At 63.4% G+C, this 135,828-nt stretch overlaps 5 protein-coding genes across 7 annotated transcripts; 3 read left to right on the forward strand and 2 right to left on the reverse strand.

Moving 5' to 3' along the window:
• Nucleotides 1-2,596: 2,596 nt before the first annotated feature.
• CFAP410 (cilia and flagella associated protein 410) lies at nucleotides 2,597-12,259 on the forward strand. Of its 2 annotated transcripts, none has more exons than XM_041735288.1 (7): nucleotides 2,597-2,773; nucleotides 4,730-4,748; nucleotides 6,140-6,186; nucleotides 8,401-8,630; nucleotides 9,332-9,599; nucleotides 9,845-9,935; nucleotides 11,773-12,259. In XM_041735288.1, the coding sequence occupies exons 1-7, from the start codon at nucleotides 2,697-2,699 to the stop codon at nucleotides 11,902-11,904; spliced, it is 864 nt and encodes a 287-aa protein (XP_041591222.1). In that variant the 5' UTR covers nucleotides 2,597-2,696; the 3' UTR covers nucleotides 11,905-12,259. The 2 variants fall into 2 exon arrangements, with proteins under 2 accessions (XP_041591222.1, XP_041591223.1); XM_041735289.1 differs by having other exon boundaries at nucleotides 9,431-9,599.
• A 4,378-nt stretch (nucleotides 12,260-16,637) lies between these two features.
• Nucleotides 16,638-39,797, reverse strand: PFKL (phosphofructokinase, liver type). Its single transcript, XM_041735122.1, has 22 exons — nucleotides 39,641-39,797; nucleotides 35,035-35,108; nucleotides 31,401-31,478; nucleotides 29,467-29,656; nucleotides 28,716-28,881; nucleotides 28,319-28,363; nucleotides 28,022-28,130; nucleotides 26,221-26,316; nucleotides 25,437-25,529; nucleotides 24,707-24,832; nucleotides 23,875-23,939; nucleotides 23,214-23,277; nucleotides 21,848-21,994; nucleotides 21,468-21,538; nucleotides 21,058-21,145; nucleotides 20,332-20,484; nucleotides 18,862-19,026; nucleotides 18,464-18,525; nucleotides 18,212-18,323; nucleotides 17,481-17,580; nucleotides 17,282-17,387; nucleotides 16,638-17,057 (listed from the first exon to the last, which is right to left on the reverse strand). Exons 1-22 carry the CDS (start codon nucleotides 39,723-39,725, stop codon nucleotides 16,910-16,912), a joined length of 2,343 nt encoding a protein of 780 aa, XP_041591056.1. The 5' UTR covers nucleotides 39,726-39,797; the 3' UTR covers nucleotides 16,638-16,909.
• Nucleotides 39,798-46,834: 7,037 nt separating this feature from the next.
• Nucleotides 46,835-56,689, reverse strand: AIRE (autoimmune regulator). The gene is made up of 14 exons (XM_041734689.1): nucleotides 56,444-56,689; nucleotides 55,815-55,989; nucleotides 55,437-55,592; nucleotides 55,046-55,117; nucleotides 54,411-54,524; nucleotides 53,509-53,651; nucleotides 53,331-53,414; nucleotides 52,329-52,444; nucleotides 51,228-51,327; nucleotides 50,652-50,834; nucleotides 50,069-50,205; nucleotides 49,885-49,984; nucleotides 48,311-48,379; nucleotides 46,835-47,379 (listed from the first exon to the last, which is right to left on the reverse strand). The coding sequence occupies exons 1-14, from the start codon at nucleotides 56,687-56,689 to the stop codon at nucleotides 47,299-47,301; spliced, it is 1,776 nt and encodes a 591-aa protein (XP_041590623.1). The 3' UTR covers nucleotides 46,835-47,298.
• Nucleotides 56,690-59,821: 3,132 nt separating this feature from the next.
• Nucleotides 59,822-92,759, forward strand: DNMT3L (DNA methyltransferase 3 like). Its single transcript, XM_041734690.1, has 16 exons — nucleotides 59,822-59,861; nucleotides 64,078-64,192; nucleotides 68,007-68,145; nucleotides 68,208-68,464; nucleotides 79,977-80,116; nucleotides 80,454-80,627; nucleotides 80,832-80,876; nucleotides 81,468-81,547; nucleotides 81,626-81,738; nucleotides 82,419-82,590; nucleotides 83,636-83,723; nucleotides 84,267-84,355; nucleotides 86,377-86,452; nucleotides 86,948-87,087; nucleotides 90,247-90,332; nucleotides 92,265-92,759. Exons 1-16 carry the CDS (start codon nucleotides 59,822-59,824, stop codon nucleotides 92,428-92,430), a joined length of 1,920 nt encoding a protein of 639 aa, XP_041590624.1. The 3' UTR covers nucleotides 92,431-92,759.
• A 4,961-nt stretch (nucleotides 92,760-97,720) lies between these two features.
• On the forward strand, nucleotides 97,721-107,966 carry ICOSLG (inducible T cell costimulator ligand). 2 transcript variants are annotated; one of them, XM_041735168.1, is made up of 7 exons: nucleotides 97,721-98,305; nucleotides 100,267-100,307; nucleotides 101,055-101,414; nucleotides 102,036-102,326; nucleotides 104,458-104,620; nucleotides 105,368-105,402; nucleotides 106,154-107,966. In XM_041735168.1, exons 1-7 carry the CDS (start codon nucleotides 98,292-98,294, stop codon nucleotides 106,162-106,164), a joined length of 915 nt encoding a protein of 304 aa, XP_041591102.1. In that variant the 5' UTR covers nucleotides 97,721-98,291; the 3' UTR covers nucleotides 106,165-107,966. The 2 variants fall into 2 exon arrangements, with proteins under 2 accessions (XP_041591102.1, XP_041591103.1); XM_041735169.1 differs by having other exon boundaries at nucleotides 101,058-101,414.
• The last annotated feature ends 27,862 nt before the right edge of the window (nucleotides 107,967-135,828 follow it).

The following is a 135,828-nucleotide window of genomic DNA, read 5'->3' on the forward strand; positions in this document are numbered from 1 at the left end:
CTGGGGGGCTCTAAGGACTGAGGGTTGGGGGCTGGGAGGGCTCTAAGGACTAGAGGCTGGGGGCTCAAGGCCTCTAAGGATTGGGGACTGGGGGCTCGGGGGCTCTAAGGAGCAGGCACTGGGGGCTCGGGGGCTCGGGGGCTCTAAGGAGCAGGGCTGGGGCTGGGGGCTGGGGCTCTAAGGGCTGGGGGCTCGGGGGCTCTAAGGACCAGGGGCTGGGGTCTCAGGGGCTCTAAGGGCCGGGGTCAGGGGCTCTAAGGGCTGGGGTCAGGGGCTCTAAGGGCTGGGGGTCAGGGGCTCTAAGGGCTTGGGGTCAGGGGCTCTAAGGGCTCGGGGTCAGGGGCTGTAGGGGCTGGGGTCACGGGCTCTAAGGGCAGGGTTCAAGGGCTCTAAGGGCAGGGTTCAAGGGCTCTAAGGGCTGGGGTCTGGGGCTCTAAGGGCTGGGGTCAGGGGCTCTAAGGGCTGGGGTCAGGGGCTCTAAGGACCAGGGGCTGGGGGTCAGGGGCTCTAAGGGCTGGGGGTCAGGGGCTCTAAGGGCTGGGGTCAGGGGCTCTAAGGGCTGGGGTCAGGGGCTCTAAGGGCTGGGGTCAGGGGCTCTAAGGGCTGGGGTCAGGGGCTCTAAGGGCTGGGTTCAAGGGCTCTAAGGGCAGGGTTCAGGGGCTCTAAGGGCTGGGGTCTGGGGCTCTAAGGGCTGGGGTCTGGGGCTCTAAGGGCTGGGGTCAGGGGCTCTAAGGGCTGGGTTCAGGGGCTCTAAGGGCTGGGGGTCAGGGGCTCTAAGGGCTGGGGTCAGGGGCTCTAAGGGCTGGGGTCAGGGGCTCTAAGGGCTGGGGTCTGGGGCTCTAAGGGCTGGGGTCAGGGGCTCTAAGGGCAGGGGTCAGGGGCTCTAAGGGCTGGGGTCAGGGGCTCTAAGGGCTGGGGTCTGGGGCTCTAAGGGCTGGGGTCAGGGGCTCTAAGGGCTGGGGGTCAGGGGCTCTAAGGGCTGGGGTCTGGGGCTCTAAGGGCTGGGGTCAGGGGCTCTAAGGGCAGGGGTCAGGGGCTCTAAGGGCTGGGGTCAGGGGCTCTAAGGGCTGGGGTCAGGGGCTCTAAGGGCTGGGGTCAGGGGCTCTAAGGGCTGGGGGTCAGGGGCTCTAAGGGCTTGGGGTCAGGGGCTCTAAGGGCTTGGGGTCAGGGCTGTAGGGGCTGGGGTCAGGGGCTCTAAGGGCAGGGGTCAGGGGCTCTAAGGGCTGGGGTCTGGGGCTCTAAAGGCTGGGGGTCAGGGGCTCTAAGGGCTGGGGTCTGGGGCTCTAAAGGCTGGGGTCAGGGGCTCTAAGGGCAGGGGTCAGGGGCTCTAAGGGCTGGGGTCAGGGGCTCTGAGGACCAGGGGCTGGGGGTCTGGGGCTCTAAAGGCTGGGGGTCAGGGGCTCTAAGGGCAGGGGTCTGGGGCTCTAAGGGCTGGGGTCAGGGGCTCTAAGGGCAGGGGTCAGGGGCTCTAAGGGCTGGGTCAGGGGCTCTAAGGGCTGGGGTCAGGGGCTCTAAGGGCTGGGGGTCAGGGGCTCTAAAGGCAGGGGGTCAGGGGCTCTAAGGGCTGGGGTCTGGGCTCTAAGGGCTGGGGTCAGGGGCTCTAAGGGCAGGGGTCAGGGGCTCTAAGGGCTGGGTCAGGGGCTCTAAGGGCTGGGGTCAGGGGCTCTAAGGGCTGGGGTCAGGGGCTCTCAAGGGCTGGGGTCAGGGCTCTAAGGGCATGGGGTCAGGGGCTCTAAGGGCAGGGGTCAGGGGGCTCTAAGGGCTGGGGTCAGGGGCTCTACGGGTCATGGGGTCAGGGGCTCTAGGGCTGGGGTCAGGGGCTCTAAGGGCTGGGTTCAGGGCTCTAAGGGCTGGGGTCAGGGGCTCTAAAGGGCTGGGGTCAGGGGCTCTAAGGCTGGGGTCAGGGGCTCTAAGGCTGGGAGGTCAGGGGCTTAAGGGCTGGGGTCAGGGGCTCTAAGGGCTGGGGTTCAGGGGCTCTAAGGGCTGGGTCTCAGGAGGCTCTAAGGGCTGGGTTCAGGGGCTCTAAGGGCTTGGGGTCAGGAGGCTCTAAGGGCTGGGGTCAGGGGCTCTAAGGACCAGGGGCTGGGGTCATGGGCTTGAGGCTCAAGGGCAGGGGTCTTGGGCTCTAAAGGCTGGGGTCAGGGGCTCTAAGGCGCAGGGTCAGAGGGCTCTAAGGCTGGGGTCAGGGGCTCTAAGGGCAGGGGTCAGAGGCTCTAAGGGCTGGGGTCAGGGGCTCTAAGGGCAGGGGTCAGAGGCTCTAAGGGCTGGGGTCAGGGGCTCTAAGGGCTGGGGTCAGGGGCTCTAAGGGCTGGGGTCAGGGGCTCTGAGGACCAGGGGCTGGAGGCTCGGGGCCGAGGGCTGAGGGCTGGGGGGCGGGGGGTCGGACGGGTCCTCTCCGGGTCGCAGCAAAACTGCGTCACCTGGGCACCCCCTTCACGGCACATGCGCAGGCCTGGGCGCGCTGCCCGAGGGGCGGGGCTAGGGCGGTCGGGGCGGGGCCAACGCTCCCGGCGGCCTCACTGCGCTCGCGCCGCCCCGCCTCCTCTCGGGGAGACCAATGGACTCGCGGGACACGCCCCTGACGACGCTGGCCCCGCCCCCTGGAGACGGGCCGCCGCGGCGCGGAGCTCCACCCGGCCAGCGGGCTGCGGTCCGGGCCAGGCGGGGCGCGGCGGGGTCCCGGGCGTCCCTGCGCCATGAAGCTGACTCGGAAGATGGTCCTGTCCCGGGCCAAGGCCTCGGAGCTGCACAGCGTCCGGAAGCTCAACTGCTGGTGGGTGTCCGGGGGCCGGGGTCGTCCTCGCACGCTACGCCCCGCCCAGCACCGGGGTCCCGGGAGGAGGGGACCCGGGAGGAGGGGACCCGGGAGGAGAGGGGGCGCTGGAGGTGAGGGACCTGGGAGGAGAGGGGCTGGGAGGAGGGGACCCGGGAGGAGAGGGGCTGGGAGGAGAGGGGCTGGGAGGGGGGGACCCGGGAGGAGAGGACCCGGGAGGAGGGGACCCGGGAGGAGAGGGGGCGCTGGAGGTGAGGGACCTGGGAGGAGAGGACCTGGGAAGAGAGGGGGCTGGAGAGGGGACCCGGGAGGGGAGGGGACGGGAGGGGGGGACCCGGGAGGAGGGGACCCGGGAGGAGAGGGGGCGCTGGAGGTGAGGGACCTGGGAGGAGAGGACCTGGGAAGAGAGGGGGCTGGAGAGGGGACCCGGGAGGGGAGGGGACGGGAGGGGGGGACCCGGGAGGAGGGGACCCGGGAGGAGAGGGGGCGCTGGAGGTGAGGGACCTGGGAGGAGAGGACCTGGGAAGAGAGGGGGCTGGAGAGGGGACCCGGACGGGAGGGGACGGGAGGGGGGGACCCGGGAGGAGAGGGGGCGCTGGAGGTGAGGGACCTGGGAAGAGAGGGGGCCAGAGAGGGGACCCGGGAGGGGAGGGGACGGAAGGGGGTACCCGGGAGGAGAGGGGCGCTGGAGGTGAGGGACCTAGGAGGAGAGGACCTGGGAAGAGAGGGGGCTGGAGAGGGGACCCGGGAGGGGAGGGGACGGGAGGGGGGGCCCCAGGAGGAGAGGAGACTCAGGAGGAACAGGCCCAGGAGGAGGGGACCTGGACCCAGAGGCCCCCCACACCTCTGCTCCAGCCGGGGAGCAGGGAGCACCTGCGGAGGAGCCACCGGAGTCGGGGTGGAGGGGAGCAGGTGCGGCCACAAGCCGGGGGGCCACTGCCACAGATCATTCCGGAATTGTTACCCCTCTGGGTGGTGGTGGTGTTTCAGACGCAGGCTCCAAACTGCTCCCTTTGCTGGAAACCGCTGAGGTCTCCCTGTCGGCCTGGATAGCTCCTTCTGGAAGGGCCTGAGTCGGACATGGCCAGCCGTAGGGAGCCAAGTCTCCCAAGCAGGGGGATGGAGGTGACTAACACCGTCCAGTGGGGAAGTAGAGGCTGAGTCCAGAGTAACCAGGTGGTAGACGTTTCTGTAACTGAGTCCTGTTGGGGAGGTGCTGTCCCCAGGAGCCCCGCTCTGGGAGGAGACAGGACGGATGGAGGAGCTGTGGGGTCACTGCAGGTGCACACGTCTGGCTGGGCCAGGGGACGACTTCAGGAACTCCGGGAGGATCTGCAGGTGTTCCCTGGGGGCTCAGGGCAAGCCCTGTAGATGGGTCGGTGGAGGTGGGCCGTGGGGAGCTCAGCCCTCCTCCCAGGACCTCCTCCCAGGCCGCGTCGGCACGTTGACTGCAGGGAGCTCGGCCCTGTCACTTGTTCCCGTAAGGCCCCTCTGTTTGGCATGAGGTGGCCAGGCTGCGTCTGAGCAGGGAGAGACAAGGGCCTGCTTGAGGCTTTCCAGCCTTTGTTTCGAGAGCTGCCTGTTCAGCCATTGGACGTGGCCCCTGACAAGGACTTGCTTGTTCGCTGCATCAGTGGGGGACGTTGTCCGGCCTTGCCCCAGCCTGGGGAGTCAGTGCATCTTTGTGTCCTCCAAGTGGAGCGGCCCTGCTGCTCCTCAGTCTGAGAAGCACCCGTCAAGCACCGAGCACAGAGACTTTTGTTGGAAACAACCACGCAGCAGTGTTTGACACCTTTGTCAGTCCTCTGGACGGGCTAGGCTGGCCCTGACCTTGTCCTTGACATCGTAGGATTTCAGTTTATAGGCATCTGTCATTAATTTTTGGGATTTCGGTTTCTAATTTTTTTTTTCTCAACTTTCACAAAATTAAAGTACATGTGTCTTTTCTTTCCCTAGGGGCAGCCGTCTCACAGATGTAAGTATTATGCGGAGCATCTCCAAATGCTCTCTGGTCCCAAAAGTGGAATCCTGTCCCCCAAGAGGACCGGTAAATTTGCTGAACTGCATGCACTCAGTTCAACCCCAAATCTGGTACTTTGTGTTTATTTAGTATAACTTTTCGCTAATTGTTTCACGATTTTCGTAATGTGGGATGACTAATGAAAAAGCTATTTCATGCGTCCTGGTTTATTTTGACGTTCCTTTAAGAATTCTCCCGCTGATGAAAGGCTTCACGTCCCAGGTCTCAGGAAGCGGATCCCAAGTCGGCTGGGGAGGGATGCTGGGGGCCTGCATTGCTCACAGGAGACGTGCACTCTGCTGGGAGGCCTTTTCCTCAGGTTCCTGGGCTGCATGTCACCGAGGACGTTGCTCAGCTCAGCTCCTGCTCTTAATGGGATCCAGTGTTGTGCTCCCCACCCCCGGGCCATGGCGGGAAAGGATGGGGCCCAGAGTGGGGGTCGGGGAACAGCACCCCAAGCTGAGCTGGGAGTCTGTGAACAGATTTCTTCCCCTTTCTCTCTGAGAACGAGCATCCCTGACTTAACACAGGGATCATACTGTGTAAGAAAAGGTCACACGTCTTTTCCTTCTTTCTTTCCTACTTTTCTAACTTGAACTAAACCTTCACTTGAAAACAGAGTCAGAAATGCAGCTGAGACCCTGGGCTATCCAGGAACGCTGATTCCACCTCACGCTGCAGCTGAAATGCAGCATATCCAGCTGCCAAAAACAATCCTAAAAAACAAAATTACCACCATAGCAGAAAACAAGCCCATGGGGCGTGCGATGCATCCGAGCAGCCCGTGAGCCTTGGGGTCAAGGGCCTCGTGTGGCCCAGTGCTGGCGTGTGGCAGACCCTGTACTGCCCGTCGGCCACACAGTTGGAGGCCGTCATGGGCCAAGCCGAGCACCAGTTGCTCTTTCCCCTGAGTTGATGCTGTTAACACGGTAATGAGAGCCAGTCCCAATCCTGTCTCCCTTTTGGCCCCGCTCCGTTGGCCAAGCCCTCCTGTGTCTCAGGGACAGCAAAAGAAAGGTTCTCGGTCCAGCAGAGGGGCCACAGAGGCCCCCGTACGTGATGTCTTCTGAGGGCACCGAAGGGCAGGGCTTCGGGCAGCGTTTGGTGGCGGCGATGCTGTTACCACATCCCGGAGCAAGCGCGTGTCCCCGGGGTTGAGGGAGCCCGAGCAGATGCAGCGTGCGGAGTCTGGTGCAGAGCCCGCGGCCCCGTGTCCCGTGCAGCCCCACTGAGGCGAGGGCGCTCCGCCTGGGCCGTGGGGGCGGGGCCCACCGGGCGCCACGCGTGTCTGCACTGGGCTCGCAGGAGCGCCCGGCCGTGCCCCACCCGCTTCCTTCCCTCCCTAGGTCTCCATCTGCCGGGAGATGCCCAGCCTGGAAGTGATCACCCTCAGGTACTGCGCCCGCTGTGCTGAGTCACGGGGTCACCTGAAAACTCCCGACAACAGTGTGTCTGGGGGGGCCCCTGCGAGCTCTGCCTGCCCGCGCGGACGGGTCCCTGGCCCACCCCCTCGAGCTCGCCCTGCTGTCCCGGCCCACCCTTGCTGCGATCGTGGGTGCAGCCCCCACATGAGCAGCCCCGTCAAGGCGGCCGCGTCTGCCCCAGCGCCCCTGCCGTTTTCTGCCCTCCGGTTCTGGTGCCGCCAGGAGCTCTGCTGGTCTCTGCCCCACGCGGTCCCTCGATGGCAGCTGCCCCTCTGGAGGCGTTGGCATCTCAGGCAAACCGGGGATGAACCAGACGCTGCCGATGGGATTTCTGGCAGCTGTGCGCTCTGGAGGGTTGGGGGTAGGCGGGGAGTGTCGTCCTCTGCCCCTGAACAGAGGGGATTCTCTCCTGCCCGCTCGGGACCCAGAAGGGAGCCGGGGATTCCCACTGCTTGCCAGATGCTGGCTCTCGCACCTTGGGCAAGGCTTAGATCTCTGGGCCTCAGTTTCCCTATCTGTAACACAGACATAGTACCGGCGCCTGCCCTGTGGGGCAGCGAGCGCTGGGTGCCGGCAGAAGACGGAGCGCTTAGCGAGCATGCGTGCACCGTGTCGCCGTGTCGCTGGCTTGCTAGGATTATCAGTGAAGTGGAGACCTGAGCCCACACCCCAGAAAGCCTTCCCTGACGATAAACGGATTGCCCTTCGTTCCTGAAAATAGGCGAGCCCCGAACCCTGGCCCTGCCCGCCCGAGTGACGTGGGGCACGTCGCCGGCCCTCCTGAGCTGCAGCGTCGCTCAGGCTTGTGGCTCAGAGGACGGACAGAAGGCCCGGGGGTGTTGGCCGAGCTCAGGTGCCCGGTGCCCGCGCGGCTGCGTTGGAACCCGAGTGTAAACCGCTGCGTGAACGCGGGATGCCCGTCCCTCACTGGGGTGCAGTCCCGTCCCTTTGGTCTCGGAGCCTCGTGTTGAGGCTGCCGTAACAGTCCCGCACACCGGGCGGCCCGTGGACGACAGACGTTGGGTCTCAGCCCCTGAGCTGCGCGTCTGAGATGAAGGTGGCATTTGCCGTGTCGGGGGGACCTGCGTCCTGGTTCACGGACAGCCCTCCTGCTGGGTCTGCGTGTGCGGGACGGGCACGGGAGCTCCAGGGGCTCTTCCATGAGGGCTCCCTGAACCCCGTCACCTTGGCTGTTAGGTTTCAGGGTATGAATCTGGGGGGACACGAATACTCAGGGCAAGCACGGTTAGCCCCGTGGTCCAGCAGGAGGATGGCAGGCTGGGGTGCAGGTTCAGATGTTCACGCGGCGCCCCGGCCTGTGCCTGGGACGGCTTCCTCAGGCTTAGAGACGGTGAAGCCGAAGTCCTGCTCTGGGCGCCGTGGCGTCAGCCGCAGACCCGGCCCTCAGTGAAGCCGAGCGCCCCGCTCCCCACTGGCAACTCCGTTAACAAGCGGGGGGCCCACTGCGGTGCTGCGGCTCGGGGAGGAATTACGACTTCCTGCCAGACAAATGCAGCCCCCAGCAGAGAATGTTCTAGGTGGGCGTTCCTGCAGCCGTGCCCTCCCGTGCAGGGAACAGCAGCGTCCCTGCAGCCGTGGAGGGCGCTCCCGGCCTGCGTCACCCCGCCAGGCACCTGCCCTCTGCTCCTGTGGAGCTGGGAGGGTTTCTGCTCGTGTCCGCGGAGGCCTGCGGGGTCTCAGCCTGGAGCCCACACGATTCCGTCTCTGATGTGTTCACAAGTCCGCGGAGCAAAACTGAAGCGCACGTACTTCGTCCCCTCCTGGGGCTCGGGCTTGGAAGTCGGGGCTCGGTTCTCGCAGCCTGGGGCTTGCTCGTGTTTGCTGTGGGTTTTTCTGGCCGCCGCCTGCTGTGGGGCGCAGAGACGTCCTGTGAGGGAGGGTGAGCCCCCCGCCTCCCCGTTGACCCCGTGAGGCCTGGACCGAGCAGGAGGCCGGGGCCTTGCTCGCTGCTGCTCACGAGTCCAGTTCGGGGACTTCCTGTCCTCGCGGTTTGTCCTTGGCCCAGGGTCTTTGTCGACCTTGACTCCTGCTGTCCGGCTCTGACCCCCTTCCCAGGAGAGGGCAGGTGGGCTCCGTCCTGGTGTTTGCAGTTGACACGAGGGCCTCGGGGGAGGGGGGCAATCCTCCGCGAGTGGGGCGCTGACCGTGCTGTCCCCCTGCAGCGTCAACAGCGTCTCCTCCCTGGAGCCCGTGAGCCAGTGCCAGCAGCTGAGCGAGCTCTACCTGCGGAAGAACCGCATCCCCAGCCTGGCGGAGCTCTTCTACCTGAAGGGCCTGCCGCGCCTGCGCGTGCTGTGGCTGGCGGAGAACCCGTGCTGCGGCACCGACCCCCACCGCTACCGCATGACCGTCCTGCGCAACCTGCCGCACCTGCAGAAGCTGGACAACCAGAGTAGGTGCCTGCTGCGCCCCACAGCCCGGGGGGGAGTCCCTTCCTCTCCTCTGCCCTTCCGGCACCTTCCAGGAGCCGGCAGGTGCCCCCTCCCTGTGGGCTCCTTGGGGGGGCGTCCCCCAGGCTGCTGCCCCTCGATTCGCAAGTGTGAGTGGGGAGGGATCACCCGGGGCAGCCCAGGCAGACGCAGGATTGCGGGGGCCTCGTCACCCTCCACCTGCCTGCTGCTGTCGTTTCTTCTGCTCCTTCCCTGCTCAGAACACTTGCCTGGGGCCCCGGGGAGCCCGTGAGAGGGTCCGGCTGGGCTGGCAGCGTCCCTGCTGGAGGCCGGCGGGTGCCTCCCCGTGGCGCTGATCGCTCCTTCTCCACCTGTCCTCCAGGGCCTGCATTCGGAGGCCCCTGGCACCACCGTGCTGGGCCCTGACCCTCGACACACACGCGCACTTCCCCCCAGGTAGACAGCTGTCGCGTAGGTTAGCTCAGGGACCTCAGTCCACGCGGGAGTGCAGCAGACCGTGGGCCGTGTGGTCTGTTCCTTTTGACTATAATTTGGCTCTTCACGGACACTTGTCTGGAGCAAGTGTTGAACTTGAGATTCACGTCCAGCCGGTGCCAGGGTGGGGCGGTGACAGGCAGGACCCGGCCGCTCTCAAGGAGCTGGCCAGCAGGGTGGACCGACGGACCCCGCTTGTCTAGAGCAGACTGTGCCCGGTGTGGCCGTGGTGGCGAGCCGCAGTCCGGGGGGCTTCCGTGGGGCGCGTCCGCTCTGATGCTGCAGCTCCGCCCACTTCACTCTGAAGCCGTGACCGAGGAGGAGCTGTCCCGCGCGTTGATGGAGGGAGAGGAGGTCACGGCCCCCGGCGGAGAGGGCACGGGAAGCAGCCGGCCCGAGATGTCCTACACCCTGAGCGCCGCGGACGCCACTGCTGACACCCAGCAGGACACGCTGAGCTATGGCGAGGAGACGAGGTGCCTGGTGGCGGGGGCGGCGGGCCTGCCCCTGGGGCCCCGTGGAGTCGGAGCCGCTCAGGGCCCGGCTGCAGCAGCCTGGTGGTGGGGCGGGTGAAGTGGGCCGGCGGGCGTGGGGCACCCCTGGCCCAGCACTGCAGTCTCCCGGGGGAAGGCCAGGTGGCTGTGGCCGTGGCCAGCCGAGCCGCCGTGCAGCGGGGACGGGGCGGCTGGCCTCACACCTTCGGTCCCTGTCCTTCCTGCAGCGTCCAGGGCCAGCTCGGCCTGAAGTCCCCTTCCCGGGACCGCTTCCCTTCCTTCTCGCACAGGGAAGCCGTGAGCAGTCGCAAGAACAGGGTGAGCGTGATGGGGACAGCACCGGCTGAGGCGGCCACCAGCTCCCTCTGCCCAGAATGTGGGGACGGGGGACGGGGGTGCACGGGCTGAGACACCCAGGGACTCGCAGAGCGAGGCCCCCGAGGGTGGGAAGTGGCTCTGAGCTACACTGGAAGTGACACACCGGAGGGGGTGTGTGTGCAGCTGAGCTGGCTTCAGTGCACAGGGGCAGCCCCAGAGGGACAGGAGACCCCCGTCCGGCCCGCGGGCAGCTCTGGGCAGCTCTGGGCAGCTCCGGGCATCTCCGTGCAGCACGTGGGGCCAGGCGGGCCGAGCGGCAGGCCGAGCCCTGTTGGGCAGGTTGCTGTGGCGGCACCTAAAGCTGCAGAGGTGTGCTGCTCGCGGGGACGCCTCCCACCTGCAGAGGGACAGACACTCCTGTCCTGGCGGGGCAGTTCTGCGCCACCGTGGCTCCTCAGGGTCCCTGTAAGGAGGAACAGGCTCAGAAGTAGGCTACGGGGGCCGCTCCGTCGAAGGCTCCGGTCCTTTCCACGTGTCTGCCGCCTGTGTCCTTCTGGCTTGTTCTGGGGCGTGTTCCCCTCCAGGTCACGGGCTGGTGCTCTGATCCAGGCTCATACCCAGGAGGACAGGGGCCATTTCTTCCTGTGTCCTCTCACTGGGGAAGAACGGCTGCCCTGTGTCTTCCTCACCCGGCAACACCGGCTTCATCAGCTGGATTGCTGGATTGCTCACGTCCTGAGTGTGAGCCCATCACCAGCCAGAAGAGCGGGGTCACCACCGTCAGCTTGGCCCAGTGGGGACCTTGCCTCCTAGTCACATGGGAGGGGGGCTGCGTGAGCAGAGCCGGGGTCTGTGAGGAGGTCCGTGACCCCCCAGCGCCTGCTCCCCACTGCCTGGCTGTCCTAGCCCGTGGGGCCCCAGAGCCATCCGACCAGTGCTCACATGGGAAGGGCTCCACAATCGGGGTGGGGGCTGCCAGCATTCCCTTGAGGACCTGGAAAGGCTTATGGAAGGCACAGAGGGTTGGACTTAGGCCCCATCCCGGGGGGGGGGGGCAGCCCACCCTAGGGGAGAACTGTCCCCCCAGAGTGGCTGACAGCCGTGACTGCAGGCTGGAGGAGATTCTGGGCAGTTGTCACCGTCCTCCGCAAGGTCCGTGCACAGGCCCCCCCAGCACAGGAGGAGCCCCCGGGGCAGGCCAGCGTCTGCAGAGCCCCGAGCTTGCACACTGCTCCAGCCCTGTACCTTCCATAAATGCAAACTGAAACCATCAGATCCGCTTGCGCAGCCAGAGCCACTTCTGGGGACAGCAGGGAAGGCCCTGGCTCTACTCCGCCCGTGACCCGTGGCCTGTGGCCCCATCCGCCCCCGGGAGGTCCCGCAAGCCCCAATGGCAGGATGCACAGGGCCAGGGAGGTATAGGGGCAGGGATGGAGCAGGACCCTCGAGGGGTGCCAGGGGTGGGCGGGGGCCCTGTTGCTCAGCCCCAGTGTGGCCCTCGGAGCAGATGTCACCTTGCCACCACGTGCCCCAGCTCACCTCATAAGAGCCAGCCCAAGTGGCCCCCATGTGCAAAACCCTGCTTTGCTCCATGCAGATAGAAACCACGTGCACATGCCTAGCACACGCGTGTCTGTGTGATCGTGGTGCTGAGCGCTGCCCCGGGCTGCTCCGCCCCTTCCCTCCCGGCTGGGTGACCTCGGCCGGCCCTGCAGGCAGTGCAGCTCTGTGGGGGAGCCTCTGCCCGGTGTTCTCCCGGGGTTTCCTGGGGGGCCGCTCGCCCGGATGTACATGTCTGCTGGCCTGGTGGTCTCAGCCGGTGACCCTGTGCCCCCAGAACAATGTGCTGACCGCCATCCTGCTGCTGCTGCGGGAGCTGGACGCCGAGGGGCTGGAGGCCGTGCACCAGACTGTGGTCAGCCGGCTCCAGGCCTTGCAGAAGCAGGAGCAGCAAGAGGACGTGGAGTGACCCTCAGCGCGACCCCGAGCTGCCAGGCCTTCCTCCCGCAACCCCGTGCCCCAGCCCCTGGGAGGTGCGGGGTCACCAATACAGCCACGGCCTCCGCCGGACCCCGCTGAGTCCCAGCCTGTGGTCTGTGTCCCAAGAGGCTCAGGGCCGCCCGGGAAGGCCACGCCCTCGGTGTGGACGGTGTGGATGGTGCCCTGGCGGAGCAGGAGGGGCAGCGGGCCCCGTGCTGGGTGCCCTCCCCTGAGGGGCGCAGGTGCACGCCAGCCTGCACGGGGGCCCACCTGGGCTTGGCGCTTCCCGCCATCGCAGCGCCACCACCATCCCTAATAAATGTCTTCCCAGAGTCTGACCCGGAGCTCGTGTTGCCCCTGTCGGTTCTTGGCCCCAGTTGTGGGTTAGACTCTGCCCACGGCCGGCGTCCAGAATGATCTGTCCTTAGAGTGGCTTCGCGTCACCAGACCCACCAACCACCACAGGGCCGGGGCAGGGGAGGCCTGGGGCAGGATCTGGGTGCCACCGTGGGAGAGGCAGCGGGCGGGCGCCAGGGGGGCACCCAGAGATGGCACCTGAGGTGCGTGCTCCCGCGGGGAGAGGCTCAGGCGGGGGGGGGGGGGGGGTGCCCCCACAGCGGGGGGTGCCTCCCTGGCCGGGAGCAGCCAGGCGATCTTGCTGGCTCCCTCCGCCCCACTCCGGCTGGGGGGCACCCAGATCTCTGGATGTGTCCGTCTCTGTGAGCGAGGGGCTGCTGCCAGTGAGGGCCGCACGCCCCGTTGAACGTGGGCTGCGCTCAGGGAGCCGGTCTCCAGCTCGTCCAGCCTCACCGGGGCGGCGGGTCAGGGGGTTCCTCTGGGGTGTCCGTGGCCCCGCGGGGCCGCTGCGCCCACGCTCTGTGTGTGAGGAAGCGGTCGGGCTCTCCTACAGCCCCGTCTCGGGGAGCAGGTGGGGCAGGTGACGGTGAACAGCGCACGCACGCGCCCCTTCCCCACGCCCAGGCCGACTTCCCGCTGTGCCACCACCTGCTGCGCCTGGGGGACTGGGACTGGGACGGGCGGGCTGGCCCTAGACGCCCCTGCCTCGGCTCCCGGGGCGGCGGGTGAGCTCAGTGGGGGGAAGATGCGCCTCAAGGTGCCCTTTGACCTTGGCGAGGGCGCAGTTCAGGAGGACCAGGCCGGATGGCGGGGGCCCTGCTCACCTTGTGCCCGCCCCCGGGGCCACCCTGTTTGGAGGGAGGACACGGGTGGTCCTCTGGTGGCTGTCCTCCGGGGAGGCGTCACGGGGGCCTCTGTCCCCCCCAGAGGGAGCTGAGAAATGCTCACTGGTCCCCGTGGGGCTCTAGGGTCAAAGTTGCGGAAATTAGAGGAGAGACGGGGCGGGGGGCCAGGCAGCCGGCGTTCTCCGAGAGCAGACCCTCGCGCTCCTGCTCCCTGCGGGGCCCGGGGGCAGTGCGGACTTGCCCAGTGGGATGCCCCGTGCATCTGGGGCTTCCCCCGGGGAGGGGACACCCAGGGTGGCCTCGCTGAGTGTGCAGAGCTTGGCATCTGCCCAGCGAGGGGACTCGTCGCCGGCCCGCCCTCCTGCACCCCTGCGTTTCCAGTGCGCTCGGCCAGGCCGCGGCTGGCGGGGATGCGGGGACCCCACCCTCGCTCGGTGCTCTGCTGTCGCCGACCTGAAAGTCCCCTCACTGTGGGGTCTGATCTCAGACGTTCCCTGGGAAGTCCTCGGGGCTGACGGTCCTTCCATGAGGAAGAAACACCGTGTAGGTCGGGCCCGGCCGCCCGTGAGGGCCGCACGCTAGGGGGGCTGGTGGCCACGGTGCTCACCCGGGAGCCCAGCCTGCGCCCTCCCCTCCGCAGGGGCTGGCGGGGGCACACAGTGGGAAGAAAGAAGCCTGGGGAGGCCACCCAGGTGGTGTCGGCGTCCACATCACCCCTCTCATGGAGATGTCATCACGCAGGGAAACAGGGACAGCAAGGTCCCCGTGGTGCATGTCCTTACTGGGCCAGGGGCTGGGTCGGCGCCCCGATGCCGGCTGCTTCCCACCCTGTCCCCACACGCAGCCCCTCGGGAGAGGTCCCCTCGGGTCGTGGTGGGACACCTGTGTGCAGTCTCCCCACAGAATCATGGGACAACACTCAGGCTGCAGAGGCGAGGCCGCCTGCTGCTTCTCGAGGTCCCGTTAGCCGGGAAGATTCCTCGCGGGCGCTGTGCCCCGGAAGCTCGTGGCGGCATCCGTACTGCGCAGGGCGCAGCGCACACGGCGGAGGAACGGGCTTTGCGGTCACCCGTGCCCCCTGCCTGCTCTAGCAGCTTGTCCCATGGGGCACACCCGCCTCCACAGGGGGACGGAGGCTTCGGGGGGGCCGTCAGGGCTGAGAGCGGGCTCTGGGTGCAGGAGCCCCCGTGTCCAGCAGGCCAGCCTCAGCCTGGCGGGGTGACGGGCTGGGGACCCCTGGGGCGGGGCTGCTGCACAAGGCAGGGGATTGCTGCTCTGTGTCCTGGACCCCCCCTCCTCCCCTACCGCCCCCCACCCCCCCCCCCCCCGTGACCACACAGCATGCCCAGCCCCCCCACCCCGTGCAGCACACCCCTCCCAGGGCTCCCCTCCTCGAGCTCTGGAGAGCAGCGCCTGCTCCCCAGCTCTGCCTTCCTGGGCCTCCAGCACCCCCCTCGCCCCCACCATGCTCCCGAGGTCTGTCCGTGGCCCCACACCCCCACCCTGCTCTGAGAACCAGCTTGGTGCAGTCTTCCCTGCCGGTGAGGCTGGGCCTTGCTGTCTGTGGGATTCTCAGGGGGCCCCAAGGTCCCAGGCCCCTGCTGTGTGCACCTGTATGGCCCCCGCCCCGAGGGGAGTGTGCATGGGATGGGCCCCGCACATACAGCAGAGTGAAGGAGCGTCACGGACGTACTTAAAGTCCCTGATGGGCTGCCTGAGTTCATCAGAGGGAGAGTGGCCTGGTGGGCCTGGCCTAATCAGGGGGCCCCTCGGCCCTCTACAGCTGCCAATGGATTCAGGCTGAGAATGGGGTGAGCCTCCTTCTCCTGACGCAGGGCCCAGGGGAAGGGCCCAGGTAAGAGGCAGCAGACGCCCTGCTGCCCCCGGACATCTGCCACCAGGTAGCTCAGAGGGCCTGAGGTCTGGGGGCCCCCGCCCGGCTGACACCTCCGCCGCGGCCCTTGGAGGACCCAGCTAGGCCGTGCCCTCACCCCTGAGCCCTGTGAGGTCAGCCGGGATGCGAGTCCCCGGTGCTCGTGGTGGTTCCCAGGAAACCCAGTCTCCTGGAGGGGCAGGTCCTGAGGGAGCCCCCGGCCCCAGCCTCCTCCTGGGCATGGGCCCCAGCCTGCTGGCCCGTCCTTTCTGCAAGGCCTGGCCCACCCACCCGGGCTGCAGGAGGCCCCGCCGTGGGCTCCCCCCCTCCGCGCTGTGTGTGCCTGGCTAAGGGGCCTTGGCCGTGTGCCCGGGGCTGGGGCCGCGAGTGGACTCCAGCAGCGTCTGTGCCGTCGGACACCTGAGCTGCGGCCTGTGTCCAGAGCCTCCCCGGGGCGTGTCCAGAGGCCCGAGCGCCACAGCCCGTGCCCTGCCACCCAGGCCGTGGAGGGCGAGCGCGGGAGGCAGAGGCCAGGCCACGTCCCTGCTGACGCGTTACTGGGTGCCTGTGCCACAGCGTCTCCAGACGCCGCATGTCCAGGCAAAACCAGGAAGAACGTTCCAGAAAGTCTGGCTCCGAGGCTCCCCTGCCCCTTCCCCAGGCCACCCGGGGTGCTGGGGGGGGCTGGCCGGGGGGGGGGGGGTCAGCACAGAGGACGCCTGGGCCGAGTGGCTGTGTGCTCAAGGCGGGCTGGACACTGGCCGGACGCTGGAGGGTTTCTGCTGCAGCCAGGGGACTCCCAAGAGTCCCCACCCCTGAGCTCTGGTGTCCCCACTCACGCACAAGGACACGTGTGCACTCACGTGTACACACACATGCATGCACACACGTGCACGCTCAGGTTTCTGGGACCCAGGAACTTGTTCCTGGCCTCTCAAGACACTTGGGACCGTCCCCTCGGGGAGCTGTCCCCTCCTCGGCCTGCCCCAGGACCACCCACACAGCAAGGAGGGTGTGGTGCCCGGGCCCCCACCAGGCTGCTGCTCCCTCGAGTGACCAAGGCACCCTGCCAGGTCTTGGGGACGTGAAGGCAGCTGGAGGGACAGAGGGCCCCACCAGAAGAAACCCTGCAGGAGCCCCCAAGGCCAGGGGCTCCCCACAAAACCCCATGAGTCCCCGAGCCTCCCCCGAGCCTCCGCAGGTGCCGTGGGCAGGAGCACAGGCCCGGAGCCGCCCTGGATGCGCCCAGTCACCGCGGTGGGAACAGAAGTGGGCTGTGCAGTGAGCTCAGGAGGGACTGGGGTCCCCCTGAGGCTCAGCACGTCCTGGGGACCCTGGTGCCGGGACCGCACTGCAGAGCAAGGCTCCATGCCGACCCCAGAAGTGGCGGTGGACTGGCCCTCGGCTCCCGGTGCTGACGTTTCTGACGGCCTCCCCCCATCGCCCACCCCCACCAGGGTCTCCCGGGGCGCCCGCTCACCCCAGACACTTACCCCCAAGGTCTTGGGTCTGAGACTCCAGCCCAGGGGGTCAGGGGGCTGGTCCTGAGACTGGGGGAGGCCAGGCCCGTGTGTGCGGCGGGGGCGACCACCCCCTGCCCTCCCTGGGACGTTCCACGGGGCCTGCCGCCCAGAGACTGGCGCTCTCCACAGTCAGGATGATTTTATTTCTAGAAAAGGCGGCAAGCTCCGCTCTGCCCGGCGGCCAGTGCACACAGGAGGAGGTCACAGCGAGGGCCACGGGGAAGTGTCTCTGCACAGGGGTCCCCACATCCTCCGGGCCAGAAGGTGGGCGCCCGGGGGCTCTGTCCGAGGGGAGCCCGGCGGCAGCAGGGGCGAGGCCCTGGAGCCAGACCGAGAGGGCCGTGGCCCCCGCCCGCCCGCAGGCCCCAGGGAGGGAGGGGCAGGTGCGCCGCGGCTTCAGAAGCCCTTGTCGATGCTCAGGCTGCGGCGGGTGACGTGCTCCAGCTCCCCGGACACGTAGTCGGCCATGCTGATGCGGTAGTGCGCCAGCATCTTCAGCATGAGCCGCAGGTTCAGCCACCACTGCTCCCGGGGCATGCGGTGCCTGCCGCAGGGGGGTCGGGCTCAGGGCCGGGCACTGGGCCCCGACACAACCCTGGAGTGCGGCCTGGAGGGGGCGTCCGGTCCCCTCCCTCCGGGGCCTGCAGTGGGGAGCGCTCGGCCCAGGTGGCGGGGTGAGGGCGGCACAGGGACGGCCCCGGGGACGGGGACGGGGACGGGGCGGCCGTGCAGGGTCGGGGCAGCCCACCCCCCTTCACAGGCACTCACTCAAAGTCCGTGACCTCCTTGAGCTCGGTGACGGGGCTGAAGGCCACCGCCTTCTTCTGCAGGCCGATCACGCAGGCCGAATCGGGGGCGTTGGCGAACACGCGGCCTGTGGACACAGGGCTCGTTGGCAGCCCCGGACCCCAGGGCCCAGCAGAGGGCAGAGGGCAAGGTCAGCCCAGGGCCACCCCCCGACACGCACCGTTGCGGTAGACGGCCCGCAGCTTCTCCGACATCCAGAGCATCGCCTTCACCCCCAGCTTCGTGCCGTAGTTGCGGTCAAAGGGGGTCGGAGCCCCACCCTGGAAACACGGCGGGTGAGGGGGGCTCGCTGCCGCCCGAGGCAGGTGGGCACTGCCAGGAGCCGGGCGGCCTGACCACCCCGCGACCTCAGGTGAGCACCCTGGGGCAGCGTGTGACCCCCACCCCCTCCCGCCCCCCGCATCTGCATCTGTTCCCTCTGCCTGCAGCTCCCCAGCCCTTCTCCACCCCAAACCTCCAGCGGCTGGGTGGTGGGCTGCCCGCCCATCCAGGTGGCGGCCCCCGTGGGCCCCCGGCTCCGGCAGGATGAGCAAGCACCCGCAGAGAGGGGAGCCGTCGGGAGGGCTGGGAAACGGCACCACTCGGGTTCCCTCAGGGCACCCAGGAGGCCACGGAATGGGGGGACCTGGCAGGGAGCAGGGGGCCGCAGGGGTCCCAGCCCTGCCCCTTCCTAGTGCTGATGACTCTGCAGGGTAGGAGCCTCACCCCGCTCACCTGTCCCAAGGGATGACGAGTGCAAGATGGGCATGAGGGGGTGGCGGGGTGACTACGGGCAGGTGCCACCTGAGGACGTGCAGGGGCGAGGGCTCTCACCCTGCCGTGTCCCCCGGGCCCCTGGGCCCAGGTGCAGATGGAGGCAGAGGGCGGGGACCCGGGCTCCCCACGCCGTACCTGCTGCAGGTGGCCCAGGACGTTGGTCCTACAGTCAAAGACGCCCTTCCCCTCGGAGGAGTACAGGTTATACAGAAACTCCGTGGTGTAGTGCTCGTGGCACTTCTCGTTTCTGGAAGGAGGGACGAGGCCTGGGTGGGGCGGAGCCAGCTGGGGTCTTGACCCGGACGCTGAGCCCCCGTCCCTGCCCCCCAGGCCCCCACGGCTCAGGGGGACCCCTCCCACCCGGCCCAGGCCCGCGCGCAGCCTCACCGGAGCACGAGGCCCCTCTGGATGTCTGTCTTCATCTTCTCGGTCATGTGCTCCACATTGGCCTGCGGGTGCGGGGGACACGCGGGCTGAGCCGGGCGCCTGAGCCAGAGTCGGCGGCCGCCAGCCCTGCACCCGGCAGCAGCCCCTCACTGCGTGGGACGGAGCCCAGACTCCCCCCGGAGCCAGGCGACCCGGGGGCCATGGGCAGGCCTGAGCTGGTGGCGGGAGGGCCGGAGGCCACGGCAGCCACGATGCAACACATGGTGGGGAAGGGGGTTCGGGGGTCATGCGCTGGGACCCCACAGGCAGGGACCCCCCCAGCCCGCAGGGCTCCTCGGCCTGCACCCCAGGCCGGCTCCCAGGTCTCCAAGAGGAGAAGGGCAGGGGGCTCGGCTCACTTTCAGGTCTTGGATGTTGAAAGGGTCCTCGAAGACGTAGGCGGCGTCGGCCCCCACGGCGATGCCAGTCACCGTGGCCAGGTAGCCGCAGTAGCCACCCATGGTCTCCACGATGAACACGCGGCGCTTGGTGCCCGACGCCGACTGCTTGATGCGGTCACAGCTCTGGGGGACAGGGGCGGTCAGGGCCTTGCCCGTGGGCCACTGGCGGCCACCGCACCCAGGACCCAGGTCTCTCCCCAGAGCCGCCTGTGCAGGGGCCGGAGGCCAGGACAGTCCCCCACCTGCCCAGAGCATCACAGCCCCCTCCATGGGCTCCCTGCAAAGCAGGGTCCTCAACTGGGGCCGCTGTGTGCCCAGGGGGATGGGGGTGTCACCAGCGCCTGGTGGGTGCAGGCCAGGGATGGGCTAAGAGGCTCACTGGGGCCTTAATTTTTCTCATCCTTAAATGGGCAAGTGATACTCCGGCCACCGCAGGGTCACTGTCCCGGGGGGACCAGGTGACACATGAAGTTCACATTCTGCAGGTGCCAACAAGGATGTGACACAGGATACTTTTAACCCAAAAAGTTCAGAGTTTGGAAAGAAATTTAGAACATTAGAAAACTGAGAAAAGACAAGACCAGTCGGTTTTTGGGGTCTGAACCACAAGGTGAAACCCCAAGTCAGAGACAACCGTTCTCCAATGTCTGCCAAAGGACTGATACCCTACGTACGTCAAGAGCACCTACAAGTAAAAAAATTCACCGAAAAAAAAATGGGCAAAAAACAGAGAAAGGTATTTTTCCATAAAACCCTTAAGTGAGGGATCCCTGGGTGGCGCAGCGGTTTGGCGCCTGCCTTTGGCCCAGGGATCCTGGAGACCCGGGATCGAATCCCACGTCGGGCTCCCGGTGCATGGAGCCTGCTTCTCCCTCTGCCTGTGTCTCTGCCTCTCTCTCTCTCTCTCTCTCTGTGACTATCATAAATAAATAAAAATAAAAATAAAAAAAACCCTTAAGTGAGCCAGAAACAGAGCAGTTCCACGCCAGCAGCCATCCAAGCGCTGGTTAAACAGAACACCAGGCTTCCCGTCGTGGAAGCAGAGAAAACAGGGCCGCGCGTGGTGCTGGCGAGAGGCCGGGTGGGGGTGAGTTCAACGGAAAGCCCTGAACGCTCACGGGGTCGCTGGGTCGGCAGTCGGGGGGGTCTCCTGTCATCTCATCTGTTCTACTCGCATCTTTCTCTTCCTACAGCATCGTGGAGAAGCTGCTCGGGTTCAGCCCGAGACCCCCGAGGACCCGGGCACAGGGGTGCTGAGCCCACAGGGGAAGGGGGTCGGGGGGCCGCAGACGGGGTGGGAGGGGACAGAGCCACGGCCGGGCCAGCCCTGCTCTGACGACGGCAGGTTCCCCGGGCACCCACCCTCGCGCGTCCTCGTGTGACCGTCCCCTGCACAGGACCGGGGCCTGCCGGGGCCCGGCGTCCTACCTCCATGGCGGCGTTGACGGCGGTGTCTGACCCCAGACTGAAGTCGGTGCCCGGCACGTTGTTGCTGATGGTGGCCGGGATGACGCACATGACGATGCAGAGCTCCTCGTAGCGGCCGCGCGCCTCCACCAGCTGCAGCACCCCCTCGTAGGCCTGCGGGCGCACGGGGGGGCGGGGCTCAGCGCGGCCCACGGGAGCAGGAGGCGGCGAGCAGGGGCTCCTGGGCCAGGGGGACATCCGCCCCCACGACCCACCACATGCCTGGGCCTCCCGCCCCCGTGGCCACGACCCGGGGAGCCCACCCGGGAGCCGGGCAGCCCAGGGCCAGGGAGGCTGGGCTCCCAGGAGGACAGGAAGGAGGCCCGCCCGCCCTGGAGGGACCCCCGCCCGGGGTGCGGGCGGGGGGGGCTGGGCAAGAACGGGAGCCGCTCCAGGGAAGGAATGGACGGGGAGGAGGCTGTGGGGCTCTCCGCCGCAGGCTGCCCCCCAGGAGCTCCTGAGGGCAGCACCCCATCTCCCCTCCTTCCTGCCACCCTACCCCCTCCTCTCCAGCACGCGGTCACCAGCACCCACAGACACTGTGAGGCCTACCCTGAACCCCGCAGCCCCTCAGGCCCCTGGACATCCCTGACATGGGGTCCCCAGCAGGGCCACCTCCGCGGCCCCGGACCCAGAAGACACGGTCAGGTGTCCCCACCCCGCCCAGGGCCCCACGGCGGCCCTCACCTCAAAGCCCCCGATGACCAGCAGGGCGTGGATGTTGTAGGTGCGAATGTTGTCCACTATCTTCTCCATGTAGCTCCTGGGCAGCGTCCTGCGGGGGACGTAACCACGTTACCGGCGGCCAGGCCACAGGGACGCACAGCCACACGGCATGTGTCGGTGGGGAGGGCCCCGGGCACAGTCCTGAGACTCCCGAGGTGCAAGCAGAGCCTCAGCGCCGGGGGACCTGCGGGGCCCAGAGCAGGGCGCGGAGGCCCGAGCCCCCGTGGGGACGGGGGACACCAGGGCACGAAGGGGCAGCCGGAGGACCTGTGGCCCGGGCCACGGGGCAGGTGTCCCCTTGCAGCCCCCGCTCCTCCCGGGCCTGCCCACAGGTTTCCAGCCCCGGAGGCCCGCGGCGGCCAGGAGCTCACCTCTTCGTCCCCAGCATGGAGCCGCCACGGCCCAGCCAGCCGGCCACGTCGTGCCAACTCACCTCTTGTACCTGCGGGGGTGGGGGTGCAGCCTCAGGGACAGGCGGGGGGCTCGCAGCCACTCCTCCTCGCTGCTCGGGGAGGGCACGGACGGGAGGGGCCAGAGCCTGGCAGGCGGCCAGCGGCACGCTGCAGCTCAGAGCAGGGGCGCTCACCCCTTCCCCGGGGCCTCTGACCCGCCTTCTCCGCCCACCTGACCTCGGCCACTGCCCGTGACCTCGTGCCGCGAGCCCCCCGGTCCCCGTTTGCCAAGCGAGCTGGGGGTGGGTGATACAGACCCAGCAAGCTCCCGCCCCACGTGCCAGCGCGGCCGCACCCACCTGACCCTTGGCCAGACCCTCGAAGCCGTCGTGTACGACGTACACCGTGTGGCCCTGGGAGATGCCCGACCGCACCGCCGAGCGCACGGCCGCGTTCATGCCAGCCGCCGGGGCCCCCACGTTCAGGATGGCCAGGGAGAAGTTGGTCTTGAGAGACAAGGGAGACAGGAACGTGAGCACGGGGCTGGGGACAAACCGCGGAGCCACGAGGACGGCACGAGGGGGCCCGGGGCCCGTGGCCGCCTGCACGCCGGCCAGCGAGTGGACTCCCCTGGGAAGGACGCACGTGTGTCCTTCGCCTCCACGAGCTTCTGGCAAGGACCCAAAGGAGCCAGGGAGCGAGCCCGGGGCCTCAACCAAAGGCGTCAGCAGGACCGTGGTCGCTCTCAGCCGAGCACGGCTGGTGGCCGCAGCGGGGCAGCTTTGGGCCAGACTCGGTGCCCGTCTGGAAGCTTCCAGCCATCACCCCACACTCTGGGCTCAGGGCAGCCAGTGTCCCAAGCGCTTAGCGAGCGGCACGGCTGCACAGCGACGGGGGCCACGGATGTCACAGAGGTTCTCTAGGAGCCACATTAACAAGGTGCAAAAAGCGGCAGGTGATGCCAGTGTGGGTCCCAGGGTTGGTCTAACCCCACGAACTGAAAGGTCACCTTGACCAGGAATCAACCTAAGAAACGCCCCGTGGGCGGTCACACCGGCATCCAGGCCGTGTCCCCGGAGCCCTCGCTGGGCAGCTGCGTCCTGGGCGCCTCGAGGCCACATGTCCCTGGCCAGTGGCTCCGCCCGGCAGTGCAGCCCTGGGGGGTCCTGGCAACACAGCCCTGCTGCCCCAGATGGGGTCACGGCCCAGCGGTCCCCAGAGGGGACAGAGACCACGCCGCTGGTCCGGGGATGCGCCCCGTGCCTGGCCAGCTCCTGGGACGAACGGAGACCCAGGATGTCTCAACGGGACCCTTCCTCGTCCCCAGGGTTCCGCGAACAAGTCCTGCCATCATCCTTATCTTGAAGAAAGCCCGTTTCGCAAGGCTTTTAGCTATTTTAGAATGTTTCGTAAGCACTAGAGCCGCTCTGTCGTGACCTAAATCCTGACTTAATTGCCTTCAGTCGTTTGCTAAGCAAGCAGCCAAAGTCACCTCCAGGCCCAGACACTGGCCATTGGGGACCCGCTGGTCAAGCAAAGCTGCACCCCTCAGCCCACAGCTCAGCCCCCAGACAGGAGGGCGCTTGGAGCTCCCCACTTCCCGGGCAGACCCCGACCCCGCGGGCGGGCGGCCCTAGGGCGGGCAGCCCCTGGCAGCAGGGACAGGCTCGAGGTGGCGGCGGAGGTGACAGGGACCCAGAGGTCCTGCGGCTCACACCACCTCACCTTCTCCTTGGAGACCTTCTGGTGTGCAAGCAGCTTGTAAATGTTCCAGTTGTTCTCAAAGCTCCTGGAAAGGAAGCCGGTCATGCATCATGCAGCCCCCAGCCCCAGCCCCAGCCCCACAGCTCGGCCACGCAGAAGCCGCAGGCCCGCCACCCCGCCCCTGTGGCTACCAGCCCGGCCGGCAGCATCGCTGGGTGGCGGAGGAGCCCTGCACCACGCGCGGCCCGCACACCCCTCTGGGCGAGGCCGGGGCGCCGCATCCCTGCAAGCAGCCTGTGGGGTGGGCGGCTCGGAGCAGGCGGGAGGCACGGCGACGGAATTCGGAGCTGCGGGTATGGTCCCCCCCCCCCCCCCGCCCCTCTGGACCTGCCCCACCACGACCTCCTGTGGACGCCCCGCCCCAGCCCCCAGCCAGGCCGCCCTCTCCCCTCGCCCCTCACGGCAGCTCCTGCCTGCCCTCCAGCTGCAGGGACCGCCGAGCCCCTGTTCCTGCCGCTCGCTTCCCCCCGCTTGGCCACACACACTCAGCGGGAAGACGTGCAGCTCCACGTCCCAAGGCGTGCAGGTCCCGCGGGCCAGGGCCACACGGCGTCTCCGGCGGGCCCGCCGAGCAGACGGCCGCTCCAGCGCCAGGCCCCGCCAGGCCCCGCCAGGCCCTCACCTGCCGCGGAGCTGGATGGCCTCGTCGAACCGCTTCTCGTCCATGGCCTTCTGCACCTCCTTGGTCTTCAGGGAAACAAGGAAACGCTGCAGGAGGCCTGGTGCACACGCACGGCGGCCACCCGACGCGGCGGGCCTGTCCCCCACCCGCCCCGCCGTGGTCACTGCCAGGCCGGCGATCCGGGGGACTGGCTGACAGCAAGCGGGCCGCCCGGGCTTCCCCAGCGGGCCCACCCCCCCCCAGCTCCATGGGGCCCCGCCAGGGCCTGGGGACCAGAGGAGTCCGGGCCCAGCCCCGCAGCAGAGGTCGGACCCGAGGCCTCTCCCTAGGGGGGTCCCAGGGAGGCCGGACCCCCACGCCCCCATGCCCCTCCCCAGCATGGGCCCTGCTCCAGCCTTGCTGAGTGTCTGCCCACATCTGCTGAGTTACACGGTGGCCCTGGCCACCCACTCGCCCCCCGCCATCCTACCCCAAACACCCCACCCTGCCCAGCCTGCAAGGTCAGTCCAGGGCCAACGGCTCCAGAAAGCCATGTGGCCTTGGCTACCCCTAGTCCCCGCAGCTCCCACCCCTCGGGGCTCGTCCCTCCCCACCCGGAGGACTGGGGGCCTCGGGTACCCGGAGGCCACGACAGGAGGGGACCACCAGTAACAGAGGAGCAGCAGGACCCCGAGAGCGACGGGGTGGGGAGGGCCCCCCCCATGCAGCCCGCCTGCGGGGTGGGGCCCCAGGAGGCCCTGGAGGGAGGGGGGGCCCAGGGCCAGCGAGCCCCGAGCCCCGGGGGCCCTCTCCCGGGAGCCCCACCTGGCCCGCCTGCAGGCCTGGAACTTACCACCTGCACACACTCCATGAGGGGCAGCCGCACGGACTGGTTCCCCGAGAGGCTGACCACGCAGGCCTGCGTGTCCGCTGTGGCCTCCAGCAGCGCCATGACGGCCTCCATGCCCATCTTGCTGCTCTGAGCAGGGAGGGGGCGGGCGGGTGTCAAGCAGGAGCCGCCCACCTGACCCGTGGGCACGTGACCCCTCGGCTCTGGGGCCACGCTGGGCCAGCCCCCACACCACGCACCCAACGACCCCTCACCCTCAGCTTTCAGAGCCGTCCCCCCGACACGCACACACGAGGGTCGAAGCTTCTAGAACAGGCGGCACCAGAAATGACGTCATGTGACCCCCACTCACAACAGCCCCGCACCCCGGGGGCACGTGGCCACCACGGTCCCAGCCCCACGGCAGCAGGTGCAGGCTGGAGACCATGTCTGGGGCTCCTTCCGCGAACGCCGGGCCCCTGAGAGCTGGGGTGCGGGACTCGGAAGCACCGGACGTCAGACCCAGAAGGCTGAGCAGCGGGCCTGGCCCTCTGTGTACCTCCCTCCCCTGGAGACCTTGCCGGGGGCCCGGAGCCCAGCGCTGACTGCGGAGCGTGGGGACGGGTGCGTCGCGAGACACAAGACCCCAGGCTGCGTCTCCCACCCACGGGGGACAACGGAGGGGCCGCGGCAAGGGAGCACCCACCACGCTCACCCACCCCGACACCCAGGCCCAGAGCCAGGCCCCACCTACCAGGATGCGGTCAAACGCCGAAGGGGTCCCTCCCCTCTGCACGTGGCCCAGCACGGTCACACGCGTGTCGAAGCCCAGCCTCTGGACCACCAGCTGCTCATTGGGAGAGAGTCGGGGGGCACCTGGGTTCAGCGCCCACCCCACGGGCCCCTCACCCTGGTTCTCAAGGATGTCGGCTGTCACCCCTGGGGTCCCCGCAGAGCCAGCTCGGGACTCACGCCCACGGTGAGACAGCGTGGCCTTTCCCCGTGTGCGTGGCCGTGTGGGCATGTGGGGCGCATGTGGGGGCGTCCCCGCAGCCCGGCCTGGCCCTTAGCACCTCGGTCAGGCTGCACCAAGCCCCGTGGCTCTGGGCCCCCCCGGCAGACACCGTGGATGGGCCAGTTCCCGACCGGGGACACAGGGACAGGGCGGGCGGCCAAGGAGAGGGTATCGGGAGGACAGGGCCCAGGGCCCCGGGCGGAGGTCGCAGGGGAACACTCCGCGGAGTCGGTTCCTCGGCTGAGCGTCCTGCCCTGGGTGGGGGCTAGCGGGGGGCCCCCGAGGCGGGCCCGGTCCTGGGGTGAGGTGGGGCCTGCGCTGGGCCTGTGGGGCCAGCCTTCTCGGGGAGCCCCCAGCCCACCCCCGCCCACCCTGCGTCTGGCTATCACCGGGAGTGAGGAAGCACCCTCCGGGAGCTGCTGTCCGGGGGCCCCAGCAAGAGCACGTGGGGACTGCAGATAAAGGGGTGCCTGCCCCGAGGCCCCACCCGTCCCGTGGGACCCAGCCCCTGCCCAAAACTCACGTCCTTCACGTAGCGGGACGAGATGGGCTTCCCGTTGCGGTCGATGGCGCCCTCCGCGATGATGATGATGTTCAGTCGGGACCCCCTGCTCCGAGTCTAGGTCAGAGAAGCCCCGGGCTCGGCCGCCAGCCTGCAGGCACCTGCCCTGGACATGCCACCACCCACGTCCTCCCGCGAGGCCCACGATCTACACGGGCAGGCGGGGGGGTGGACTAAGATGAGCCCACAGGGGCCCCACTGCCCTCCGGGGGTGGGGAGGGGGCTGCAGAGGCTCTGGAGGGGAGCAGGGGGCCAGCACCCCAGGAACCAAGCAGGCAGTGCAGGCATTGGAGCAGGTGGGGAGCAGTCAGGACGGGGAGCACGTGGCCCTGCAGCCTCCCCAGGACTTGGGGCTGCCAGCGGGGACCGAGGGGCAGAGGGACCCTCGACCTAGGTCCCCGAGCCAACCCTGTCAGCGCTAACCTGGGACACCAAGGTCACCTCGAGCCTGTAACCTCACGGTGCGGGCCACCAGCCAGGGCTTCCTGGACACCCCCACACCCCTAGAGAGACACCCCCTCCCCTCCCCAGGCTGCAGAGGATCAAAGGTGGCACTGAAGGGACCCACAACACCCTGCGCCAGCCCAGGCTGGGGCTCAACACCACAAATCCAAAGTTCCCTGGGGAAAGCACTTCCCAGTCGTGTGCTTCAAAAATATTCAGAACGTTCACTCTGGCCCATAAGCCCCCTGTGTGCCCCACAGCACCCAAAGAACCTAGAGAGGAAGACTCCCAGAGCAGCCCCCGTGAGCCCCAGCACAGGAGGAGGAGTGGGAGTGGAGGGCTGCCTGGAGGAGGGGACGCTGGTGCAGGTGAAGTGCAACAGCCAGAGCCAGGGCTGCGGGGGGAGCAGAAGAGCAGGAGGTGGGCTGGGGGGGGGGGGGTTACATCCGCGCCTCACGGGTGGGGCCTTGGAGGCTCGGGGAAGCCGAGGGAGGGCCTGAGGCCTGACACAGAGCAGGGAAGGGCCGACCCCGAGTGCAGGCCGCTTCCAGAACGGCCCCAAGCGCACAGCGACCGAGCCAAGGCCAGGTCAGCCAGGGACGCCACACGGCCCCACTCCACGCGGCCAAGGCCACGAAGCCCCCACAGGACAGGACTCGCCCCAAGGACAGGACGTGGGCGCCTGGCTAGCCCCACCTGGCCCTGCCCTTGGCCTCGCAGGAGGACGGGGACAGAGCGCCAGGGGACGTCTGTCCCTCAGAGCAGCGAGGCCCCGCGTGCTGACCCCCCAGGGCTTCAGAACCGAGGGACGCGCCGAGCCCCGGGCGGCCTGGGTGCTCACCCTGCGGGCGCAGGCTGGCCTGTGTGTGAACATCGGGGCACAATCTTGGATCCGGACCACAGCCCCCCGGTCCGGGGGTGGCCCTCTGTCCCAGCACCCCGCCCTGTCCACCAAGGAGCCAGGCCCGGCCGAGGGCTGACCTGCCCCAGCACCCCGGCTCCACCCTGAGGGGCCAGAGCTGCGTCCCCAACGCCCCGGCCGCCCCTGACAAGGCCTCAGCCCCCAGCTGCCTCCCCAGCCCCACGGGGGGCCTCCTCCCCTGGGGTCACTGCCCCACGTGCCATCCACCCGTCTTCCAAAGGCCACCTCCGCTGGCGCGGGCTCAGTGGCCACGGCCCCCAGGAAGCCAGCATGACCCGCTCCCGCCCCCGCCCAGGTCAGCGTCCCCGAGCACCCTCCTCGGCCTCCCGGGCCCCAGGATGCGCTCCGGGGGCACCTGCTGCGGCAGGACCTCCCGGGAAGACCCTCCGCACGCACCTCTCCGAGCCTCTCGCACATGAAGTTCTCCCAGCCGTCCTCGGGGGGCGCCTCGGGGATGAAGAGCCAGTCGGCCCCGGAGGCCAGGGCGGACACCAGGGCCAGGTACCTGGAGGAGCAGCCCAGTGGCGGGCCACAGGCGGTCACCGGTCACCGGCAGCCGGTCCAGCCCCCAGACAGGACGCGCCCCGCCCAGCTCATTCCTCCAGCAGGAAGTCAGCACCTGCTGCGCTCCGGGCACCGGGAGGTGCCGCCCCCACCCCTGCTCCCCAACGGCCCCCCCGCCGTGTCCCTTACCCGCAGTGCCGTCCCATCACCTCCAGCACGAAGGTCCTCTGGTGGCTGTGGACACAGACAGGGTGGGGGGCTCAGCACTGCACCCGGTGGATGGACCCCACGGCCCGAGACCCCAAACAGCCTCGGGGCACAGGAGCCGCGCCTGCTGTCCAGGCCCCAGCCCTGCCAGGGAAACGCCCGGGACAGAGCAGGTCCCCAGACAGCCGTCCAGCCCCGGGACAGCCGGTCCCTGCCCGCGAGGCCATCGCACCCCAGCCGTCGGGCCATTTCAGCTGATCTACTCCCCGGCCGCGGGCCACTGACCTGGCGTGACCTGGCCGTAGCCGGGCGTCCCCGGCAAACGCACCCCTGCCCCGGGGCCCCAGGCCTGGCCGCGGCGGGCCGGGGCCTGGCTCACCTCTGGGCGGTGGTGGTGATGGCGTCGATGACCTCCATGATGCGGTGCAGGGCCGAGTCGGTGCCGATGGTCATGTCGGTGCCGCAGAAGTCGTTGTCGATGGAGCCCACCAGCCCCACGATGCTCAGGTGCGAGTAGGTCTGCGCTGTGCTCTCCGAGATCCTGCCTGGGCGGGCGGCCAGCCCTGAGCCCCCCGGCCCGACCCGCTCCCTCGGCGCCCAGCCCCCGAGACTGTGGTCCCAGCGGGTCGCAGGCTCAGAGCGCCCCCCAGCCCGCCCTCGTCCCCGGGTCCCGCGGCAGGGGTGGGGCGGCTGAACCACCGATGCAAGCCCGAGAGACCCCCCGGGAGCCCTGGGCACACCCCTCCTCTCTGGGTCCCCACGAGGGCCACAAAACCGAACCCCAAGAGGTCACTTCCAACTGGCAACCTCGGGGCTTCCGTCTGCAGGTGACGAGGTCACCCCCACCCGGGAACCAAGACAGACCGGACGCGCCCACACGGCGTAGGATGCCGTCCGGGGACTGCCGGCCGCCACCAGGAGCAGGGACACTGGCCCTGATGCTGTGTCCCCGGGGGCCCTGGGCTCACAAACTGACGCCCTCGCCAGGGGCCGAGCCCACCTAAGGCTCCAGGAGAGGCCGGGGTGGCCCTGACCTTGGGTCCAGCCCGGCGCCCCCCGCGTGCTGCCCTCGCCCCGCCTGGCCCCCCGGCCCCGACCCCCAGCACCCGCCGCCCTGGGCCCCCACCCACCTGCCGCCACCAGCTCCTCCAGCAGGCTGCCCCACTCGCTGCGGAAGATGTCGGCGCCCGTCAGGCTGCCGTCCCCGCCAATGACGCACAGGTTGGTGATGCCGCGCTGCACCAGGTTGTAGGCCGCCGCCAGGCGTCCCTCCCGGGTGGTGAAGGCCTTACAGCGCGCGCTGCCGATCACGGTGCCGCCCTGCACGGAGCACACAGGCACCGCCCTGCAGACCCCGAGCCGACTGGAAGCCTGGACGGGGCGCCCCCTCCCGGGGCCTCGTCCTTGCACAGAGCCCGGAGCCCGGAGCCCGGGGGAACGGCCGCGGCTCAGGCTCGGGAGGTTCCAACTAGGACGCGGAGGGAGACGGCTCTGAAATCTGACCCGGGCACACGCGTGCAGACACGCGTGTGCACAGACAAGCACACACACAGGCGGCGGCCAGTGCCCAGAGCCCCGCGAGGGGAACACGCCTGCGGCCGCGCGGCCCTTCCAGCTCAGCCGGGCTCCCCCAGGACGCGCCCCCCTCCCCGGTCACGAGACCCTGAGATCCTGAGACCCACCAGGCTGCACCCCGGACCTGAAGGGGTGGGACGGCGGCACCGCCCAGGGGCACGGGCCTCGTCCTCCGGTCTGCCACCCCCGCCCCGGCGGGATGGACGGAGCCTCCCAGGGCTCCTCCTGTCCCTCTTCTCCCTCTTGCCCCCTCCTGCCCCCTCCTGTCCCTCTGTGCCCCAACCTCTCTGTCCCTTCCTGCCCCCTCTGTACATCGTCCCCTGTCCCCTCTGTACCCAATCCTGTCCCCTGTCCCCATCCCCTCTGTCCCCTCCTGCCCTTCCCCTCCTGCACCCTCCATCCCCCATCCCCTCTGTCCCCGTTCCCTCCTGCCCCCTCTGTCCCCTGTCCCCCCATCCCCTCCTGCCCCTCTGTCCCCTCCTGTCCCTCTTCCCCTCCCACTCCCTCCTGCATCTATGCTCCGGGCTCCCTGCTCCTCCCCAGACAGCAGCTCTTCCCAGGCCCCTCCATGACCATTCGATACTGCTTCACAGCCCGGCTCAGAACTTGGCCTAAAGCCCCTTCCCCGGGGCTGCTCGCTCAGAACAGGGAGGCCACAGCCACCCAGACCCAGGGCCACAACAAATGGCCAGATCAGGGCCTGAGGCCTGAAGACACCTTCCCTAGACCCCTAGGCTGGGGGACAAGGAGGTGACCACGGGCATGGCAGGGCTGGGGGTGTCCAAAGAAGCCCAAGAGCGAGGCTCAGCCACACCCCAGTGGACTGACCAGATCAGGGACGGCAAGCTGGCGCCTGGGGGAGCGGGTCCAGCAGAAACACCCGTCCTGGGCAGGAGGGGATGGGGCAGGAGGGGTCGGCAGTGCCCGGGCACCAGGGTCCAGCCGGCCCCCCAGCGCTCCTGCTGACCCATGTGTGGCTTACAACCATGACCGGCCACTTGAACGAACAGGACATCGGCTGGTGGCCAGGATAAACAGGTGGCACGTGCCCCCGCGACCTGGCGCTGTGGTGCACAAGGGTCACAGAGCGCCTCTCCAAGAACCCGCGGCCTGAGCAGGGTGTCCGTCCCCATCCTCTGAGCAAGCCGGGGAAAGACACCAGCTCGCCCGCGGCCTCGGCCCCTGGGAAGCTCAGAATGAGGACCACGGGGAAGACCAGGTGGAGGCTGCAGGGGCCACCGGGAGGCGCGGTACACGGTTCCCCAAGGGTCTTGACCCCTCCCACCCCTCGCTGAAAACCAGGAGTGGACACTTATAGCAGAGACATCCTGGGACCACCAGGTCCCCGTGACCCCCGGTCAGCCTGAGCCCACCCGCTGCAGGACAGTGGACGTGTGCACTTCTGTGCGTGTGTGCGTGCTTGTGCGTGTGCGTGTGTGTGTACACGCGTGCTCAGGGGCAGAAGGCGCCGCCCCACCACAGCCCTTACCAGCTGGATGATGTTGGAGACGCTGAGCCAGTTGGCCTGCTTGATGTTCTCACCTCCTTCCACGAGACCCTCATAGCCCTGAAACCAGAGGGGAGGGTGTGAGCCAGGGCCCCCCCCCCCGGCCCCGCCGGGGGGGGGAGCTGCATACCCGATGGTCGGCCTTAACCCTAGCCAGGGGGGAGCAGACCCCAGGGTCCTGACCACTGAGGCTCCCCTGCACCCAGGGCCTTGGGTGACAAAGCTGGGGTTGGCCAGCGGTCACGGGCTATCAGAGGGAGAGGCCCAGGGCACCCAGCTGGTCCTTCCAGAAGCCCTGCTGCGGCACAGACGGCATTAACACGCGCCAGAGGCTGGCCAGTGGGCCCTGGGGGGGTGGCCCCTGGATGGGCGGCCCCTGGTTGAGCTCCCGAGCCCCGCCGCGCACCAGGTCACCCCACAACCGGCCCCGCGGTGAGCAGCCCTCCACCCAGGACGGTCCCTGCAGAGGAAGCTGCCGTCCTGCCTCCTACGGGCACTGGCTGGACGTCAGCCACGTGCAGGGACACGTGCCTGTCCGTGCCAACACACATTTGAGGGTCACACGTGTCCGTGGACGGGCCTGAACGTGGGGACTTGGGAGCGTGAACCTGACGTGCTCGTGGCCACCTCCTCACCAGCCAGGACTCCTGGGTGCTCACCCCGCAGCGCTGGGCCGCCCTCTGCTTCCCAGGAGCCGAGTGCCGGTCCCGGCAGGTGGCTCTCCCTTGAATTCCCCTGATGACCGCACGCTGCTTCCCTGGGACCCAGGCCGCCAGCCACCTGCAGGGCCTCCGGGAGGAGGCGGGTTCCAGCGTCTCGCCCAGCGGCCTACCCCCTTCCTAACTGCAGGGCTCTTCCCCTCCGGGTACGGGGCGGGTGCCCGTGAGAAGACCCAGCAGCACTGCGTGGAGAGAACCAAGGCCGCCGCCTCCCTGCAGCCCTCCCAGCACCTCCAGGGAAGCCGTAAACAGCAGCTGTCCTGCCTGGGGCCGGAGCCCGGCCTGGCTCTGGATATCTGCTGCCCAACCCCCCACCCCCCACCCCACCCCCCGCGTGCTTCCTCCCCTCGGGCCAGTTCACCCTCGGTCCATCACCTCGGCCCACAGGGTCCCGGGCAGCGAGGCGTTGTGGCGGGCAGGGCAAGTGCTCCCACTCCCGTGGTGGAGGAGGGGGCAGGTGCCGCTCTGCCAAGAAGCAGAGCGAGGGTGCCTGGGGCCACAGGGGCACAGGGATTTCAGTCTGAGGGATCACGAGGCCACTTCCTCCCTCCGCATCTCCCTCCGGCGCTTTCTGCCATTAGGACGGAAGCTGATCCCTCCCCCCAACCCAGGCACCAAAATGCCCGAAAAACAATGTGCAGACCCCCAGCAGTGCAGACCCCCAGCGGTGCTGACCCCCAGCCATGTAGACCCCTAGCAGTGGACACCTCCAGTGGTGTAGACCTCCAGCAGTGTAGACCTCCAACGGTGCAGACCCCCAGCAGTGCAGACCCCCAGTGGTGTAGACCCCCAGCAGACAGCGCCCAGAGCAAGCAGCAGGGCCAGGCAGCCCTCAGGCCTCAGCAGCCCAGGACTGGGTACAGAGCACGCGCACCATGGCGGCCCGGCCCCTGCCCCAGTGCACACCCAGCATCCCTGGAGATCCAGACGCAGCAGGGCAGCTTGGCTGGAGTCCAGTCTGGTAGACTGGACTCCTCTCCTCTCCTAGCCTTGGAAACTTCTAGAATGTCCATGCATGCCTCTCCCCACTTTGTGTCACCCTGCCCCCACCCCCACGCAGGCCCAGCCCTATGGCAGCTCCCTGGGTCACCTCTGAGCTCAGTGACAGCAGACCCGCTTCCCAACCTTCTGGGTGTCCGCACTGGGGAAAGCGCTTTCGCTCAGGGTGTTGCAATGGCTTCTGTGCCCTGACTTCCCCACTTCACAGAAGGAACAGATCACAGTCAGGGACGCAGGGGACATACCTGTCACCTATACACACTCAGGGAGCCCAGGCTAGGACCCACCCCGCCCTGTGTGAACGGTACTTGTCCCCCTGACCCCCAGAATGTTCTAGAAGGTTCTAAAACGTTATCAGGCATGGGTCCCACATGCCCTACTCCTGAGACTGTGAGACATCAGCTTTGCCGCATCCCCCCCATCCAAGCCGGGTCTGAGGGTCTAGAGCCCCATGTGGTTCAGGGGACGGGGGGCTGCACATCTGCTCGCTCTTTCATTTACTCAGACCTCCTCCTGCAGCCAAAGATTGGGCACAGACGGACCCAGATGAGGCCAGGGTGGAGGGTCAGGGTGAGGCCAGGGTGAAGGGCAGGGGTGAAGTGGCAGGGTGAAGGGGCAGGGATGAAGAAGTAGGATGAAGGTGCAGGGTGAAGGGACAGGGGAGAAGGGGCAGGGTGAAGGGAGCAGGGTGAAGGGGCAGGTGAAGGGCAGAGGTGAAGGGCCAGGGAGAAGGGGCAGGTGAAGGGCAGGGGTGAAGGGCCAGGGAGAAGGGGCAGGTGAAGGGCAGGGGTGAAGGGCCAGGGAGAAGGGGCAGGTGAAGGGCAGGGGTGAAGGGCCGGGGAGAAGGGGCAGGTGAAGGGCCGGGCAGAAGGGGCAGGTGAAGGGCAGGGGTGAAGGGCCAGGGAGAAGGGGCAGGTGAAGGGCAGGGGTGAAGGGCCAGGGAGAAGGGGCAGGTGAAGGGCAGGGGTGAAGGGCCAGGGAGAAGGGGCAGGTGAAGGGCAGGGGTGAAGGGCCAGGGAGAAGGGGCAGGTAAAGGGCAGGGGTGAAGGGCCAGGAAGAAGGGGCAGGTGAAGGGCCGGGCAGAAGGGGCAGGTGAAGGGCAGGGGTGAAGGGCCAGGGAGAAGGGGCAGGTGAAGGGCAGGGGTGAAGGGCCAGGGAGAAGGGGCAGGTGAAGGGCAGGGGTGAAGGGCCGGGGAGAAGGGGCAGGTGAAGGGCCGGGAAGAAGGGGCAGGTGAAGGGCAGGGGTGAAGGGCCAGGGAGAAGGGGCAGGTGAAGGGCACGGGGGAAGGGCTGGGGAGAAGAAGCAGGTGAAGGGCAGGGGTGAAGGGGCCGGGGCAGGCCGAGGGAGCGGGGAAGGCCGAGCAGGCTGGGTCCCTACAGTCTAGGTAAGAAGTGGAAACAAAGTAACAGCCGAGCCCAAGGCCACCAGGCCCAGGGGATCCCACAAGCCTGCGGCTGGAGCTCGGTGTGGGTCCGGGAACCGAGGCTGAAGGGTCAGCCTCGAATGTGACACAGGGACGGGGCTGGGGGCACGGTTGGGGGGGGCACCACGGCCGGGGGGGGGCACAGCCAGAACAAGAGGGCCATCTGGCCCCGTGGCTCCTCCAGGTACTTCAGGGCCTGCCCCGTGCGCCCTGGGCCTGCCAAGGGGTGCAGGAGGGCTGGGGCCCCAGGATGGGGTGGGGAGAACCCAGGGCAAGGGTGAGGTCCCGGGCCTCCAGGGGCCACAGCTCCCCTCCGCCCTGCACCCCAAGGCCCACCCCACAGACACCCAGGGAGGGCTCCCCACCCGCACCCCAGGGCCGGGCCTCCCCGTCCCCACCCCTGCTCTCTGAACCAGGACCGCGGCCAGCTGTCCACCGTCCCCGCTCCGCACCGCGCCGGCCCGGTGACCTTACCTCGTAGATGAGGAAGACCTTGGCTCCCACGTAAATGCCCATGCGCGTCACAGCTCTGACGGCCGCGTTCATTCCTGCGAGGGGGTGAGGGCAGCAGCCATCAGTGGAGCGCGTGCGGGGCGGGCCCGGGACCATCGCCCTGCACCTCGGGGCCCCAAGCCGGGGGCTCGAGGTCCAAGCCCGGGGAGCCCGGTCAGGCGGGGCGGACCCCGGCAGGGCCGCCTGACTGCGCGCGGGGTTACAGAAGCCGGCCGGATGCGGCTGCGCCCGCGCGGGCACCAGGGGTGTGCAAAGGCTCGACCCTGCCTGGCCTCGGCCACCCCCGGGTGCTCAGCGGAGCCCCCACCCTCCTGCCCCGCAGGCCAGGCCTCGCCTCAGCGATGAGGACCAGGGAGCTCAGGGAGCACTCTGAGGGCGGTGCCCACAAGCCCCGAGGCCGGGAGCACCCCCACCCCTGCCCCACGCCCAGGGCGGGGGTGGGGGGCACCGTGACACAGGAGGGGACGGTGCCCCCAGGGTGCCCCAGGGCCAGCATCGACTGGGGCGCCCGGCAGCCCGGGCAGTGCAGCCAGGCGCGCTCCGGCTCCTGCCCTCCAGCCCACGGCCAACAGGGCCCCCAGGCTCCAGCAGGGCACCCTCCTCCCTGTCGCCCAGCCCCGGGCCTGCCGGGCAGCTGCCCCTCCCCCCACCGCAAAGACCAGCGCGTGCGCGGGCCCGGAGGAGGCGCAGCACAGGGGAATGCTCCACGCCCACAGGAACCTCGGCCCCTTCCTGTGGCCGCCGAGGCCCCCAGAGGCCAGGTGTCCGCGTGAGGCCCCGCGTGAGGCCCCACGCTCGGGAGCGGCAGGCAGCGGGCGCTCAGGACGTGCACCCGCACGGAGGTGCCCGGAGGTGCCCGGCTGCTCTCCGACAGCGGGATGGGGCCCGGCCCGGGGAGCAAGCGCCCACAGGCCAGGGGGCAGAGCTGCGGGTGCAGGGGCACCCAGCAGGGGCACACATCGGGTCAGGCACGCTGGGGCTACCTGCTGACGCCGGGGCTGGGGGGCCAGACTGCAGAGGTGCCCCAGGCTGGTCTCCCCCAGAGGACCACCGCCTGCTCCTCCTGCCTGCCTTGCTGGGAGCACTCGCACATCCTGGGCTCTGTCCCAAGCTCCGGAGCTTGTCCCCAGAGGAGGCCCCTGCAAACACCAGGCGCGGCCGAGGCCCCAGAGCCCCTGCCCTCGGGTCCCCCCGAGCTGGGGGAGGCAGGCAGGGCCTATGGGCTCCAGTACGGGCAGCAGCGCATGGCTCCCGGGGTCCCTCACGGTGTGTACTCCACAGGGTGGCCCCAACGTGAGGATTCTACCCCTCTACCCTGGTTACACGGGTCTCCCCAGGTCTGCAGCGTGGAAGGCAGGGCCCAGGGGGACAGAGCAGGTCACAACCAGGGCTGCAGGGAGCACGTAGGAGGAGCCCAGCAGACAGAGCGTCTCCCACACACAGGCTCAGGGCACAGGCTCCCAGGAGAGCGCGTGGTGCCTTTGCTACCATGCCCCGTTCCACAGGGGAGACGCCCAGGTCCCAGCGGAGGGGAGGGACCTGCTGGAGCCCCAGCAGGTGAGGGCAGCAGCAGGAGGTACCCCGACTCCTCCTGGGCACAGGGAGCCCCGGGTCCTGCTGCCTGAGGCCCAGGGGCAGGAGCTCCCAGATGTCACAGGAACAGAGCACAGAGGCCAGCCGGGACCTGACCTGGCCACACTTGCAGCTTATACTCCTGACTTCAGCAAAAAATTTCTATTTCTAAAGAAATCATAAATGTCTCCCGACCCCCCCGCAAAGCTTCCTGCACCACCACCACCACCCCCAGTCCCTGGCCAGCCCAGACTTTCCACTTTCTGGTATCTCTGGGTCCACTGTAGGGTCAAGGTCCAAGCCCCACCCTGGCCCAGGAGGTGAGGACAGAGGCCACGAGTGGGGGGCAAGCGGAGGGGAGGGCAGTGGCCAGGGACCCAGGCCCATGTCTGACCAGGTCTCCTCGGTGCCCCCTGGGCAGGCCAGCTCTGGGGTCACATCTCAGCAGCCCGCAGGTGGGCTTGCCGGGCCCTGGATGGCAGAGGCCCCCAGGGTTGTGCTGCCACCTTCAGCCTTCCAGACCCCGTTATGTGACAGCGAGAGACTTTCACAACAGGACTGTGCCCGCTGCCACGGAGACGCGGCCCGAGGGCTAGCTCTCCCTGTGCCTCACTGTAAGCTGCTTCTTAAAAAAGCCTTTTAACTGTCCTTTAATCTGCTTTTCCTTCTCCAAATAAATCCTAGGCGGCAGCCCCAAGCCCCAAGCCCCGGGGGGGGGGGGGTCAGAAAAGCAGGCAGGAGAGCAGCTGTGGCCTCCCAGACTGACCCAGGACCCAGAACCCCCGACCCTCCCATGGGCCACAGAGACACCAACTGAACTACTGTCTGAAGTCCAGGCGTCTGTGTCTCACGTGACCTTTCTTCCTCAGCTCCCAGAAAAACAAATGTGTGAGAAAGTGGTGGCCATGCGGTGACACTGGGCTCAGAGGGACAACTCTAATTGTAGGCTGGGAGCCCGGCTGGGACGATGCCAGGTCGTGGGATGGGGAGCTAGCGGGGTCTGCGCCTGCAGAGACAGGACACCCAGGTCCACACCTGTCTCTGGGAGAAGGAGGCGGGTGGGGGGCAGAAAGGGACACCTCCTGGGGGTGAGACAGGGGTGGGAGCCGTGGGCAAGCGGCGCCAGTTTATAGCCTTCTAGGTACTTCTGCACAAAGTACCCCCCTGCTGCCTTCCCACAATGAGCTGGCAGGAAGCCTGAGCCCCGAGCCTGCAGAGGATGCTCTGTCCCCTCCCCTGTTTATAGAAGGGGAACCGCCGAAGGCCCCGGGCAAGCGCTTGGGTCAAGCCCGAGCCTGGTCAGGTCTGCTCCCGCCTGAGGCTGGCTGGGATTCACGCATTCCGACAAATGCAGGAGTCAGCATGGGCGCGGGCCGGGCCCACCAGGGTTCCCATGCTCCACGGCACGCGGGGTGCCATCAGGTCCCTATGAGCTCAGCCTTTATTCGGAAGGCAACAGGGCCCCTAAGCTGAGAACCCGCCCTCTGGAGCCAGATCGTGGGGGCAAAGCTGGCAAGAGGGCAAGCCAGCCCAGGGCCTGCACCCTGGCTGCTTTCGGGAATTACCCCCCAGAAAGGCCCATTCTCCCCAGGATAACGGCTGGCCCCTGCATCTTCCTTCCGGCATCGGCCCGAACCCTAAACTCGGAACCTGTGCAGTCGCCCTCCGTGGTTGCTCCAACCAGAACCGCAGGTTACCCGTCCGCAAGTCAGAGAGCACACGGGAGGGAAGCAGAGGGAGGAAAGGCATGTGGCGGGCGGCCGGGGCGGCCAGCAGGTGCACCCACAGCTCAGACAGGCTGCGCGCTCACCTGGTCCCCCCGGCCAAGCTGGCAGCACCCTCACCGCCAGAGCCCCTTCCGCCCTGACCCCTCGGCCACCCTCTGCTTCGCCTGTGCCAGGAGAGGGGCAGGGTCATACCATCCGCAGGCTCTGCGCCCGTCCCTAAAGTGCCACTCCACCTTCTCAACCCCGCTCAGGTGCCGCTGCTCCTTTGTGCACGCGGGAGCCTGGGTGGAGACCCCTGTGTCTGCGGGCACCAAGGGAGGAGGCTCTATCCTCCCACACCTGGGCATGATCCCACCGTCCAGGCATCATCCTTCCCTGAGGCCGCTGCCTCCGCGCTGCCTGCCAGGGAGCCGCCACTGCCCAGCCCACAGGCAACAAGTGCTCCGGCCACCGGGGCCGCGGACTGCGGACGTGCAGCAGGGCACGCTGCCTGCCAGCCCGGCTGGAGCCAGAAGGCCCCCGGAGCTGCGGACAGACGGACGGACAGACGGACGCTAGTTCTCTCTGCCCTCCCGGGCTGGTGAAAGCTTCTCCGACCCACCTCCTCCGTGCTCCGGGATGGGGAATCAGGGGTCTGTGCCTGCATTTCCCGATGGATCGGGACGGAGGCGGACGCCCATCCCAGCGGGGCAGACACCCCTGCACGGCCCAGGCGCCCTGGGGCTCGGGGTGTGCGGGTGGCCGAGCTGCTGCGGCCGGGCAGGGGCACACGGGCCAGCCCAGGCCAGAGGCCCCGGAGAGCAGCCGTCAGGGCGAGCCCAGGCTGCGGGCCGGGCTGCCGGGCGCCAGGGACCAGGCCACCGGGACGTCCCGGGCGCCCCTGCACGGGGAGGACGGGGAGGACGGTCGGCGCGCAGGAGGCCCTGGCCCAGCCTCCAAGCCCAGGGCCGCTCCGGGGGGTGCGCACTCCCGGCCCCGCCGCCCCAGGTCGCGCGTGGGAACCAGGAAGGGCGGGCCCCGGCCCGGGGGGGGGGGGGGGGGGGCCTGCAGAGCCCGGCGACCTCGGGGAGCGGGGACCCCGCGGAGACCGGGCCGGGGCGGGGGGGGCGCCGGGGCCGCGGCCGCGCAGACACACCCCCGCGGCCGGGGCGGGGCGAGGAGGCCGTGGCGGGCGGCACGTCCGCGGGCAGCTCGGGCGCGGGCGCGGGCGCGGGGGCGGGACCCCGAGGGCCCCGGGGACAGGCCGACGCCCCCCGCCCCCCGCGCACCTTGCGCGTCGCCGCCGCTGGTCAGCACGCCGATGGCCTTGCCGGCCCCGGACATCCGCAGCTTCTCCAGGTCCACGGTGGCCATGGCGGCGCCGACACGGGCCGCGCTCGCTCCCGCCGGGGCCGCGCACTGTCGCCGGGCCCGCCCCGCGCCGCCGTCCCCGCCCCGCCCCGCGCCACGTGTGAGGTCACGGCCGCCTGCGGTCGGCGAGGGGGCGGGGCCGGGAGGGAGGGGCGGGGCCGGGAGGGAGGGGCGGGGCCGGGAGGCCGGGGCCATGGAGACGGGGGCGGGGCCAGGGACGGGGGCGGGGCCTGGAGGCCGGGGCCATGGAGACGGGGGCGGGGCCTGGAGGCCGGAGCCATGGAGACGGGGGCGGGGCCAGGGACGGGGGCGGGGCCTGGAGGCCGGGGCCATGGAGGCGGGGGCGGGGCCAGGGCGGGGGCGTGGCCTGGAGGCAGGGGCCCTGAAGACGGGGCGGGGCCAGGGCGGGGGCGGGGCCTGGAGGCAGGGGCCCTGAGGGCGGGGGCGGGGCCTGGAGGCTGGGGCCCTGAAGACGGGGGCGGGGCGGTGGGGGCGCGGCCGGGAGGCGGTCCCCAGGTCGCGGGGCCAGGGCGGCAGGCCGCGCCCCCACCGCCCGGGGAATCGGCGCCCAGGCCCGGCCCGCCCGGCCCCCGTTGCTTTCGGCTTCCAGACCTGTTCCGTGGCGCGAGCGCGTCGCGCTGCCCGACAGTCCTCATCCCGGGCCCCGGGGCCATCCCAGCCGACCCGCCGGCCCCGCGACCCCTGCGAAGTACCTGCAGGTCGAGGCCCGGCCCGTTTTGACTTTGCTTTTCAAGAAGTTGGTTCTGGGGGCAGCCCTGGGGGGCGCAGCGGTTTAGCGCCCGCCTGCAGCCCAGGGCGCGATCCTGGAGACCTGGGATCGAATCCCACGTCGGGCTCCCTGCACGGAGCCTGCTTCTCCCTCTGCCTGGGTCTCTGCCTCTCTCTCTCTCTCTCTCTGTGTCCCTCATGAATAAATAAATAAATAAATAAATAGATAAATAAATAAATAATCTAATTCTTTAAGAAATCGGTTCCGGGAGCCCAGTACCCCTGCATCCTGTTTGGGGGCCCAGGGAGGCCCTTGGGGAGGGTGCGGCTGCCTCATTCAGAGGCCCAAGGCAAGTTAGAGCAAAGCCAGCCTTGCCTCCTTCCTTTATTCCTGCTTCCGTAAATACCTGCTGGACCCTTGGAACACTGGCCCCCCAACGTCATGGGAGGGGGTGCGATCTGTGTAAGGCCTGGGGGGCCTCTACCTTGCATGGTCCATGGGTGAGTCAGGTGGAATGATGGAGCCCCTCTGGTCAGCCAGGACCCCAGAAGTGAGGACCCGGACGGGACAGCAGAACAGCCAGGGAGCCTGGTCCCCAGAATCCCTGTCAACCAAATCCAGGCCTCCCCAGAAAAGCACCCATCCTGCAGGAGCCCCGACCCAGGACTGGCGATTGGGAAGGCCCAGACACCCACAGGGAGTCTTGGGAGGCAGGGGATATTGTTTCCTGAGCTGAGTGGTGACGTGATGTGTTTGCTTTATGAAAACTCAGCAGGCTGATCACCTGTGATTTGTGCTTTTTTTTTTTTTTATATGTGTTATGTTCTGATCAAAGGTTTGCCCTAAAAATGTTCCACTGGGGCAGTAGGGGAAACAGGGAGGGATTAGTCCAGAGGGGGCAGAGGTCAGTTCTGCAGGACGAGTGAGTCGTGGAGCTCCACCGTCCTGCATGGCACCTGCTGACAATTCTGCAGGGGCGCCTGGGGGGCTCGGTGGGTTGAGCATCCAGCCCTTGGTTTCAGCTCAGATCAGATCTCAGGGTGATGGGATTGAGCCCCGTGTCAGGCTCTGTGCTCAGCATGGAGCCTGCCTGGGCTTCTTTTCCTCTCCCTATCCCTCTCCTGCCCCCCCCCACCACCCTTGGTCATACTTTCTCTCAAACAAGTAAATAAAATCTTTTTTTAAAAAAAAAAAAACCTCATGCTAAGTCTTTTTATCACAAATAATGATGATAATAATGAATAAAGAGGGTAATTGAAAATTTTAAAATGTTCTTGCCGCAAAAAAAATAATTCATTATATGAAATACTGGGAAAGAGCAGAGCTTTGGGCTTGGCAGGGGGCAGGGGGCCGGGGGGAGTGGTGAGTGTGAACAGAGACCACCCGTCTTACTGAACCGTGGAATATACGAATGCAGCAAACGCTGAATCCCGGATAAACACTGTGAACAAGACACCGTATGTTCCCTCCAGGGAAACCGATACGCTCATGTTTCTGTTCACCATTTTCTTGCTTTTTACTCTCTCATGGTTTCTGAGCCAGGGCTTAGAGAGCGGCTCCACAGGGTGGTTCGGGAGCTCTCATGAGGGCGGCTGCATCATCTGCAGGCTCGACGGGGGCTGGAGGGGCTGCTTCCGGGATGGCACCTGCACATGGCTGTGGGCGGGCCCTCACCACAGGCCTGCTTCAGTGTCCTCAAACATGCCACTGGCTTCCCCCAGAAAAAGCCATCCGAGGGGAAAGCCATAGTGCTTTTGATGACCTAGCCTCAGGAGTCACATAGGGCCCTTCCACACATTCTATTCACCAGAAACAGGTTGCTAAATTCAACCCACGCTTAAGGGGAGAGGTATAGAGCTCCCCCTCTTGAGGACACAGGTATCAAGGAATGTGTGGCATGACTCCATCATGTGCACACGACCCAGTGTTTGTAGACTCTTCCTTGCCCAGGTGTCGTGGGATACCACGATGAGGTGCCCGGTGTGGGTCTGCCTCCCGCCGCTGGGGTGGGCACCACTGCCTCCTCCCAGTGCAGCGGTGCGCATTTTCTGTCTGGGACAAGTTCTTGAGGTGTTTCACCAAAGACTTCTTCCGCTCCGCTTTCCCCTTTCCTCTTCTGGGAGCTCCTGCCATTTACAGCGTGGATCCTGGGCAGACCACCTCCATGTATGACCTGTACTCGCCTATTTTCTGACTCGTTTCTGCTCTATGTTCAGAGGGATTTCCTCCACTTGCTATCCTGACCTTGCGCGACGTTCCCTGTGTCTGCGGGCATGGTTTTGCTGCTGTTCTCTGACTGTTCCTTTTAACAGAATCCTGTTCTTGTTTCATAAATAGAGGGCCCATCTCCCCAAGGATCTTGCCAGTTTCTTTGCATTTTTAAACATTCTTTGCTCCCTTCCGGGTCTCTTCTTTCATCCATGTGGCTTTCTTTCTTTTTGCTTGTCCTGGTCTCGGCCACGTGAGAGGCCTTCCTAATGTCTGTGAAACCTCCATGACACGTGACTTACAGTCATTGGGCCTTGTAGGGTGAGCTTACTGGGCCACTTGTTGGGGAACTCCCCAGGACCATTGTCTCTATAGGCTGGTCAGGTTCGAGAAGAATCTTCCCGTCTCTTGTCTGGAGCTTAATGAAGAGAGGTGCCTGAGGTGCCCTGACCATGTGCATTCAGTGTCGAGCTGCCGCCTCAACTGTTTGTGGCATTCTCAGATCCAGACACTGTGTGCCCCCTCCAGAGAATAGGCCTCCCGACCTCTGCTGGGGTGAGGAAGGAGCTGTGGGTCTCTCCACCTGCTTCTCAGCTGGCTTGCCCCCACCCCTCCACCGAGGTAGGGTCCCCACCAGGTACATCTGCCAAGGCCTCAGGACCAGGGGTGATCAGCTCAGGATCCAAGCCGAAACATGTGATGCACAAGCAGTGCTGGTCGGTTGTAGGGTGGTGATGGCAAAGCAGGATCTGTGGGGTAGTTAGGAGGCCCAACCAGAAAGCCTGGGGATGTAGGGTGGGACGGTGTTGGTGCCAGCCAGGCTGGACATCCCCTTCATGGAGGTCCACTTGGGTGGCCCGCCCCATCCTCCTGGGAGGCCCTTCAGCAGTAGCAGGGCGGCCGCTCAGCTCCTGCAGGCAGGACGAGGGCTGCTCAGAGAACAGGGAGCAGGAGTCCCACCTCTGAGGTAGGAAGCATCACGCTGAAATGTCGGAGAGCAAGGAGGTGCTCATCCACTCACTCATTCACTCACTTGCGCACAGGTGTGTCGAGAGACCAGCAGGCCTAGGCTTGGGGCCGGGGTGGGCGACCACCCACGCACAGGGGCTCCCAGCCCTGGGCAGGCATGTCCAGCGTGAAGTGCAGATGTGCCTCTCAGAAATCATACTCTTACAGGTATTTAAAAATAATCTGGGGCAGCCCGGGTGGCTCAGCGGTTTAGCACCAACTTCAGTCCAGGGTGTGATCCTGGGGACCCGGGATCGAGTCCCAAATTGGGCCCCCTGCGTTAGGCCTGCTTCTCCCTCTGCCTGTGTCTCTGCCTCTCTCTCTCTCTCTCTGTGTGTGTGTGTCTCTCGTGAATAAATAAATAAAATCTTACAAAAATAAAAATAATCTGAATGACAAAAATATTTACAAAGGAAAAATCATCCATAATCCCTGCTATAACAACCTGTGTTCAGGGCCCCTGAAGGCGTCTGCCTTCGGCTCAGGGCATAACCCTGGGGTTCTGGGATCAAGTCCTGCATCGGGCTCCCCGCATGGAGCCTGCCTCTCCCTCTGTCTGTGTCTCTGCCTCTCTCTCTGTGTCTCTCATGAATAAATAAACAAAATCTTAAAAAAAAAAAAAAACCCTGTGTTCATTGTTCAGTGTTTTCTCCTGGTACTTCTCCCCGTGCACGTGCACACACACACACACACACACACACACGTGCACACACATGCATGCACGTATCCACATACGTACATTCTCCTGTCCTATGCATCCTTCCACACACTCTATACCTTCTCTCCTTACACGTGCACGTACTCTAAACTCCTATGTGTGCGCACAGGGATATTGAGCCTGTAATATAAATATATAAACATTGTAAGTTAAGTAAACAAACTTAACTTATATTAATGCTCATCTGCTTGGGCCCCCAGGCGTGTACCCATCATTTCTATTCCTGGATAACATCCCAATCTGTGGCTGTGACATTGTTTCTCAAAACAGTCCCTGAATGCTGAATGTCTGGTTCCCTTTCAAAGTCAGACTCGCTAATTCTGCAAGTATTTGCCACGCGGCCCTGCACTGCTCAGCCTGGTCTCCGCGCCGACTGCAACGTGGACGGCCCCCGGCGCACACGGTCCGGAGGGGACAGGCGGTGAGCAGGTAACTGGACAAAAGAAGGTCACAAAGGGGGTGTGCCGTGATGGGAGGACAGGTGGCTGTGGGCGGGAACGAGGGGCCTCCGCGGGACGGGATGCAGCTGCCCTCCTCACACGGGAGCGGGCTTGCTCTGGCCCGTATGTCTCTGCAGGGGTTGGGGCGCTTGGCTGGGCCGCGTGGAGCACATCACGTGGACTCGCCAGTTCTCCGGCAGCTTCCAGCCAGTTTGAGGGTGGGCGGCTGAAGGAACTCTGCAGGCGGAGCAGCCTGGCCCGTCCCTGCGGCCCCGTGAGACCCCTCCCAGAGGGGCTTTCAGAGTCCCCTGAACATTGGCAGAGGTGTGGCCCCCCAAAAGTGTCTTTAAAGCACCAGGGTCGCAGCCAAGTGGCTCCAGAGGTCCTGCCCAGGGCCCGCGTTCGAGGCACGTGTTCATTCTAGTCCAGATTATGGGCAGAAGCTCCAGCCCTGCTTTGCTACATTCAGTCTGTGCCCAGAAATCCTGGCTTTTCCCGAGCCCGCCAGGCAATTCCACGGGCACCAGGCCCTTCACCCAGCTGTTAGCGACACCCCCGACCCCCAACCAGCCCAGCCCACCGCGTCCGCCAAACAGGACCAGGCACCTCAGGGCAGGACTGGCTGCAGGGCAGCACCAAGTGACCCCTTGCTCATAAATTGTTAATAATTTTGAATCGGTGAGAACTGAGCCTCCAACCGAGGGCCCATGTGTCCATGGGCTTTGCTGCATCTGTGGACTGGAAGAGCCGATGCCCAGTCATGTCCCCGCTGAAGGAAAATGTGTCTCGGGGGCACCTGGGTGGCACAGTCGGTTGAACATCCAACAGTTGCTTTGGGCTCAGGTTGTGATCTTGGGGTCGTGATCTCAGGGTCATGATCTTGGGGTCATGGGATAGAGCCCAGGTCAGGCTCCTTGCTTAGCATGGGATCTGCTCGAGATTCTCTCTCCCTCTGCCTCTGTCCTTCCCCCGCCCCAAAATAAATAAATCTTTTTAAAAATATTTTATTTATTTATTCATGAGAGACACAGAGAGAGAGGCAGAGACACAGGCAGAGGGAGAAGCAGGCTCCATGCAGGGAGCCCGACGTGGGACTGGATCCCGGGTCTCCAGGATCAGGCCCCGGGCCAAAGGCAGGTGCTAAACCGCTCAGCCACCCGGGGATCCCCAAATAAATCTTTTAAAAAATAGAAAAAAGTTTCCAGGACACTTGCTAACAACGGCAAGGGACTTCTCCGGGGGACCAGCAGGGCAGGGAGGTCGGGCTCAGGCCGGAACACAGCCCCAGGACGTGGGAGGTACAGCCAGGGAGCAGGTGACGTACTGCGGGGCGGATGGAGGACTGAGAAGAAACCCCGAGCTGGGGGCACTGGGCCATGCCCCCGCCAGGACTCCCACTGAGGGCCGCCCCCAGCACCTCGGAACGTGACGGCGTTTGGAGACAGGGTCTTACAGAGGTGATTCGGTTAAAACGAGGTCACGAGGGTGGGTCCTAACCCAGTCTGACCAGGGTCCCCATGAGACGAGGAGGGCCACCAGGGGAGACCCCGGGCAGAGGGAGGTGTCCATACGCCCAGGAGAGGGGCCCTGGAGGAGCCAGCCCTGCCCACGCCTGGACCCCGGGCGTCCGGCCCCCGGGACCGAGTGGCTACCGTTTGAGCCACTGAGGGTAACCCACGTGGCAGGGGTGGGGCGGGGCCCCCGCCGCCGGCGTCCACGGCTGGCTCATCCAGCGTGGGCCTGCTCCTGGTTTGCCGGACGCGCACCGCAGGCTGGTACAGAGGCGGCCGTCGTTCCCGTGCCCGACGAGCAAGACCAACCTCCACCCCCACAGGAGGAGAGCCGAGACCAGGCAGACGCGTGACAGCCGGGGGGTCACAGCTCGGGGCCCCGCCTGGACAGCAGCCGCTCCGGTCATTGCTGTGCCGCCTGGCGGGGGAGCCCACAAAGCCGTGTGGCCCACGGCGTGGTCGGAGGGAGGGGGGTCAGGGCCTCAGGGGCTCAAGTCCCCAGGAGGAGGAGCCTGAGTGTAAGGGGGTACCCAGGCTGGGCCCTCCCTTACGGTGAGCTCCCTTCCCGCCGGCGCGGCCTACCCTTCGGGCACCAGAAATGCGGGGGGGCCCAGAGCCGCCCGAGCAAACACACCCCACGGACAGCATGTCGAGACCCCACAGGAGGAGCTTTTTATTTGAGGACACGCGATGCCTTGTGTGTCCACGAGCACGGGCTGTGCCGATGAGCCGAGGGTGGACGCCACCCGGACCTTCCAGGTTTCCTGGGTCCTAACCTGGCCAGCTCCCGGGGTGGGGAGTACGTCCCCCGGCCCCTCCCGCAGCAGGTCACCGTGAGCACGAGCGGGAACGCACCGGCATCCGTGGATCCCGAGGCGGGAGGGGGTCCGCTCTCGGCTGAGGCGGCATCTGCGGGGCCTCCCCTCCCCCAGCACTGCCCCGCAGACCACGGCCTCCTGGCTCAGGAGGGGAAGGGGGGCGCCTCGGCCAGCGGCCGGGACATGCTCTGGATGGCCCACTGCAGGATGCCGTCGAAGGAGTGCTGCAAGACAGCAGAGCGGAGCCTCGCACCTGCCAAGGCTCTGGGGCACACTGGGCACGCCCTGGCCGCCGGGGCCTTCGGGAGTCATAGCATCTGACCCTCCTTTCCAGAGGTAGGGAAACTGAGGCCTGAGGCACCGCGAGACATGGACTCCTCACGCAGTGCTCCATCATAGCATCCCGGGGGCACAGGGCATGGCCTCCTTGCCCCGGGGCTGCGAGGCAGGGCCAGCTCCTGCCCTCACTGTGCTCAGGACCCTGGCACCCCACAGGATGGGGGGAGTCACAAGGAGGCCCAATATTCCAGCAAGATGGGGTGCCTGCACCCCCGAAGGGGCTGGGGAGTCTTCCCCCCTTTCTCCAACGGTCTCGGGCGGCCACTCCCTGCCACAGCTCCAGGGCCCTCATCCAGCGCCTGGGGTCCCCCCCAAAATCCCCGCACTGTCTGGGACCCTCCTGTGTCCAGCCCAGCACACAGGGAGGGGCCCCACGGCCCGCAGACACCACGTGTCGGCCTCCTGGGTGTGGGGGTGGCTGGAGGAGTCTGACCTCCCGTCGAAGAGAGACGGAACCCCTGAAAGCCCCAGTTCCTTCCCAGCCAGTGTAGCTGTTCACCGAAGGGAGAAGAGCCTGGGTTGATGGGGGCAGTGAGAGGTCTGGGACGCCCGCCCGCCCTGCCCCGAGGTTGTGCAGCCCCCCAGCCCCCCAGGATCCAGGCCCTCGGGACCTGGGGTCAGGGCTAGGAGCCGCAAGGACTCAGGGTCCCCTCTAGGCCCCTTGGTATGCTTGTGGCTCCTGCACATGCCTGAAGCAGCCTGGCCTGTGGTGCTTGGCACAGCCGGGGTGGGGGGGGCACCTCCCAGCCCCCCGGAGGCTTTGGGGGGTTGTAGAGGAGGAGGTGCAGGCGGAGGCCCAGCCCGGAGGTGCATTACCTCGTTTAGGAGGGACTCCAGGTCGTCTCTGTGTAGAACCGGCTCGTGCCCAGCGGAGCCGTCGCCTGCCTGGACCCCAGGAGAGGAGGGTCAGCCCAATCTCGGCACCCCTGCTAGGGAACCCCGAAACAGAGCAGGACACCCTGCAGAGGCCACAGGGGCCTGGGGGGTGCGGTGGCACTCCTCCCAGGGTGCTGGGCACAGGCAGGGTGGGCATGAGTGAGTGTGGGGCTGCCCGTGAGGGCCCTGGCACCGCTGGCAGCTGGTTGCCCGAGGCCCCCAGGTCCGCCAGCCTCCACCTGCTACACGCTGCCGTCCGGGGAGAGCCGGGCAACTCAGAGAACCAGCTCAAAGGGAGCCTGTCATGGGTGGAGAAACAGGCCCCGAGAGGGAAGTCCCTGGTCCGATGCCAGCCACTCAACCACCCCACAAAGGCTACCAGGGCCCACGGCGCCCCTGGGGAGGGGGTCAGAGCAGGGCATGAGCCACAGGGGACTGGCACGAAAGAGCCGAGTCTCAGCTCATAAACACAGGCCCTGGGAGGCCACAGCACCCAGGCGGTGAGGGAGGAGCACAGCCTCGGGGTGTGCAGGGCACCCAGGAAGGGATGGGGCCACACCCACATTCTCCCGTAGGGAGTGGGGCTGGGGGAGGGGCTAAGGGGCTGGCACGTGTTCCTCTCCAAGGTCACTGCGCTCTCCATCTCAAGGACAAGAAAGGAGTCTGCGTTTAAGAGCAAAGAGCCCAGGTGTCCGTGAAGAGCGTCTTCTGGAGGGAAGGACCCCTCCTGGTGGGGGAGCAGGGGTCCCCCTGAGAGGGCTTGAGCACGGGCAGTGCGGAGGGGCGGGGTGATGGGAGGCTTCCACGCTGCAGCAGGCAGGTGCGGGCCAAGCCTTGGGGTTGCCGGTGAGCCCCCTCATGGGCAGGGCCTTGGCCCCCCAAGCCGGGTTCCCGCTCAAAGTGCTGGGGGGTGCGGTGTGGCTGGGAAGGAGGATGGGCCACGGATGGGGGCGGGACTCCTCGCCTCCCCCAGGGCCTCAGGGGTTCTTCTGGGGGCAGGGACCCGGTTGGGAAGGCCCGGGGAAGAGGTGCCACCCGGAGGCTCCTGAAGGGCACACAGGACTCCCACCCCCCAAGTTCTGAGGGAGCCCCAGGAGGACTGCCGCTCAGCAGGAAGGCAGACAAAGACCGCAGAGAGCCAGCTGTCCCCAGGGGCTCCCGCTGGCTCCCGGGCGGTCACTGCTGGAGGACCAGGAGCCCAGGCGGGGTCACACTGGGCGTCACGCGCGCTTGCTCATCCCTGCTGGGCGCCTTCTCGCCGCCACCCCTCCAGGGGCAGGTGCACCCCAGGGGCTGGGAGAGGGGGCACTGAGGGCGGGGCCGGGTCACCAGGGAACAGGGGCATCCCACTGCCATCTCATGCCACCAATGCCCTTTCAGGTAGACGTTACCACGAAGGCGGCTATTTACACACACAACCCACGGCCCAGGGCATGTTCACCCCCGGGAAGCTGGCACGCAGAGCGTCCCCTGCTCCAGCCCCCGGGGTCCCCACCTCCCCGGGCAGCACTGACCTTGGCAGGCCCAGGCGCAGCACGGGCGGGGGTCGAGGCGGGTGCCCCGTCGCCGGGGGCCGGGCCGGCGTCTCCGGAGCAGGAGCGGCAGCGTGGGGCCCTGCGCACAGCGGAGGAGGGGGTCGGGCTGGCGGCCCGCGGTGACCCCCCGGCCCTGCGCCCCCCTCCCCGCCGCCGCACTCACCCTGGCCGGGGGGCGCCCCCAGGGAAGTGGCAGCGCCAGTGGAAGGCGGCGGCGCAGTGCGTGCACCGCAGCACATCCGAGCCGTCCCCGCACACGCCGCACCGCGCCGCCGGGCCCTGCGGGGAGCAGCGCAGTGACTGGGGGCGGGGAGCTCAGGGACACCGGGCACCTTGGGGCTGCAGCCCCAAGAGACCTGCTCCCCCTTGGTGGGCCCCTGGGGCTGGTCAAGGGGACCCCAGAACCGCCCCCCCCAGAAAAGGCAGGAGGGTCTGGGGCACTGGGACTCCCCAACAGGACGGGCCGTCCTCCTTGTTGTGGGTCCTGGAGGGTGACGGTCGGAGGTAGGGGCTTCAGGATCAGGGACGGACCATCACTCCTGCCCCACGCTTCAGAGCCCTCCACCCTCGTGCCGGGTGTGCTCCTCCCAGCACCCAACCCCGGGGCCGCCCTCGCAGTGGCCAGTCTGGCTCGGCCTGGACCCCAAGCCTCCCCCCCTCCCAACGCCCTGCATGTCAGAGCTCCACCTGGTGGCTGTGCAGGTCCTGGCTCCCAGAAGACGGGCCACCCCCTAGCACCTCCTCACCTGCTGCCCCTCGGGACCCACACACAGTAGGGGGCGCAGGGCTGAGGGCTCCAGCACTGGCGAGGGGGCTGCAGGAGGTGGGGCCGGCGGGTGCTTGTAGGGGCCAGCAGCATCCATCCCGGCTGGGGGCTCCCTGGACGGGCCCTTCGCCTCTTCTCCTGCCAGCCTCAGTCCCAAGAGGACCTGGAACCAGAGGATCAGCGCTTGGCGAGGCCCCAGGGCACTTGCACAGCACCCCCCAGGGAGGCCTGTACCGCCAGGACCCTGGGAACCCCGGGAGCTGGTGTGGGGGACCCCACCCTGGGGTTTGGGTGCAGATGCTGGCTCTGTGCCCTTAGCAAGGTCCTTGAGCCTGTCCCCATCTGAAGACGGGGCGTGTGCGGCCCTCACGGGCTGTGTACCTGGGCAGAGCAGAGGCCCCTGGGCCAGCCCTGAGAAACGGGCCATTGTGGGGCCACTTCCCAGTGCAGACGGCCAAAGTGACGAGGCCAGGCCATGGGCAGGGGTGCAGGGTCTATGGCCCACAGGAGCGGTTGGAAGGCCGGACACAGGGCCCTGGAGGGGGCTGGTGCGTACCGGGGTCTCCGCAGGTGGCTCCTGGGGCGGGGGCTCCTCAGCCCGGGGCACGTCCCGCTGGGCTCTCCCCTGGAGGCAGCTGGAGCACCTCCAGGTCCCACTGCTCGCCCGGTCACCAGCCAGGGTCATGCAAGGCCAGCAGAAGGGACAGTAGACTCCCAAACACACAGGGCAGAGGAGGCCCGAGGCTCCTCCAAGTCACCCCTTCCCTTTTCCAGATGGGGAAACTGAGGCCCAGGCAGGACGGTGGGCAGAGGCACAATGGAAGCGCTGCCCCAGCCCGTCAGCAGGAGAGCCCGGGATACGGGGAAGGTTAGCCCTGGGGGGCCCTCGCCGGCGCGCTCGGCGTCCCCTCTGAGAGCTTCCTGATGAGCCCCAGAACCCCGGACCCCAGCTAACCTGGAGCGGCCTGTGCGTGGCTCTCCTGGGCCCCACCCTGTCAGTGGGACCTCGGAGAACTGGGGAGAACTGGGGTGTTTATACCCCCGGGCCACCCACATTTCCACAAGGGGGATGGCGGCCAGTGGGGGGGACGGGTTAGAGGGCAAGAAGGAAGCTGGAGCTGAGGGATGGCCCCGCGTTAGTGACAAGCATCTGGGGCTCAGAGACGGGTGACCTGGCCATGGCCACTCAGGGGGCTGGGCAGGGCCAGGGCTGGGGGTGTCATTTCTCCCACCTGGGCTCTCCCCCGCTGGCTGCGGTGACCCGAGGGAGCTGGTGGTAGCGGGCAGGGCCGGGAGGGCCGGCGCCCTGCCAGGGATGGGCACCCGCTCAGCCTGACTTGTGGTAGGACCTTCCCTGGAGGGGGGCCCGGCTGGGGGTTTGGGCGGGGTGTGTGGTGAGATGGGACAGGATGGGGGACCTTCATTCTGCTTCTCTGCCCCCTGGGGCCCTGCTGGCCAGGCTGGGGGGGGGGCAGTGTGGCCACACGGGGAGGCGGGTGGGAGGCCCCAGCCCCACTGCTTCCCTCCCAGGGGGCCCCACTTCCCAGCCGTGGAACGGGGACCCTTCTGGGCAGCCTCCTACTCAGGGGGCAGATGGGTAGACACGGCCATGAGGGCAGGTGGGGGGTGGCCAGGCTGACCCGGGTGCCGGGCTCACCTGGGAATGTCGTGGAGCGGCGGGGACAGGCAGGCCAGGTGGAAGGCCCGGGGGCAGCCGTCACAGCAGATGAGCTCCCCGCCATCCCGGCACACGGCGCACTCGTCCTCGTTCTTCTGACACGGGCCGGACACACGCATCCTCTGGAGGATCCCGGGCTGGGGCAGCGCCCTCCCCAAGAGCCCCTCAGAACAGCCCCGGCAGGTGCTCCCCGGGGGTGCGCGAGTCCCCGGCCTGCTCCCCGCTGGCGGACGCCGGCTCCCTGCTGCACCCCCGCCCCGAGCCTCTGGTGCCCACCGCGCACCCCGGGGCCGGGCCGTCTGTCCTGGGAAGGCTGAGCCTTCCGAAAGCCCAGTTTCTCGTGGGCACCGTGCTCTGGGTGGCCCCTATGCGGCACGCCTAGCCCCGCGCCGCCCCTTCTTCCCAGGCACCCGCTGGGCCCGGTGCCACCTGCCTGCACCCCAGCCCGCATGGCGCCACCTCCTCCGGAAGCCCACCAGGGCAGGCAGCCGTGTGCAGTGATACTGCCCGCTGCCCCGCCAGCCGGCTGGGGGCTCCTGGGGGGCGGGCACGCGTCCTGCTCCTTCCTGGGGGCCCGGGGCTCAGCGCCTGGCGTGGGCGAGGGGCGCCTGGGTCTGTGCTGGGAGCCCCACAACGTGCTCGATGCTCAGCTTCCTGGCCCCCAGCAGGGGCCACGTCCCCACCCACCAGCCCTCTGTGAGACAAAGGACAGCTGGCGCCCCGACCAGCCCTGTGGTGGTAAAAGCCTGGTAGGACTTATTTTCTCTGACTTATTTGAAATTTTACAATTGTGTGTTATCAGAAAAAATATTATTTAAAAAACAAAAAGGCTCTACTCTGTGAACAGAAGCTTAGGCCTCTGTCCTCACCATCCAAGCAAGGGCCCCGGTCAAGCGGCAAAGTGGCGGATGGGCCACCCTGAGGACCATCCGTGGAGGTGAAGGAGATCCCCCCTCCCTGCCACCGGGGCCTGGGCATTACCTGCTGGAGCTGGGGCTCGCTAGGGAGGGCAGGAGGGGCATGCACCCTGCCCGGCTGGCCTGCTCTCGGGTCACCTCCACCTTCCTGGGGACCAGAGGGAGGGTCACCAGAGTGAGCTGGGCGCAGCCCCAGCTGAGCCCTGGGCGTGCTGGGGGCGGGTGTCAGGGGCCTTGCTTACTAGGGCAGGAGCCTGGGCCCCCTTGGCCCGGACCAGGGTCTTCAGGCCGCTGCTACGGGTCCTGTTCTTCCCCCCACTGGGGTCTTCGAACTTGCTGGGAGTATAAAACTCCCCCCCGACCTGGATGCACTTCTTGGAGCCACCTGGGAGGAGAGGCTGGCTGGCCCCCGCTCGGCCGCACTCTGGCCTGGGTGCCAGGTGCAGGCAGGGGGAGGCTGGGCGCCCTGCCACGTGCTGCCGCTCCTCCCCCACCCCACCCGGCCCCCCGGGCTCCGGGGCCGCATCCTGGGCACAGGACGGCTCTTCTGCGGGGGCTGTACTGGGTGAAGCCTGCCCACCAAATTCCCATCCACCTGGAATCTCGGAGTGCAGACGTCTTTGGAAGCAGGGTCTTTATAGGGGGGATTAGCTAAGAAGGGCTCCCGAGGGACACTGAGTCCGACCGAGAGGACACAGGCATGGGGACAAGAGCCTGGCTTGGAGGCGGAGTCTGCAGTGACAAAGGCGCAGCGGCCAGCAGCCGGACGGCACGGAAGCCCCTGCCCTAGGGCCTCTGGACACTTGGCCTCTGGATCTCCTGTTGGGTTAAGCTGCCCAGTTTGTGGCCAGTGGTTATAACTGCCCTGCTGAACTGGCGCGGGCCCTGGGCACCCTCCCTGGGGGGTGAGAGCAGGGCCCACGCCCCTGGCTGTCCTGGCATCCCAGCGGCGGAGCCCAGCCCAGACGGAGGGGAGGGAGGCGGTGCGGGGGCGGGAAGGCGCTGCAGGCCGTCCCGCTGGAGAACCAAGACCCCGAGGGGCCCGTCCAGGTGGGCAGAGGTGACCCAGGATGTGGTCACCGCCAGGTGCTGAGGAGGGACACGGATCCAGGGGGCCTGCATGCCCTCTGGCAGCGCCGTCTACCTGACTCAAACACCTGCTGGATGAGGATCCCCTCCAGGGCCCCACAGGCTCCTGGGACATCCCCGGACGACACGGTCACGGCTCTCTGGACCGAAGTGGACATGGTCTGAATTCCTGGGGAAGGGAGCACCAGGTGGGGGGGGGGGTCATCCATTGGAAAGAGGACCCCTGAGCACCTCTTTCCTGCAGGCAAGGGGGTGGCAAGAGGTGCCTGGGCTGTGGAATCCTCCTTTCCTTCCGCCCGGGGCAGGACAGACAGACGGACAGCCATGGGTATGTGCGCTATGCACGCGTGAGCATGTGCGTGTGTGTGCACGGGTGTGCAGTATGGGCGCTGCTGTGTGAGCCAGGCGGACGCCGCGGGCAGGACGAGCAGGGACCCCAGGGCGTGGAGGGGGGCAGAGTTCCCAGGCCCGCCCTTAGGTCAGGTGACCCCTAGGGGGTCTCCGGGGTCCCCCACTCTGGGGCGAGGAGGGGACGGGAAGGGGCCAGGCGTACATGGGCTGAAAGAGGAGCCTCCTCTTTCCCGGTGCGTCTGTCCAGCCGAGGCTCTGGGGTGAGGCGCTAGGTCAGCACCCCAGGGGGCCCTCCTCCCCGACCTGCCCCCGCTGGGGAAGCCTCCGGGCCTGGCTCACCGTTCCCCAGCGGGAGGCGCTGCGGCTCTGCGCTGCTCTCGGGCTTCCTGGGCTTGGCCTTGGCCTGGGAGCCTGCAGGGGGAGCCACACAGCCTGGCCTCGTCGCCCCGCGTGGCCAATACCTGCGGCCAAGGGCGGTGCGGGGGCGGACAAGAGAGCCCCCGGGGTGCCTCCCCAGCTCCCGTGGATGCCCTTGCTTTCCTGGGCGCTGCTGTCCACAACCAGAAAAAGGAGGTCACACCCGCCTGCCTGCTTCCGGGCTCCTGGGACAACAGGGGACAGCTAGGCCCACCCCCCTAAGGATCCAGAGGGGCCCAGCTGGGGGGTGTGGTCAGGTGGTTGCGGGCTCCCCAGGGCCATCTGGGGCCCATTGGCTCCTCCAACTAGGTACCTGGGCTAGAGGTGACCCTTGGAGACAGTGCTGCTGGCGGGGTGGCCCTGGGCTCCTCCGGAACCTTCCTCTTGGCAGGGGGTCTGGGCAGCAGCGCCGTGGCCTTGGGGCCCGGCGGGGGCTTCCTCCCCTTCCGGGGCTGGCTGAGGTCCACGTCTGCAGGGTGCAAGCAGGGACCAAGCCTCGACACCAGGACCCACACCTTGGGAGGTGGGCAAGACCTCAGCCCATCGGCTCTCGGGAGGCGGGACGGTCCTAGGCGATGTGGGGGGCTCCTTAACCCCCCCGACCTTCCCTCTACCATCCAGCTGGGACGACCCCAGCCACCCGGCCCCCAGCGTGGAGGTCAAGCCCCGCAGGACCCCAGCTCCCCCCGACCTTTGGGGAAGCTGTCTAGGATGGGCTGCAGCCGGGCGTATCTCTCCACATTGTAGTCCTTAAACAGAACCCTCCAGAAGTCCAGGATGGCAGCCGCGTCCTGGGTCAGGAGCCACGAGAGGAGCGCGTGGAAGGCCTGCGGGCAGCCTTCCTTCTCCTTCAGACGCAGGGTCTCCTGAAGCGAGCGTGGGGAGTGGGAGGTCCTGCCTCCTGCCTCCTGCCCCCCAGGCCCCCAGCCCCCCGACTTCCTGCCATCCACCAGCCCAGAGGTTGCTGCAGGTGACCCGGCACCTGCCCATGCCCCTGGCTGGCGGGCGCGCGGGGTTCCCTGGGGGTGCTGGGGGCGGGAGGCCACCTGGATCTCCTCTTTGGGGACCTCACCCCGGCTTGGAGGGCAGCTTCAGGAGGGCTGGCAGGGCGTTGGAGAGGCGCGGGAGCTTGTCCCGGAGACGCTGCCCCGTCCCCTCTTCACACCCACAGCCCCATCCCAACCCCCTCAACCCCCCTCGGGGGGGACCCGGGGGCGGGGCCCCCCTGGAACTTGTCTTCCCAGACATTGCCCCAGGCTCGAGGGCAGGGCAGGGCTTGGGGCAGGCTAGGGGGCGTGGGGGGTGCAGGGCGGGGCCCACCTGGAACTTGTCCTCGGGGACCACGTCGTGGTCGGCCAGCGCGTGCAGCAGCGGGAAGGCGCAGTCCACAGCCATGGCAATCTCCGTGCGGTGCAGCCTCAGGAGGCGGCGCAGCCCCGCGTCCCCGCCGGCCCGGGCCTCGCCCACCATCGCAGGGTCTGGGGGCAAAGGGCTGGAGGCCCCCTCTCCCCGCCTGGGGTCCCGTGGCCTCGAGGTGCCACTGGACTTGTGGAGCGCCTGGGCCATCTCTGCCTCCCGGCCCGTGCTGGCCCTGCCCTGCCGGGCACCTGGGCGGGAGCACCTGGGTGGGGGCACCTGGGTGGGGGGGCACCTGGGCGTGCTCACCTGGTCAGGCTCACCTGGGCGGGCTCACCTGGGCAGGCGCGTCTGCAGGGCTGAGCCCAGCCAGCACCCAGTCTCTATTATAGCCGACTCCCCGACTCTCGGTGGAAAGAGCAAAGGCTGTGTGTCCCCGGAGCCAATCAGGGCCGGAGGGAGGGGCAGGAACGGAAACTTGAATTCCACACCTGCCAGCAGGTGGTTGGCTTCTCTGTCCTTTGTAAAGGAAGCTTCCAGACCAGGGCCTGACCCCTCAAGTGGGAGGGCTGGGAGGCCCCCCGATTCCTGAACGGTGGTTCCGTTCAGATGGGAGACAGCCAGCACGGGTGCCCTCTACCTCACCCGAGGCCCAGCTCCCGGCACCTGCAGGGGCTGCCCAGGGGCCCAGCACTCAGGGTCCCTGTGGGGAGTGGGCATGACCACGTCCGCTGCCCGGGGCCCAGGACCTGGGACGTAGGAGGGTCAGGGGGAGGAGGAGCGCCTGTCTGAGGGCGGACTGGGTGCCCTTGGGCACAGCACTGGGCATTGCCCGGAGGCCGTGTGATGCCAGGCGAGTTGCTTTCCTCTCTGAGACTCAGCCACCCTCATCTTTAGCCCGAGCACATCGCCCTGAGGGACCCAGGTGCCACCTACCCCCCTTCCTCCAGGTGGACAAGGCAGCTGAGCTGCGGACCGATGTGCCTGAGCGTGGGCCCCAGGGGCTCCTGTGCTCGGCCGCTCACAGCCCGGGGCAGCAACGCCCAGGAGCTTCCTGGGGCTGTGTCCGAGGCTGGACGGTGGTGTCAGGCAGTGGGGAAGCCGTCCTGGGGGGGTGCGCAGAGGGGGACGTGCATCCCAGGCCGTGGTGTTAGGGGCAGGGGACCAGGACCTGCAAGGGCACTGGCCCCATGGTGGCCCCGCATGGCCTGGGCAGAGGGGCCAGGGTCACAGGGAGCGGCTGTCGGGCGGCCAGGCTGCAGAGCCACGGGCAGGGGCGGGGCCCGGCATTTCTCGGGAGTTTAGGTGGCTCTGTTCTATCCCGAGGTGGGGGTCCTCCGGGGGCTGAGGGCCCCTCCTCCCAGTACGGGGTCCTGGCTGGGTTTCTGGCCTCCCCGGGCCTGGGTCCCTGGGAGTTCAGTCCTAGACAGGCTGACCGCCCCAGGGCAGGCGTTCTGGGCATGCTGGCTGGGGGTTCACCCAGAGAGCTGGGGCCCGTGTGCAGACCCCAAGGGCAGTGAGGGTCGGAACAGGCTGGCGCTGCTCTGGAATGTTCCGGGGCCTCTGCCCTCGCGCTGCCCGCCTCTGGGGCCCGAGCTCACGGGCTGCGGTGCCATGGTGGTGGCCATGGAGGTGTGGGGCTGGGGGCGGCGCTGTCCACAGACCCCCAGAGGGCACACCCCGTGGGCCCCCGCCCACCCTGTGCCGGGCTGCCCTCTCAGAGAGGTCCGTCCTCGCCCCTGCCCGGGCCTGGGAGCCCCCTCCTGGCCTTCCCCGACATCTGCACGTGCGTATCCACGGTAGCACCCGAAAGCAAGCAGACATCAACGTCACTGCTGAGCCTGGCGTCCGCCCGAGCACCCTGAGGCCCCCCGCTCATGTGGGTCGGGTCCTGTGGAGCAGAGCCACTTCGTGTCGCATCTAATGGCGCCTGCTCGGCCAGCTAGCTCCCGACTTCCCACATAAGGCTTGGGGTTATGGGGGTACCATGGAGCCTGGCTTGTGGCTCTAGGGGTGAGCAGTGGCCGCCCTTCCGGCAGCCCAGTGTCCCTCCTCCAGCACCACCCCACACTTGGCAGACTTTTCCCCAGTGCCCAACTGGTCAAGGGACACTTTAGCCACAAGACAAGTGTCCCGGGGATTAAAAATAGTCAAGAAGCTCAAGACTTCACTTCCCTCGGGCTGCGGAAGCCTGTGGCACCCCTGGGTCAGCAGCTGGCCGGGCCTGCAGGTGCCACCCGGCCTCTCGCTTGGACATCAGCAACGAGGCTCCTTGGAGAATTTTGGACTTTCCAGCACGTGGGGGGTTTCCCTGGCAGCCCCTCCCTTCAGATGACCTGGGGATGGGGGGGTACAGCCTGTGAGGCCCATGGGGGACCCAGGGCAAGGGGCCCAGCCCTGCCTTCAGCCACCCACTGCCTTTGTAGGGCCAGGCCTCACTCAGGTCCCCCCCACCCCGAGGTGCTGGGCACAGCGACGTGCCTGCCACTTGGTGGGCCACCTCCAAGCCTCTCTCCTCACCTGCAGGGGCTCTCTTCTTTGTCAGACCCGTCTAGCCCGCCATGCCCCAGGCCCTGTTCTGAGAACGCTGCCATCACCCTCGATCTCAGAACTGCCCTGCTGGGTCAGCGTTATCATCACCCTATTCTACAGATGGGGAGACTGAGGCAGAGAGAAGCTAAGGAGCTCGACCCAAGTCACACAGCGAGTAAATGGCCTTGGATGGATAGTGGCCGGGTCCATGCTCTCAGCACGCAGGACCCTGCTCACATGCCCAGGCCACGGGGGATGAGCGAGGTTCCGGTGGCACTGTGTGGCGGCGGGGGCAGGGCACAGAGGGGGCCTGCTCCTTGGCTGCTGGGCCTTGCCTCCCTCAACGAAGCCTGGACACAGTGACCTTCTGCTTTGCTGCAGACAGAGGCGTCAGCATGTGCGGCTCCCAGAAAGGGCTGGGTCCCCGCGGTGAGGAGGGAAGGGGTGCTTCAGGGGCCTTAGAACAGCAGCCCAGGCCTCAGCTCGGGGAACAGTCCAGGGGGGTCCTGGGTTCTGCCCCTGGGGACTCCCCAGCTGGTGGGGCAGCAGGGCAGGCTCGGTCTCCCAGTGGTGACACTTTGCGGGGACTTTAGGGCCCTATAGGCCACCGGCTCGCAGGGTGACCCTTTCCGAGCTTCAGTGTGCCCATGAGAGATGCTCAGCATAACTAATTATCAGAGAAATGGGAATTAAGGCCGAACAAGCCACCACCTCCACCCACCAGGAGGGCTTTGGGCTAAGAGCTGAAAGCAGTGTGTGCGTGAAGATGTGGAGAAATCAGAAGGCTCGTACGTGGTTGGTGGGCGCGAAATGGTGCACCTGCTGACGGAAGACGCCTGGTGGCTCCTCAGTGCGTTCCTTAATAAGCTTAAAATCTTTTCCTTTAGAGATTTTATTTTTTTAAGTCATCTCCACACCCAACACAGGGCTCAAACCCACAACCCCGGTATTAAGAGTCACATGCTCTACGGAGTCAGCCAGGTACCCCGATCTCCATGTGACCCAGCCGTTCATTCCACTCCCAGTTAGGCCCCCAGAAAACTGAAAGGAGATGTTCAGACAAAAACTGGTACATGGGGGCGCCTGGGGGGCTCAGCGGTTGAGCGCCTGCCTTCGACTCAGGGCGTGATCCTGGAGTCCCAGGATCGAGTCTCACATTGGGCTCCCTGCATGGAGCCTGCTTCTCCCTCTGCCTGTGTCTCTGCCTCTCCCTGTGTCTCTCAGGAATAAAACAATAAAATCTTAAAAAAAAAAGAAAAGAAAAGAAAACTTGTGCACAAATGTTCATGGCAGCACTATCGGCAACAGCTAAAGGGTGGAAACAACCCAAATATCCATCTACAGAGGAATGGACGAATCAAAGGTGGCCTGTCCCTACAACAGAATTATTCAGCCGTGAGGAAAGTTTAAGTACGGACACCTGCTACCACGTGGGAACACACCTCAAAAACGTGATGTCAACTGAAATCAGCCAGACGTAAAAGGCCATTCATGTGAAATACTCAGAACATGCAGATGCGTAGACATGGAAAATAGGTTATTGGTTTGCAGGAGCTGGGGGAAGCTGAGGGGGTGACTGCTAATGGGTACGGAGCGTCCATCTGGGGTGGTGGAAAAGTTCTGGAAATTGACAGTGATGGGCGCACAATGTTACCATATGCTAGTTACTATTTGGAAGTTTTGAACTTGCAAATGGTAAAACTTGTAAAATTTATGATATGTGTACCTCACTGCAAATAAAAATTAATTCTAAAAATCAGTCAGACATATTTGTGTGGATCTATCTGTGGGTTCTGTGTTCTGTTCCATTGAGCTGTGTGTCTATCCAACTACCAGTCCCACCAAGTCTTGACTTCTGGAATTATATAATACATCTTGAAACCCAGTAGGCCATCTCCTCCATTTTCTTCTTCTTCTCCTTCTTTTTAAATATTTTATTTATTTATTCATGAGAGACACGGAGAGAGGCAGAGACACAGGCAGAGGGAGAAGCAGCCCCCCCACCCTGATGCAAGACTTGATCCCAGGACCCTGGGGTCTCACCCTGAGCTGAAGGCAGACGCTCAACCACTGAGCCACCCGGGCGTCCCTCATTTTATTCTTCTTTTTCAAAACTGTTTCTGTTGCTCTGGTTCCTTTGATTGTCCATATACATTTTAGAATGACTCTGTTTATAAAAAAATCTTGCCAAGATTTTGATAGAAATGACCTTAAACCCATATACCGATTGGTGGGAAATTAACATCTTTATTACGTTGAGTGTTGCAATCCATGAACATGGTATGTTTCTCCATTTATTTGGAGCCTCATTGGTTTCTTCCTTCGGAATCCGCAGTTTTCAGCATATGAGCCCCATACATGTTTTGTTAGACTTACATCTGAGCAGTTAATTTTTGTGCAAGTGTAAATAGTTGTGTCATTCTATTTTCAGTGTCTACATGCTTGTACATTGTTGGCATGTAGAAATACAGATTTTTTTTTTATTTGCACGTTCATCTTATATCCCACAACCTTGCTGAACTCCCTTTTTTGGTTCCAGAAGTGTTTTTGTTTTGTCATGTTTTATTATAGAATCTTTGGGATTTTCTACAAATACAATCACGTCATCTGTAAATAGAAACAGTGTGGTCTCTTCCTTCCCGATCTATCTACATGACCATCGATTTCCTTGCCTCGCCTCAGTGCACTGCCTAGAACCACCAGCACCCTGTTGACTAGAGGTGATGGACATCCTTGTCTTGTTCCTGATCTCAAGGGGAAAGCGTCCAGTCTTGCACATTAAGTATAATGTGAGTCCTCTTTATCAATTTTAGAAAGCCCCTTTCTATTCCTTTATTTATGTTTTTCATCATGAACATGTGTTGAATTTTGTCTGACGCTTTTTCTGCATTGATCAACATGGTCAAGTGATTTTCTTTCCTGAAATGGTAAATAGCATAGATTGATTTTTGAATATTGAAAGAGTCTTGCATCCCTAGAATAAACTCTGCTTGGTCATGGTGTATAATTATTTTTATATACTCTTGAATTTGATTCTCTCATATTTTCTCAAGGATTTTCATGAGGTATATTGGCCTGTAGTTTTTTTGTTGGTTTGTTTTTTTTGTTTTTATGATCTTTGCATGGCTTGGGTATCAGAATTATAATAGCTTCATAAAATGAAACAGGGCACATTCCCTGCTCTTTCATTTTCTGGAAGAGATTGTGTAGAAATGATGTTAATTCTTTTGTAAATGTTTGATAGAATTCCCCATTGAAGCCATCTGAGCCTGGAGAATTCTTTTGGGGGAGTTTTAAAATTAAGAACTCAATTTCCTTGGGGTCCCGATGTGGCACGCACAGTCTGCTAAGTGTCCAACTCTTGGTTTCAGCTCAGGTCACGATCTCAGAATCTGAGCTCAGGCCCAGCATCAGGCTCCGAGCTCAGCAAGGAGTCTGCTAAAGTTCCTCTCTTCCTCTACCTCCATCCCTCCCACTGTCCTCTCTCTTGTTCTCTCTCAAATAAATAAATAAAATCTTAAAAAAAAAAAAAAAAACATTAAAAAGGGCAGCCCTGGTGACTCAGCGGTTTAGTGCCACCTTCAGGCCAGGATGTGATCCTGGGGTCCTGGGGTCGAGTCGGGCTCCCTGCCTGGAGCCTGCTTCTCCCTCTGCCTGTGTCTCTACATCTCTCTCTCGGTGTGTCTCTCATGAATAAATGAATAAAATCTAAAAAAAAAAGAAAGAAAAAGAAAATGTTAAATGAATAATTCAATTTCTTTAAAAGCTATAGGCTATTCAAATTACCTATTTAAAAAAAAAAACAAATTACCTATTTTATAGGTTAATTGTGGCAGTTTGTGGTTTTTAAGGAATTGATCCATTTCAACTAAATTGTCAAGTTTTTGAGTGTAGAGTTGTTCTCAGTTTTTCCATATTATCCTCTTGATGTCCTTAAGGTCTGTAATGATGTTCCCTGTATCAGTTTTAAAACTGGTAATTTGTGCCTCCTCTCTTTTTCTTCATCAGTCTTGCTAGAGATGTATTGATTTTTCTTTTCTTTTTTTTTTAAGATTTATTTATTTATTTTTAGAGGAGGGTGCCAGGGCAGAGGGGGAGGGACAGGGAATCTCAAGCAGACTTTCCATTGAGCACAGAGCCACATGGAGCCCAATGTAAGGCTCAATCCTAGGATCCCAGAATCATGATCTGAGCTGAAGCCAAGAGTCAGGTACTCAACCAATTGCCCTACCCAGGTCCTAGGTATTGATTTTTTTAAAATTTCTCAAAGAACCAGCTCTGTTTCATTGATGTTCTCTATTATTTTTCTGTTTTCACTTGTATTGATTTTTGCTCTTATTTTTATTATTCCCTTTCTTCTGCTTGCTTTGGCCTTATTCTGCTCTTTTTTCTTTTAGGCTCTTTTTAAAAATATTTTATTTTATTTAAATACAACTAATTAACATATTGTGTATTATTAGTGTCAGAAGTAGAAGTCGGGGATTCATCAGTCTTAAATAACACCCAGTGCTCATGACATCACATGCCCTCCTTCATGCCCATCCCCCAGTGACCCCATCACCCCACCCTCCCCTCCAGCCACCCTGTTTGTTTCCTAGAGTTCAGAGTCTCTTACAGTTTGTGTGTTTCTTTAATTTTGTCTTGTTTTATTTTTCCTTCCCCTCCTCTATGCTCTTCTGTTTTCTTTCTGTTTCTTTTTTTTTTTTTTTTAAGATTTTATTTATCTATTCATGACAGACAGAGAGAGGCAGGACCCAGGCAGAGGGAGAAGCAGGCTCCCTGCGGGGACCCCCATGTGAAACTCAATCCCAGGACCCCAGGATCACATCCTGAGCCGAAGGCAGCCGTTCAACCACTGAGCCACCCAGGCATCCCTCTTCTGTTTTATTTCTTAAATTCCACATATGAGTGAAATCATATGGTATCTGTCTTTCTCTGATTGACTTATTGTTTACTAAGCATAGAACCCATAGTTCTATCCACGTCGATGTAAATGGCGAGATCTCCCCCCCTCTGACGGCCGAGTGACACCCGGGGTGCGCAGACACCACGTCTCCTTCCTCCAGCATCTGTCCGTGGACGTCAAGGCTCCTCCCACGGTGTGGCCCCCGTGGACACGGCCACTGGGAACGCGGGGGTGCAGGTGCCCCTGCAGCTCACCGCCTCTGGACTGCGGGGTCGGTACCCAGCAGTGCAATTGCTGGGTCGGAGGGCAGCTCCCTGTCCGGCTTCTCGAGGCCACCCCTCTCCCCCGTCCCCACAGTGGCCGCCCGCCTGCATTCCCACCAGTAGCAGAGAGGCTCCCCTTTCTCCACATCCTCCCCGCACCTGTCTCCTCCCGACAGTGGCTGTCCTGATGGGTGTGCGGCGGGTGGGGGGGTCCCCACGTGGTGTTGGTGTGTGTCCCTGATGCCGAAGGACGGGGAGCATCTTTCCGCATGTCTGGGGCCCCGTGTGGGTCTCCTCTGGAGACGTGTCTGCTCACATCTTCCACCCATTTCTTGACTGGATTGTTTGGTTTTTGGGTGTTGAGTTTGACAAGTTCTTTATAGATCTTGGATACCAGCCCTTTAGCTGACAAATCATTTGCAAATATCTTCTCCCATTTTGTAGGTTGTCTTTAGGTTTTATTGACTGGTTCCTTCACTGTGCAAAAGCTTTTATCTTAATGAAGTCACAATAGTTCATTTTTGCTTTTGCTTTTAGAGACACATCTTGCAAGAAGTTGCTGTGGCCGAGGTCAGAGAGTTTGCTGCCTGTGTTCTCCTCTAGGATTTTGATGGATTCTTGTCTCACATTTAGATCTTTCATCCATTTTGAGTGTATCCTTGTGTCTGGTGTAAGAGAGTGGTCTAGTTTCATCCTCCTGCATGTGACCAATTTCCCAACACCATTCATTGAAGAGACGGTCTTTCTTCCATGGGATAGTCTTTCCCGCTTTGTCGAAGATGGGTTGACCATGGAGTTGAGGGCCCATTTCTAGGTTCTCTCTTCTGTCCCATTGATCTATGTGTCTGTTGTTGTGCCAGTGCCAGACTGTCTTGATGATCACAGCTTTGTAATACAGCTTGAGGTCAGGTATTGGGATGCCCCCAGCTTTGGTTTTCTTTTTCAACATCCTTTGGCTATTCCGGGTCTTTTCTGGTTCCACACAAATCTTAGGATTATTTGTTCCAACTTTGAGCAAAATGTCAATGATATTTTCATAAGGACAGAATTGAACGTGGAAATTGCTCTCGGTAGCATAGACATTTTAACAGTATTTATCCTTCCAATCCATGAGCATGGAATGTTTCAGCCATTCTGGAAAACAGTATGGAGGTTCCCCAAGAAGTTAAAAATAGGGTTACCTGACAACCCAGTAAATGTGTTACTAAGCATTCTCCCCAAAGATACAAACGTAGTGATCCAAAGGGGCACCTGCACCCCAATGTTCACGGCAGCCATGTCCACAGGGGCTGCGCTGTGGGAGGAGCCTCGATGTCCATGGACAGATGCTGGAGGAAGGAGACGTGGTCTCTGCACACTCCGGGTGTCACTCGGCCGTCAGAGGGGGGAGATCTACTATTTACATCGACGTGGATGGAGCTGGAGGGTGTGATGTTGAGGGGGGCAAGTCGGCCAGGGAGATAGTTATCACACGGTCTCCCTCATATGTGGAATTTAAGAAATAGTGCCGACGACTATAAGGGAAAGAGGGGAAACTGAGTGAGGGAAAAAACCAGGAAGGAGACAAACCACGAAAGACTCTGAACTCTGGGAAACAGAGAGTCGCTGGAGGGGAAGGAGGTGGGGGATGTGGGATAACTGGGTGATGGGCATGAGGAGGGCACGTGATGGGATGAGCACTGGGTGTTATAACCAATTGATGGATTATTGAAAACTGCATCTAAAACTAATGTGGACTATATGTTGGTTAATTGAATTTAAATAAATAAACAAACAAACTCATTAATTAGTTAAATCGACTTTCACATTGAACATTGGGAGTACAAAGAATACCCACTAGAACCCTGGCCTTAGCACCGAAGGCTAATCCCCTGGGAAGGTGTGTGGGTGACTGTGCCCAGAGTTAGGCTTTCAGGGTCCTGCATCCATGGCGAGGGTGACATATCAAGTGGGCTCCCCCATCCAGGACTCACAGGCAGGGACCTCTCCCAGAGGGGCCGGCCATTCCTACCCCTCCCAAGCGGCCTGGCTGCTCCAGGCTCCATCATGGACCCCAAAATATCAGGTGAGGAGGAAAGGCTGTTGGAAAAACCCACAGATCCTCCTTGGGGGGCACGGCTGTATGGAGGGAAACAGACCAGGTCACCGTGTCACCCTGCAGCACAGTCACCCCCTTGCAGGAACACCTGCAGTGAACAAGGACAGGCTGGTCCCACAGAGTCCATGAAATGCTAAGCCCCGGCCGGTGCCAGGGGATTTCTCCTGGGTCGTTAGGGTTGGAATCCTGGTGTCTTAGTTAATACCTCTGGGGTCACCCTGGGTCTCAGCCGCAGTGACCAGCCTGCCCACAGGGACCACGTGAACGAGGGAGGGAGCATCAGAGGAGGGAGCTCCCTGGGACCTCTGCAGACAGGACCCAGCAGCAGAAGCGGCAGTGGGCCTGCCCGGGGGAGGAGGCCCTAACTCTCTGCCCTGAGTTCTCTTCTGCCCAGAAAGGGATAGGCCTGGTCCTGCCTTGACCCCCTAGGTTTGCTGGGGGCCTGGGTGGCTCAGCTCCAGGCTGGGACGTCCCCTCCCACCTCCCCCAATGCTTATGTGACTGAGATCACTTTTTCCTTCAGAGCAAAGCTGGGGAGAACAGTTTGCAGGGCTCTGCTGGCCTCCCCTCCCCCCCCAACGGACCCGCCCTGGTTGCCTGGCACGTGTTTACCTTAGAGATGGAACCCTCCACGGGGTTCCGAGGGGTCAGCTGCGGCCCACAGGACACTGGCCCTCGGAGCCAGAGCCCTGGAGCCCTACGCAGCCATAGAGGGCCCTGCTTCGGCCACTGGATCCTGTCCAGCTGGCCCTGGGGCACCTGTGGCGAGCGCTGCTGGGGACTCCTGGAAGCCAGGGATGCAGCCCATGTGTCCCCGAGTTTCCCTGGGCGGCGCTGCTATGCACTGTGGGGCCGGTTTCCCTCGTGAAGAGACGACTCACTCCAAGGAGGGGAAGGGCTGGGCAGGAGCCGTTCTGGCCTCCACGCAGCCTGTGGAGCTCCCAGTGAGGACAGTGTGGCCACCGCACACGCCGCTGACACCCGCAGGCCTCCTGGGGGGGGAGGTCCACCACGCAGGTTACAAATCCTGTGCTTGTTGGAACCGAATAGAAACCTTGAACTCGTCATTACTCTGGCACACTCTCAACTTTGTGAGGATGGCACAGAAGAGCCTACGTCATCCACGTCCCCAAGTCCCTGGTGACAAATCCATTTCAAGAGCATCAGAGAAGGATGGAGACCAACTTCTGAGCGAAGTCCAGAATGATGTGAATGAAAACATTCACTTTCCAGAAAGTCTGATCTGCTCCCCCGTGAAATTTGGAGATGGAGGCAGGGAGGGCAGGACCAGGCGCGGGAAGCAAGGCTGGTGCAGAGGGAGGCAGGTGTGGAGCCGCTCCCTAAAGATCCAGCCTGTCCCGTCCCCGGGCAGGCCCCGGGCTGCAGGCCGTCCCCTCGCCTGACCCCGCCGCGGATCCCGGGGGTGCGGGGACCCGGGGAGTCCAGCCGGAGAGGGGGGAGCAGGCCACGGCAATGACCCCGTCCAGCGGGCAGCCGTTGACCGAGGCCTGTCCCTGGTGACGCCGGCTTTGGTGTGTCCCCTCGATGCCCCGGAGGGGAGCATCAGGACAGAGCCACACGGCCCTGGGCAGAAAGGCCAGGAGCCCAGAGCTGGTCTGACAGAGACACCGCCTCCAAGCCAGGAAGCGTCTTTGCAGGCGCACAGCTCCCAGCTGGAGAGTGGGATCCGGGGCTGAGGCTGAGCCTTCGGCATCACGGGAGGAGCAGGAGCCCACGTCCTGAGCCCACGTCCTTCGCCGCGGCGCTCCGGGAGGAGGCACAGAGCCTGGCAGTGAAGCGACTGGCCGACCTGCCGAGACGCCTGGACTGCGCCCAGCAGACTCGCAACCTCGGCCACGTGGCCCAAGCCCTGGCCTGGAGCTGCAGGGACACCCCGCCCACCGTCACGAGGAGGCCCTCTTCCGTCAGGACAGGGCCGCCAGAAGCTGGGTGGCAGCTGTGTGCAGCAAGGGAAAGTTCCAGCAGCTAAGGCAGGAACGTGAGCGCCAGAGGCAGAGGCTGGCCGTGGTGGAGAGGAGCTGCCGGCCCTTCCCGAGTGGCCCCCCGCACCTGCTGCTCCCCCGCAGCCCCCAGAGGCTGGCCGTGGGCAGGGTCCCTGGGGTCATCGGGCCCAGGAAGGAGGAGGGCCGCCCCGGGACGGCGCAGGGGTCCGGGGTGGCCTGCGGGTGGGACGGGGCTCGGGGCAGCTGGGTCCTGAGCTGCTCTGCCTGGAGTCCTGTGAATAAGGCCTGACGCTCTCCCGAGGGAAGCTACGGTTCTCACCCCGTGCCTCAGTGACGCTTAGCCTCAGCGACAGCGCGACAGCGTTACGACTGTCCTGCTGCGTTATGTCCTAGAGCTCGGTTACTGGTCTCATGATTACGTAGCTTCCCCGTCAGACGCTTAGAATTATATAAGGGCTGTATTCCGATGGAAATTAATGCCACTGTGACTTCCCACATCCTTGACGGTTGGCAAGGATAGAGACGTCAAAATAAGACCACTCAGGGCGCTAGGCCTCGGGTTATGAGTCTGCAGAAGTTACTGAATATTTACGTGAATAATATGTGGCTGGTTTTAAAAACAAAGAGAAAAAAAACCAGCTTCCCATTGAAACAACATAAAATTGTTAGTGTCATCCCAAATTCATCTTTTAGTCCTAAATTCAAATTTTAGTCCTAAATTCATATTTTAGACCTAAATTCATATTTTAGACCTAAATTCATATTTTAGTCCTAAATTCATATTTTAGTCTTAAATTCATGTTAGTCCTAAACTCATATTGTAGCCCTATTCACATTTTAGTCCTAAATTCAAATTTTAACCCTATGATCATATTTTAGTCTTAAATTCAAGTGTTAGTCCTAGATTCATATTTTAGTCTTAAACTATTATTAGAGTCCTAAATTCATATTTTATTCTTAATTTCACATTTTGTGCCAAATTCTTATTTTTAGTCCTAAAGTCATAGGATTAGTTCAATCCTAAATTTATAGATAGGAAAACTTAAGAATTTGCAATCATTTCTTTCTTGTTCTGTAATTTCTTAAACTTTGTTTCAAGATACTGTTTGTTGTGTAAAAAAGAAAAGAAAAGAAAAAGATATTATTTGTTATTTCACATTGGTAAATTTGATGCAGTCAAGTTACAAGTTTTCTCACGATGGCAAACACACACGCCCACACCCGTGGGTGCCCACGTACACCCACATCCCCTGATGCAGGATCTAGACACTTTAAGCTGTTTTGTGAGTCCCAGAAAATGTAAAACCAGAGTGGAAAATTGTAAAGATTGCTTATAGATAAATAAATAACTGAAGAGAAAAAAACGTGTTTCATGTATAAATAGAGGAAAGACTCCAGGATCTTTCATTCATGATTTTATTAATTTGGGTCCTTTTTCTTTCTTTTTTGAGGAGTCTAGGTTGGGATTTGTCCATCTTACTAATTCTTTCAAAGAACCAGCTCCTAGTTTCGTTGATCTGTTCTTCTGTTGTTTCTTGGTTTTTATTTCATTGATTTCTGCTCTGATCTTTATTAATTCTCCTCTCCTGCTGGGTTTAGGTTTTATTTGCTGTCCTTTCTCCAGCTCCTTTAGGTGTAAGGTTGGGTTGAGTAGTTGAGACTTTTCTTATTTCTTGAGGAAGGCTTGTATTGTTATAAACTTCCCTCCTAGGACCACCTTTGCTGCATCCCAAAAGTTTTGAACATCTGTGTTTTCATTTTCATTTGTTTTCATGAATTTTTTTAAAAATTTTTCTTTAATTTCCTGGTTGACCCATTTGTTCTTTGATAGGATGCTCTTTAGCCTCCGTGTATTTGTGTTCCTTCCAAATTTCCTCTTGTGATTGAGTTCAAGTTTCAAAGCATCGTGGTCCGAAAATATGCAGGGATCATCCCAATCTTACGGTTCCAGTTGAGACCAGATTTGTGACCCTCTTCTAGGTTCTTTTTTTTTTTTTTTTTCTCTTCTAGGTTCTTGATGTGGGGACATAGATTATCGCTTGGAGATGTTTCCTCTTTTCTAATGTCTGTGTCAGCGCAATAGCATTCTCTCAGCCCTGCTTCAGCTGCAGCCCACAACGTTGGGTATGTTGCTTTATACGTTTTTATCGAATCCAATGTGTTTTTATTTTTTATTTTTGGATTTCTCTTTAATCCATGGATGATTTAGAAGTGTGGTGTTGAGTTTTCAGTGGTTGGAGACCTCTCTGTTATCTTTCTGTTATTAATTTCTAGTTTGACTCCAATATGATCAGAAAACACATGTTATATGATTTCACTTCTTTTAAGGTTTTTGGAGTTTGTTTCATGGCCCAGGACTTCATCTGGGCCTGGTACACAACTGTGCATGCTTGAAGAGAATGTGTAGGTGCTGCTGTTGGGTGGAATGTTCTATAAATGTTGCTTAGATGCTGGCTGTTGGCTGCTGGTGACGTAGGGTTTCTCTACGTGTTTGCTGATTTTTTTGTCTATTGCTGAGAGAGGGATGCTGACGTCTCCAGTTGTCCTGTGGATTTGTCTGTTCCTCCTTTCAGTTCTATTAGGTTTGCTCCACATGCTTTTCAGCACCCCTGTTGGTTGCAATCATGACTAGGCTTTCCCATCTTCCTAGTGGGTTAACCATTCCATCACTATGTAACGATAAAAGGGCCAGTTTTCATCATTCTCGTCATTTTTTTGCCTTGAACTGTACTTTATCTGGTATGAAGATAGACACGCTGCTTTCTTTTGATCAATGTTTGCATGATACAGCTTTTCCCACCCATCCTGTTACTCCCCATCTACCTACATTATTAGAATTGAGGTTAATTTCTTGTACACAACATACAGTTGGTCATTAAAAAAAATCTGCTCTGTCCAATCGGGCTTTTGACTGGTAAACTTAGAAAAATCTAAATTTAATGTAATTATTGATGTGTTGGAGCTTAGCTCTACTATTTTACTTTTTCTGTTCATTCTTTCTTTTTCCCACCTTCCTATGAGTTACCCAACACCTTAGAGAACCCCATTGTGATCTGTCAACAGTATCTTTTCATATAGATTTTTAGTGATTGCTCTGGTACGATGTTATCTATACATAACTCATGGTGATCTTCTGGTGTCAACATTTTACCAGTTTGAATGAAGCATAGAAATCTCACCTCACTTTACATCTTTTTAGCTTTTCCATTTATAATATAATTTCCTTAAATATTTATTCTAAGTATATTTAGAACTACGTCAGTGTTATTTTTGCTTTCACCATCAAACATAAATCTATAAAACTCTAGAGAAGAAAAGAAATGTATTCACCCACATTTTTACTCTTTTCATTGTTCCTGCCTTCTTGTTGATGTCCCAGAACTCCTTCTTGAATCATTTCCCTTCTGTTTGCACATTCTCTTATGGTAGGTCTGCTGGTGACAAATTCTTTTAGTTTTCTTCTATCGGAGAATTCTTGGTTCCTCCTCCACTCCTGAAGGATGTCGACACTGGACGCAGAATTCTGGGTTAGCAGTTCTCCTTGTTCAACACCTGAAAAATGTTTCTCACCTCCACAATTTCTGAAATTTGGTGTCATTTGAACTGTTCTTCCTATTGTAGGTATGATGCCACACCTCTCTCACTGCTTTCAAGACTTCCTTGTCCTTAGTTTTCAGAAGTTTCATTATGATGCATCTCATGTGAATTTCTTTGGATTTATCCTATTGGGATTTGTTCGGCTTACTGAATCGATAGGGCTTTATCGATTCAGTATCTATAGGCCAAAATTTGAGAACTTTTTGTCATGATTTCTTCAAGTACTTCTCAGGCTCATGCTCTATCTCTGCGCCTTCTGGAACCCTGATCACAAATCCTGTGGTGTATTCTCACATCCTTTTGGCTCTGTTTACTTTTCTCAGTATATTTCAACTGTGTTGTTCAGACTGGGTACTTTTGTTCTTTTTTTAATTTAAAAATATTTTTAATTTAAAAAAATTTGGGGGGATCCCTGGGTGGCTCAGTGGTTTCGCGCTTGCCTTTGGCCCAGGGTGCTATCCTGGAGTCCTGGGATGGAGTCCCGCATTGGGCTCCCAGCATGGAGACTGCTGTTCCCTCTGCCTGTGTCTCTGCCTCTCTCTATGTCTATCATAAATAAATAAATCTTTAAAAAATAATAAAAATAAAATAAAAAATGAAAAAATTTTTGAGTAGGTTACACACCCAGTGTGTAGTCCAACGCAGAGCTTGAACTCACAACTCTGAGATCGAGACCAGAGCTGAGAACAAAAGTCAGATGTTTAATTAACTGAGCCATCCAAGTACCCCTTAGTACATCTATCTTCTATCTGTTCTATCTTCTAGGTCACAGATTCTTTCCTCTGATCCCTTCATAGAGTTTTTTTTTTTTTTAACTTTTAGTTATTTAATTGTTATTTATTTAGGTATTGGATTTTCACTGGACTCTTCCTTATATCTTCTATTTCTTTGCTGAGACTTTTTCTTTACTGGAACTTGTTTTTCTTTACTGGGACAATTTTTTCCATTTGTTTCTAATGTGTTCCTAATTTTTTCCATTTGTTTCTAATGTGTTCATAATTACTCTCTGATGTATTTTTTATCATGGCTGCCATATTACTCAGAGATCTCCAGAGAAACATAGCCAGTAGAATGGATGTATATTATTTAAAAATTGGCTCTTAGGATTATGGAGGCCAAGAAGTTCCAAGATGTACAGCCAGCAAGCTGGAGACCCAGCAGAGCTGATGGTGTGAGTTCCCGTTGGAAAGCAGGCAGCTTGAGACCCAAGGAGAGCCAATGTTTCAGTCCAGTCTGAAGGCCAGAGAAGACCAATGGCCCCAGCTCAGCGTGGTCAGGGAGGAAGAGTTCTCTTGCTCATGGGAGGGTCAGCCTTTTTACTCTCTTCAGGCCTTGCACTGATTGGATAGCACTTTTTGTCTGTCTCTGTTGGTGTGTCTGGGCTGGTGGCTTCTCAAGTGGTGAGTCTGGTATATATGAGGCACAAATTAGAAACAAATAAAACCAGGGAAGTCATCATCATGGTATCCTTTGAGTTCCAAGTTCCCTTGGAAGCTTGGTCTGCCTTCTCTCTGCCTTTCAGAATCTTCTTATGGTCATTTTGTGTATAACACCCAGGGGTTTTCTTTAGACGTAGCAGGAGGAATACAGAAAAGCATGCCTATCCATCTTCCAACACTGACATTGCTATTTTAAAAGCACGTAATAAATGTACACTTTCCAGGAGCACCTGGGTGGCTCAGTGGTTGAGCATCTGCCTTCAGCCCAGGGCATGATCCTGGAGACCCAGGATCGAGTCCCACATCGGGCCCCCTGCATGGAGCCTGCTTCTCCCTCTGCCTGTGTCTCTGCCTCTATGTGTGTGTGTGTGTCTCATGAATAAATAAATAAAATCTTTTAAAAATGCACGCTTTCCAGCCTGTGCATGGCTGTCCGGGTGGTCTTTGCTTTGACAGAAGGTTCTAGAGTTTATTCACTTCCATTTTTGAGTAAAGGGCATCAGAGGGAGGACACCAGGCATGCTCCTTCCTCCAGGATCCCAGGTGTGCCAGGTATGCATGCAAGGTGAAGAGTATAAGCATTTATTTAGCACTTATTCTGTGCCAGGCAGTGTTCCGGGAGAGCAAACTCACAAAACTCCCCGCCCAAGAAGTTCTCACTCTAGCAGGAGGAGATTCATGACAAAAAAGAATAGATAAGTGACCCATGCTGCACCTAGAGGTGGAGAGTGCAGAGGAGGATAACAAAGCAGAGAGGGTGAGAGAAATGGGCATAGGGAAGGAGGGGTGATGTGAGACGGGAGGGGGCTGCCTGAGAAGACACCTCTGAATAAAGACCTGAGCAGCAGGTGCTCTGCAGGGAGCAGCACTCTAGGCAGAGGAGCAGCAGGTGCAAAGGCCCTGGGGAGGCACCTGTCCAGCAGGGAAGCCAGTGGCCCAGAGCATGGCCAGGTAAGCCCACCCCTTGGGGTCTGGCTAGTGCCCAGGATGTGCCATGTGGCCGTGCTCTGCCCCGGGGGGCTCATGACTCCCATGGGTGCATTTTAGTCTCTGGGAGAAGCCCTGCGGGAGACGCGCTTGGCCCTCTGTCTCCCCCCCACACACACACACACACACGCTTGGCAAAGAGCATCTGCCTTAGGCGCATTTATAGACACGACACATCAAAGTGCGTTCACAGAGCCCCTTGGGGAAGCCCGCTCCGGAGCCGAGAGGTGACCGCACAGCCTCTACCCCAGGAGCCTGCCGTCGTCTGCGGACAGGGCCGAGCTGTGACATCTGGGAGCTCCACGGCCTGGGAGCTGTCTCCACATCTCCTCTGTGTGACTCGTCTACAGGAGCCCCTACCTCTTACCTGGAGGAAAAGAAAAAGGACCTGAACCCCAGGCCCCAGATGGACACCCACACTCTGTCGCTTCCCAAACGTGCTCCAGGGCAGCGGCAACAGTCGTCCGGCGGTACCTGTCGTCCAGCCCTGCCTGTCGTCCGCCCTGGTCAGCACGCACTCCGGGAGAGGCGCATCACTGCCTGGCTGCGGGGCCCCCTCTCTGCCTTCCTTTGCCCCATCACCCTCTCTGGCTGCTGGTATGGGACCCTGAGGCCATCCTGCTCTTCTTGGGGCCACTGCACAAACACAGAAAGACAGACAGCATGAGGGCTGACGTGGGGTGGGGCTTTCTCTCATGATGGCCGGGATGCCAGTGTCGAGTCTGCTTGGCATCCTGACACCAGGGTGGGACCCATTCTGGCTGTGCATGAGCACCCGCAGACCCCAGCTGGGCTGGAGGCCGCCAGGGGTCTGGAGGACTCCCTCGGGCCAGAAAGCATCTGAACCCCCCCGGGATCAAGTTGTGGGTGATCCATCAGGCCGGAGGAGGGCGTTAGCAGCCACCCGGGAGTGACCACCTGACCAAGGGGGATCCAGTCACATGCCCACCGTGGCTCTGAGGGTGTGACAGCTCCTGCACAGGGGGCCAGTGGGTTTGCATGGTGCCCACCCCAACCCCATGACATCCTGGCCTTGGGAAGGCAGGGGTATCCGGGAACCCGGTCTGGGTTGGGCGGGGCTGGGGTTCACCGGGGAAGCTTCAGAACCGGCCCTCGGAGGGCATGGACGATGCCAGGGGTGCGGCCAGGGCTGGAGAGGTTTTGGCTCCACAAGTAATTGCCATGGAGGTGGGGAAAGCCTATTTTAGGTCCTGCCCTTTGCTTGCACATGGGACTCTCCGTGTGTGTGATCTTAGGCTTCCTGTGGTTTCCATGGGTGAAAACAGGTGTCCAGAGATCCCCGCAGGCCCAGCACCCCACGAGCCTGCATATCTCAGGGTCTGACTTCGGTGGTGGCCCGAGGGACTGGTCACCCAGACGCCAGCTCCTCTGAGGCCCATTTCCAGACCACCAGGGCACCCCCTCTCTGTGCCCCGCTCCAGACAGCTGCAACAGGGTGCAAGGAACCCCAAGACTGATAGGACGGCACCTGCGTGGGAGCACCTGGGGCCATGCCAGGGCTTGTCCACTCCCCAAGTGCATGACCTTCTGTGAGCCGCTGCCCCACCCGTGAGGACCAGTGGCTCTTGCCACACACGTGCTCTGCCTGCTGTTTGGGCCCAACAATGAGAAAACCGTCCCTTCCGTGGAGCCGAAAGGGCCCCTGGAGCCCCACATCCTTTGCGTCAGCTGGAACGATGCGGATGGGCCGGGGGCTTCGGGGCCCCAACTGCTCCCGGTCCCCATGATGATTTTCACTCTGGTGTCCTTGTTAAAAAACAAAACCAAGCCAAATAAAAGGAGGAGAAAACAATATAGACAATTTTTACTACAAAAAAAAACCCGTAAATTTAAAACTAAAAATATGGGGGGGAGGCCACCTGGGTGACACAGTCTGTTAGGCACCCGACTCTTGGTTCTGGCGCAGGTCATGGCCTCAGGGTTGGCGGGGAGTCTGCTTGGGATTCTCCGTGTCTTCTCCCTCTGCCCCTCCTGCTTGTGAGCGCTCGCACACGCGCTCACACTCTCGACAAGAAATAAATCAATCTTTTTAAAAAATGTAAAAACAAAAAAAAAAAAAAAAAAAAAATAAAAAAATAGAAAATGTAAAAACAAACAATTTTAGAATAAATATTTTTAAATGTTCAGAAGGCTATCTTAAAACATCCCGTGCTCGCATAACTAATATTGTTACAACGTCCACATCAAGCAATCTACAGACTCCGTGCAAATCCCGAGCAAAACTCTGATGTCATGTCTCGCAAAAAAAAAAAAAAAAAAAAAATTTAAACTTGTGCGGAACCACAAAGGACCCCAAATGGCCAGAGCAATTGTGAGGAAGCAGAACAAAGCTGACGACATCATACTTCCTGATTTCAGACCGTACCCAGAGCTGTCGTTGTCACAATGGTGCGATCGCCGCACAAAAGCAGACCCACAGATGAGTAGACGGATGTGAGTAGACAGCCCGGAAATAAGCTCACACGTGCGTGGCCGATGAATTTATGAAAAAAGGAGCCAAGAATCCACCGGGGGAGGAGGACGGTCTCTTCTGTCAACGGTGTTGGGAAAACTGGACAGCCCCACACAAAAGAATTGAACTGGATCGCTTCCTTACCCCACACAACGCGCACACAGGAATAAACTCAAAATGGGTTAAAGACTTCAATGTGGGACGTCCGGGTGGCTCGGGGGTTGAGCATCTGCCTTCGGCTCAGGGCGTGACCCCGGGGTCCCGGAATCGAGTCCCGCATCGGGCTCCCCGCAGGGAGCCTGCTTCTCCCTCTGCTTGTGTCTCTGCCTCTCGTGAATGAATAAATAAGGTCTTTAAAAAAAGGGGGGGGGGTTGAATGTAAGACCTGAAACCACAAAACTCCACATCTGTAAATTCTATATGTGATGAGGTGTCAATAGATGAAATATATAAAGAACCCGGACAAGTCAGCAGCAGCGAAGCAAACAATCCTGTATTACAAAACGCGCAGCAGATCGGAATCGGGCCTCTTTTTCCGAAGGAGCCCTACAGATGCCCGACAGGAACGGAGAAAGATGCTCAGTGTCACCGATCAGGGAAATGCAAATCAGAACCGCAGTGACATCACCTCACACCTGGTAGGATGGCTAGGATGGGAATGACAGGAAGGGCCGCGCTGCTGAGATCGGAGCCTCTTACCTGCCGGCGGAGGATAGAGCTGCCCTACGACCTGGCGGCGACCCCAGTTCTGCGCTTTGATCCAAAGAAAAGGAAAACACTGATTCACAAAGCGGTCTGCACCCCCGAGCTCCCTGCAGCATCGTTTGCAACAGCACAGACGCGGAAACCACCTAAGCGTCCGAGGCTGGACGGACGGACGGACGGAGAAGACACGCGTATGTGCTCAGGGAGTAGCACTCGCCACCAAAAGGAAGGAAGTGCTGCCACTTGCATCAACACGGATGGAGCCGGAGGGCACGACGCTCCGCGAAAGAAGTCAGAGAAAGATGAACACTGGGTGACCTCTCTTTTTTTTTAATTTCATCTTATTTAATCTTTATCTTATTTTATCTTTATCTTTATCTTTTAATCTTTATCTTTATCTTTAATCTTTATCTTTTAATCTTTATCTTAATTTTATCTTATTAAATTCAATGAGTTAACATATAGAGTATTATTAGTTTCAGACGTACAGGTCAGAGATTCATCTGTCACACGTAACACCCAGTCAGTGCTGGTGACATCCCGTGCCCTCCTTCACGCCCGTGCCCCAGTGACCCCGTCCCCCAACCCCGCCCCTCCAGCCACCCTCAGTTTGTTTCCTGTGATTAAGAGTCTCTTATAAAAAATAAAAAATAAAGAGTCTCTTATGGTCTGTCTCCCTCTCGGACTTCGTCTTATTTCCCCCTCCCTTCGGCTGTGATCCTCTGTGCTCTTTCTTAATTCCACGTATGAGAGAGACCATGTGATAACTGTCTCTCCCATAGGACCTCTCTTGCATGTGCAATCTTTTTTTTTTTTTTTAGATTTTATTTCTTCACGAGAGACACAGAGAGAGAAAGGCAGAGGCACAGGCAGAGGGAGAAGCAGGCTCCATGCAAGGAGCCGGACGTGGGACTCGATCCCAGGACCCCAGGATCACACCCCGGGCTGAAGGCGGCGCCAAACTGCTGAGCCCCCCGGGGCTGCCCCTCGTATGTGGAATCTAAACACACACATGCCCTGGACTCGGCTACAGAGAACAGGCTGCGGGCGGCGGAGGGTGAGGGGTCGGGGGACAAATGGGTAAAGGTGATCAAGACACACAGAGTCCTAGATCCCAAATAAGCGAGTCGCGGGGAGGTGCCGCGCGCAGGATGGTGGCCAAGCTTACTGACACTGTATTATATGAAAAATGCTAATTCCCGAGCGGTTTAATATTTGCAGACGACTTGCGGAGCTCCCAGCGCAGAGCCCTGCACGCCGCACGGCTCCCCCATGGTCGCCGTCTTGTGTCACGCGCGGGGCGGATGGGCCGTGACCTAAACCAACGAGCCGCAGGCTGCTCACATTTCCCTGGTTTTTCCTAATGTCCCAAGATCCATGGTGACATGTCACCTCTGGGGCTCCTTCGGCCCCTCTTGGCTGTGCCGGGGCTTTGGACTTTGCCTTTGATGACCTCGAAGCTTCTGGGAACCCCCAGGCAGGGTCCACGGGGGTCTCATGGTGATCCGCTGGCAGGGAGACACACGTAGGGGTCCTGCAGTGCTGGGGGGCGACTGGGGGGCCCTCGTCGGCACATCCTGCCCAGGGCTCACGCGGTCAGGCAACTGTCCCTGTTGACGTCCACCTGGGGGCCTGGGGGGTGTGTTCTGTCGGGTTTCTCCCTGCAGACCCCCCCATCCTGCCAAGTCAGGAGGCCCACACCCCAGCTGGGAGGAGGGGAGTCCCGACCCCCGTCCTGATGTCTCCCCGAGGTCTGCCCAACACCCAACGGGCCGGAACCTCCTGCTCATGGCCCCTGGGGCTCCCCGATGGGCCTGCCTCCCGCCACACAGACCCCCTCCCACCTGCGCCAAATGCCCCAGCTCCTGTTTCCTAGAGCTGCCCTGGGGGCCACCCAGCTACCTAAGCCCCCCCACCCCGCAGAACCCCCTCACCCTGCCCTCTGCACCTCCTGCCCCCTCCCCTTGGAGCCTCCCTCCGGCTGGATCCCTCCACTGGAGCCCCCTCTGCTATAGCCACCCCCTCCACTGGAGGCTCCCTCTTGGAGCCGCCCCCCCCAGAGCCCCCCTCCTGCTGGAGACCCCCCACTGGAGCCCCCGCCCCTGCTAGAGGCCCCCTCTTGGACCCTCCCTGCTATAGCCCCCCCCACTGGAGCCCCCACACTGGCGCCTCCCCACCTTGGAGCCCCACCTCCCCCAGCCCCCAAGCCCCGCCCCTCAGCACCCCTCCCCCCAGCTCCCCACCTCCTCGCCCAGCAGCGCCCCTTACTGAACCCCCACACCCTAAACCCCCTCACAGAGGTGGGCTCTGGACCCCACCCACCCTGAGGGCTCCCCCTCCCCCACTGGACTCCCTAGCCCCCCCAGGGTGAGCGCCCCCAGGAGCCCCTCACCCTTCCACCCCACACCCCCTGGCAGTGAGGCTCCCCGCCCCTCCCCTGCGCTCCCGCCCCCTCCCCCGCCCCCGCACGTCACGTGGGAACCCTGCGCCCCCACCCCAGTGCTCTCCTGCGGGTCTGCACCCCTGCCCCCAGTTCTTCCACCCGGCGCGTGTCCTGTGGGTCACCAGGAAGCTCCTTCGCGGGTTCCATGGCCCTGTCCCCCCGGGTAACCCTGGACCGCTCAGTCCTTGCCCCGCCGGCAGAGGAGCCCTGGCCTGAGACCTATGAAATCCGTGAGCCCCTCTACTTCTCCGACCTCCTGTGCTTGGGGTGCCCTCCCAGGAGACTGCAGGCAGGGGTCTGGGGGGACAGGGAGGAGAGGGCGTCCTAGGGACCCCAGCTGCGGGAGGACCTGGGTCCCACCGCACTCCGTTTTGTGGGGAGCAGCCCACCGGACCCCACACTGTGGCAGGGCCCCGGGTGGGGAGGGACACGCCACGGGGGACACACCAGGCCTCCTGTCAGGACCGGTGCCCACCCCTGGTCTCCCTGGCCCCGGGGGCTGGGGCGGGAGGGGCAGGTGTCCCCAGAGCACCGAGAGGTCTGGTTCACCCCCACGCGGGGCGCCAGGGTTCCCGGCAGAGGCCCACAGGCCCGTCTCCCCCCGTGCACGCCCGTCTCCTGGTGCGGGTCCCCTGGTGGCCGTCCCAGTCCTGGAGCCCGAGGCAGAGCCGAGCAGAGACATCATCCTGGTGGGCTCCAGCAAGCCGGCGCCGGGTTCGTGCCGGCCCCGCAGAGGCAGAGGTGAAGCTCCCGGGGGGCGGATCCATCCCGGAGGGTGCGGCCCGGGCCCGACTCCCGGGCCTCTGGAATATTTACACAAGATTCGGAAACCGGCAGGGGCAGGAGGCCCCCCAACCCCCGCCCGGGTCGCCCCGGGGCCCTCGACCGCGTTTACACGGGAGAGTCAGGCGGCAGAGGGAACGGGCGTGCGGTCGCCTTTTGCAGGTGTCGGTGCATATGAAGTCCAGGTGGACCGGAGAGACATAGAAGGTGAGCGCGGCCCGGGCGAAGGCGGGCGGGCAGCCCCGAGTCTCCTTTCTCTGTCGATTTGCCAGTTCTCGATTCCCTTGCATTTCCCTGTGCATTTTTTAGAAAGATTTATTTGTTTATTTGGGAGAGCGGGTACGTGGGACAGAGAATCCTGAAGCAGACTCCCCACCCCACGTGCAGCCCCACGCAGAGCCCCATGCAGGGCCGGATGCCGGGACCCTGGGATCGTGACCTGGGCCGAAATCTTGAGTCCATTCCTTCCCGGACTGGGCCACCCAGGCGCCCCTCCATAGGCATTTTAGGATCAGTTTATCAATTTTTGCAAAAAAAAAAAAAAAAAAAGCCAGCTGGGATCTGGAGAGGGATCCGTAGACCCGCTTGGGGAGACCTGACACCCGGCTAAGCCCCCGATCCGTGAGGGCGACCAGATCCTGGGATCCGTTCCGGTTTGCTTAGTTCTTCATGTTTTCCCACAACATCCGGGGGGTGTCGGGGTCGGGGTCTTGCGCTTATTTCGCGCGTGCGTTGCTAAGCGCGGTGCTCTGTTTGCTGGCGTCGCGGCTCCTGCGGCACGTTGGACGTCCACCGCAGGCATGTGCATCTGCTGCGGGAGCCTCCAGGTGCACACGCAGCACCCCCTGTTCGAGGGGGGGATGTGTGCTCCGTGCAAGGTAAGCGGGGAGGTGAGGGGGGCCTTGCAGGGGGCCTGGGGCAGAGCAGGTGCCAGCCTGGCCCCGCCCCTCTCCGAGGACAAGTTTCTGGACTGCCTGTTCCTGTACGACGACGACGGCTACCAGTCCTACTGCTCCATCTGCTGCTCCGGGGACACGCTGCTCATCTGCGAAAACCCGGACTGCACCCGGTGAGGCGGGGGGCGCCGGCCAGGCTGGGGGCAGTTTGGGGGCGCCGGGGACTAGTGCGGGCGAAGGAGCCCGGTGGGGGCTTCCCGCCAAGATGGTTTCCGCTTTCATCCCAAATATTGTGTTTGGTGTGAGCCCTGACGTGAGGGCCCCGGGCGTGGAAAGATTTATGTTCCTGATTTTTCTTTTTGTTGTTAGCGCCAAGCTCTGCGGCTCCGGCTCCCTCGGTCGGGGCCAGCGGGGAAGTGACGCAGAGCCCGCTCCCCCGGGGCTGGCGGGGGCGGAGGCCGAGCTCCAGCTGTGCTCCCTCCCCTGGGGTCCCTGGGCCACCATCCCACTCACATGGCCCTCCCCCCACGCCCGCCCCAGCTGGGGTCCTTGCACCTGTGTCCCTGGGAGCCCCTGACTTCCTGGCTCCGCAGGTGGGCGGCTGGAGGCTGAGGGCATCACCCCCTCGCTGTCCTCTGCAGGTGGCTCCTTCCTGTCCCTGCAGGTCCCTGGCAGGGACTGCACCCCGCCACCCCCCCCCCCCACCCCCCCACCCCCGTGCTGGGTGACAGCTCCCCCTCACCCCTGCACCGTGGGGGGGCGAGACCTCTCACGGGAGGCGGGCTCCCTGGTCTGTGTCCAGGGCAGGAGCGGGATGCCATCGCGGTCACTGCCGCTTCCTCCCTGACTCTAGATGCTACTGCTTCAAGTGTGTGGACACCCTGGTGGCCCCCGGGACGTCGGGGAGAGTTCAGGCCACTAGCAACTGGGTGTGCTTTCTGTGCCGGCCCTTCCGGCGCAGCGGGCTCCTGCAGAGGCGCAGGAAGTGGCGCGGCTGGCTCAAGGCCTTCTTCGACCGGGAATCGGTGAGGGGGGGCAGTGGGGGGAGGCGGGGAGAGGGGGAGGGGGAGGAGGCAGGGGCCTTAGGCTGAGGGCCGGGCGCCAGCCCCGCTTTCTCTGCAGAGCCCTGGGTTCTGAGTGAGGGGGAGGCCAAGGGCTCTAAGCAGATGCTCCTTCCTGTTTCTTGGGGGTGTGCTCCCTGCTCCCGGTGCTCCCTTCTCCCCAAATCATGGCTGGGCAGGGGTGCTCCCTCCAGCCAGGGAGGGAGGGAGGCATTAGCAGCGGGTGGGAGGGGGCTCAGCACAGGGGCACCACTGAGTCCAGCCAATGGGAGCGAGCGTCCAGACAGGACGCTCTCCCTCAGCGTCCCCAGCGGGACCCGGAGCCGCCACTCCTGGACTTGGGACTGTGCCTCCAGAGTAGAAGTAAATTAGTGGTTTTAGGTCTCAGCTTATACTCACCCCTACGGGCGCCCCGGAACCTAAGACGCAAGAGTGACCCTGGGTCAGCAGGCAGGGACGGCAGGGCCACACCAGACCCGGCAGCCCGCTCCCCCAGCCTCCACCCCCGCAGCCCCCGCAGCCTCCACCTCCCCACCCTCACCCCCACAGCGCAGCAGGGCACCAGGACACCCCCCCCAGTGCCCATCAGAGCTGCACTTGTTCTGGACCCACTGCCCTCCTGGTGCCCTCTGACCTCGCCACCCCCCACCCATCGGCTGCAGCCACAGGCAGACCCTGCCCCACGTGGCTCAGGGGCTCCTGCTCAGGCCGCTCAGGCCGGGAGTCGGGGAACCCCACTCCAGGTAGTCAGGATCCCCCGAGAAGTCCCGACGAAGTGCTTCCTCGGGAAAGGCTTTTCTTGCTCCGCGATCAGGAAAGGCCCGTTGCGCCTGCCTCCCTGCGCCGGGTGGGCGTCCGGCCTGGAGACCTCAGCTGGGGGGCCGGGAGCGGGCCGGGGCCAGCCTGCCTTGAAGGCGCCTTCCGGGGCGTCTCCCTGGACCTGAGAGGGGTTTCCCCGAGCCTCACGGGCTCTGCAACCGAGTCGCGGTGAGAACTGGGTTTTCAACAGGAGACTCCCCTGGAGACGTATGAAACGGTGCCCGTGTGGAAGCGAGAGCCGGTCCGGGTGCTGTCCCTCTTTGGGGACATCAGGACAGGTGAGTGACCTGAGGCCCAGCTCTCCTGGAGCGGCCACACGCCCGTGCCTCCCTCGCGCCCCAGGCCGCCCTGTGATGCGCAGACGCTGGCCGGCTCGGGGCGCCCGGGGTCAGGGCCCGAGGCCACCCTGCCTCGTCTGCCCACCCAGACGACGCCTCCCTGGGGGAAATCATATACCCTTGCTGCTCCCGCCTTCCCGTCCACCCACAGGCCGAGGCCTCCCGGGCTGTGCCCGCGCCCCTGCAGCCCACGCCCGCAGCTGTCACAGCCCGGCTGGGTGACATCAGCCAGGGATTTCCTAACCCGGGGCGTGACGCAAGAGCGGGGGGGGGGGGGGGTGTCTGCTTTTGCAACGAATTCCTTGAGTTCTTGAATCCATCCACAGTGGGATTTGCTTCCTCCGCAAGCGGCCCCTGCCCCCGTGTCGTCCTAGGGACCAAGTCTGAGTGTGCTGTTTCCTGATCGCTCCTTGGCCCTTTGTTCTGTGCCCGGTTCAAATGAACGCTCGCCCCCCTGTGCTCCCCTTGTGTCTCCCCCTGCAGAGCTCGTGAGTTTGGGCTTCTTGGAGGGTGGTTCCAACCCGGCAGGACTGAAGCACTTGGATGATGTCACGGATGTCGTGAGGAGGGATGTAAGGACCGCCGTGTGACTCTGGGGGCCAGGAGATGTGCAAGGGATCCGTGGGGGTGCCAGGGGAGCCTGGGGGGCCTGGAGGGCCTGGGGGGTCTGGGGGGCCAGGGGTTGGGGAGAGTCAGGGAGGCCTGGAGGGCCGGGGGCGCCTGGGGGCCCAGGGGCTTGGGGGGTGCCGTGGGGGCCTGGGGAGCCAGGGGTCCTGGGGGAAGCCATGGGGGCCTGGGGAGCTGGGGGACCTGGGGAGCTTGGGGGCCCAGGGGGCTTGGGGGGTAGCTGTGGGGGCCTGGGGAGCTGGGGGGGCCTGAGGAACCAGGGGTCCTGGGGGCCCAGGGGGCCAGGGGAGCTTGCAGGAATGGCACCCCGCAGGCAGTGGAGAGAGGGGTGCTTTCGCGGCCCCCATGCCGCCCGGGCGCAGAGCAGAGCCACGGGCCGGGCCCCGTCCGAGTCCGGGTGGTTGAGGCCCGAGGGGCCGGTCCCAGCAGCGGGGCCGGTGCTGCCCGGGCAGCGGGACTAACCCCCTCCGCCCTCTCAGACAAAGTCTTGAAGTGAACAGCCAGTCACGGGGGGCATCCTCTGAACACCTGACGGAATGTTCCGGCTCCCTTGGAGGCTGCTTCCTGCTGGCCTGGGCAGTGACCTTGGAGGAAGCGCCTAGATGACTCACCAGGCCTCAGATGATGGGAAGGGGCCCCGGAGGCTCCTCCTGGGGGCCCCGGGGCAGGAAGCCCTGGTCTGTGGGTCCCTGGCACCAGGAAGGACAGAGCCCGTCCCCCTGAGCCAGCGACCGTGAGCAGAGGGGCTGGGCCGGGGGTGCTGGCCGTTGGGGGGGCGCTGACCGCAGGCCAGGGAGCTGCGGGGTCCCAGGGGCTGGCTCTTTGGGCATCCAGTTTTGATAAAAATACTTGAAATCTGTTTTCTACCAGTAAGTGTGTGACGTGGGTTGTCACTGCAACACCGGGTCAGGCGGGTGTGGTCTCGCTCGGCCTCCCCGTCCCCACCTCACTTCGTCCGGAGCCCTGTGCCCGGACGGTTCTATCGCAGCCCCCCCAAGCGATGGGGAGCAGCAGGCACCACCTGCTCCTGCCGTGGGTTTCTGGGTGGATTTCAAGGGAGCTCAGGGGGTTTCTGGTGCAGCTGGAGGGGGCGGCCGGGTGGCCGGTGGGACGGGGACTTGTCGCCCAGGCTGGGTTTTCCTCTGGGCGCATCACTGCAGGTGGGGGTCAGCGGGGTCGGCTGGGTTGTGTGTCTGGCCCATCAGCCCACACCCACCACCTCCGCCCCGTACCCCCTCCTCCACCCTCGGCTCCAGTCAGCTGCCCTTCCCAGCCCACTGCCCAGCCCCCTGCCCCGGGGGTGGGGGGGACACAGGCGGCAGGCGGGGGGCGTGGGGCCGGGGGCTTTCCGCAGGACACAGGCGCCTGCTGAGCGGGGAGGCGGCCGGTCCGGGAAGCACAGGTCGGCTCGGGAGCAGGTGCTCTCCCAAAACCAGGGGCCGGGGCTGCGTGTCTTGGTCTTTTTTTAGTAGAATGACAGGAGCTAGGATTGTCATTAGTGGGAATCCCTCAGGCTGCCGGGGGGGGGGGCACTTAGGTCACTTTGGAGTTGAAGGGTGCCCTCTGGTCTGCTGGGGCACGGGGCGTGGTGGATCTCGTGTGCTCCCGCCGGCCTGCAGTGACCCCTGAGGCCGCGTGGTGGGCAGGGGAGGCCGTGCCCGGCTGTCACGTCAGGGGCGCACACAGCCTCCCCGTGGATCCTGGGGGTCGCCGTGCCCACCTTCGCGGGGCAGCCACCTCAGACTCCAAGTCCCTGCGGAGGCTGGGCTCCCTGCGTCCCCAAGGCCGGTGGTGCCCCGAGCCCATGCAGCGGGTGTGGCCTGGTGGGTCTCACCTCCCCACCCGGGGCCCGTTGGGGCTCGGCCTCATGGTGAGCCTCCCGCCCGGACACACGAGGCGCCTGCGGCTGTGGGCCCGTGGGCACCTGTGCCTGTGCTGCCTTCTGCAGTGTGCCCGTGTCCCGCAGGTGGAGGGATGGGGCCCGTTCAACCTGGTGTACGGCTCGACACCCGCCCTGGGCCACGCCTGTCACCATCCTCCGGGTAAGCGTCCGCGGCCCGCCCGCCCTCCCGGGGCCTCTGGTCCCCACGCCCATTTGCACCCTGACGGACAGCAGAAGGTGCCAGCTGTCTACGCTCCCAGACATGGCCGTCCTCGCGTGTCACCGGCACGAGTAGCCCGTCTGCTCGGCGAGTACGGTGCGGTGGATTTGACCCATGGGAAGCCGTGGCCCCACCTGAGAGCGGCCCCCACCTGCGGGCCCCGTTGCTCTGCGTGGACGGATTCCCCGGGGGGACACCCGCATGTGCTTTGCCAGCCCCGTTACACTCGTCCCAATGTGGGTGCGCTGGGTGAGGCTGGGCGCTGGGGCCACCCTGGCTCTGGGGGACAGGCCTGCCTGGGGAGCAGGTGGGGCGGGGGGCCAGGCCAGCCACACCGAGGGGCCCGTCCGCAGTCTCCCTGCGCCCTCGCAGAGCCGCTCAGCCTCCCCGCTCCGCTGCGGGCACGGCCCAGACACGCCCGCGTCCCTTCCCCAGCCTGGTACCTGTTCCAGTATCACCGCGTCCTGCAGTACGCGAGGCCCCGGCCGGGCTGCCCGCAGCCCTTCTTCTGGATGTTCGTGGACAACCTGGTGCTGACGCGAGAGGAACAGACCGTGGCCACTCGCTTCCTGGAGGTACGTGCGGCACCGCCGTCCACGCCTGTGAGGGCAGCCCCGGGACGCGCCAGGCACGGGCCGTCAGGTGGCCCGGAGGGCGTCCCCTGCACGGGCACGTTGCTCCTGCACGTCTAGACAGGCCACCGCGGGGCTCTCATGTGTGCACACGACCATCTCTGTACACGTTGCACACGGGCACGCGCCGCACACGACATAGGAGCTCATGCATGCACATAGGACCCAAGAGGTGTGCTTCCGCGGGCCCCATGCCACCCCCATGACACGTGCACACATTATGCAGTGCACTGGCACACGCCACACACGTACACGGATTCACACGTGCACTCACGCTCACAGGCGTGCACTCATCCTCGGGGGGCACCACCAGCGTCCTGACCCTGGGAGCAGCCGTCCTGGGCTCATCTGGCCCGGACCCCTCCCAGCATTGCGCCCCCCAGGAGAGCCCCCGGTGGGGCCTGGTGTCCCCCTCTGAGGACGTGTCCCCTGCGCTCACGGCAGGAGTCCTCGCTGCTGACTCTGTCCCCTCACGTCCTGGCAGCCGCCCCCATGCTTTATGCAAACTCAAGCCGGTCAGTGGAGGGCCCCCCCACCGCCCCCGGGAAGCCCTCCCTCCACAGAGATGCCCCCCTCGTTGGTCGTTCTGACCCAGGACCCTGTGCGGCTCTGCTCTGTGCAGCCGTGAAGACGCCTGCGGTCTGCTCCCCCTGCTGGGTGTCGGGGTTGCCGTGGCTTTATGGGGGGACGACGGCACGGTGGTGCGGGTGAGCAGGGACATCATGGGACGCGCCCCAGAGGTGACACCGCTGGGCATGCTGTCACTCTCACAGCCGTGCCCACCACCCCGAGCACCCCCCATCAGGGGCTGTGGGGTCACGTGGGGTGCACGGCTCCCTCCCGCACAGTCCTGCTGGGTTTCGGCCTGGGACCCCCGTTCTTTTCCGACACTTTCTCCGGCAGCGGCGAGCGGGACCTTCCTTTCTGCTGTCCGACTGCATTTGATGAGCCGTGTTGGCTCCTCTACATCCCCGGGCTCCCGCGCCTCCTGGGGTCCCGTGCGGGTGACAGTGGTTCCCGGTTGATTTGGTCCTGCCTTCTGGGTCCTTGAGCCGGTCCCTGGGCCCCTCCGGTCTCACCGCGCAGGCGCCTGTCCCAGGATGTCGGGCTGCAGCCGCGACGGGGCGACCCTTGCTGTGTCTGCTGGTCGCAGAGACGTTCCTGTGTTCCCTACGAGGCTGATGCTGGCTCGTAGGTTGGGGTTGATGGATTTCACTCAGCTGAGGGCGTTTCCAGAAGTTTCCATCGGCTCCCACGTTCTGCTGTACACGCGTCAAGAACAGTTGTCGGCTCCGTCAGACGTTCTTTTGTCCAGTCTGTGGAGAGAACTGGGCCGCTTTCCTCTTTCGATCTATTGAGGGGACAGGCTCCGCGGCCCGGCCTCCGAGGTCGCTAAGTGACGTTCCCCTAGAGCGCCACCCGTGAGCTACCGCTTTAGAGGCCGTCTGCGCCAGGGGCCGCCACGCGTCCTCGTGATGCCCCTGCTTTCCTCCTCGTCCCTGATGGCTTCTCCTCGGTCGGGAGCCTAACGCCGCCTCGGAACAGCAGCCGGGACCAGGTTTATAACCTGCACTATTTATTTAAAAAAAATTTTTTTTTAAATAAGAATTGTGGGTCCAGCCAAAAAGTGCAGATTCCAAATCTGGGCCCCGGCTACCAGCGGCAAACGTGCTGACTTTGCATCTCGCACATGCGCTTGGCGGGGGCCCAAGTGGTCCCAAACCAGAGGCAGCCCAAGGGGCGGCTCCCCACGTTTCCTATGGTGCTGGGGACCCTCCATCCTGCCAGGACGTGCCCAGCACAGGTCCCAGCTCTTCGGCTCCGGCCTGCGACCCGTGTTTTGAATGAAAAGGTCGCGACAGCCGTGTTTCAGTTTGAAAAGGGAGGAAAACCTGTGATGAGCGTAGGGAGCAGAGCAGGGAAGGAGCGCGCAGGCGGGGGAACAGCGGGCGGGCGTGAGCGCGAGGGGCGGTTGCGTCAGAGCGGCCGGAGTCCCCAGGGAGAGGCCTGGGCTGGCTCCTCCTCCCTCCGGTGACGGGTCCCCCCATCACCACCCCCTACCCCCCGGGCCGTGTTCACGGGCCCAGCGACGGGTCCGGGGTTAAATGTGTTCCTGCAGCGCGGAGCGAGCTGCAGTGCCACGTGTTCCTCTGTCATCAAGGAGCCTGGGCTGCGGTGTCAGCGTCCCCTCCCGGGTTCCCTCCCAGGGGCCAGCCCCGCCTGGAGCAGGAAGGGATGTGACACCAGACCTACAGTCCCAGGTGCCCGGAGCACAAGGGCCAGGTCTGACCAGGAGGCCCGACGGACGCGTTCTCAATACCGGCGCTCCCGGGTCACGCACGCGGCCCGAGCTCCCGGGGTCACGCACGCGGCCCGAGCCCGCAGTCAGCCTTTCTCAGCCCTGTGTGCGGGTCCAGGCGGTCGGCTCCGCGGGGCGCAGCACAGAAACCTCCATCCGCCCAGAGCGACCGGCGGTGGGTGGCTCCCCCAGGCCGGTGTTGGGGTCGGGGGAGGCCCATGTGGGGTCAGGAACGGTCCATGGGGGACCCTCCCGGCCCCTGAGTCCACGCGGGTGCAGTCAGCCTATCTCCTGTTGGGGGCCAGGGCCCTGGGTGGCTTCTTGCCTCAGTTTCTCCCTTCCGTGGCTCGCTCTCCCATTGCTGGGAGGTCCGTCCCCTCCCACCCCACGCCCTTCCTTCCGGGGCCTTCCAGGGACACCGAGGCATAGGAATCCCGGCAGCCCGAGGCCCCGGCACAAACCCTTTGTCTGCCGGCAAAGCCTCTTACCTTCCGGGAGCAAAACAACCTCAGCCCAAGGACCAAGGACATCCTTGTCCCTCAGGGGAAGCCACGTCTGAGCTGCGGCGGGCGGGAACCCCTGCCCCCGGGACCCGCGGGGACGGGACGGCGACGGGTCTCCTGGTGAAAAGTTTCACGATATTCTCTCAGCCCCTTTCCCTCGTAAGGTGCTGGAGGGAACCGCAGGACGCGTAAGCGCCGCGGAGCCAGGCGGCCGGTCCGGGAAGGCGGCTGTGGCGACGGTCCCCGCGGGGCTGAGCTCGTGACTGTCACCCTGACCCTCGCTGCCTTTCCATCTGTCAGGCCGACCCCGTGACCATCCAGGACGTCTGTGGCCAAGCCGTGCGGGACGCCGTGCACGTGTGGAGCAACATCCCCGCCGTGAAAAGGTGTCTGCCGCGTGTTCCGGGCGCGTGGGGGCTTTGGGGACGCTGATGAGCGGGGAGGAGCCCGGGTGTCCCCGTCCCGGGCCGTGTCTGCCAGGCCTCCCGCCCACCCCCACAATCCTGGGTGCGCCAGCTTGGCAGTGCCGCTCCCGCCCCGGGGACCCTCCCCCGCTCCTCCACCAGGGGACCCGTGTGCCCGCCCCCTGTGCCCTGGCACCCCTGCCTGCCCCTTGGAGCTCCGCCCTGCCCACACCCCCACCTGCTCACACTCACACCGTGTGCTCACACTCACCCACACACCTGCTCACGCTCACACCGTGTCCTCACTCATCCACACGCCCACACCAGCTCACGCATATTCACACACCTGCTCACACACACACCTCACATTCATTCACACGTCACACCTGTTCACACACAGCTGCTCACACTCAGGACGACAGTCCTCTGTTCATGCTCATTTACATACCTGCTGGCGCATTCCTATTTAGCTCACACTCGCATCCTCACACCCACCCGCTCACACTCATTCACGCAGCTGCTCCTACATTCACATTCACCGGCTCACGCTCATTTGCACACACAGGCTCACACACTCCCACGCTAGCACAAGCGCAGCCACAGTGCCTTCCTGGGCCGTGCTGAACCACCGTCCCTGACACACGCCTGCCTTGGGCCTTCACACGCGCCCATTCTCTGCTGCCGGAACATTCTCGGGATTGTTCTCACGAGCATCCTGTCTGTCTCTGGGCCCCACCACACCCCCGGCCCCTGGTGCCCCAGCCTCACACCTCCGGGCAGCTTTCTGCTCCCAGGACACCTGCACGCTGCGCCCCAGAGCCCCTGAGGACACAGCTGTCCCCCCATACCCCACGCCATGTGGTGCCTGCCCTCAGGTTGAGCCAGCGTGGCCAGGATCTGAGCTAAGTCTCCTCCTCCGGACAGCGGGTTTCTGGAAACTTCTCCCCCCCGCCCCCACCTCCCAGTCCCAGCATCCCCCCCCCCCCTTGTAGTGTGGCGAGTGCTCTGGGCCCAGCCCGTCAGGGCCGGGTGCTGTGCAGGGGAAGCCCCTGGGGAGCAGCTTCCCGATGCCTTTCTCGCCCCGAGCACCACCTCTCCTCCCCACACCCCCGGGGATGGCGGGGGGACCCCTGGTTCCCCAAGTGGCCTCACAGGGGCACAGTCTTTCGGGCTCACCCAGCCCAGCGGTGAGGACAGAGCCTGCGCTCGCTGCAGGTGGGCAGCTGCCTCCGCACAGCCAGCCGCGGTCATCCCGGTCATGGTCGCGGTCATCCTGGTTGCCCCCCAGACGGGAGGGCGGCCCCGGGGAAGCGGAGGGGCAGGCGGCGGCGAGGGGCACTGCGTGCTTCCTGCTCCTCATTTGTGGCCTTAATCCACTAAGTAAACCCAGAAGCTTCTGAATCCAGTGGGAAGCCCGGGCCCCAAGAAGGTAGTGGGGGTGCCGCTGCCAGGTCCAGAGCCGGGCGTCCCTCGGGCCGCATCACGTCGCAGCCAGGTCTACGTGTCGCTCCCCACCCTGCCGGCCCCCCGTGGGGCCTCCAGCACAGGGGGGACGCGTGTGGTACCCTCTGCATCGTGGGTGCAGCAATTCCTTGGGAGGATGCACGTGGCGGTTTAGCCAGCCTTGCCCACCGAGTGGGCAGGGGCTTCTTCACATGGGCAGTGGGTCTGCCGAGCAGAGGCTGGCCCTGCTCGCCCCCGGGGGCGCGGGAGACACGGGGCGTCTTGTCCCCTGGGCCCAGGACTGCTCGGCACCTGCCACTGAGGCGGGGGAGGCCTCCAAGCATGTATCGGGGCGGCCCCCGGGTTGTCTAGCGGGACTGGCACCGGCCGGCTTCCCCCCGTGCCCCCCGACCCCGACCCCGGCCCCGGGCGGAGCTCGGCTGGTAACGAGCCCCCTTCTCTCCTTGGCAGCAGGCACTCAGCCTTGGCCTCCCGAGAGGAACTGTCCCTGCTGGCGCCCAACAGGCAGAGGACAAGGCCGCCCCTCCAGGGCCCAGCCAAGCTGGTGAAGAACTGCTTTCTCCCCCTGAGAGAATATTTCAAGTATTTTTCAACAGAACTCACTTCCGCTTTATAAATGATATATTTTACCGAGGAGGGGAAAAAAAAAAAAAGACTTTTCCTAGAAGCGGGGAACTTTCCTTACGTTGTTTCTTTTTTCCTTTCCAAATTGTTATTTTATTTGCTTGACCTTGGATTTCCCAAGATTGCTACAGACACATCTTTCCTTTGGGTGTGGTGACGCAGGGCCTCTGCCCCGCGGTGCCCTTTGTCGGAGGGCGTGAGGCTCCCAGCACCCAGCCATGGACACGAGCCACGAGCCTCATGTTGGGAAGCAGATTTGCCACTGAAAATGTTTCTTGTGTGCTGGTTAAGAAGTTAAAGATATATTTATTGTGGTCGTCACTGGTCATCTTCTCGTGTTTCTGTGCGCGTCGCAGAGCTGGTTTCAAGTGACACGGAATGAATCCTAGAGAGATCTTTCCCCGTTAGCCAGAAAATTCTCCAAGTGACATAGACTTAGGTCGTCGGGACACACGATGTGTCCTGAGCGTCACGACAGGGGTGAGGGGGCCCGGGGCCCGCACCGTGAGCAGTGTGCACACCCTGCAGAACAGCGGGGCTCAAACTGGAGCCTCTGAGGATCTTTTTTATTTTAAGATTTTATTTATTTATTCATAAGAGACACAGAGGCAGAGCCACAGGCAGAGGGAGAAGCAGGCTCCATGTGGGGAGCCCGATGCAGGACTCGATCCCAGGACCCCAGGATCCCGTGCTGGGCGAGGCGGCGCTAAACCGCTGCACCCCCTGGGCTGCCCCTCTGAGGATCTCTATAAAGAGTATCTTGAAGTAGAACATTCGTCGTAAGGGTGAATTTTATGTTCGCCATGGCTGGGCCATGGGGCGCAGATGCTTGTTCAAACATTATTCTGGATGTTTCCGTGAAGGTGTTTTTTGGATGAGGTTGCTGTTTACACCGCCGGACCCTGAGGGAAGCAGACGACCTTCCATAGCGGGGGTGGGTGCCACGGTCTGAAGGTCTGTGCCGCACCCCAGGGGGCCTCTGGGACGCGACTCCAGAGTGGGACGGGTGCCCTCGTCAATGAGGCCCGGGCGCTCCCTGGCCCTGAAGGATGCATGACAAGCGTGTGACCAGGAGGAGGACTGTCACCCGGCTCTGCCGGGACCCGGACCTCAGCCCTCCAGCCTCCCAAACAGGGAGCAGCGCGTTGTTTAGAAGCCATCAGGGACACTTTGTTACAGCAGCCCCGCCGGCCTGCGACCGTGGGCGTCCACCCACCACTGAAGGTCCGAGTGCCACCAGGCTGAGCTCCTCAGAGCAGGGAGCCCTTCAGAGGCCGCCCGAGGACCCCGAGGACCCCTGCTCCCCCATCTCTGGCGGCCGGCGCAGCCTGGATGTTGGGTTCGTCGAGCCTCCACAACCCCAGGCAATTCCTCGCGCTGAGTTCCTCTGTACATACGGCACAGCCTGTTGGTTCTGTTCTCTAGAGGGTCCGACTGACATTTGGGGACACCTCGTCACCGAATCCATGTGAACCTCCGTTCACGGGTGGTTGTCACAGGTCTAGGGGCCAGGGGCTCATTTAGCAAGATGTGTAATGAAACCAAGGCCAGGGCGCCCGGGGGCTCCGACAGTGATGCGTCTGCCTTCGGCTCAGGTCATGACCTCAGGGTCCTGGGATCGAGCCCTGGGGCGGGCTCCCTGCTCAGGGGGGAGCCTGCTTCTCCCTCTGCCCCTCCCCCGCTCACACTCTGTCTCTGTCAAATAAAGGAATGAATGAATGAATGAATGAATGAATGAATGAATGAATAAATAAAATGTTAAAGAAACTGAGGCCCCAGGAACCCCAGAGAAGAAGGTAGGGTCGCGGTGACAGTGGCATCCAGGCACAGATAAGACCTACCCGGTAGGCCAGGTCTGGGGCAAGCTCACTGCCAGGGTGTGTGCCCGTGACAGTGCCCGTGCGGACGGGGCATGGTGACCTCCGCACGGGTGGGCTGGTCTACCCCAGGGACCCCGTGTCTGCTATCAGGCCTCACCCCAGTGGGGACCCAGAGCTGCTCAAAACAGGCTGACACTCTCCAGCTCTCAAATGCCCAGAAATGCTCCAAGTATGTAATCCCGCCCACAGACCCCAAAAGATGTCCCGTCCTAATCCCCACAGCCTGTGAGTGTCACCTTTGGCAAAAAAATGGGCTTCTTTGGCAGCCCATACAGTGACGTGAGATGGGGAGGTTGTCTGGGAGGACCCCGGGGCGCCCCACCTGTGATCACCAAGGTCCTTATCAGGGCAGCCAGAGGGAGGCCTGACCTCATGCAGGGCAGGTCAAGGTCCTGGGGACAGAGAAGCAGCTGCAAGCCCAGGGGGCCTGGAGGCACCGGGAGCAGAAGCACCCGAAGGGCCCTCACCTAGGGCCCAGGCCTGCAGCCTCCAGGACTTAGAACGTGTTTCTGGTGCTTCACGAGCCCAGAGCCCAGCTTGGTGGCGACGTGTTACGGCTCCTCCAGAAAAGGGACACACCCCCGAGGGGAAGAGACAGGCTCCAGGGACCTGGGACCCCGGGACATCCCCCGGGCGGGGGCGGCGCAGGACGCTGAGGGTGAGGCCTGGGTCTTGAGCATCCCAGGGCGACCTGTGACCTGCCCCCTGCCCCGCCTGGGCCCCCGCCCCCCCCCCAGGAGTGAGGAATACCATCCGGCTGTGCCTAGGAGGCCCCCCCGACATTGGTCCCTCCGACTCCCTGAGAGGCAAGGTCAGGGGCAAGGGGGAGAAAGGAGCGCTGGCCCGACTGCAGGGGCCTCCCCAGGGGAGTTGTTTCCACTTGTCTTCATATAACTCTGTGTGTGACCCACGCGCCACCGTGGGCGTGAAGGGTTTACGTGTGGGCTCACAAGAACCACGCGGCAACTCATGCTTTTGGGAGAAGCTGTTGTAACTACGGTGCCCTGGGCACTGGGGGGGCAGTGCAGGCACAGGGGGGTCAAGCAACTTGCCGGGGACACAGCTCCTGGGAAGACAGAGCTGGGGCTCGGAGGCGGAGCCTGGACCAGGCCGAGCCCCTGGGCTGGTCTGGGGTGGGGGAGCTCCTTCCCGAGGAACCCAGCACCCCTCAGCCCGCAGGTTAGCCCGCCTTCCTCCCCACTGCCCCCCTCTCTGTCCTCGTCCTCCCACCCGCTGAGCGCTACCCCCCAAGGCTCGGCCCCTTGGTCCAATCAGAGGTTGGCCTGGGCTCTGCGCACAGGGTGGATCCAGGAGGGCTGCAAGGTGGAGGTGCCTTGGGCGGCGACTGTCCTCACCTGTCCTCACCCGCGGGATGTGCCCGGGCTAGTCCCATCCCCAACGCATCCTACAGCCGCCGACATCCCTCCCGCTCCCAGGGACACCCCTCCCCGCAGGTGTATCCGGTCCCCTCGGCTCACCCGGGCTTCGGATGGCGCCGGTGCTCTGGTTCCGGGAACAGGAGGGGTCCTGAGGCCCCCGGCCCCCTTTGGCGTCGGCCCGCACCCTGCTCTCCCGCCAGACCCGCTTGGCCCCAGCGCCCCCGCACCCCACCCTCCGCGCCCCCCTCCCACACGGGGCCGGTCCGGCTCAAGGGGAGGGGCCACCCCAGCCCCAGCTCCAGCTCCAGTCCCAGGCTGCGCTGGGCGGGGGGTCACCCCGCCCTGCCCGGCCTCCAGCCCCCTCCTCTCCCGTTTCCACCGGAGACTGCCCGTGTGGACCCGGCCTGCGTGGGCGCGCAGTGCGGCCCGTGGGGGGTGAGGCCGGCGGTGGCGCGGTCGGGGAGCCCTCCCGGCCAGGCCCGCGCCCTACACCCGCGCCCTCCCGCGCCCTCCCCAGCAGCCCAGGCACAGGCCTGGCGGGGGACGGCCGAGGTCACCTGCCAGCTCACCTGCCAGCTCGGCCGGGCGGGGGGAGGGGCGGGGGGGCGTCTGGGCCCCGGGCCGTCCCAGGACCAGCCCTGCGGGAGGGGCGGGAGGGGCACCCTGCGCCCTCGTGGCCTCACCCACTTCACCTGTCGGGCCGTACCTGCCTGCGGTGGGGGGGGGGGTGCAAGGTGACTCACCGGGCAGCGCGGTGGGGGAAGGGAGCGCCGGGGGCCTGAAGGGGGGGCTTCGCGAGCGTGGGGGGGGCAGACACGACCTGGTTTCCACGCGCGGGCCTCTCAGAGCCCGTCATACCCACCTGCGCCGCGGCCGGAGGCCTGGACCCCACAACGGACACGGGGCGAGGCCAGCGCGGTCTCCCCGACGCCGCGGGCCTGGACCTGGACGGGACAGCGCTTGCCTGCCTCCCTCCTCCCTCCTCCCTCCTCCCCTCCTCCCCCTTCCCTTCTCCCCCTCCCTCCCTCCCCCCTCCCCTCCTCCCCCTCCCTCCTCCCCTCCTCCCCCTTCCCTTCTCCCCCTCCCTCCCTCCCCCTCCCCTCCTCCCCCTCCCTCCTCCCCTCCCTCCTCCCCTTCCCTCCTCCCCTCCCCCCTCCCCTCCCTCCTCCCCCTCCCCTCCCCCCTCCCCTCCCCTCCCTCCTCCCCCTCCCCTCCCCCCTCCCCTCCCTCCTCCCCCTCCCCTCCCCCCTCCCCTCCCCCCTCCCCTCCCTCCTCCCCCTCCCTCCTCCACCCTCCCCTCCCCTCCCCCCTCCCCTCCCTCCTCCATCCATTCGCTCCTCCGCGGGCGCAGCCGCGTCCCCGGCCTCGGAGGCCCTGACTCCCGCCCGTGGTAGGGTCGCGGGGAGGCGCACGCTCGCCCCCCCCCCCCCCCGGCAGGGAGCTCGCCGGCGAGGCGGGGTCCTGGGAGCGCCCCTCCGGCCTGGAGAGCCCCCGCCCGGTGCCACGCGCCCCCGCCCCGCCGCAGCCCCCGGGCCTGGAGCGCCCAAGGCCGGCAGCCTTCCGCGGGGACCGGCCCACCCCAGCCGGCCCGAGCTTCCGCGTGCTGAGCCCCGCCTACGGCCAAGGTCGAGGGCGGGCCCGAGGGGTGGGGTCACAGGGCGGCGGGGGCGGGGGCGGGGGCCTGGGCAAGGGCTCAGCCGCCGCTGCCGGAGCGCTCAGAGCCTCGGAGGCGCACGGGCGCGGCCACAGCTGGGCTCGGGTGCTCCGTGGTCACCGCGCTCCGGGGTCCCCCGCGCTCCGGGACCCGGGGTCCCCGCGCTCCGAGGACCCCCGCGCTCCGGGTCCCGAGGTCACCGCGCTCCGAGGACCCCCGCGCTCCGGGTCCCGAGGTCACCGCGCTCCGAGGACCCCCGCGCTCCGGGTCCCCAGGTCACCGCGCTCCGAGGACCCCCGCGCTCCGGGTCCCGAGGTCACCGCGCTCCGAGGACCCCCGCGCTCCGGGTCCCGAGGTCACCGCGCTCCGAGGACCCCCGCGCTCCGGGTCCCGAGGTCACCGCGCTCCGAGGACCCCCGCGCTCCGGGTCCCCAGGTCACCGCGCTCCGAGGACCCCCGCGCTCCGGGTCCCCAGGTCACCGCGCTCCGAGGACCCCCGCGCTCCGGGTCCCCAGGTCACCGCGCTCCGAGGACCCCCGCGCTCCGGGTCCCGAGGTCACCGCGCTCCGAGGACCCCCGCGCTCCGGGTCCCCAGGTCACCGCGCTCCGAGGACCCCCGCGCTCCGGGTCCCCAGGTCACCGCGCTCCGAGGACCCCCGCGCTCCGGGTCCCCAGGTCACCGCGCTCCGAGGACCCCCGCGCTCCGGGTCCCCAGGTCACCGCGCTCCGAGGACCCCCGCGCTCCGGGTCCCGAGGTCACCGCGCTCCGAGGACCCCCGCGCTCCGGGTCCCCAGGTCACCGCGCTCCGAGGACCCCCGCGCTCCGGGTCCCCAGGTCACCGCGCTCCGAGGACCCGGGGTCACCGCGCTCCGACAGCTCCCGCCTCCGGAGGTTCCCCGCGCTCCGAGCGCTCCCGAAACTCGAGGTCCCGCCCCCACCATGTGGCTGAGGCGGTGAGTGTGCGGTTTCGGGGAGGAGTCGCTGCGGGAGCAGGGTTGTCACCGGTCACCGGGTGACGCAGCGGAATCCGTGGGACCGTCGGCCCCTGGGAGGCAGGCGCCCGGAGCCCCTACCTGCAGGGGGTGGCATCCGCGGGGGTGGGGGGTGGGGGCGCTCATGGGAGACCTGTGGCCGCGCGTGGGTGTACTTGGAGGCAGGTCCCCGCGGAGGAAGGCGGGAGGGCACCCTGGGCGACCAGCACAGAGGCGGGGGTGACTCTCCAAGGCCAGCTGCTGCCCACTGCTGGGTGCCGCACCCTCCCACGCACCTGGGATCCTCCGCCTTCACGGCCTACAGGGAGGGAGGGTGGAGCTGGCTCAAGCGGCCCCAAGCGGGAAGGCGCCAGCAGCGAGGTGGGGTGACTGCTCTGCCCCCAGCTTTTTGCCGAATGCCCCCTTCAGGTCGTGTTGTGGGGTCCACAGCCTGTGCCCCCTTTGATAAGCTGGTGTGTCTGTGACACCCAGGTCCTGCCACCAGGGTCTCCCCAGCTATAAATGTTGGTCCTCAGATGCCACAGCCACGCATACCCCAGAGCCTGGGGGGTTGGCCTGGGGGCCAGGAGGGCCCAGGAAGAGGGTGCAGGGAGCACCCCGAGAAAAGGCAAACCTGTTTCCCTGGCCAGAGCCCAGAGCCTGTGTTCATGCCCCCAGGAGCCCACAGATAACCCCAGGAGGCCCATGACTCTCGCAGGCGAATGTTCCCTGGGTCCTCAGCACAGAACGGGGTGGGGGGGTCTGATGGGCACCAGGAGGCCAATGGGGGGTCACCCAGGGGTTCTCACAGTTTTGTGGTTTACAAGGCTGCTCCAGCTCCGGGTAAGGGGCTGGGGGTGGCGGCTGTCATCCCTGCAAGCCAGAGTGGTGGCCCCTGTAGGTACAGAGAGAGGACAGGCGTGCCTGCAGGCTGGGACTTCTGAATGGGGGGGCGGGGGGGGGTTGGTGGCCCAGGGTCTGGCTTGGCAGGCCTGCAGCACATGCCTGAATGTACTGGGCACTCGGATGGCAGCCGGTGGGGGCCGGCAGGGGTTCCGGTGGATCAGAACTCGCAGGATGCTGGGAGGCCCGCAGGACCAGGTGGCCAGGCTTAGGCTGCAGGGTGTGGGTTCTCGCAGGTCAAAGTCTGCTTCAGGGAGTCTGGGAAGTCCCCGGAGGGGGTTGCTGGCCTCTGGGGCTGAGCTGCCCACCAGCTCCAGAAGAGCCACCTGACTTGGTTGCAGAATGATCCTGTTCCTTCAGAGGGCTGTCCGCAGCCCAGCCGGCCCTGCCACTGGGCACGTGAGATCCTCTGTCTCCCAAAGCTTTTTTTTTTTTTTAAGATTTATTTGTTTATTTCAGAGAGAGAGAGAGAGAGAGCACGAGTGGGAGGGGCAGAGGCAGAGGGAGAAACCTTGGCAGACTCTCCCCTGAGCGTGGACCCAGACCCGGGGCTCCATCCACGACACGAGATCATGGCCTGAGCCGAGACCAGGAGTCGGACGCTTAAGCCACTGAGCCCCCCTGGCCCCGCTCCGTCTCCCAAAACTTAAATGTGGCTCTGACCACAGCTACCTTGAAAAGTGCATTTTTCTGGTTTCACACAAGTGCTTGGAGTCCATCCCGAGCAAAGGCCAGGCCAGCACGGGGTTGAAGGCCGTGGACTTGGGGGCGGCTCTCAGCACCCTTCGGGGTCACACGTGTCAGCCTTGTGTCTCTGGGGCCTCGCTGGGCGGGGCGCGGGGCTGCGGGGGGTGGGGGTGCTGACCCTCCCCTCGCCGAGTCCCTGTGTGGCCCGGGAACCCTCCCAACCACGACAGGTGGAGGCGGTGGGTGTATTCACATTCCTCTGTGGACACCACCGCTCCTGCCCATGAGGAGAGGCCTGTGGCCTTGTTTGGAAGAAGCAGGACTCACCTGCCTTTCTGGTTGTTTCTTTCCAGTCCCGGAGTGCTCCTGCTGCTGCTCGGCGCCCTGCAAGCCAGTAAGTTCAGGGGTGGGGGCTCCGGCGGGCTGAGCGCTGAGGCTGCGCATGCGGGCGTCAGCAGGGTCCCCACCACTGCCCTTCCTGCTCTTCCGGGGGGGCCCCTTGGAGGAAGGGGAGCCAGGGCTCCCCGTTTCTCCTGACGCCTTGGCTGAAGTCAGCCCTGGGGCACCTCTAAAGCCGCCACCTGCAGAAGAGCAGGGATTGGGCAGCGCAGCGCAGCGGGAGGCCCCGCCAAGCCTTCCAGCCCCGAGGCCGAGGGCAGCGCAGCAGTCGGTGGTCGTGGCAGTAAAACCGCTCTGGACACAGCCACTCGGCCTTCCTGACGCCGTGCGAGCAGCATTCTCATGCCGTGGCTGAGAAACTGTTTTCTTTTAAACATTCAAAGAAAGAAAGAAAGAAACCCACTTTTTATTTTGAATTAATTGTAAATACCCAAAAAAGTAGCCGAAACAGGGCCGAGCAGTCCTGGGTGCCCACCTGTTCCCCCACTTCTCCCGAAGCTCGCCCCTCGTACAGGGATCGAGGTCCACGTTGGGCGGTACGGGGCTCACCAACAACGTCTGCATCTTAGACACGCTGTTGCGTTCCCGCGCCTCTGCTTACAATTCATTTCATTTCTGCTGAAATGAGTCAGAAGTGGCATTTGAGTCTTGCCACCAAAAAGGCGTCCCTCCCCGCGGTAGGGCAACTTTGCAGGCTGGGAATCAACTGCAAAATATCCATTTTGTGCTTTTCGAATCACAGCAGACACTCAAGAGCAAGAAGTCAAAGCGCTCGTGGGCAGCAGCGTCGAGCTCCGCTGCGTTTTCCCCGAAAGACACACGTTCGATTTAAACGACCTTTATGTGTACTGGCAAATCAGCGTCGTGGGCCAGCCGAAGACCGTGACTTACTACCTGTCCGGGAACAGCTCCACCGGCCAGGAGGACGACCGCTACAGGGACAGGGCCCGGCTGTCGCCCGAGAGCATGCAGCGGGGCGACTTCTCTCTGCACCTGTACAACATCACCCCCTACGACGAACAGAAGTTCAACTGCCTGGTGTTTAGGAAGTCCTTGGAGCTAAAAAAGATTTTGGATGTGGAGGTGACGCTGCACGTCGCAGGTAAGAGCACGGCCGCGGACGGGACCCTCCCCACCCCAACCCTGCAGGCCAGACCTAGGATTAACAAGGCCCATTTCCGAGCTCCTTCCCCGGTTTCTTCCCCAAAGAACCTCCTGATCTCGACGGGGTGTGAGGCGCAGCTGGCCGGAGACTCCTCCAACTCCTAGGAAGGTTTCTATAGCCTGGGTTGACCTGGTCTCACAGGAGACCTGCTCGTCTTGCTGTGTTTGCCTTAAATTCCCCCAAATCAACTCCAACTGCATGTTCTAAATGAAATCAGGAGAAAGTGCTGTAAAGCACCAAGTGAGATCAGAATTTAGGAGGAGGAGGATTTCAGGCGACCAAGGACCTCAGTGCAGCGGAGACGCGGGCTGCGAGCTTTCCGTGTCACCAGGCTCGCACAGGCCCACCTGCTTGGGTCGCGGGGCGGGTGCCAGGCTCAGCAGCCCTGCTCCGGGGGGCGGTGGGGGGTGCCCCCGGCCACAGCCCTGGTCCCGCCTCGCCACCGCGGTCAGCGGCCTGATGGGGCCTCCTCCCCCTCACGGGGCCCCTGACGCGTGTGCCCGTCGTTTCTGACCTTCCGGCACCGGCGCCCTCACCACCTGTCTCCCCTCCCCGCAGCGAACTACAGCATGCCCGTGGTCAGCGCCCCAAGCGGCCCGTCCGAGGACCGGGAGCTCACCTTCACCTGCACGTCTGTGAACGGCTACCCGCGGCCCAACGTGTACTGGATCAACAAGACGGACAACAGCGTGCTGGACGGGGGCCTGCAGAACCACACGGTCTCGGTGAACGCCCAGGGCTTGTACGACGTGGTCAGCGTCCTGCGGGTCCCCTGGGCCCCCAGCATCAACGTCGGCTGCTGCATAGAGAATGTACTTTTGCACCAAAACCTGACCAACAGACCGGCAGGTACGGTGCCCCCGGGGTCTGCACGCGGAGGCCGCCCCAAGGCCGTGGGCCTGTGGTGACTCGGGCGACTCTCTGAGGCCGAGGCCCCTGCAGGGTGACTTGGCAGTGGCTTCCGAAAAGCTGGCTGGAAGGCGGAGGGGGTGACAGGCAGCCCTCGGAGACGCGGCGCACCAGGGCTGCTGAGGGCAGGCACGGGGCTGGGCGCTCAGCACACGCTGCTTGCGTTTGAGTTTCACTCTCAGCCTCCGCTTTGTGGACCTGTTTTGCAGATGAGGCACTGAGGCCTGGAAGGCTGTGTAGGAGCGGGCAGTGGGGGCCTCGGGGGTGAGGGTCCCGCCTGCACAGTCCTTGAGCTTGTGCCTGTCACAGGGCCAGAGCCCCCACACGAGGGAGGGTTCCAGCGGCTGGCACCGGGGTGGCTGCTGGTCGGGGCTTCCCTGCGGGAGGGCAGCTGGCAGGTGACTCCTTTACAGGGGCCACGGGCTCTCAGTCTGTGTGTCCTCGTCACTAGGGACATCTTCCTGGAGCGGGGGGCGGCCCCTGTCACTAGCATTGAGACGACAGTTCCCAGGGGGTTCAGGGGGAGAGAGCTCCAGGGTGGGGTCGGCTGCCTGCTGCAGGGATGGCCCTACCCCATCCCCCGTAACCCGCGGGGCCCTGAGCACAACAGACAAATGCAGGCACCTCATTCTGGAATCACGAGAATTCACGCTGGCAGCCGCAGAGCTCATCACCAAGCATGAGCCCTGTGGGTGTGGGCCCATGAGCCCGCGTGGGTCGCACACCCTGAGGCTGGCCCAGACCCCAAGGAACTCCTGCAGGGCCCCCATCTGCCTTTCTGAAATCCGGGCATGGCCTTGTGACTCAGGGGTCACGGTGTCTGAGCCCAAACAGACCAGGACCAGGGCTGTACCAAGAAGCCCGCTTCTGAGCCCGGCCTCTCGGCCAGCGTCCCCCCCCCGGCAGAGCAGCCCAGGCAGCAGGCGGAACCAGGAGGTTCTCTGAGGGCACTGGTGTCAGCCCACACCCCGTGGATTAGCATCTATGGGCCGTCCGGGCACCAGGACACGTTTAAACGCTTCCGGATGATTCTAACGTACATTCAAGGCCGAGCCGCAGAGGGATTTCTCCAGGTTGGGAGAAACACGGGGCGTTGGTAACGAGCTTCCCAGGGGTGCTGTTGCTTGTCTGCCCCTGGGCACCGCCTTCCGGGGGCTAAGCCACGGCTCGGGGGACAGGAGGACTTAGCACCCACCCACCCCCGTGCACGGCCGCTGCAGCCGCCGTGGAGGACAGTCGGGCCGTTCCTCGCAAGGTTTCCGCGCACCCAGAAATGCCACGCTCAGGTGTTGGCTCCGCAGGACTGGAAACGAGCCTCACGGCCTCGTCCGTGAACAGGCACAGCGGCCTCGTTCACGCGAACCAAGTGGCAAATGAATTACCACGTCCATCCACGCGGGGGGATTTTAGCCACGGAAGGGGACGAAGCACTGCCACATGGGTGGGCCTTGAGGACATCCTGGGCAGTGGGAGCCGCGCTGCGATCCCGTGTCCACGCGGCGTCCAGGGGAGGCAGATCCACAGACAGGCAGGGGGCCCGGAGGGCAGGGACTGTCCACGGGGACGGGGTGCCCCTCTGGAGCCCAGAATAGGCTCTGGGACCAGACAGTGACGATGGCCATGCCACCCTGTGGACATTCGAAATGCTGCTGAATTGGTCACTTGGAAATGGCAACGTGGACGCTATGTGGACGTTATTTGAATTTCACCTTGGTTTTCTTTCTTTCTTTTTTTTATTTAAGCCAGCGATAAAGCTAAAAAAAAAAAAATCACATTAAATCACATTTAAAAATTTATAAAAGCCAGGAGGCCTCTGTGCTTCCCGCCATGCCCTGCCCAGGTGCGGGCGCTGCAGAGGTGGGGCCGAGGGCGGCTCGGGGGCGCGGGCGCTGTGTGTGCAGGACGGCCGCCTGCCTGGAGGAGGTGAAGGCTCCGCTGAGGGACAGGACCCCTTCCTCCAGCAGCCTCCGGTTTTAGACATCACAAAGCAGTGCCGGGAAGTTCTGTGGCGGAGGCCCCTCCTTTCCTCTGCACCCCGTTAAGTCTTCGGTCGCTTTCTTCTTTCTCATAGAACCGATCCCTGGAACCGAGCCCGGCAACACGGGGAGCCACAGGGACGTCCACAGGAGGGATCACGGGGCGGTGCTGAGCGCCGTGGCCGTGCTGCTCGTGCTCGTGCTCGGGGCCGTGGGCTGTGTGTGCAGGAGCAGGTGCCCCCGCGCGGACCCGTGCAGGTAGGGGGCCAGCGCCGGTCGCCGCGGCGCTCCATTTCCGTGGTTGGCGGGAGCGGTTTCCCTTTTCGGGCGTTGAAAAGCTCTGCGAGCTGTGGCTTTCCCCGCGAGGTGCGGCTTTAGTCGCGCCAGCGTCCGTGAGTGCTCGCGGCTCCTCCAGCTTCTCGGCTGCGGGGCCAGGCCACAGTCGGGCTCTAGGGAAGCCGAGCTGCCTTGGGCCCCCAGTTGTGGCCAAGCTCAAGGGCAGATCTAGACAGTCTGGGTGCCGCCGACCCTCTAAAATCCAAGCGGCGGAGCTCAGAGGAGCCCAGGACCTGAGCAGGGTCACACCCCCGGGGTCACCAAGGCAGGCCCTGGGGCCCCAGGCCGGCCTGCTGGTGGAGGCTGGCCGGCATCCCCTGAGGTAACTGGCGAAGTTGGGGACCTTCCTGGCCTTTGGGAGGCTGGGGCCAGGGCGTGCTGGTCAAGGGACTGGCCGTTAGCTCCCGGCGGAGGCCCCCCACAGGGTCCCACGTGCCGCCCTGCAGCTCATCCCCAGAACACTCCCGGCCCGCTGCCCCGCTGCCCATCCCGCCAGCCCCGGGAGGCGCCAGGGCCCACCTCCGACGGCGCAGCTCCCTGAGCGCGGGCGGCCCGCGGGGCCCTCCTGTGGGGTCCGTGCTGCCCCAGCTCCCGGAGCCCCGGGGCGTTGGAGCAGCGCCTCCCCTCCGTCTGCCGCCCACCCTGAGCGTGTCTGCTTCATCCCTGCAGGTGGCGGGCTGCCAGGCCGGAGCGGGCCCTCTTCGGTGAGTCGCGGGGAGCGGGGCACAGGGCGCTGGCTTCCGGGCGGCTGCCGTGGGCCCGCGCTAACTTGACGGACGGGGGATGGACGTTTCCGTTTTCGGAGACACAGTGGAGCCCTAGGGAAGGCGCTTCCCGGTTGTCCCCTTGGGATGTAATCCGATGCTCATGTACACTTGCTGACGTCGGGTCACAGAACATTCCAGGCACACAGGGCAGCAGAGAGCCTGGGATGACGCACCCCAGGCACGTCCCCCAAACTGCACTGTCTCCCCAAGTCCCCCCCCCCGGGCCCCCTCCCCACGGGGGGCTCTAGTGGGTGCAGACCCTGCGCCCTTTGTCAGAGGACAGTCACCCGGTGTCCCCTGGTAAGGGCAGGCACCCCACTGTCCCGGGGGCAAAGGTCGATGTGATTCCCACCCGTTTGGGGGATGCAGCCGCACATGGAGCGTCCATTCCCCACATGGCAGGTGCCTCGGGGGGCAGGGGGCAAAGGGCCCGTCGTCGGCCAGCCTGCACCTGACACCAGAGGGGGTGGCCGCCCCGCTAGCCCATCTGCCCACCCACGCAGCGGGCGTCCCGAGGACGCTGGACGGCAGTGCCCACCACAAGGGCCCCACTGTTTCCCGGGGCAAGCTGGGTCCCAGCGGCTGGCTTTGTTCCCGCCATCCTAAGTCCCGAGACAAGCAACCCGTCTGCCTCCCGAACGGAAGGAAGCAGGCACTGTGTTCCGTGACACCCCCTTCTCTTTCCAAGACTGCGTTTGACGAGAACTCGCCGCCTGGGACGCGGACAGGGCTTCTGCGAGATGCCACCAGGAGGGACAGCGGACGGCAGCTTGAGAATTGACCCAGGCAAGCCTGGTGGCCAAGGGGGACCAGCTGCCCCCGTCGGCGCCGTTAACAAGGGAGCTTCGTGGCCGTGGCACCTCTCCGACCTGGAAGGGACGTGCAGGACCGAGCCGGACGCCAGAGCGAGTGTCCCGGCTGCTGCCCCCATCTGGGATGAGGACCTTCCGACAGGCTCGGTGACTCCAGAACATGCAGCCCCCACGGGAGCGGGCTCCCCACCCCGGGGCTTCGTGGTGGCTCCTGAACCCACAGCCTCCTCGATGTCAGAAACCCCCGGGGGCTCCAGGGAACGGGGTTTTCTGAGACCAGAGGAGGGTGTCTCATTTTGGGAAGAAGAGAGCGGGTGCCTGGTCTCTTCCTCGCCTTCACTGCTGGGCGAAGGTCACCCAAGGGTGTCTGTGGGACACGTAGATGCGGGGGCCCCACCCTGCCTGCACCCCAGGATGCAGGACCTGTGTGTCTGCGCGCGTGTGTGTCCAGAACGCAGGACGCAGTCAACGCTGCCAAGCCCCTCCCCGAAGGACGCCTGGGAGCCTGGGAGCCTCTGACATCTTCACTGGGAAGAGAGCCCGACCTTGCTCTGGTCAGAAGCTGGGTTTCCCTCCCTAAAGACACACGGGGCGTTCTGGCGAAGGCAGTCTGCTGCGGCGGCCGCCCTGGCAGGAGCAGCGGCCTCCGGGGGACACCCGGGGACAAAGCAGAAAGTCAGAAACTCGCTCAGGTGGGATGGGGAACGCGGGCTTCACCAGGTGGCCGGCAAGGGCCCTCGGGGCACCACGTCACGCGCGGCGGGGCCTTGTCCCGGCAGAGGGGCAAGCCGCTCAGCATGTGGCGCTAACTCCATGCCACCCCCTGCACCCGTCACCACCGGGGCCCCAGAACCTGCACAGTCACCAAGAAGCCTCCAACGTCAACTCCAGGCTCCTCGGAGCGCCCCCGGGCCCGGCAGGCCGACGGGCGGTGGGCAGCACCCAGGGCCACGGCCCTGATGGTTCCCCCGAATGAATGTAGCAGCTAATGTCTCCAGAAGGTTCTGCAAAAGAGGCCGACAGGTAACGCAGGTGTGCACAGCCCCTGGGAAATGCAGCCTGTCGCCCTGCCCGCGGTCACTCGGCACGGATGGGCGGGCATAAGAGGCCTGCACGCCCCAGACCGCGACGAACCCCGGCACCGGGCTCGGTGGTGAAGCTGAGCCCAAGCCTTATTACAAAAAAGGATCCATTGTGTATTTTTGTACCCAGAACGCCTCGCCCGGCTCTGGCACGAGAGTGGTGAGGACGGCACCCGGACTTCACGTGAAGCATTAGAAGGGCACGTCCCTGCAGAGGGACAGGGAGGCCGCGGCTTCAGAGCGGGCAGCAGGTGGCTGCTGGGCTGCAGGAGGGGGCGCAGGCCTGTCTGTGGCCTCGGGCTCAGGGTCCCAACCAGCCTGCGGCCCACCTGTCCGCGGCAGACCCGCTCGCTGGGCGCCCTCCTAGGGTCTGGCTCGGGGTCTCCCCGTGAGTGGACCCCACCCTGGAGAACGCTCGCAGCCGCTCTCCCACCGCCGCCTGGACCCTCGGGGGGTGTGGGAAGACGCACGGTGGCCCCGCGCCCTCCAGCCTGGACGTCACTGCGCTTGTGCTGTGCTCTGCACAGGCCGGAGGCCCCTGTTTTCATGTGTTTCTGGAAACCTGATTTACAAGAATACAAGGTGGAAGTGGTGTCTGCGTCTAGTGGCTTCGTCGGCACTCGGGTGGCCCATCCTTACCGCGGGCCTAGGGACTTGTCCCCGGGGGGCACTGGGCGAGGTCCGGTGGCATCTTTGGTCGTCACACTAGGGGTCGGCACTGGCCTCCCACGGGCAGGGCACACAGGCAGCCCCCCGAGAGGCAGCGGAGCGAGAGTGGGAATCCCTGCCCTCCCGTCATCTTCCCATGGGAGGCAGGGTGGTGGGGCCCGGGCTCCTGGCCTCCTGTCCCCTTCCACGCAGGGCTCCCCGGAGCTGCTCGGGGGGCCGGGCCCAGGCGGGCTCTGGGCGGTGCTGAAGCTCCCCCAGCCCACATGTGGCCCTTACCCCGCCCCCCATTCCCAGCCTTCCAGAAACAAGGCAGCGGGCCTGAGGGATCTGAGGTCATTCTGTCCTTAGAGACTGACCCTTAGACCCCCCAACACCCGAGGGCGTGAGAACCCCCCCCCCCCCCCGCCTGGCCACTCCTGAGCTCTCTAGCCCCCATGCAGGGCCCAGGGGCTTTAATGTCAAAGAATCTGGGGCCTCCTATGTGGTCAGCGCGCCTTCAGGGGCCAGGAGCTGAGCCCTGGGGACCGGGGAGCGCAGTCCCCGTTCCCTCCACCCGAGGAGCGCCTCCCATGGGCCAGGCCCAGGCCTGGGTCCTGCCCTGCTGGCCACGGTTCCCACGGCTGCCCAGGCCCCCACGTCACCCTCCCCGTGGTCTCGTTCTCAGCCTGTCTGTAGCAGCGGGGATGTGTGTCCGGCTGTAGTCTGCGTTAGAGCCTGCGAGGGAGCCTGGCGGGGAAGGGGCGGCCCGGCCACCCCGACCCCCACCTCCCTCTGGGCCGCGCCTCTCCCTGTGCGGGCAGCCACAGCCGGGCACCTGTGTTCCCATCTCAGCCCCCCTGCACAAAACAGTTTGGGCTGGGCTGAGGCTGGAGGAGGCTGTGGGTGGGGGACGGGGCTGGTCAGGGGAGTCCTGAGAAGGAGACGTGGCCAACCCCAGAGGGGTGCCGGGCGGGATATACAGGCGCATGACCAGGGCTGCCAGGGTTCCAGACCCAGCAATCGCCAGGCTCTGGGGGACTGAGATCTACCAAATCCTGTGTCACCACAAACACCAGGCTCCGTCCGGGCCCGGGGCCCAGCGACAAGGGGCTGCAGCGATCCCCAGGGCCCACGGAGCCCACAGAGCCCACAGAGCCCAGCCCCGACCCCGCCCAAGGATGTCGGCGGCCCACTGGCCCCGAGAGAAAAGTTGGTGATGAGATTTCACACCAGACTCCAAAGTCAAGAGGCCTTAGAGCCACACTGGTTTTTAGGGCGCAGAAAAGTGACTTTTAGAAAAATCACTTCCTCACAAGCAAGGGTGGGGGATAAATAGCGGAGCCTGAATGGGACGGATCCCCTCGCCTCAGCGGCCAGCGCAGCCCAGGGGTCGGCGCAGCCACAGCCGAGTCTCGGGGGGCCGGCCTGACCGCGGAGAGGGTGCTCAAGGGCTGCTGGGTCCAGACTCCGGAGCTCCAGCTGCTCCCCCCGAAGGGTGCCATCCGGGTGCCCTGCAGATGCCTCCTCCCTCGGGGCGTGTCGGCGGGAGGGCTGCTGCGCGGGGGCGCGGGTCCTCGCCACCTGGGAGCCGGGCCCCCCAGCTCCCCGCGGACTTGGGGCGCTGCGCCTGGGGCTGTGTGCGCAGGGGGTCAGCATCTCAGGCTCTGGCCACGTTTCTCGTTTGCCCCCGTGCGCGATCAAGACCCCGGGCCCCGCGCTCCTGTGCCGTGGCGGACGGGGTCCTCAGGGAAAGCGTCCGCGAGCCTAAGCAGACCTGTCTGGGAAGGGAGAGAGCGCGGGTGGCCATCTACGTGTGAGTGGCCAGGTGGGAGCGAGGGGCCTCCGGAGGACCAGGGACCCACAGGGGGGGACCTGCCACGTGGGCTTCGCGGGACAGGAAACGCCCCCAACTGGGAAGCGATGTTTGTGAAACGTGGCTTGAGGGTCGAGCAAACTCGGGCATCATTTTCCCTCCGTAATAAAGCAGCGAGCAGATGCTGGAGGTACGTCCGATGATAACGGCGCCTTGAACGGATCTTTAATTCTGAGGGGCCGGGTCTGGGAAAGGCTACGGGGGTGGGGGGGCCCACGGTCAGGGGGAGACCCACGGCTGGGGGGCCCACCGTGCCCAGGAAGGGCTTGTCCCGGATGGGTCCCATTATGGAGCGTCGTGCCACAGGGTGAGAAGTAGTGAGCTGGTCCTCGACGAGGCGGGCGCCCCGGCCTGGATGTCCTGCAGGGGGTGCCGGGCTTCGGGGAGCGTCGCCTGGGCTGCCAGGGTGCACATGCGGGGCCGTGGGGCTGGAACCGGCAGGCACATCCCGTGCGGGCCAGGGCGTCCCTGACAAACAGCGGCGAAGGGCCACGGGCAACGTTGCAGTAAGACCCAACTCGGTTAGAGGAAAAAGCAACAGATTTTTAGTTAAAATTACCTCCTGAACTTCCTGTCTGCTTTTTGGGTCTGAAAGAGGAAGTGACACTTCACAGCCTAAGAAGCCAGTTCAGAAAGGGCCCCCTGAACGTGCAGGGTTCCCAGGGAAGTGGGGGGGGGTGGCAGGGCAGCTGCGGCTGGGAGCCAGGGCGTGAGACGGGGGGTGCCAGGCGGTGCCGTCCACCCTGCCCGTGCCCACAACTCAGCCCCTCCGTGCAGAGCGCAGGCCGTGCCAGGAGCTCCGGGGCCTCTGCGGGCTCAGCCTCTTGACTGAGCTCCCGGACCTTCCCAGAGGGGCTGCAGCGGGCCCCTATGAAGGGAGGCCAACAAGGTCCCCGGAGGGCGCCCCCCTCCCTCCTGGGCCCTGCTGTGCTCCTGCCCACGGCGCCTGACCCAAGGGAGGGCCTGCCCAGGGCCACACTCCAGGGCCCCCCCAAGCTCCGCGCATGTCAGCGGGGCGGCTTCCTGGCATCGCTCAGAGACGGGAGCCCCGCAGCAGGTGGACCGGGGAGGCACGCAAGGAGGTGAGGCAGCCATGTAGGGTAAGGGTCGGACAGGAAGCTTTGGGGACCAAAGGATACGATTAGATAAACACACAAACTAGCTTGGAAATTGTATCAAATTCCTCAACGGCCGCAGTTCTTTCTGAAAAAAATTTCCAGAACAGCTGGACTCATTCCTCTAGACCATCAGGCCAACCTCCTGATCTTACTCCATCAAAAAAGATTGGCCTCATTCATTGAGACAAGAACATTTAACAGACTGAACCCAAACCCAGGGCCCTTGGGACCACTCTCATTGGGTTCTGCTGGTGGAGGGTCAGACGGAGGGGAGACAGGGCAGGCCTCACTCCCCAGCTCCCTCCAGAGAGGTCAGGCTGTGCCCTGCTCCAGACCTGCTCCAGGCCTCGCTTCAGATCTGCTCCAGGCCCACTCTAGACCCTGCTCCAGATCTGCTCCAGACCCTGCTCCAGGCCCCGCTCCAGGCCCTACTCCAGATCTGCTCCAGGCCCCACTCCAGATCTGCTCCAGGCCCCACTCCAGGTCCTGCTCCAGATCTGCTCCAGGCCCTTTTCCAGGCCCTGCTCCAGATCCTGCTCCAGACCCTGCTCCAGATCTGCTCTAGGCCCCACTCCAGGACCCACTCCAGGCCCCACTCCAGATCTGCTCCAGGCCCCACTCCAGGACCCACTCCAGGCCCCACTCCAGATCTGCTCCAGGCCCTGGTGCATGCCATGCTCCAGGTCTGTTCCAGGCCCCACTCCAGGCCCCACTCCAGATCTGCTCCAGGCCCCGCTCCAGGTCCTGCTCCAGATCTGCTCCAGGCCCTTTTCCAGGCCCTGCTCCAGACCCTGCTCCAGACCCTGCTCCAGACCCTGCTCCAGATCTGCTCTAGGCCCCGCTCCAGGACCCACTCCAGGCTCTGCTCCAGGTGGGGCACTCTGTAGGTGCTTACCCACTGGGCTGAGCAGTCACGCTCTATGGCTTGTGCACTTGTGTTGCTTGCGGGCGCTGACGCCCCCGGAGTTAAAAACAAGCCTCTCGCATTTCACCCTATTGTGTCTTCCTACGCAGCCACACCATGAATGGTGAGTATTTGCATGGCACGTTGTTAGAAGTCACAGCTCATCGGATCTTCATAATAACAGTGCAGGTAGGACAAGCAAGAATGCCCCTTCCCAGTGGCAAGGAAGCTGAGCAAAACCACCGGCCTGTCACACTGCAGATAGCAGAATCTTCCAGTTCCATATTACGGCCTCTTTCTACTGTGCTGGGGTCCCTGCTCTACCAGCTGAGCTCCTGGGTGTCTCCCCAGGGGGTTCAATTGTTGGTACGTACCCTACGGTCACGTCAGGATTTCCTGGGAGCCGTGAGCAAATTCCCATCCCAGCGCAATTATGTCACAGGGTCTGGAGTGGGCCCCAGGTATCAATCAGGTTTTAAAGCTGCCCAGGTGAAGAATTCCAGGGTGAATATTCCAGGAGCCACCCAGCCTGGCTCTGGGGATCGGGGCGCTGGTGACAGCCACACCTGAAGGAAATCCCACCTCCTGATTTTACGGCACGAAGACCAGGCCCCAGGGGTCTGTGACCAGCAAGGCACCAGGGCGAAAGTCTAAGGCAGGGTTCGCCTACGGCGGCCTGCACGCCCTTGACCCCGCTAGCACGCCCCCCTGCCACATGGCACCGTCCTGGCCCTGCTGACCCCAGGCTGAAACCGTGGTTAGGTGTTCAGAAACGTTGCAGCCAGTTGCGAAGGCGCTGGCAGCGCGCGGACGGCTGCAGCAGGGTGGGCGTGCTCGTGCTGCAGAAACAGGCACACGCGGCGGGACTGGGGTGGGCTCGGCTCCGTCCTGGAGGGCCACTTTGCCAGTGCACACTGTTCCCTGGTCTCTGAGCCCAGAACCCTCCCCAAATTATTTATCTGGATTTTTGCATTTCCTGTCCAAACGTCCTAACTGATGAAATGCTGTTTAGCTAAAAGCACCCTCCGCAGCAATCAGCCAAGGGCATTTTCTCTAAATAACGATGCTCTACAGAGGCCCGTAGTTCATTTGCAAAACCCAGGAATGAACTGTTAGTGTCTTTTTTTTTTTAATGTGGAATGGCTGCTTTTCCACAGGAGGACCACCCCCGAGCCCAGCGGACTGCTGGTTATCCGCAGGGCTCCCCGGCAGCAGCAGCCTCTCAAGGTTCTCCCCAGGGAAACCCCCAAAGACTGCATTGTTCGCTCAAGAAACGGTCCTCAGCTCCAGGACACATCACTTGTGTGGCTTGATTTACAGTAGCTCCTTTTGATAAGGGGAATTTCCATCAGTTCGTTAAAATGTTTTTAACGGCCTCTATTTTTAACACTTTCAGCTGAGGCCCCCTTTGTCTTTTTAAGTCCGAAATCCAAGTACTTTCTCTTCTCAGGGAACTGTCTTGTTATAGCAGCCTTGGGGCTTTCTGGTCATGCATCCGTCCACCCACCCACCCACCCAGCATCCATCTATCCATCATCCACCCATCCATCACTCCATCCACCCACCTAGTACCTACCCATCCACCCATCCACCCACTAACATCCATCCATCCCTCCACCCATCCATCCACCCAGCATCCACTCACCCATCCATCTACTGACCCATCCACCCACCTAGTACCTATCCATCTACCCACCCATCCAACTAAATCCATCCCTCCACCCATCCATCCACTCATCCAGTATCTATCCATCTACCCATCCATCTACCCACTCAGCATCCATCCACTCATCCAACCATCCATCCACCCATCCAGCCACCCACCCATCCATCCATCTAATCCAGCCACCCACTCAGCATCTATCTACTCACCCACCCAGTATCTATCCACCCATCCATCCACCCACCCACCCATCCATCTAATCCAGCCACCCACCCAGCATCCACTCATCCAACCATCCAGCCACCCATCCAGCCACCCACCCAGCCACCCACCCACCATCCATTTAATCCAGCCACCCACCCAGCACCCATCTACTCACCCACCCAGTATCTAACCACCCATCCAGCCAGCCAGCCACCCACCCAGCATCCATTCATCCAACTATCCAGCATTTATTCACTGGATATTCATTCCCCGCCCCCGCACCACAGGAGGGTTCAAATGTTCATTGAGTGCTGAGTCAGGTAGAAACTGTTCGAGGCACTGGGGATGTGGCTGTGCTACAGAGAGAGCAGGTGAACGAGAGAACGTCCAGGTGATCAGGGCTCTGGGAGAGAATCAAGAGAGTGACAGTGCAGAAGGAGAACTTTGTGTTCTTTAGAGGGGTCTGAGGGGGTGGCGTGTGTGCAGACCTACCCCCTGTGCCCTGCAGTCATTCTGGGCGGTGAGGAGCTGTGACCAGCTGGAGGGAAGACACATGCTCAACCATCAACCTTCTCCCAGGGCCGGGCTCAAGCCCGCACCTGCTGCCAGAGACACCAGGAAGAAACCAGGTGGCGGGGGAGGCCAGTGGAGGAGGGGTACTTCCCCGCAGGGGCTGGGCTCACCCAGTGGTGAGCAGGGACTCGGGGCCCCATAGACCTGCTCCTCGGGATGGAGGATGGCTGGGCTTATCCTGCAGTGGGTGGGTTTACTCTGAAGCGTTAGAACACACGGTACGTTGACACAGATGTGCATTCACTGGGACGATGAATGCTCCTGCTCCCCCTCCTATCCCCAGCTCCAGCAGCGTGTTGTTTTGCCCGAATCTTCAGCCCACTGCCCTGGGAGGGCTCTTCCTGCCACCGGGGCCCCGGTCATCCAGGCACTGGGCTGGGCGTGTCAACAAGTGCCTGGCAGTTGCGTGGGGTTCCCACAGCATGATCCGTCTGCACAGGCTCCAGATCCCTGGGGTGTTCTGACGTTGGCAGGCGTGGGACAGGGGCTGGCACTCGTGTCCGGAAGGGCGTTGCCTGGGTGAGCAGGATGGGAGCCGCCCTCCCTCCCCTGACCACCCCCTAGCTGCTGGAAAGGCCTCACATCTCAGGGCCCCAGCATTGGAAGGGCCTGCCCACCACAAGGGCTGGGGTTCACAGCTGTTGGCAGAGAAGGGAGGGGACTCAGCCCTGGCACAGACTCTGAGGCAACTGTCCCTTTTCCCGTGGTGGGTGGAGGAAGGAGGGAGACCTGAGCCTCTCTCTCATGGTGGACAGGGACTTGATGAAGCTTTTTCCAGAATCCGTTCCCAGATAACCTCTGACATTAGCTGCCATGGCTAACGCCCTGTGCTTCAGCCTCAGAAAGACCTAGAAATGATCCATCGGTGTCCTTGGCTTTCAGAGGCCCCGGTGCCTGTTAGATGCCCACATGCAAGTGCTGGGGCCCTGCTCTGTGGTCCCGACCCCCATGGGGCCCATCTCTGTGGTCTTGACCTCCCATGGGGCCCATCACTGTGGTCCCAACCCCCGACGGGGCCCATCTCTGTGGTCTTGGTCCCCATGGGGCCAGGCCCTGCGGTAATGGAACAAGATCTACATTTATCTTCTGACCTGAAAACATGCAAGAAATCAGGATTCAGAATGATATGCCCAGGACAATCCCCCAGGAACAGCGCTGTCTGGGGACCAGGGATTTGGCCTGCGTGAGCAGGAGGCTGAGGGAGGGACATGCAGGCGGACCCCCACGACGGCTACACCCTCCAGGTCGGCGGCCTGCGCAGTGGCCCTGCTCCCTCACCTCCTCCATGGGCTCAGGGGGTCTCTGGCTTCCAAGAGGCCTTGTTCTCACCTTAGTGTCCGCTCCCGCCCCGCCTCCTCCCTCCTGCACCCGCCCGCTCACACGTGCCTCGGGCTCCCCCTTGAATGCCCACCTCCTGCACAAGCCTTCCCCATGCTCCTAGGGGTGGCGGTGTGGCAGGACCCCATCACCTCTGCAGGAGGCAGAGAGCGACAGTAGGCCCTGGCGGGTCACCTGGGCCCTGAGGTGCTGTGAGGAGCCTGCCCCAGGGGCATGGGTTTCAGCACCACTACTCTCTGTGGCCCGTTCTGACACCGTGTGTCCCAGGGGAGAGGGCTGCTTCTCCAGGGAAGGAGGAAGTGACAGGTGGGCGCGACGTGGCACGACAGGCCCCCACACCCGGGGCTGACGAGGGCAAAGTGGGGTTGTGGGGGATGTGCAGGACGGGACTGGTCACGGAGAGGGCAGGGACACCGGCGATGCCAACAAGCCAAACGCAGCCAAGGAAGGCAGCGCAGGCCCTGTCCGGGGCAGGACTCCTCCCAGGCCCACTGGGGTCCCGGCTCCGCGGGAAGCAGAGCCGCACCCTGGCCGCCACCAGCGACCGGCCAAGGGCACCCGGCCCCGGCACCGACAGCCCACGCGGCCCCAGCCTGCGCGCAGTTTGAGGACGGTCGCAGGCAGCAAGCTAGGCCCCCGGGTCAGGGCCCCCCCCGCCCACCCCCTGCCACCTGGGTGGTGGTGACGCCGGTCACTCTGCCTGTGCAGCGGCAGCCGCCTCTCTGTGCCCGAGACGGGCCGGGTTAGGCCCCCGCCACCCCTGTGCCCTGGAGGGGCCTTCGCTCTCTAACTTCGGAAAACCCCTCCAGAAAAGTCTAGTAAAAGCAGGTGTGCGGTTTATCGCGGGAGGAAATAAAGCACAACAGCGGGGCAGCCACGCTCGGGCGGCCACCCGTGAGGGGCCGCGGCCCGGAACCCCTCCTGCACCGCCAGGGGCCGGGGCGCGCAGCCCACCTGGGGCCGTGGGCGCTGGCCTGGCCTTGGTGGCCGGCGCTGGGCTTCGGCGTCCCCCAAGGGCCCCCCGTGCACGCGGCATGAGTGTGGCCCAGTCGGCTCTCAGCTGGGGCGCCGTGGGGGGCCCGCAAGGCTCACTGTCGGGGTGGTGAGGCTCAGCGCCCCCCCCCCCGAGAATTACGACTGCCTTTGTGAGCCGACCCCATCTCAACCAGCGGGGAGAAGGCAGCGGCGGGAGGGGTGCCAGGGGCCGGATGAGAGCCGCGGGCCGAGGAGGGGCCCAGGCTCAGCAGGTGCCTCGGGCCTGCTCACCCCCGGGCCCGGCTGTGACTCAGCTGCACTGACTCCGAGGGGGCTCCAGGGGCACAGGCCCCCCGCCACCCTGTCCCCCCAGACGGCACCCGATGCCTGTCCCAGCCATTTCCTGAGGCCCCGGGGGTGTGTCTCCTGGCGGCGGGGGGGGGGGGGGGCGGGGGGTGTGGGGGGGGCAGATCCGGGGCCTCACCAGACCTCGACAGGCCGGCTCTCGGGCCCATTTCCTCCTGGGTTCAGGGCTGCCTCGTGGGATTAAAGGCATCTCCCACCTGAGCACCCAGACTTACTGATTTTTGTAAATCATGAGTTAAGTAGTTGGAGCAGGTGCTGGGATCGGCGGCCAAGAGAACGATTTATGTCCAGAACATTCTATATCACAGCCCAGCACACGTATTACGAGGCGATCTTCCCACGAGGTACTGAGACTTGACGTGACTCCTCTTCGCCAGGGGCCCGGGCGCTGCTGCAGGCGGCTCAGAGCGGAAGTGAGAGAGCCTGAGTTCACGAGAGCAGGCGGGGAGCCAGGCACCCCCAGGCGGGGCTGCGTCCCCGGGAACAACTCCTCTGCGGCCGCGCTCGTTGGCGGAGGCCGCGGCGATCAAGGCGCCGCAGCCCGAGGGCCTCCCCACGGCCGGCGGCTCCCACGGTCGGCCGCGGGCGGGGGGGCCTCGGTCACGGCCGCTGCCCAGCTACACGCTGGCGGCTGCGCCCCCTTGTCTGGCGTGTGCCCCAGCTGCCCAGCTGCCCTGGCCGGTCCCACCTCCCTTCCCTTCTCCCATAAGCACTCCCGCGGTTGGGGTAGGCCCACCCTAATCCAGGGTGGTCTCATCCCCTAAACTAATTACACCTGCAAATACGGTCTGCACTCATGGGTGCCGGGGCTGCGGCGGGCGTGTCTCCTTGGGCCACGGTCCAACCGCCCCCCGCCGCCACCTGTGAACAAGATCGGCCCACTCTGCTACCAGTCATGTATAAGTCACAGCAAGTGAAAGCCCAGGAGGAGTTACTGTTCCTACAGGACATCCTCTCTGAGTCTTTGTTGCTCATTCTGAATTCCCTTACGCTCAGTCCCCAGAGAATGACTCAGGGCCTGTAGGATGACAGATGTCACTGTTATGCCCACTGGTTACCTGGGGCTGCAGGCATAAGGACCTGGGGACGTGGGGAGCTCTGTTCTGCACACGGGGCCTGTGGGGCCCCCGGGTAGGCGTCCAAAGAACCCATAGGCCTGGGGCTGAGATTTGAGAGTCTGGGCTTTGGGGCTCTGTGCTCAGGGTGGGGTGGGCATGGATGGAACCTTCGTAAAGACCCACCCTGAGCATCCCTTTCTCTCCCAGCCTCACTTCCTCTGCCCTGCAGCCTCTCCCTTCAACACCCAAGCTGGCGGGCATCATTCCCACCTCAAAAGCCCAAACCACCACCACAAAACTCCAATCTTCTGCCCGGCCCTCCCCTCCCACAGTCCCTTCATCTTGCAGAGGTTGGCCTACCTCCGGGCCTTTGCATCTGTTGCTCCCTCTCCTACCGTGCTCCCCTGCGGGTCTCTGAGGGCACACACTCCGCACTCCAGTTGGTCTCTGCTCAGAGAAGCCTGGTCACCCCCACTCGTGCCTTCCCCACAGAGTCCTGGCCATGCTCTACTGCATTTGTATGGGATCTAGTCTTCTCCACCCCAGGTCCCCAGCACCTAGAACAGCGTCTCTCCTGTAGCTGTCACCGCCAACACCTGAGGTGCTCAGCAAGTAATAATCTGTCGATGGATAAGAGCTGGACCCTTGCTCCTCTGTCCTGGGAGAAGCAGTGGCTTCTTCCTTACCTCCCTGTCCTCCCACCCAGGTCCATCTCAAGTGCAGCATGCCCCCCCCCCTCCTGGGCTGGCCTTGGGTCGACTGGTGTCTGGGTTCCCTCTGCCTCCTCACTGGGGATGAGCTGGCAGGGTCTGGGGAGGCAGGGGTGTTTACAGGGAACAAGGTTAGGTGGGAAGTGCTGGGTAGGGTGGAGCAGGCACCTGGGGAAGCTAAGGGTTGGGGGCATTAACGAACCAGGTATGAGGGACTCACCCTGGCCCTGCTGCACCTTCCATCCCCCAGGAGCTGAGGCTCCAGACCCCACCTTCTATAGGCTGCTCTTCTCTTCAGGTGTGTGTCGGTTCCTGGGATGGGACCCCAGGCCTCTGTAGGACTAACTGGAAGGAATCAGGTACAGCCTGGAGCCAACAGCTCTGGGGGCACGGGGGCAGTGCTCTGGGCCATAGGCTTATCCCTGGAGACCTAGTCAACAGGAGGAAAGTAGTTGCATCACGAAGCATCTATTTGCACAAATTGATCTACAGGGGCCGAAGGACACCCGGGAGTAGGTATTGTTATGAGCTCCCAGGAAGAGAGTGGAGAGGTTGGAAGAGGGGAGCATAAGAAAAAAAAAAAGAAAAGCATGTAGAAAGACCAGGAAAAACATAAAGCAGTATCAGAAAAGAAATGTAATCATACTGTGCTACTGGCCAAGAGACTCTTCTGCGGTCAGGGTGGGCCTGGGGGCTCTGACGGAGACCTGGTCAGTGTCCTCTGTGATGGACAATCTCCCTAGTGACCATGGACAGAAGTAAACTAGAATCTCTGAGAAAATTCTAGGGATTTTTAGAAGACCAATGCACGTTTCTCTTCCCCAAACACTCACAGAGAACTCAGAAAGCCCCAAAAATTGGGGCCACTGGGATTTATTTTCCAGAGAGAAGCACATTCCAAATTTGCACTCTGACCACAATTAATGGGACGAAGTCCCTCCGTGTCCATGGCTCCCAGGAAAGCAAACAGAAGCAAAGCCCCACACTGCAGGGTCCACCCAGCCCTAACCCGAGGCCCCTCCAGGCAATACTCGCCTTGTTGAGCAATTAATTGCTCTAGGCGTACCTCGGCAAACGTGTCCCGAGTGCCTGCTCCATGCTCAGCGCCAGGAAGTCAAGAAGCAGATGAAACAGTCAGACAATCTGTCCTAGGTGGCTTCCATCTGGCCCCCTCTCTGCTTCAAGGAAGCCCCTCACTTTGCAGGATTCTGTGAGAGGAAGTAGGGTATACGTAATGAGCGGAAATAGCCCCCTGCTTCATCAAGGTCAACCCCGCTGGGCCTTGACAGGAGGAAGATGGTTGCATCATGGAGCACCCATTTGCACAAATTGATATGTAGGGGCTGAAGAGCACCCGGGAGGATGCGTTTTAATAAGCTCCCAGGGAGAGATGGAGAGGCTGGGAGGAAGAGAGGAGTGTAAGAAAAAAAGAAAAGCATGTAATAAGACCAGGAAAAACATAAGGCAGTAATAGAAAAGAAATGTAATCATAGTGTACTTCTGGCCTTTGCTCTAAGCATTATTTATTCCATCAAAATAACATACATGGTTGATTACGAATCATGATATTGAGAGATTGAAGATGAGAAATTTGGGTGTAAAAGAGCTAAAATCTATTCATAGCAAAAGGCCAATAAATAAGGTCTAAAAATGATACCATCAAGGTGGCATGCTCTCCGTGTTGTGGCTGTGGTTGATGCCCTTAGTGCCCTCGTAAAAATGTGTCTACAGAAAGCACATACCTCCTCCAGTCCCCCGGTAAGCCCGCAACCCATCAGAGGGGCACCTTAGTAGACTACTGGCAGAGTTCCTGTCTATTGTTTTCTTTTTTCCCTTTTTAAAAGAAGATTTTATTTATTTATTCATGAGAGACACAGAGAGGCAGACACGTGGGCAGAGGGAGAAGCAGGCTCCCTGCAGGGAGTCCGGTGCGGGACTCGATCCCAGGACCCTGGGGTCACGCCCTGAGCCGAAGGCAGACACTCAACCGCTGAGCCTCCCAGGTGCCCTCTGTCTATTCTTTCTGAACACAGATTTTACCCTCAACACTACTGACATTGTCTACGGTGGAGCCATCCTCTGCACTGTAGGGTCGTGTGCAGCATCCCTGGCCTCGGCCTGCTAGGTGCCAACAGCAGATATGTCTTCAGGCACCACCACATGTTCCCTGCCAATTGCCCCTGGTGGCAACTCATGTTATAGGATTGCCATTCACAAACCTGGTGCTGACAGATGTAAAAAGTTTAAGTGTCTGCAAACAATGGGCTTGAAGTTCTGAATCGATGATCTCAGCTGGCAATGTCACAAGTAGTTGGAAGTAGTAATTACATGTTTGTTCCTAATGCACCGGAGAAGCCCACCCAGCAAGTGCCCAGATCCCACAGGAAGCCTAAAACATTTCCTACTGATCACACTTTGTATCACCGGAGCTCAGCTTCTGCGTGAAATTCAAGTGTGCCTGGTACATTTTTAGACCAGACTTCTTCTTATTAATGGAAATGTTGGTTCTAAAATTTCTTCTCAGAAGTTGGATCTTTTTTGTACCTATTTTTAGAAATTTTGATCTTTTGATTCCCTAAGGGAAATTTTGTGTTGTGCAAATTTTTTATAAAATGACACGGAGAGTTGAAAGGTGATTACCAGGGGCCGCAGGGGGTGGGGTGAGGGGAGACAGGCAGATGTTGCCAAAGGTTACAGACTTTGGTTACTGCCAAAGGTTATAGAATGAGTAAGTTCTGGGGATCGAACGAACATCGCGGCGATGATGGTTAATACCACTGTCCCGTACACATGACAGTTGCTAACAGACTCGCTCTTAAACGTTCTCGCCGCAGAAAGAGGTGCCGATCACGTGACCAGGTGGGGGTGTGAGCTAACAGGGCGGTGATCATCATTTCACTACAAGTGTATCAAATCAACACGTCGTGCACCCCAAATGTACAAAATGTTATATGCCGATTCTGTCTCAGGAAAGCTGGGAAAAAAAATAAAAAGTCACACGGCGAGAAAAGTGACACGGAGTGTCTCAGACTGAGACAGGAGGTTTATGCTGCCTTTCCAGCGAATCGGTAAGGAGCACAGGCGCACCCAGCGAAGTTTTAGTTCTATTTGGCCAAGAAGAACGTCGGTTCCATGTAGAGTCGGTCCGTGGATTGCTCCTGGCAGAGATGTCTCGTGGAAAAGAATAAGATGCAGCTGGAGGATCGCCCTTAGAGTGAATTAAAAATAAACCGAAGCCCCTCCACCAGGCTGGGGGGTCCTGGGCACCTGTGTACTGGCTGGAGAGCACCTGGCCTCTGGGCAAGACCCCCCCGGCAGCTTGTCGGGAAGACCAGGTTCCAGAGGGCGTCATGCAGAATCTGGTCTGAGGACGCTTCCTTTCTCGAGTCAGTGAGAGCTTCGCGTGTCTGTTTTCCGGGCCCTCGTGGATTCATTGTGCGCTCTTAGGAGAGCCAGCAGGAATGGTAACAATTAAATGCATCCCACCACAAAGGACAGCATTCCAAGGGAATTTCACATTCTGGAACTTAAAAAGTGGGACTCTGGTTTGCTTCCCTCCAGCCAATAACCAGCCTCGGCTCTTGCTCCGGAGCTGCCTGACGGCTCCCAGCTGGGAGCGGGGTGCAGGCCTCCCACGGGGCACCTCTGACATGGGGAGAGAGCGAGACGCTGCAGATCCAAGTGCTCCGCGGGGCTGTCGAGGGCCCCCCGCAGCTTCTCTGGGTCTGGACCGGGCTGCAGAGCACCTTGCACCCTGGTGGTTTCATTTCCACCAGGGACCCCCTGAATCCCTGTGATGTGGGGGGGCTCGCCTTCTGCGCTCCCCGCCCCCGCCGGCCAAGCGCCTTCCTGCTGCCCACGGCTCGGCTGGTCCTGGGGTGCGCACCCCGCCACCCCGGACGCTGGCCGGAGCCCACTGTTCTCGGACACTCGGCGCCCGGCGTCTGGCGCCCAGGCTGGGGCCGACACGCTCACGCCGCCCGCAAGAACTCGCCCTGGAAACGTCCCCAGTAATGCAACTGACAGGAAGGTCATCCTACTCTTTCAAGGGGCAAAATAAACATCAGGGTCAAGGTTCTGGCCCCAGGCCACTGTTTGTTAAGGCGCTTGTGCAGCTGTTCGCTAGGAACCACTTCATTCCTCCTTGTTCTCCTTTGGCTTTTCTTCAGTGTGGTCTTCCTCTGTGAGGTTTTTGGCTTTTTTAATTAATTAATTTTTTTTTTTTGAGAGAGAGAGACAGACAGAGTCTCCAGCAGACTCCGTGCTGAGCTGAGCGCAGAGCCCGACGCGATCCCACGACCCTGAGATCACGACCTGAGCTGAGACTAAGAGCTGGACGCTCAACCCGACTGAGCCCCCAGGGGCCCCTTATGCGAGTTTTTATAACCACCACTCAAATGTCTCCATTCTCATGCTGATTAAGTGAGTTTTACGGAAATTCTGGTAACAGTGGGGTGCTAGTTTCCTACTGCGATGTCAGGAAACACCCCGATTTAGTGGCTTACCACGGCACACGCATGTGACCCCACGGTCCTGTAGGCCAGAAGTCCAAAACCACAGCAGACGGTTAGAACGAAGGTGCCAGCGCGCCGCGTTCCCCGAGGGGGCCCGGGGAGGATCCATCTCCTGCTCCTCCCGGGGTCTGGAGCTGCCCTGGTGGCCGTTGGGCGGGCCTCCCGCTCTGTCCCCTGCTCTCCTTGACTCTCAGACCCTGGGCCCTGGGAGCCCAGGATCACCTCCCTTCTCAAGTGTCCTCCCATCTGCACTCCCAGGCTCCGGGACGGGACTGCGGGGGTCCCGGGGGGCCAGGAGGCCCCCTGCTACACGGAGACCCTGTGTGCGTTTGCAGCAAAGCTTTCCAGAGAAGTAGGCAACTAAGATTAAAAAAAAAAAAAAAAGGCAAAGAGCAGTAGAGGTGACCCTCCGGAATGACGGCAAACGGGGCCAGAGGGGGTCACCCCGGCCAGCAGGGGGGTGGGCAGCATGACGGACACAGAGCTCCCCTTCTTTACAGGCTGTTCCTATTTCTTTTGTTTTGTTGGATTTTTTTTTCCTGAGAGCAACTGTTACTTAATAACATTTTTCCAATTACAGAAGAGGAAGAAGGTGAAGATGAGGAAGGGTGCCGGGCGCCCCGTCCCCAGGGTGTAGGCTGCTGGCGGAGGGCGTGGAGGGGCGAGGCCAGGTGACCAGGAGGACACGGGGCTGGAACAGGCGCGTCCTGGCTGCCAGCCTTCGAACTGGGGTCACAGGAACGCGTCCCCAGGGGCACAGGGAGGGACCAGGTGCCAGAGCGCCCACGTGGGAACGTTCCTTTTGGGAGACGCCCGCGGCCGTGGCTCTGGGCGCCAGCACACACCCCGCTGGGGGCGAGCCTAGCCGTGGGTGCGGCTCTCGGGCACCCGCCGGGCACTGTGGGTTCTCCTGGGTACGGGGTGAGGGGCGGGGGGTGGCCTGCGGGGTCACCCTGATGAAGGCCGGGAGCCAGGGTCACAGCAGAGACAGGGCACAGGGTGAGCCCTGCACACGCAGAGGCAGCGGGCCTCCTCCGACGCTCGCCAGCCTCCAGCGGACACGGGTGGGCAGAGGGTCGCCCTGAGCCCGGTGGTCCGGGGGCCTGCAGGCCCGGCGCACCCTCCTCCCGCGTCCTAGACAGAAGCCACGTTCCCGCAGCCCACAGTAGGCACGGACCTGCCCGTCTAGGCCGGGCTGCACACTGGTGGGTCCGAGCCGCCCGACCACCCAACCGTGGTGACGGATCCGTCGTGTTGGCCCGACTGACACTTGACTCGTATTTATCAACTAACGAGCCCACGAGTCTGGCTCAGGCACAGCACGCGTGCACGCGCCCCACCTCCCCGAACCCCGACACGTCCTCACACGCACATGTCCCGCCAGGGAACACCAGGCCCGGGCTCACTCCCCGCGGTTACAACAGGCGTAGGCTTCCCGCCACGTGTCGCACTGCCCTGCTACGACGAACAGTGACGGCCCGGCCTGCGCGCCGGCCCGGGACAGCCTGCAGGGAGGCGCAGCTTAGCCACAGGAAACACGGCTTCCGCCCGGGCTCCAGCTGGGTCGCGCTCGCTCGGCGCGTCCACCCACGGCTCCTGGGATCTCCGGGGCCCCACTGGCGCGTGTCCACCGGCAAACAAACAAATCTCCAGTGACGAGTGTGGCGGGGGAGGGACAGCTGCCAGTGAGGATGCTGACCTCTCGTGGGGGCTCGCGGCGGCAGCTCGGTGTTTTCTGCAAAGATCTATTTGAAGCACGTAAATACACGCGCACGTTATGTACAGTTGCTCAGTTTATTTTCCACGTGTGCAAATACATAGAAATGCCAGACAGCGAAACGTGGGATGAAACGAACGAGGCTAATGGCAAACAGTCCCCGAGCTTCTGTGAACAGGTGGCGCCACGAGCCTCGCAGGCCGAGACGGATTGGAAAGCCGCAGCCACCTGGGGACGGGTCCCTCCCCGCAAGCGGCGGAGCCGGCGGTGTCCCTGGCGGCCGAACCATCGCCTCTGGGCACCCAGAGACCCCGACCCCCGCGACCACGGAGGGCCTCGCCGGCCACCTATCCTGCGACCTCGAGGGCTTCCTGGGAAGGAAATCAGACGCTTCTCCGCGTACCCTCTAGCCGCTCAACGCCTTCCTGCGCCACGGCTGGGGGAGGGAACGGCACGGTCGGCGCCGGGCTCCGGGCCATCCTGGCCACGAGAGGGCTCGTCCCGCAAACGTGAGCGCAACGTGGCCTCGTGAGCCTCCTCCAGAGCCGCCCCGCAGCCACGGGCCGGGTGAGCCCCGCCGCCAGGGAGGGCCGGGCGTCCTGGGTCCCCCACCACCCGCGGTGCCTGGGCACCCGGGACTCTGCTGCCCCGGGCCCTGCGGCTGCGGGCGACAGACGGGCGGACAGGACCCTCCAGCAGACGGTGGGAGACGGGTCTCGGGCAGCGGGAGGGTGGAAACGCGACTGTAGGGGCGGGAGGGGGAAGGTAGGGAGTCCCTATGGGGCGGACGCGGCTCCTGGATCGTCCCCAGCAGGTGACGGCCAAGGCCCTCGGACGCACCTCAGGGCCGCTGCTCAGTCAGGGCCAACAGGAGGGCACAAGTGAGCCCCTTGCTGACTGCCCACGCTCCTGACAAACCAGTGCCCGGGGTGGGGGGGCAGCAGGGCCTCCAGCCAGGCGCCACCCCGGCCCCAAACAGCCACCCACTGCTGCCCGCTCAGGGCCACCTGGAGCCCTGCCCTCCCCAGGCACATGGGTGCCTGCCCCCCACCCCCTGCCTCCTGCACCCCCGCCCCCCATCTCCCCACCCCTGCCTCCTGCACCCCTGCCCCTGTTTCCCCACCCCCGCCTCCTGCACCCCCACCCCGCTACAGCAAACTGGCAGAGGGCCTAGAGCGGGGCGTCTGTGTTTGCTGGTGCGGTAGTTCACTGTACGACGTGCCCGCGGCTCGGAGTCTCGAGCTGCGTTCCAGACTCGGTGACCCACCGGCCTCCAGGGGAAAGCGCTGATCCTGGTCCTGGCCCAGGGTACGGGGTGCTGGCCGAGGGGGGCCTGGGGCCCGGTGGGGGCAGGCGGGCAGCAGCCCCAGGGCGCCCAGTCTTCATCCTGTGGGCAGTTGGGGCCACTGCAGGGCTCGTGGCGGGAGTGGCTGAACCGGATGCACCGGAGGCCAGGCTGTGGGGAGGCCAGGCTGTGGGGAGGCCAGGCTGCGGGGAGGCCAGGCTGTGGGGAGGCCAGGCTGTGGGGAGGCCAGGCTGTGGGGAGGCCAGGCTGCGGGGAGGCCATGCTTAGGGAGGCCAGGTTGATGGAGGCCAGGCTGCGGGGAGGCCAGGCGGCGGGAGGCCAGGCAGGTGTGTCCCCCGGAGGCGGAGCCCTGGGGCGGCTCCCAGGTTTTGCTCTGAGTCCCTGGTCTAGTGCAGGGTGCATGCAGGCTCCGCCGTCCCCTCGGACCCATGGGGCAAGGGCTGCAGGGCTCAGGCAAGGGAGGCTTCAGGGCCCGGCCTAGATGCGCGGGGACCACCCTTGCCCCTCGGCGACCCGTGTGGCTCAGTCACCCGGCAGCACCCAGGGCTGGGAGGTGTGGACCCGCTGCACTCCCAGAAGGCGCAGGACGACAGCTCAATCGAGGACAGGCCATCCCTGCCCCAGCGGAACCGAGACCTGGCGCCCACACCACCTGCCCCCGAGCCCCCTCTGGCCAAGCACAGGCCCCGCACCACCCCGACAGTCACATTCCCACCAGGAACCTGAGTCTGACTCTCAGGCTCCTTTATGCTCCCCCTCTGCCTGATGGCCATCCCTGCACCTCGTTTATGTCATGACCTGTCATGGGACACGGTGGCATCTGCTCTTACAATAAACCTAGCATCTCCAATTCTACCATTAGTTATTCTTTCCTTTAGTTATCGCACTGGCCGGCATTTGCTGGGGTGACAAGCAGCCCCGACGTCTCAGGGGCTCCGAGCAGGGACCGCGAGCCCACCACCGCTCTGCCCGCACGGCCGGCCTAGAGGGGGCCTCTCATCCCAGGGTTCTCCCAGCGGCAGCGGCTACGGCAAGAGGGCAAGAAGCAAACACACAAGTTTGGCTCGACTGTGGCTACAGCCCATTGGCCGGGGCAAGTCCCGGGGTCGAGCTTCCCAGCAGTGGGGCTGGGCACTGGCAGCTGGAGGCCAAGCGCTACTCCCTGGCCCAGGGGAGCCGCAGAGCACCCCCCACCTCCATGGCTGGCCTCTTTGGGGTTCCGCCCACGTCCCCAGCAGCGGAGGGTGGATCACGGGGCTGCTGCCTCCTTCCTGCCCACTCCCCAGCACAGAGCCACACGGGGCCAACAGGTCAGGGAGGAGGGACGGCAACGGGCGGGGGCAGGGGCAGGGGGGGGGGTCCCCCGGGGTGACCCTGAGGCACTGTCCCTCGGGTCTGGAGCATTCTCCTGCAGGCCAGAGAGGACGCAGGGGCCAGGGGAGGCCCCGCGGTAGGAGGCAGACCAGAAGCCAGAGAGGAGGCACTCACAGACCCATCCCGGGACAGCTCCCTTCCTCTTGGGGCTTTCCTGGGACTCTCTGGGGACAGGAGAGAAGGCCGGCTGCCACAGCCACTCTCGGCGTCCTTTCTGGACCGCAAGCTGGTGGCCACCGGGCCCGGCCCTGTGACGGCCTAGCTTGTGCATCTGGGAGGCCCTGGGGGTGTCATGGCTGTGCCTGCAGCTGCTGGAAGTTTCTGAGAAAGAAGCCGGATGAGTGAGCAGAGAGGGCAGAGAGGGGTGCGCAGGACAAGCTCCAGGGCGGCCACTGTGAGCAAGGGTCACCCTCCCCCGGCCCACCCCTCCAGCTGGCTGCCGCCGCGGGCTGTGGGATGGAACCGAGCCCCGGGGGGACGAGGAACCCCGCCGGGAACCTCCGGCTGGGCAGTGGAAGAGCTGCCTCGCCCCGAGGCCCCGAGACACAGCTCCACGCCGTCCCCTCGGGCGCATGACCCGGAGGGCGTGGGTAGTGATCGCTAAGACCCCAACACGTGGCCAAGCCCCTGGGACCTAGAGTCCACGGCGAGGGGACGAGGGAAGCCCTCGCCCCAGGTCACTCAAGGCCTCAGGCCCGACGCCCAGAGGGCACCTGTGCACGGCCGGGTTCGGAGCTGACATCTCAGCCGGGGAGGCTGTCGTGGTGTCCTTGGCCACAGAGCTGGTGTGAGACGCCGCCGGGGCTCTCTCCGGCTGGGGGGCGGCTGAGGCTGAGGCTGCAGAGTGCACGCAGCCCTGCGCCCTCACCTCTGCGGCCACTGCCTTCCTCTGAGAAACGAGCATGTGACCTGCACCCTTGTGGCCGCAGAGGTGAAGTGTGGCGTCACTGTGGTGTCACTCGCAAAGGGTCAGAGCACAGCCCGCGTGTTCAGTATCCTCACTGCAGCCCCACCTGGACGAGGCACCTCTGCCCAGACCACCCACCCCAGCCCACCCGGTGCCTTGGGGCCTGCGCTGCGTTTCTTCGCGTGACATTGTTAACTGGGGGCCCTCAGGCACCGAGCGTCAGGCCAGTGTCGGGGGATCCCTCTCAGCTCTGTGTCCAAGGCGGGGAGGGCTTCCTCCTTCCCAGGGGCCGAAGCTTCGCCCTGGCTCCCGGACCACAGGTGGCGTCCACTCCCCAGAGACTCCAGAGAGCGCTGGCGCCCAGAGACGTAAGCCGTGCGTCGTGTGGCCACTCCAGGGAACCTGAGCCCCGGGCAGATCCGTCATGGAGGGAGCCACCGGGGAGCCACCAGGCAGCCCGGTAGGGCCCCGGCCAGACTCCCGGCCGAGCAAGAAGGGCCGGCGGGCCCAGGGAGACTGGCTGGTGCTGGTCTCCTGGCTGAGGGACATCCCCGATCCCTCATGGAGGAAGCACTCCTGAGCCTGCTGACTCACCCTCCTCACCCGCCAAACCCAGACAGGGAGCTGCATGGGGCTCAGCCTTCCTAGACGAGTCCCGACTCAGGCTGTCCTCGCTGTGCTCAAGTGTCCACGTTGGTGGGTGCCCCTGGCTTGGCAGGCAGCATGCAGGTCCCGTGCGTGGGCAGGGCTCGGCTCTGTCGGGTGCACGGGGTCCACACGGGCCCCACCGAGGTCCCCCATGTGTGGTGCACACCAGGAACATGCCCAGTGCAGCACCAGCCATGCACGGGGACAGGAAGGATAGCAGTCAGAGCCCTGACCCCCAAGGAGCCTCGGGCCCGGCAGGGGAAGTGACTCGGGAGGGAGGGAAGACGGGGGGCGGGGGGGGACTGAGAGTGATGCTCACCACGTCCACACACGTGGGCACATGCGAGCACAGACATCCTCACAGCCGAGGGCAGGGATAAGACAAGCATGACCCGGGGCCATGGACGAGAGAGGTCCACGGTCCACCCGGAAGGTCCCAAGGCCAGCAAGCCCCAGCCCCGGCCGGGACAGTGACCCAGTGACGGGGCAGGACGGCAGCCCTGCTGGCTCCCCAGATGGAAGGGCGGGTGCCAGCAACCACAGTGGCAACTGGGGAGCAACCACAGTGGGAGCAACCACAGCGACAACTGGGCCAGGGCTCATGCCCTCATCCCCCTTCACCTCGCCATGGGGCACGCCTCCACCAAGACTTTCACATTGTCTGATTTCCATTTGCATGCGAATTTTTATTGTTTTTAGCTGAGATTTATCAAGTAGTTCTGCATGTCTGTCTTCAAGTGTGTTGCTTGCAAATTCAAGCCACAGTTAAACAGATGGCCTTGATTAAACATTCCCTCAGCCCCAGCTGCACAATCCACCAGGATTGCAGCCAGAGGCAAAGCAAAACAAGAACACAGGGAAATCTCCAGTGTGAAAGTGAGGAACTCTCCTTGAAAAAGCCCACCAGGGGCACCCGGGTGGCTCAGCGGCTGGGCATCTGCCTTCGGCTCAGGGCGTGATCCTGGAGACCTGGGATCGAGTCCCACATCGGGCTCCCCGCATGGAGCCTGCTTCTCCCTCTGCCTGTGTCTCTGCCTCTCTCTCTCTCTCTGGGTCTCTCATGAATAAATAAAGTCTTTTAAGAAAAATGGAAAAGAAAAAGCCCACCAACACATTCACCTGAATCAAAAGGATGAAGCTGGACCGTCAACTCACATCAGGTACAAAAACTGACTCGCGCTGGACTCAGACCTAAATGCGAGAGCTTAAACGACAAAACTCGTAGAGGAAAGAGTGTGGGACAAGCTTCCTGACACTGGATTGGGCAATGATTTCTTGGATGTGACACCAAAAGCACAAGCATCAAAAGAAAAAATAAGTGAATTGGACCTGCATCAAAATTAAAAACTGTGATGCATCAGAGGACATAGTCAGCAGGGGGAAAGGCAGCCCCAGGGTGAGAGAAGAGATTTGCAAACCATAGATCCGATAAGGGGCTGATATCCAGAATATACAAAGAACTCCTAGTGCTCAACAAACACCAAAACAAGCCTGATTTTAATAATGGGCAGAGATGCTGGGGTGGCTCAGCGGTCTGCCTTCAGATCAGGTCATGATCCTGGGATCGGGGATCAAGTCCCACATTGCGCTCTCCGCAGGGAGCCTGCTCCTCCCTCTGCCTGTGTCTCTGCTTCTCGCTCATGAATAAAAAAAGAAACAAACAGAGAGAGTCTTTAAAAAAAATAAATAAATAAAAATGGGCAAAGGGCTTGAACACACATTTCTCCAAGGAAGACACAAAAACTGTCAATAAGCACAGGAAAAGATGCTCCGTATCACTAATCCCTAAGGAAATTCACACCCAAACCAATGAGCCTCCTTAGGACAGCTCTGATGAAAACAACAATAACAACACAAACCAAGAAAACCAAAGGGCTCAAGAAAGGGTATCTGGGAAGTCTCTGTACTTTCTACTCGATGTCTCTTAAACCCAAAACTGCCCTAAAAAATAAAATCTATTCATTTTTTTAAGTGTATAGACAAAAATAAAATCAAGAGCTTTAAATGGAAAAAACAAAAACAAAAAACAGAGGACAAAACCCAAGCATTTGCAAGGACGAGGAATCGTTGGAACCCTTGTGCGCTATGGGTGGGAACATACGATGGTGGAAAATGGGATGGGGGCTCCTCAAGAAATCAAAGACCGGGATCCCTGGGTGGCGCAGCGGTTTGGCACCTGCCTTTGGCCCAGGGCGCGATCCTGGAGACCCGGGATCGAATCCCACGTCAGGCTCCCGGTGCATGGAGCCTGCTTCTCCCTCTGCCTGTGTCTCTGCCTCTCTCTCTCTCTCTGTGACTATCATAAATAAATAAAAATTTAAAAAAAAAAAAAAAAAAAAAAAAAGAAATCAAAGACCTACCACATTATCCAGCAATCCCACTTCTGGGCATATGGCCCCCTAAAAAATGAAAGCAGGAAGCTGAGTGGGCGTTTGCGCACTGATGCTCACACAGGGCTCTTCCCAATAGCTGCAGTGGAAGGAAACAAGCCAATGTCCATCAGCAGATGGATGGATAAGTGCAACGTGGACAGTCCAGACACTAGGAGAGTCAGTGGCGTGGGGGGCTGGGGATGGTGGGGGTCAGCATTTCATGGGACATGGGGTTTCAGGTTGGAAAGACGAGGAGCTCTGGGGGTGGACGGTGGGGACGGCTGCACAACAGCGCGAATGTGCTCCGTGCCACTGAGCTGTGATGGTCAACCTCATGCTACGTATCATCTACCACAACTTAGGAAACAAAGGCCCTGGGCATAACTGAGTACGTGTTTTCATGATAAAAACGCTCAGCTTTACGGTGCACCAAAACTCCTTATGGATACCTCTCGATGGCGGGCACCGCGACCGCACGGAGGCCTCGCGGGGACGACGCCCCAGGTCAGCCGTGCTGCCGTTGGTTACCTTTAAACTCCCGTGTGGCAAACACCTGCTCCTTCTGTGAGAGTTGTGACTTTAAAGCCAAGAGACCTTAAATAATCTAAGTCTGTAAACCAGTAGTAGAAGATGTAAGGGAACCCTGATTTGCCAAAAGCGCGTGGATTAGATCAATCAGTGATTTAAGTGTTTGGGAGGTTCGGTTCCCTTGCGTTGTCATGTTTCCCGTCAGGTGTCTGAGTACATGGAATCACCAGGGAACTTGGAGCGTTCAGGGGAGTTCACTTTAATGAAGAGCCAGGGCACAGCCGTCAGTGTAGACGAGGCTGGGGGTCACGCCGCTGGTCCCTAACTGTCGCCAGTGGAACCTGCACTCCGGCGGTATGACGGTGTCCGGGGAGACTGTGCCAGGGTGGTGGCCGGGAACAGCATCCGCTGACGGAGGCGACGGCATCAGAAGTAAAAGCGAGCGTGCACGTCAAGGCCCCGAAGACGCCCTCTCACCTGTCCTGAAAACGTCTGTGGGCGTCATGGCCGGGGTCCCCCGGGGACCCGTGGCACCCAGGCTGCTCCAGGACTTTGGGGGCTGAAATGAGGGTGTCAAGTCCAACCCCATGGAAACAGGGAGCAAACGGCTGCTTTCTTGGCAAAACAGAAAATGCCAGACTCAGTCCTAGAAGTCCATCTGGAAGGTTCCGCGTCCGCCGGGGAAACCAGGAAGCTGGTCGGCGCTGTCTTTGAAAACACCAGCCTAACCCGATCTTCCTTGCTTCTTCAACAGCTATTTCAATCCCGCGTAAACCCTTCTCGGCCACAGAAAGATGGGAAGCTTCCCTTCGTTGTGGAGACGGAAGCCCCTAAATGTAGCACAGGGAACGACGCCACGTCAGGCGACATATAGACGCGACACTCCCAACGCAGCGGCCACCGGGCCAACGTGTCCCGTCACCACACGCTGCCCCCGAGCCCCGTCCGCGCCAGCAGCGCCGACACGGGTGGGGAGCGGGCCGTCACGCGAGCCGGGAGGGAACCCACGCAGGGAGAAGGCTGCAGGCACCCGCGCCATGTGCTCCCCGGAGCAGCGGCTCCCGGGGTGGGAGGCCCGAGCGGGCGGGGTCGGCAGAGGTGGGCGCAGCGGCAGGAGCGTGGGGACCTGCGGGGACCTGCAGGTGCGTGCCGGGAGGTCGGGAAGGCGCCGTGAGGGCAAAGGTCAAGCAGATCCCCGACCCCGCTCTCAACGGTCCTCTGCTCGGGCTCTCAGGGCCGGATCACCGCCCACACTCCCGGGGAAGGGGGCCGGGGGCTTTCCTGGGTCCGGTGCCCACCCCGTTCAGAGCGTACCCCCCATCCTGCCCTGCCCCTCCGAGGAGGCCGCGCGCCTGCCAGGCAGTGGGGCTGAGGTCCCAGGGGCCCAGCTGGTTCGTCTCTATTTGGGGGTCAGGATAAGCTAGAAATGAGCAGAACAGGCGAAGAATTCGGCAGCAAATATCACAGACACGGTGCCTTCCCTCCCGAGACGCTGTGCGGCCGTCGGCAGGGACTACAAGCGTCTCCCCCGAGCCGAGGACATCGTCACTTAACAAAACCGAGAGGAGTTCTTGCGTAACGTCTCGCCTCCAGTTCCAGCTGCAGATCCTGAACTGCGGGAGGCCACCCTCTTCCAGCCAGGCCCCCCGCGGGGTCCACCCCCCAGGGCGCCGGGCCCCCGGGCTTCCCGCCCACGTCCCCGCACACTCGGGTCGGACGTGCTGGCGAGGCTGCCCTGCAGCCCACGTCCGCGGGAGGAGCCCTGCGCCCGCAGGGCACAGGCCCCGTGTTCACCCCGTCCTGGGTCAGCACCACGTTCGGCACCAACCCGGTGATTTCAAATTACTACTGGCTGAGTGGGGGGGGGGGGGCAGCACTTCCTTCCTAAAGGAAAAGTGTCATGTAACCCAGGACCCCCATTCGACTCTGCGGTGATGAGTCCGAGTCCTCCTCACTGGCCTCATCCACAGCCTCTTGCAGAGTTGACTTGCTTCCACGCCAGACCCTCAGCAGGAAACCACCCGGCCCGGCCGCCCCGCCCTCAGGCCCAAGCTCCCCTTCCCCTCCCCCTGGAGACGCCCCCACTCCTGGAGTCCCAGGCGGGGTCTCACGGGATCCCCACACCCACACCAGCACCTCCCCTCCGAGGCTCCAGCAAGGAAACCCGGGCGCACAGCTGGGTGCACACGGTGGCAGGGCCGCCCCCCGGAGGCTCCCCCTGCAGACAAGGCTTCCAGGGCGAGGGCGCTCGCCTGTGGGGACCAACGATGACGGAGCGGGGACCTGCAGGCCCAGGCAAGCGCAGGCACGACTGGGGTGTGAGCCACGTCTGACCGGCCTCTGCGGGACCGGCCCTCGGGCCCCGGGAAGCCACTCAGGCCCTGCTCTCCCCGTGGGGCAGGTGGGCAGGCCCCTGGGCACTGGGGGTCCACACAGGCTCCAATGACCGCGCATCCCTGCCCCGCCGAGCTCTCAGCTCTCCCCTGCTCAGTGGGGTCCTCAGGGTCAGAGGGCACCACCCTGAACTATGCCCAGGGAGTGCATGCGAGGCTGTGTGGGCTCCAGCACGGGCGTGCGCACACACACACACAAGCATACGCATGTGCACACATGTGCACAGCCGGCGACCTGACACGGCCGCTGGGGGCAAGGGAGTTATTCCCACAGGGCAGGCAGGCAGCCTGAGCCGGGAGGGGAGGCGAGGGGGCACGTGTGAGCCCGGGAACGGTGGGAGCGGGCTGCGTGGAGCGGGGCGCCCGTGGGGAGCAGCACCCCAGGTCACTGGGTGCAGCCGCCTCCGAGAGGCCCTGGGGTGGACAGGACTCTGGTGGAAGGGCAACGCGCCCATGTGCCACGGTCGGCAAAGGGCCAGGGTGGGCAGACTTCCAGGACGGCTGTGTGGTGTCCGCCCCGCGTGCTCCCTGCCCCATGCTGCTCCCGGGACCACGCCCCACGTGGAGAAGGATCCTGGAGATGCGACTCTGACGCGTCCACCAAGCTTCCTGGGGGAGGGTCCCCGGCCTCATCGCGCCAGCCCTGGAGCACCGTCTTCTCCGGCCCGCATGCGAGGGGCGGTCAGGATCCTGCGTGCCGCTGCTGGCCTGCACATGGAGCCCCCCTGCGCCCCCCAGACAGGCCCCCCACCCCCCGGGGGCCTGGGGTCCTGCCGCCACCCAGTCGGCCGAGGCTGCACCCGCCCCGTGGGCACCTTGGGTGGCCTGCTGAGTCGGGAGCCGGGAGCCCACCAGGCTGCTGCACACTCTGCCCACAGACCGAGTGGGAACGCAGGTGCGGGTTCTTCCCACTTTCGCGTCTACTGTTGTGCTAACACACGCGTCACGAAATTCTCCGTGGTGTGTATTTTAAAGTGCAGGCTCCCGTGGCACAGAGACCATCCGCGGGATTGCGCGCGTCGCCTCGATCCCTTTCAGAACCTTTGGGGAACGCCGGCCCCAGACCCAGGCCTCTGCCAACTGGCCTGGAGAAAGTGGTGAGCCTTGGCCGGAGGCCACGCGGCGTGGGAAGTCCCGCTGCGCTCAGCAGGCGGCCGCGGACGCCGTTTCCTCCGGGCAAGCCCCACCTGTGTTGACTTTCTCCAGGCCGCTGGGGAAACTCCACGCCCAGTGCTCCAGGGCCAGCACCGGGCAGCGTCCCACCCGCGCCCAACCTCGGG

Source organism: Vulpes lagopus, chromosome 20 (genome assembly GCF_018345385.1).
Source record: "Vulpes lagopus strain Blue_001 chromosome 20, ASM1834538v1, whole genome shotgun sequence".
NCBI classification, from domain to species: domain Eukaryota; kingdom Metazoa; phylum Chordata; class Mammalia; order Carnivora; family Canidae; genus Vulpes; species Vulpes lagopus.

Coding starts and splice junctions, on each gene's coding strand:
- CFAP410 (XM_041735288.1), top strand. CDS start 2,697: ATGAAGCTGACTCGGAAGATGGTCCTGTCCCGGGCCAAGGCCTCGGAG. Junction 6,187..8,400: donor CTGGAAGTGATCACCCTCAG/GTACTGCGCCCG, acceptor GTCCCCCTGCAG/CGTCAACAGCGTCTCCTCCC. Junction 8,631..9,331: donor GCAGAAGCTGGACAACCAGA/GTAGGTGCCTGC, acceptor TGTCTAGAGCAG/ACTGTGCCCGGTGTGGCCGT.
- PFKL (XM_041735122.1), bottom strand. CDS start 39,725: ATGGCCACCGTGGACCTGGAGAAGCTGCGGATGTCCGGGGCCGGCAAG. Junction 25,530..26,220: donor CGTCCCGCTACGTGAAGGAC/GTGAGTTTTGGG, acceptor CCCAATGAGCAG/CTGGTGGTCCAGAGGCTGGG. Junction 17,058..17,281: donor AAGGAGGTCACGGACTTTGA/GTGAGTGCCTGT, acceptor CCCCTGCGGCAG/GCACCGCATGCCCCGGGAGC.
- AIRE (XM_041734689.1), bottom strand. CDS start 56,689: ATGGCCCAGGCGCTCCACAAGTCCAGTGGCACCTCGAGGCCACGGGAC. Junction 55,990..56,443: donor TCCCCGAGGACAAGTTCCAG/GTGGGCCCCGCC, acceptor CGCTCGCTTCAG/GAGACCCTGCGTCTGAAGGA. Junction 50,206..50,651: donor TGGGTCCCGAGGGGCAGCAG/GTGAGGAGGTGC, acceptor CCCCGCCCCCAG/TCACTGCGCTGCTCCCCGCA.
- DNMT3L (XM_041734690.1), top strand. CDS start 59,822: ATGGTGCACCTGCTGACGGAAGACGCCTGGTGGCTCCTCA. Junction 68,465..79,976: donor GGGTCCGGGGTGGCCTGCGG/GTGGGACGGGGC, acceptor CCCTGCCCCCAG/TTCTTCCACCCGGCGCGTGT. Junction 83,724..84,266: donor CTTTGGGGACATCAGGACAG/GTGAGTGACCTG, acceptor CTCCCCCTGCAG/AGCTCGTGAGTTTGGGCTTC.
- ICOSLG (XM_041735168.1), top strand. Junction 101,415..102,035: donor GGTGACGCTGCACGTCGCAG/GTAAGAGCACGG, acceptor CCCTCCCCGCAG/CGAACTACAGCATGCCCGTG. Junction 102,327..104,457: donor CCTGACCAACAGACCGGCAG/GTACGGTGCCCC, acceptor TCTTTCTCATAG/AACCGATCCCTGGAACCGAG.